The sequence below is a fragment of the Sphaerodactylus townsendi genome, linkage group LG09 (genome assembly GCF_021028975.2).
Source record: "Sphaerodactylus townsendi isolate TG3544 linkage group LG09, MPM_Stown_v2.3, whole genome shotgun sequence".
Taxonomy (NCBI): domain Eukaryota; kingdom Metazoa; phylum Chordata; class Lepidosauria; order Squamata; family Sphaerodactylidae; genus Sphaerodactylus; species Sphaerodactylus townsendi.
Genome location: NC_059433.1, coordinates 82,165,165 through 82,293,034, shown reverse-complemented (window position 1 = coordinate 82,293,034; position 127,870 = coordinate 82,165,165). Strand labels below are relative to the sequence as shown.

The 127,870-nt window shown below is 48.3% G+C and overlaps 3 protein-coding genes across 3 annotated transcripts; 2 read left to right on the top strand and 1 right to left on the bottom strand.

Annotated features, from left to right (window-relative positions):
* Nucleotides 1-40,191: 40,191 nt before the first annotated feature.
* Nucleotides 40,192-92,105, bottom strand: NUDCD1 (NudC domain containing 1). The gene is made up of 10 exons (XM_048507988.1): nucleotides 91,786-92,105; nucleotides 87,035-87,189; nucleotides 75,426-75,611; nucleotides 72,141-72,324; nucleotides 70,052-70,240; nucleotides 67,531-67,741; nucleotides 53,803-53,947; nucleotides 52,040-52,165; nucleotides 44,213-44,369; nucleotides 40,192-41,166 (listed from the first exon to the last, which is right to left on the bottom strand). The coding sequence occupies exons 1-10, from the start codon at nucleotides 91,901-91,903 to the stop codon at nucleotides 40,874-40,876; spliced, it is 1,764 nt and encodes a 587-aa protein (XP_048363945.1). The 5' UTR covers nucleotides 91,904-92,105; the 3' UTR covers nucleotides 40,192-40,873.
* A 113-nt stretch (nucleotides 92,106-92,218) lies between these two features.
* ENY2 (ENY2 transcription and export complex 2 subunit) lies at nucleotides 92,219-101,502 on the top strand. The gene is made up of 6 exons (XM_048507989.1): nucleotides 92,219-92,376; nucleotides 95,619-95,702; nucleotides 96,296-96,374; nucleotides 97,483-97,553; nucleotides 99,206-99,280; nucleotides 101,197-101,502. The coding sequence occupies exons 3-6, from the start codon at nucleotides 96,307-96,309 to the stop codon at nucleotides 101,271-101,273; spliced, it is 291 nt and encodes a 96-aa protein (XP_048363946.1). The 5' UTR covers nucleotides 92,219-92,376; nucleotides 95,619-95,702; nucleotides 96,296-96,306; the 3' UTR covers nucleotides 101,274-101,502.
* A 2,099-nt stretch (nucleotides 101,503-103,601) lies between these two features.
* Nucleotides 103,602-123,799, top strand: EBAG9 (estrogen receptor binding site associated antigen 9). Its single transcript, XM_048508313.1, has 7 exons — nucleotides 103,602-103,840; nucleotides 111,013-111,110; nucleotides 115,088-115,166; nucleotides 115,277-115,435; nucleotides 117,113-117,211; nucleotides 120,173-120,264; nucleotides 123,270-123,799. Exons 2-7 carry the CDS (start codon nucleotides 111,028-111,030, stop codon nucleotides 123,388-123,390), a joined length of 633 nt encoding a protein of 210 aa, XP_048364270.1. The 5' UTR covers nucleotides 103,602-103,840; nucleotides 111,013-111,027; the 3' UTR covers nucleotides 123,391-123,799.
* The last annotated feature ends 4,071 nt before the right edge of the window (nucleotides 123,800-127,870 follow it).

The following is a 127,870-nucleotide window of genomic DNA, read 5'->3' as shown; positions in this document are numbered from 1 at the left end:
GGGGTGGGGGGGGGGGGGGGTGGGGGGGGGGGGGGGTGGGGGGGGGGGGGGGTGGGGGGGGGGGGGGGTGGGGGGGGGGGGGGGTGGGGGGGGGGGGGGGTGGGGGGGGGGGGGGGTGGGGGGGGGGGGGGGTGGGGGGGGGGGGGGGTGGGGGGGGGGGGGGGTGGGGGGGGGGGGGGGTGGGGGGGGGGGGGGGTGGGGGGGGGGGGGGGTGGGGGGGGGGGGGGGTGGGGGGGGGGGGGGGTGGGGGGGGGGGGGGGTGGGGGGGGGGGGGGGTGGGGGGGGGGGGGGGTGGGGGGGGGGGGGGGTGGGGGGGGGGGGGGGTGGGGGGGGGGGGGGGTGGGGGGGGGGGGGGGTGGGGGGGGGGGGGGGTGGGGGGGGGGGGGGGTGGGGGGGGGGGGGGGTGGGGGGGGGGGGGGGTGGGGGGGGGGGGGGGTGGGGGGGGGGGGGGGTGGGGGGGGGGGGGGGTGGGGGGGGGGGGGGGTGGGGGGGGGGGGGGGTGGGGGGGGGGGGGGGTGGGGGGGGGGGGGGGTGGGGGGGGGGGGGGGTGGGGGGGGGGGGGGGTGGGGGGGGGGGGGGGTGGGGGGGGGGGGGGGTGGGGGGGGGGGGGGGTGGGGGGGGGGGGGGGTGGGGGGGGGGGGGGGTGGGGGGGGGGGGGGGTGGGGGGGGGGGGGGGTGGGGGGGGGGGGGGGTGGGGGGGGGGGGGGGTGGGGGGGGGGGGGGGTGGGGGGGGGGGGGGGTGGGGGGGGGGGGGGGTGGGGGGGGGGGGGGGTGGGGGGGGGGGGGGGTGGGGGGGGGGGGGGGTGGGGGGGGGGGGGGGTGGGGGGGGGGGGGGGTGGGGGGGGGGGGGGGTGGGGGGGGGGGGGGGTGGGGGGGGGGGGGGGTGGGGGGGGGGGGGGGTGGGGGGGGGGGGGGGTGGGGGGGGGGGGGGGTGGGGGGGGGGGGGGGTGGGGGGGGGGGGGGGTGGGGGGGGGGGGGGGTGGGGGGGGGGGGGGGTGGGGGGGGGGGGGGGTGGGGGGGGGGGGGGGTGGGGGGGGGGGGGGGTGGGGGGGGGGGGGGGTGGGGGGGGGGGGGGGTGGGGGGGGGGGGGGGTGGGGGGGGGGGGGGGTGGGGGGGGGGGGGGGTGGGGGGGGGGGGGGGTGGGGGGGGGGGGGGGTGGGGGGGGGGGGGGGTGGGGGGGGGGGGGGGTGGGGGGGGGGGGGGGTGGGGGGGGGGGGGGGTGGGGGGGGGGGGGGGTGGGGGGGGGGGGGGGTGGGGGGGGGGGGGGGTGGGGGGGGGGGGGGGTGGGGGGGGGGGGGGGTGGGGGGGGGGGGGGGTGGGGGGGGGGGGGGGTGGGGGGGGGGGGGGGTGGGGGGGGGGGGGGGTGGGGGGGGGGGGGGGTGGGGGGGGGGGGGGGTGGGGGGGGGGGGGGGTGGGGGGGGGGGGGGGTGGGGGGGGGGGGGGGTGGGGGGGGGGGGGGGTGGGGGGGGGGGGGGGTGGGGGGGGGGGGGGGTGGGGGGGGGGGGGGGTGGGGGGGGGGGGGGGTGGGGGGGGGGGGGGGTGGGGGGGGGGGGGGGTGGGGGGGGGGGGGGGTGGGGGGGGGGGGGGGTGGGGGGGGGGGGGGGTGGGGGGGGGGGGGGGTGGGGGGGGGGGGGGGTGGGGGGGGGGGGGGGTGGGGGGGGGGGGGGGTGGGGGGGGGGGGGGGTGGGGGGGGGGGGGGGTGGGGGGGGGGGGGGGTGGGGGGGGGGGGGGGTGGGGGGGGGGGGGGGTGGGGGGGGGGGGGGGTGGGGGGGGGGGGGGGTGGGGGGGGGGGGGGGTGGGGGGGGGGGGGGGTGGGGGGGGGGGGGGGTGGGGGGGGGGGGGGGTGGGGGGGGGGGGGGGTGGGGGGGGGGGGGGGTGGGGGGGGGGGGGGGTGGGGGGGGGGGGGGGTGGGGGGGGGGGGGGGTGGGGGGGGGGGGGGGTGGGGGGGGGGGGGGGTGGGGGGGGGGGGGGGTGGGGGGGGGGGGGGGTGGGGGGGGGGGGGGGTGGGGGGGGGGGGGGGTGGGGGGGGGGGGGGGTGGGGGGGGGGGGGGGTGGGGGGGGGGGGGGGTGGGGGGGGGGGGGGGTGGGGGGGGGGGGGGGTGGGGGGGGGGGGGGGTGGGGGGGGGGGGGGGTGGGGGGGGGGGGGGGTGGGGGGGGGGGGGGGTGGGGGGGGGGGGGGGTGGGGGGGGGGGGGGGTGGGGGGGGGGGGGGGTGGGGGGGGGGGGGGGTGGGGGGGGGGGGGGGTGGGGGGGGGGGGGGGTGGGGGGGGGGGGGGGTGGGGGGGGGGGGGGGTGGGGGGGGGGGGGGGTGGGGGGGGGGGGGGGTGGGGGGGGGGGGGGGTGGGGGGGGGGGGGGGTGGGGGGGGGGGGGGGTGGGGGGGGGGGGGGGTGGGGGGGGGGGGGGGTGGGGGGGGGGGGGGGTGGGGGGGGGGGGGGGTGGGGGGGGGGGGGGGTGGGGGGGGGGGGGGGTGGGGGGGGGGGGGGGTGGGGGGGGGGGGGGGTGGGGGGGGGGGGGGGTGGGGGGGGGGGGGGGTGGGGGGGGGGGGGGGTGGGGGGGGGGGGGGGTGGGGGGGGGGGGGGGTGGGGGGGGGGGGGGGTGGGGGGGGGGGGGGGTGGGGGGGGGGGGGGGTGGGGGGGGGGGGGGGTGGGGGGGGGGGGGGGTGGGGGGGGGGGGGGGTGGGGGGGGGGGGGGGTGGGGGGGGGGGGGGGTGGGGGGGGGGGGGGGTGGGGGGGGGGGGGGGTGGGGGGGGGGGGGGGTGGGGGGGGGGGGGGGTGGGGGGGGGGGGGGGTGGGGGGGGGGGGGGGTGGGGGGGGGGGGGGGTGGGGGGGGGGGGGGGTGGGGGGGGGGGGGGGTGGGGGGGGGGGGGGGTGGGGGGGGGGGGGGGTGGGGGGGGGGGGGGGTGGGGGGGGGGGGGGGTGGGGGGGGGGGGGGGTGGGGGGGGGGGGGGGTGGGGGGGGGGGGGGGTGGGGGGGGGGGGGGGTGGGGGGGGGGGGGGGTGGGGGGGGGGGGGGGTGGGGGGGGGGGGGGGTGGGGGGGGGGGGGGGTGGGGGGGGGGGGGGGTGGGGGGGGGGGGGGGTGGGGGGGGGGGGGGGTGGGGGGGGGGGGGGGTGGGGGGGGGGGGGGGTGGGGGGGGGGGGGGGTGGGGGGGGGGGGGGGTGGGGGGGGGGGGGGGTGGGGGGGGGGGGGGGTGGGGGGGGGGGGGGGTGGGGGGGGGGGGGGGTGGGGGGGGGGGGGGGTGGGGGGGGGGGGGGGTGGGGGGGGGGGGGGGTGGGGGGGGGGGGGGGTGGGGGGGGGGGGGGGTGGGGGGGGGGGGGGGTGGGGGGGGGGGGGGGTGGGGGGGGGGGGGGGTGGGGGGGGGGGGGGGTGGGGGGGGGGGGGGGTGGGGGGGGGGGGGGGTGGGGGGGGGGGGGGGTGGGGGGGGGGGGGGGTGGGGGGGGGGGGGGGTGGGGGGGGGGGGGGGTGGGGGGGGGGGGGGGTGGGGGGGGGGGGGGGTGGGGGGGGGGGGGGGTGGGGGGGGGGGGGGGTGGGGGGGGGGGGGGGTGGGGGGGGGGGGGGGTGGGGGGGGGGGGGGGTGGGGGGGGGGGGGGGTGGGGGGGGGGGGGGGTGGGGGGGGGGGGGGGTGGGGGGGGGGGGGGGTGGGGGGGGGGGGGGGTGGGGGGGGGGGGGGGTGGGGGGGGGGGGGGGTGGGGGGGGGGGGGGGTGGGGGGGGGGGGGGGTGGGGGGGGGGGGGGGTGGGGGGGGGGGGGGGTGGGGGGGGGGGGGGGTGGGGGGGGGGGGGGGTGGGGGGGGGGGGGGGTGGGGGGGGGGGGGGGTGGGGGGGGGGGGGGGTGGGGGGGGGGGGGGGTGGGGGGGGGGGGGGGTGGGGGGGGGGGGGGGTGGGGGGGGGGGGGGGTGGGGGGGGGGGGGGGTGGGGGGGGGGGGGGGTGGGGGGGGGGGGGGGTGGGGGGGGGGGGGGGTGGGGGGGGGGGGGGGTGGGGGGGGGGGGGGGTGGGGGGGGGGGGGGGTGGGGGGGGGGGGGGGTGGGGGGGGGGGGGGGTGGGGGGGGGGGGGGGTGGGGGGGGGGGGGGGTGGGGGGGGGGGGGGGTGGGGGGGGGGGGGGGTGGGGGGGGGGGGGGGTGGGGGGGGGGGGGGGTGGGGGGGGGGGGGGGTGGGGGGGGGGGGGGGTGGGGGGGGGGGGGGGTGGGGGGGGGGGGGGGTGGGGGGGGGGGGGGGTGGGGGGGGGGGGGGGTGGGGGGGGGGGGGGGTGGGGGGGGGGGGGGGTGGGGGGGGGGGGGGGTGGGGGGGGGGGGGGGTGGGGGGGGGGGGGGGTGGGGGGGGGGGGGGGTGGGGGGGGGGGGGGGTGGGGGGGGGGGGGGGTGGGGGGGGGGGGGGGTGGGGGGGGGGGGGGGTGGGGGGGGGGGGGGGTGGGGGGGGGGGGGGGTGGGGGGGGGGGGGGGTGGGGGGGGGGGGGGGTGGGGGGGGGGGGGGGTGGGGGGGGGGGGGGGTGGGGGGGGGGGGGGGTGGGGGGGGGGGGGGGTGGGGGGGGGGGGGGGTGGGGGGGGGGGGGGGTGGGGGGGGGGGGGGGTGGGGGGGGGGGGGGGTGGGGGGGGGGGGGGGTGGGGGGGGGGGGGGGTGGGGGGGGGGGGGGGTGGGGGGGGGGGGGGGTGGGGGGGGGGGGGGGTGGGGGGGGGGGGGGGTGGGGGGGGGGGGGGGTGGGGGGGGGGGGGGGTGGGGGGGGGGGGGGGTGGGGGGGGGGGGGGGTGGGGGGGGGGGGGGGTGGGGGGGGGGGGGGGTGGGGGGGGGGGGGGGTGGGGGGGGGGGGGGGTGGGGGGGGGGGGGGGTGGGGGGGGGGGGGGGTGGGGGGGGGGGGGGGTGGGGGGGGGGGGGGGTGGGGGGGGGGGGGGGTGGGGGGGGGGGGGGGTGGGGGGGGGGGGGGGTGGGGGGGGGGGGGGGTGGGGGGGGGGGGGGGTGGGGGGGGGGGGGGGTGGGGGGGGGGGGGGGTGGGGGGGGGGGGGGGTGGGGGGGGGGGGGGGTGGGGGGGGGGGGGGGTGGGGGGGGGGGGGGGTGGGGGGGGGGGGGGGTGGGGGGGGGGGGGGGTGGGGGGGGGGGGGGGTGGGGGGGGGGGGGGGTGGGGGGGGGGGGGGGTGGGGGGGGGGGGGGGTGGGGGGGGGGGGGGGTGGGGGGGGGGGGGGGTGGGGGGGGGGGGGGGTGGGGGGGGGGGGGGGTGGGGGGGGGGGGGGGTGGGGGGGGGGGGGGGTGGGGGGGGGGGGGGGTGGGGGGGGGGGGGGGTGGGGGGGGGGGGGGGTGGGGGGGGGGGGGGGTGGGGGGGGGGGGGGGTGGGGGGGGGGGGGGGTGGGGGGGGGGGGGGGTGGGGGGGGGGGGGGGTGGGGGGGGGGGGGGGTGGGGGGGGGGGGGGGTGGGGGGGGGGGGGGGTGGGGGGGGGGGGGGGTGGGGGGGGGGGGGGGTGGGGGGGGGGGGGGGTGGGGGGGGGGGGGGGTGGGGGGGGGGGGGGGTGGGGGGGGGGGGGGGTGGGGGGGGGGGGGGGTGGGGGGGGGGGGGGGTGGGGGGGGGGGGGGGTGGGGGGGGGGGGGGGTGGGGGGGGGGGGGGGTGGGGGGGGGGGGGGGTGGGGGGGGGGGGGGGTGGGGGGGGGGGGGGGTGGGGGGGGGGGGGGGTGGGGGGGGGGGGGGGTGGGGGGGGGGGGGGGTGGGGGGGGGGGGGGGTGGGGGGGGGGGGGGGTGGGGGGGGGGGGGGGTGGGGGGGGGGGGGGGTGGGGGGGGGGGGGGGTGGGGGGGGGGGGGGGTGGGGGGGGGGGGGGGTGGGGGGGGGGGGGGGTGGGGGGGGGGGGGGGTGGGGGGGGGGGGGGGTGGGGGGGGGGGGGGGTGGGGGGGGGGGGGGGTGGGGGGGGGGGGGGGTGGGGGGGGGGGGGGGTGGGGGGGGGGGGGGGTGGGGGGGGGGGGGGGTGGGGGGGGGGGGGGGTGGGGGGGGGGGGGGGTGGGGGGGGGGGGGGGTGGGGGGGGGGGGGGGTGGGGGGGGGGGGGGGTGGGGGGGGGGGGGGGTGGGGGGGGGGGGGGGTGGGGGGGGGGGGGGGTGGGGGGGGGGGGGGGTGGGGGGGGGGGGGGGTGGGGGGGGGGGGGGGTGGGGGGGGGGGGGGGTGGGGGGGGGGGGGGGTGGGGGGGGGGGGGGGTGGGGGGGGGGGGGGGTGGGGGGGGGGGGGGGTGGGGGGGGGGGGGGGTGGGGGGGGGGGGGGGTGGGGGGGGGGGGGGGTGGGGGGGGGGGGGGGTGGGGGGGGGGGGGGGTGGGGGGGGGGGGGGGTGGGGGGGGGGGGGGGTGGGGGGGGGGGGGGGTGGGGGGGGGGGGGGGTGGGGGGGGGGGGGGGTGGGGGGGGGGGGGGGTGGGGGGGGGGGGGGGTGGGGGGGGGGGGGGGTGGGGGGGGGGGGGGGTGGGGGGGGGGGGGGGTGGGGGGGGGGGGGGGTGGGGGGGGGGGGGGGTGGGGGGGGGGGGGGGTGGGGGGGGGGGGGGGTGGGGGGGGGGGGGGGTGGGGGGGGGGGGGGGTGGGGGGGGGGGGGGGTGGGGGGGGGGGGGGGTGGGGGGGGGGGGGGGTGGGGGGGGGGGGGGGTGGGGGGGGGGGGGGGTGGGGGGGGGGGGGGGTGGGGGGGGGGGGGGGTGGGGGGGGGGGGGGGTGGGGGGGGGGGGGGGTGGGGGGGGGGGGGGGTGGGGGGGGGGGGGGGTGGGGGGGGGGGGGGGTGGGGGGGGGGGGGGGTGGGGGGGGGGGGGGGTGGGGGGGGGGGGGGGTGGGGGGGGGGGGGGGTGGGGGGGGGGGGGGGTGGGGGGGGGGGGGGGTGGGGGGGGGGGGGGGTGGGGGGGGGGGGGGGTGGGGGGGGGGGGGGGTGGGGGGGGGGGGGGGTGGGGGGGGGGGGGGGTGGGGGGGGGGGGGGGTGGGGGGGGGGGGGGGTGGGGGGGGGGGGGGGTGGGGGGGGGGGGGGGTGGGGGGGGGGGGGGGTGGGGGGGGGGGGGGGTGGGGGGGGGGGGGGGTGGGGGGGGGGGGGGGTGGGGGGGGGGGGGGGTGGGGGGGGGGGGGGGTGGGGGGGGGGGGGGGTGGGGGGGGGGGGGGGTGGGGGGGGGGGGGGGTGGGGGGGGGGGGGGGTGGGGGGGGGGGGGGGTGGGGGGGGGGGGGGGTGGGGGGGGGGGGGGGTGGGGGGGGGGGGGGGTGGGGGGGGGGGGGGGTGGGGGGGGGGGGGGGTGGGGGGGGGGGGGGGTGGGGGGGGGGGGGGGTGGGGGGGGGGGGGGGTGGGGGGGGGGGGGGGTGGGGGGGGGGGGGGGTGGGGGGGGGGGGGGGTGGGGGGGGGGGGGGGTGGGGGGGGGGGGGGGTGGGGGGGGGGGGGGGTGGGGGGGGGGGGGGGTGGGGGGGGGGGGGGGTGGGGGGGGGGGGGGGTGGGGGGGGGGGGGGGTGGGGGGGGGGGGGGGTGGGGGGGGGGGGGGGTGGGGGGGGGGGGGGGTGGGGGGGGGGGGGGGTGGGGGGGGGGGGGGGTGGGGGGGGGGGGGGGTGGGGGGGGGGGGGGGTGGGGGGGGGGGGGGGTGGGGGGGGGGGGGGGTGGGGGGGGGGGGGGGTGGGGGGGGGGGGGGGTGGGGGGGGGGGGGGGTGGGGGGGGGGGGGGGTGGGGGGGGGGGGGGGTGGGGGGGGGGGGGGGTGGGGGGGGGGGGGGGTGGGGGGGGGGGGGGGTGGGGGGGGGGGGGGGTGGGGGGGGGGGGGGGTGGGGGGGGGGGGGGGTGGGGGGGGGGGGGGGTGGGGGGGGGGGGGGGTGGGGGGGGGGGGGGGTGGGGGGGGGGGGGGGTGGGGGGGGGGGGGGGTGGGGGGGGGGGGGGGTGGGGGGGGGGGGGGGTGGGGGGGGGGGGGGGTGGGGGGGGGGGGGGGTGGGGGGGGGGGGGGGTGGGGGGGGGGGGGGGTGGGGGGGGGGGGGGGTGGGGGGGGGGGGGGGTGGGGGGGGGGGGGGGTGGGGGGGGGGGGGGGTGGGGGGGGGGGGGGGTGGGGGGGGGGGGGGGTGGGGGGGGGGGGGGGTGGGGGGGGGGGGGGGTGGGGGGGGGGGGGGGTGGGGGGGGGGGGGGGTGGGGGGGGGGGGGGGTGGGGGGGGGGGGGGGTGGGGGGGGGGGGGGGTGGGGGGGGGGGGGGGTGGGGGGGGGGGGGGGTGGGGGGGGGGGGGGGTGGGGGGGGGGGGGGGTGGGGGGGGGGGGGGGTGGGGGGGGGGGGGGGTGGGGGGGGGGGGGGGTGGGGGGGGGGGGGGGTGGGGGGGGGGGGGGGTGGGGGGGGGGGGGGGTGGGGGGGGGGGGGGGTGGGGGGGGGGGGGGGTGGGGGGGGGGGGGGGTGGGGGGGGGGGGGGGTGGGGGGGGGGGGGGGTGGGGGGGGGGGGGGGTGGGGGGGGGGGGGGGTGGGGGGGGGGGGGGGTGGGGGGGGGGGGGGGTGGGGGGGGGGGGGGGTGGGGGGGGGGGGGGGTGGGGGGGGGGGGGGGTGGGGGGGGGGGGGGGTGGGGGGGGGGGGGGGTGGGGGGGGGGGGGGGTGGGGGGGGGGGGGGGTGGGGGGGGGGGGGGGTGGGGGGGGGGGGGGGTGGGGGGGGGGGGGGGTGGGGGGGGGGGGGGGTGGGGGGGGGGGGGGGTGGGGGGGGGGGGGGGTGGGGGGGGGGGGGGGTGGGGGGGGGGGGGGGTGGGGGGGGGGGGGGGTGGGGGGGGGGGGGGGTGGGGGGGGGGGGGGGTGGGGGGGGGGGGGGGTGGGGGGGGGGGGGGGTGGGGGGGGGGGGGGGTGGGGGGGGGGGGGGGTGGGGGGGGGGGGGGGTGGGGGGGGGGGGGGGTGGGGGGGGGGGGGGGTGGGGGGGGGGGGGGGTGGGGGGGGGGGGGGGTGGGGGGGGGGGGGGGTGGGGGGGGGGGGGGGTGGGGGGGGGGGGGGGTGGGGGGGGGGGGGGGTGGGGGGGGGGGGGGGTGGGGGGGGGGGGGGGTGGGGGGGGGGGGGGGTGGGGGGGGGGGGGGGTGGGGGGGGGGGGGGGTGGGGGGGGGGGGGGGTGGGGGGGGGGGGGGGTGGGGGGGGGGGGGGGTGGGGGGGGGGGGGGGTGGGGGGGGGGGGGGGTGGGGGGGGGGGGGGGTGGGGGGGGGGGGGGGTGGGGGGGGGGGGGGGTGGGGGGGGGGGGGGGTGGGGGGGGGGGGGGGTGGGGGGGGGGGGGGGTGGGGGGGGGGGGGGGTGGGGGGGGGGGGGGGTGGGGGGGGGGGGGGGTGGGGGGGGGGGGGGGTGGGGGGGGGGGGGGGTGGGGGGGGGGGGGGGTGGGGGGGGGGGGGGGTGGGGGGGGGGGGGGGTGGGGGGGGGGGGGGGTGGGGGGGGGGGGGGGTGGGGGGGGGGGGGGGTGGGGGGGGGGGGGGGTGGGGGGGGGGGGGGGTGGGGGGGGGGGGGGGTGGGGGGGGGGGGGGGTGGGGGGGGGGGGGGGTGGGGGGGGGGGGGGGTGGGGGGGGGGGGGGGTGGGGGGGGGGGGGGGTGGGGGGGGGGGGGGGTGGGGGGGGGGGGGGGTGGGGGGGGGGGGGGGTGGGGGGGGGGGGGGGTGGGGGGGGGGGGGGGTGGGGGGGGGGGGGGGTGGGGGGGGGGGGGGGTGGGGGGGGGGGGGGGTGGGGGGGGGGGGGGGTGGGGGGGGGGGGGGGTGGGGGGGGGGGGGGGTGGGGGGGGGGGGGGGTGGGGGGGGGGGGGGGTGGGGGGGGGGGGGGGTGGGGGGGGGGGGGGGTGGGGGGGGGGGGGGGTGGGGGGGGGGGGGGGTGGGGGGGGGGGGGGGTGGGGGGGGGGGGGGGTGGGGGGGGGGGGGGGTGGGGGGGGGGGGGGGTGGGGGGGGGGGGGGGTGGGGGGGGGGGGGGGTGGGGGGGGGGGGGGGTGGGGGGGGGGGGGGGTGGGGGGGGGGGGGGGTGGGGGGGGGGGGGGGTGGGGGGGGGGGGGGGTGGGGGGGGGGGGGGGTGGGGGGGGGGGGGGGTGGGGGGGGGGGGGGGTGGGGGGGGGGGGGGGTGGGGGGGGGGGGGGGTGGGGGGGGGGGGGGGTGGGGGGGGGGGGGGGTGGGGGGGGGGGGGGGTGGGGGGGGGGGGGGGTGGGGGGGGGGGGGGGTGGGGGGGGGGGGGGGTGGGGGGGGGGGGGGGTGGGGGGGGGGGGGGGTGGGGGGGGGGGGGGGTGGGGGGGGGGGGGGGTGGGGGGGGGGGGGGGTGGGGGGGGGGGGGGGTGGGGGGGGGGGGGGGTGGGGGGGGGGGGGGGTGGGGGGGGGGGGGGGTGGGGGGGGGGGGGGGTGGGGGGGGGGGGGGGTGGGGGGGGGGGGGGGTGGGGGGGGGGGGGGGTGGGGGGGGGGGGGGGTGGGGGGGGGGGGGGGTGGGGGGGGGGGGGGGTGGGGGGGGGGGGGGGTGGGGGGGGGGGGGGGTGGGGGGGGGGGGGGGTGGGGGGGGGGGGGGGTGGGGGGGGGGGGGGGTGGGGGGGGGGGGGGGTGGGGGGGGGGGGGGGTGGGGGGGGGGGGGGGTGGGGGGGGGGGGGGGTGGGGGGGGGGGGGGGTGGGGGGGGGGGGGGGTGGGGGGGGGGGGGGGTGGGGGGGGGGGGGGGTGGGGGGGGGGGGGGGTGGGGGGGGGGGGGGGTGGGGGGGGGGGGGGGTGGGGGGGGGGGGGGGTGGGGGGGGGGGGGGGTGGGGGGGGGGGGGGGTGGGGGGGGGGGGGGGTGGGGGGGGGGGGGGGTGGGGGGGGGGGGGGGTGGGGGGGGGGGGGGGTGGGGGGGGGGGGGGGTGGGGGGGGGGGGGGGTGGGGGGGGGGGGGGGTGGGGGGGGGGGGGGGTGGGGGGGGGGGGGGGTGGGGGGGGGGGGGGGTGGGGGGGGGGGGGGGTGGGGGGGGGGGGGGGTGGGGGGGGGGGGGGGTGGGGGGGGGGGGGGGTGGGGGGGGGGGGGGGTGGGGGGGGGGGGGGGTGGGGGGGGGGGGGGGTGGGGGGGGGGGGGGGTGGGGGGGGGGGGGGGTGGGGGGGGGGGGGGGTGGGGGGGGGGGGGGGTGGGGGGGGGGGGGGGTGGGGGGGGGGGGGGGTGGGGGGGGGGGGGGGTGGGGGGGGGGGGGGGTGGGGGGGGGGGGGGGTGGGGGGGGGGGGGGGTGGAGAGGGGAGGTGGTCGGGGTGGGGGGGGGTGGGGGGGGGGGGGCCGCGGGGGGGGGGGGGGGGGCGGGGGGGGAAAAGGATTGCGAAGAGCTCCAAGCGGACCTTGATAAATTAGGTGAGTGGGCTAAGAAATGGCAAATGCAGTTCAATGTAGCAAAATGTAAAGTGATGCACATAGGGGCAAAAAATCCAAACTTCACATACACGCTACACAGGTCAGTGCTATCAGTCACAGACCAGGAAAGGATTTGGGCGTCTTAGTTGATAGTTCCATGGGAATGTCAACTCAATGCATGGCAGCTGTGAAAAAGGCAAACTCTATGCTGGGGATCATTAGGAAAGGAATTGATAATAAAACTGCAAAGATTATCATGCCCTTATATAAAGCAGTGGTGCGACCGCACTTGGAGTACTGTGTTCAGTTCTGGTCGCCACATCTCAAAAAGGATATTGAAGAGATAGAAAAAGTGCAGAGAATGGCAACGAGGATGATTGAGGGACTGGAGCACCTTCCCTATGAGGAGAGGCTGCAGCGTTTGGGACTCTTTAGTTTGGAGAGGAGACGTCTGAGGGGGGATATGATTATGCATGGGGTAGAAAATGTTGACAGAGAGAAATTTTTCTCGCTTTCTCACAATACTAGAACCAGGGGGCATTCATTGAAAATGCTGGTGGGAAGAATTAGGACTAATAAAAGGAAACACTTCTTCATGCAACGTGTGATTGGTGTTTGGACAGGAGGTGGCAATGGCCACTAACCTGGATAGCTTTAAAAGGGGCTTGGATAGATTTATGGAGGAGAAGTCGATTTATGGCTACCAATCTTGATCCTCTTTGATCTCAGATTGCAAATGTCTTAACAGTCCAGGTGCTCGGGAGCAACAGCCGCAGAAGGCCATTGCTTTCACATCCTGCATGTGAGCTCCCAAAGGCACCTGGTGGGCCACTGTGAGTAGCAGAGAGCTGGACTAGATGGACTCTGGTCTGATCCAGCTGGCTTGTTCTTATGTTCTTATGTTCTTATGTTCTTATGAGTGAGGCGTGTTTTAGAAAGAGAAGTAAGAAAAGTCCAGTTTCCCAAGACAAGGTATATTGCATCACTTTGCACAGCAAAGGCAAAACCAGTATCTAGTTGAAAGAGAAAAAAGACAATTAGGGTATACGCAGACAATTCCTAAGAGGCTAACTAAACAGTACATTTACATATATGGGAACTTTGAGTCAGATATCAGTTATGCGTTCCTTGCTGGAAATTCATTTCTGAAGCACGTGGGGTGCCAATTCAGATAATTACCTCTATGTGTCAGGTGAAAAAGCTTCTTCTTTCCTGCTGGCAATTTTGGTGATTTACAGTAGCTTGGGGTGCTATTTGTCCAATTGTGGGTCTGCAGGTACATTGTTAGGCCATACAGACAGCTGTCATCGGGGCAAATAGAACCCCCAAAACAGTTTGGATTTAGGTAACTGGTTTGAGAAGGAAAGAAATGCTCCTTACCTCCCCCCCCCCCCCCCCCGCCAGCCTTGATCTGAATCAGGATACTGCATGCTCAAGAACTGAGGTTCTAGAAGTTCCTAGAAGGGAACTTACAGGTGCTGTCTGACTAAACGTCACCAAGATAGATTCATATAAAGTGTAACATGTCGTTAGGTCTCCGCTTGAAGAGAGTTACCAGAATTCTGTCAGCTATCTGAGCTGGATCAGAATCCCTCTTCACAAGAGTCAGAACTGAGAGACTCCACTCTTCAGACTCTGCTCTCAAGCTGAACACAAGCTGTTCTCAAACTGATCTGTTCAGATCTGATCTGTACTGAGCAGAACTCCAAGCTGTTCACCTCAGCACACACAAGACTGTTCTAATGTCTCCTTCTCTTCAGCCCCACCCACCTCCCAGGGTGTTTGTTGTGAGGGGGAAGGGCAAGGCCCTTTGAGTCTCCTACAGGAGAGAAAGGGGGGATATAAACCCAAACTCTTCTTCTTCTGACAGGATCTGTTCTATCTATCTTGTCAGCATTATATCGCCCCCTAACATTGGCCATAGGCAACTGTGCCTCCCAACAGTTTGCTTCTATGTAAATTGGGGCCTGCTACATTACTTTAAGTGTCACCCAGGCCTCTATAATCAGGACTGTTTCACACCAACCCTTCAAGGTGGGGCAAGTCCATTACATGACACTTCATGTATCTGATAAAACAGGTTCTGGCTCAAAAATGATTTTACCACAATAAATACATCAGTAGCTTATTTGCAGGGCACAAGACTGACACAACTTCTATGTTTTCTGCACCTGTGGATTCTTTTCCCCCTGCTGTGGTGCATTGATATGAAAATTACGTAACAGGAAAATCCTGCTAAGCAGTCAGAGGGGATTTAGACCTGGTAATATGTCCTCAGGTTCTTTGTTTGGGCACTCATGAGTGGCATAGAGGTCACTATACCTAAAGAGGATGTTGAATTAATTGCACCTTTCCATTCCGTGAGAAAGCTTCTCAGCTACTTGGAACATCTTCTTTGGCTTTTGAGTCACGTAGGATTTGCCGCAGGGGAGAAACACAGTTTAGATTAAAAGCATCTCTATATGGGAATTTTGCTTAAAGTAAATCAACTAAATACCAGATTTGCGCAAAGTGGATGATTTTTATTGGACTGCCACACATGAATTGCAACTGTATTGTTCTCACTGAATAGTTCAGAGTCATTGTCTTGTGCTACTGTCTCGTTCTCTCCTTTCTATCTGTATCTTACTTGGGTCGATAACATTGTTTTTCTGGTTAAGAATTTGTTTCCTTTCATCTTTTCTTCCCAGGGAAAGCTACTGTGCCACACTCAGAGTTGAATTCACAAAACCCTGAAACAATCCCTTTTTGATGGAAGTCTTTATGTTCTGGTTCTTCGCATGTATGGGATGTTCCTCACAACAGTCCTCATGAAGCATCTGATTTGGGGAATGGCAACTGGTGGTAAGAGACTGTGTGCTCTTGCATAGGGTTTTGTGAGCCAGGTCAACTGGATTTGAGAAAAGAGGAAGGGTGTTTCCACACAGCCAAAAAAAGCCAGTAAAAGGACAGTAAAAACAGTGTTACCGCATGGCCACCGCTGCAGAAACAATGGTGCAGCGATGCAGCAACACTGCTGTGGGCCCATAATGGTGTATTCGAAAATCGCTAAACTAGCAAGTCTTTTCTACGGCTGGCGTTGTGCAAAGCGCCCACCAGGAATCGAGCCTTCCCCCACAATGGTGGCCCAACCAGGGGAGGCGGGGAGAACGTCATTTGCGAAGCACAGCCGTGTGAAGTGCCGCGGTTCTGCCAATTCGCTACCTGTCCATGGAGCGGCTGGCCACGTGAATGCTCCATTGCTGTAGCATTGCCAATAACACCAACGGCACAACGCTGTAATTGGCTGTGTGGAAACAGCCATCGAGAAGGAAGGGTTTGGATTTATACCCCACCTTTCTCCCCTGTAAGAAGTCTCAAAGTGACTAATAAACTCCTTCCCTTCCTTTCCTCACAACAGGCACCTTGTAAAGTAGGTGGGGCTGAGAGAGTTTTGAGAGAACTATCACTAGCCCAAGGTCACCCTGCAGGAATGTAAGAGTGGGGAAACAAATCTAGTTCACCAGATAAGAGTCCACTGCCCAGGTAGAAGAGTGGGGAATCAAGCCCAGTTCTCCAGATTAGACTCTACCTCTCTTAACCACTACGTCATACTGTCACCTACCTATGCTGCATTCACTTCAATGAGATGAGCATCATGATGCATTTCTGAGTGCGCATTCTCATCAATATTCTGCACCAGCTAAACCAGCTGTACAAAAATTGATCTGGGTTCAGCAGCAAGAACACGTTCCTTTTGCCAGCCAAACTATGAATCTCGTCACATCTTTGGTAAAGGGGGGCAAAAACTGAATGGGGAAAGGCATGTTTAGGGAGACATAAAAATATGTGTAAAGCATGCCCCCCGCCACACCTGGAGTACAGCTCAGCATTAATACAGAGCTTTGCGACAGCCACTTTTTCATGTTCGGGAAACAGAAGTTCTCCTGAGTCAAGAACGACCGCTGGAAACACTTTTGTGTTCCTAGTGATGTTTTTTAAGCTTGGTTTTTGTTTTATTAAAAGGGAAACTGTAGTCGCCTTTGCTGCCTTGGAGACATGGAGACAATTGATTTATATATTGTGTTTGCCATGATAAAAGCCATACAAATTAGGCTCCTAGCTATTCAGAACAGACTGATTCCCCGATGCGAAAACCGATTAGCTTTTGCTTTTCTGTCAAAGCTAAAAAAAAAATACATTTTTATAACAATCATTAGGATGATTACCTTGGCACATAAAGATGGATTGTAACCGAATGAAGATGCAGATGAAACAAATGAAAAGCTCTTGAAGTGTAAATAGAACAATACACGCAGTGAGTTTCAAGTGTAGAAAAACAGTAGCAAACGTACAAAGGTATAAACAATAAAAAAGGGTATCTGAGCTTTGGGGAAAAGGAGACCAGATTTGGATAAGTATTATGACTCTGCTGAGAATGGTTTCTATAATACAAAAACCTATGCTTTTTTTTTGGTGTGAACAAAATATTCAGCGTTTGGGAAAAGTGTTACATTTGAAAAATGAATAAAGGGAAATCATAATTTACAGTTATGCAACATCACACCCGGCTACTTTTTAAATATAATTTTTAAAATTTTCTCAGCATACAAAACCCAGGAACTTATGGTTAACTTAGTCCAGCAAAGAGCCCTACAGCACCATAAAGAATATTTTGGAGAGAGAAAGAGAACCATGTAGCTTGCCAATGCCAAGTAAGCTGGTAAAACTTGACATACATAACAGAAGAAAGTGAAGAAGGGGTATTGGCAAAATTCTGAATGTCGCTTTGTAAATAACCTCTCCTACCCCCACCCTCAACCTCCTTCATTTGGTACTTGCCTGATCTGGGAATTTGCAGATTGTGAGGCACTGGGTAGCTCAGGTAGTGTTGTGAGGCGTTCAGGAGGCCTGGTACCAACTGGAGATGGGCAAGCTGTCGATGGAAACTACTTTTTTGTAAATGAAGAAACAACCTTCTTTTTGCCCAACAGTTTGCCCCGGAGGAACCAAGCCACATGAAGAAACAACTTCAGTTTTGCCTAACAATTTGCCCAAGAACAACCAAGCCACAGAAGGTTTGTGAATGGGAAAGTTCTTAGGAGGATATAATGCTATACAGCGTACCCTCCAAAGTAACCATTTCCCCCAGGGCACATGGTTTATGTGGTCTGGAGATATGTTGTAATATATCTCCAGGACCCACCTGGAGGTTGGCAGGTTGCTGATGTAGGGTTTTTGTGTTTGTATATGAAGAAACAATCCAAGTCACAGCAGGGTTTAAGTAGCCATTTTCTCCAAGGCATCTGGCTACTGTGTTCTGGAGATATGTGGTAATATCAGATCTCCAGGCCCCACCTAGAGGTTGGCAAGCTGCTGATGTAAGGGCTTTTTTTCCTACATGAACAAACAACTCCAGGTTTGCCTAACAATTTGCCCATGGGCACAGCAGGGTTTGTTGAGGGGAAAAACAAGCAAAGTCATAGCAGGGTTTAAGCAGCCATTTTCTCAAACTTCTCAGGAAGGGACGTTGTCATACAGTCCAACCTCCAAAGCAGCCATCAAGTTAGCCTAACAATTGGCCCAGAATAGCCAAGGCAAAAGCCTAACAAATTTGGCCAAGAACACAGGAAAGATTTTTTGAGGAGAATGTTCTTATAGTGAGGTGTTTGGCAGCCACAGGGCGCTTTGAGAGGCATCTGGTGGTGACAAGTAGGTGTTAGATTGTTAGAATGCATCCAGTGGCCATCAGAAGCATTTGCAGGCACTGGGTAGTAGCGACAAGTCAGTTGTGGAGGCATCAGTAAGTGTTCACTGGCCCAGTGAGTGTTGGAGGCATCCAGTGGCCACAGGGAGCATTGGGAGGCCTTTAGCAGCACAGGTAGGTTGTGGAGGCATTAGGGTGTGCAGGAAAAAGGCAACAAAGGAGAAACATGGCATGGGAGAGTTGACCAGTTGTCATGCAGGACTCAGAGGGCTTGGATGCAAATGAGTCCTGTTCAGTGATTTGTTGGGAGGTTCATCATTGTGACATTCCACCACTTAGCCCATTATAGATTAGGATAATTCTACCACTGCATTGCTTTTTAAAGTTATAGCACCCCTTCTCATGCACAAAACATTTTCTTCCATCTGCCTGGCTATTGCAAATGTTTTAAGTGGGGATAAAATATTGTTTCTATTGTACAAATCCTTCCCAGCAACACCCACTAGGAAACTACATTTAAATCTCTCAGTGGAGTCAAATAAACTGAGAATAAAATGGAACAGCAAATTAGAACAACAATTTACCAAGTGGCTTAACTCAGATATTGGCAGACTGATGGAAGACAAGTTCTTAGAACAAGCCTATAAAGGGTCAGGGGTGGGCGGTTATGAGGAATTGGTACAAACCCTAAGAACATAAGAACATAAGAACAAGCCAGCTGGATCAGACCAGAGTCCATCTAGTCCAGCTCTCTGCTACTCGCAGTGGCCCACCAGGTGCCTTTGGGAGTTCACATGTAGGATGTGAAAGCAATGGCCTTCTGCGGCTGTTGCTCCCGAGCACCTGGACTGTTAAGGCATTTGCAATCTCAGATCAAAGAGGATCAAGATTGGTAGCCATAAATTGACTTCTCCTTCATAAATCTGTCCAAGCCCCTTTTAAAGCTATCCCGGTTAGTGGCCATCACCACCTCCTGTGGCAGCATATTCCAAACACCAATCACACGTTGCGTGAAGAAGTGTTTCCTTTTATTAGTCCTAATTCTTCCCCCCAGCATTTTCAATGAATGCCCCCTGGTTCTAGTATTGTGAGAAAGAGAGAAAAATTTCTCTCTGTCAACATTTTCTACCCCATGCATAATTTTATAGACTTCAATCATATCCCCCCTCAGACGTCTCCTCTCCAAACTAAAGAGTCCCAAACGCTGCAGCCTTTCCTCATAAGGAAGGTGCTCCAGTCCCTCAATCATCCTCATTGCCCTTCTCTGCACTTTTTCTATCTCTTCAATATCCTTTTTGAGATGTGGTGACCAGAACTGAACACAGTACTCCAAGTGTGGTCGCACCACGGCTTTATATAAGGGCATGACAATCTTTGCAGTTTTATTATCAATTCCTTTCCTGATTATCCCCAGCATAGAGTTTGCCTTTTTCACAGCTGCCATACATTGAGTTGACATTCCCATGGAACTATCAATTAAGACGCCCAAATCCCTTTCCTGGTCTGTGACTGATAGCACTGACCCCTGTAGCGTGTATGTGAAGTTTGGATTTTTTGCCCCTATGTGCATCACTTTGCATTTTGCTACATTGAACTGCATTTGCCATTTCTTAGCCCACTCACCTAATTTATCAAGGTCCGCTTGGAGCTCCTCGCAATCCTTTGTGGTTCTCACCACACTACATAATTTGGTATCATCTGCAAACTTGGCCACCACGCTACCCACCCCTACTTCCAGGTCATTTATGAATAGGTTAAAGAGCACTGGTCCCAAAACGGATCCTTGGGGGACACCACTCCTTACATCTCTCCATTGTGAGAATTTCCCATTTACACCCACTCTTTGCTTCCTGTTTCTCAACCAGTTTTTAATCCATAGGAGGACTTCCCCTCTTATTCCTTCATTGCTGAGTTTTCTCAATAGTCTCTGGTGAGGAACTTTGTCAAAAGCCTTTTGGAAATCCAAGTAGACAATGTCCACTGGTTCCCCCTTATCCACATGCCTGTTTACCCCCTCAAAGAACTCTAGTAAGTTTGTAAGACAGGATTTGCCTCTACAAAAGCCATGCTGACTCTTTCTCAGCAGGTCTTGCTTTTCTACATGTTTTATAATTTTATCTTTAATGATAGATTCTACTAATTTACCAGGAACAGATGTCAAACTGACTGGCCTGTAATTTCCTGGGTCCCCCCTAGATCCTTTCTTAAAGATTGGTGTGACATTGGCCATCTTCCAGTCTTCCGGGATGGAGCCTGATTTCAGGGATAAGTTGCATATTAAAGTGAGAAGATCAGCAATTTCATGCTTGAGCTCTTTAAGAACTCTTGGGTGAATGCGATCTGGGCCAGGGGATTTGGTAGCATTTAGTTTATCAATGGCTGCCAGAACTTCTTCCTTGTCTACCACTATCATCGCTAGTTCCTCAGAATCGCCTCCTAAGAAGCTTGGTTCAGGTGCAGGAATTTTCCTCACCTCCTCTTGGGTGGAGACAGATGCAAAGAATTCATTCAGCTTCTCTGCAATCTCCCTGCCATCTTTTAGCACACCCTTTGTTCCTTTGTCATCTAACGGGCCTACCGCTTCCCTTGCTGGCTTCCTGCTTTTGATGTACTTGAAGAACTGTTTGTTGCTGGTCTTGATGTTCGCAGCCATGCGTTCCTCATAATCCTTTTTTGCCTCCCTTACAGCTAACTTGCTTCTCTTTTGCCACCATTTGTGTTCCCTCTCATATTCTTCATCAGTCAAACTGGACTTCCATTTTCTAAAAGACATTTTCTTTTTTCTGATAATTTCCTCAACCTCTCTTGTTAACCATGGTGGCTTTCTTTTGGACTGGGTGCTTCCTTTCCTAACCTGCAGAACACATTCCAGCTGAGCTTTTATTACTGTGTTTTTAAATAACCTCCAAGCATCCTGGACAGTTTTGACTCTCTTGATTTTCCCTTTCAGCTTCCTGCGCACTATCCCCCTCATCTTTGAGAAATTTCCCTTTCTGAAGGCGAATGTAACTACATTAGTAGTTGTCACTTGTTCGCATGCAGAGATACTGAAACTGACAGCATTGTGGTCGCTGTTCCCTATTGGCTCAACAACACTGACTTCCTGCACCAGGTGCTGGGTCCCACATAGAATTAGATCTAGGATCACATCTCCCCTGGTTGGTTCCACAACCATCTGCTCTAAGCCACAGTCATTTAGCATATCCAGAAATGCTCTCTCCTTACTATGACCTGAACATGCATTTTTCCAGTTTATATGGGGATAGTTAAAATCACCCATTACCACTACATTTTTGTTTTTGTTGGCCTCTCTAATTTCTTTTTCCATCTCAGAATCCTCTTGTGCACTTTGGTCAGGGGGATGATAATATATTCCTAATATTAAACTGTCCTTCACACCTGGTATTGATATCCACAGTGATTCTGTAGGGGAACCAGCTCCCCTTTCATTGTCTATTTTATGTGACACTATGCTCTCTTTTATGTAAAGGGCAACTCCACCCCCAATGCGCCCTGTCCTATCCTTCCTATAGCGCCTGTAGCCTGGTATAACAGCATCCCACTGGTTCTCCTCATTCCACCATGTCTCTGTAATGCCCACTATATCAAAGTCCTCCTTCAAAATTCTGTACTCCAGCTCCCCCATTTTAGGTCGAAGGCTTCTACTATTAGCATAGAGACACCTGTATACCCTGTCTCTGTCCTTAACCTGGGATTTATGTGCTTTACCCTCAAGTCTTTTGTAGACACTATCCCTTGTCACATGCACATTGCTATGTTCCTTGCTTGTATGTGGTTGATTTAGAAAAACCTCCCTCTCTGTCTGCATCCCCATAGATACTGTATTCCGAACCGAAGTCACCACAGCTCCTGTGGGCTTTCCCCCAGGGCTCAGTTTAAAAGCTGTTCTGCCACCTTTTTAATGTTGAGCGCCAGCAGCCTGGTTCCTCTTTGGTTTAGATGAAGCCCATCCCTTTTGTACAGGCCTGCCTTGTCCCAAAAGGTTCCGCAGTTCCTGACAAATCTGAGACCCTCTGCCTTACACCACCTTCTCATCCACGCATTGAGACCCTGTATCTCCGCTTGCCTAGCTCGCCCTGCGCATGGAATGGGTAGCATTTCTTCTGCATTTCCTTCTGCTCTCCCAGTTCTGGGCTTAAATGTGTTTGCCACCTTTTGACAAATCTGATGAAGTGAGTCTGGCTTGTAAAATTTGATGTCATGCTATATTTGTTAGTCCTTAAGGCGCTGCAAAACTCCATTGTTTTTCCCTCAGCTGCCTAATGCATTCATCACACTCAAAGGATATGTTGCTCTTGTTTTTTAAAATTCCAGTCATGCAGTCCATTTTGAATTATGCTGTTCTTCAGGGAGACATAAAGATCTTCTCAGGGAATCAATTATTTTTATGCTTTTGACTATAAATGCATGTTTAAAGCTAAAAAAAGAAAAAGCTATTTTTTGGTTAATGGAAAAAATGTTTTCCCCTCTGGTTCCAAGTGACAGGTTACTAAATTGATGATGTCCCTAAAACAGAGAATGATATGAGTCTTTTAGAAATGAAATGTGAAAATTTTCTCAGAGAGACAATTTGTATTTAACTATACTACCGGTAGCAGGGTCTGAAGCATTAGGGTAATCGAATACATTACGTTGTCAAAAACCTAGAAGAGATAGAAGGATTTAATAAATTGTTATTATGTAAGTTATTCTTTTCCCCTTTATTTTCAGTCTAGTTAACCATTTTACCTGTTTTGAAATAGCAGGTTCTGCCACATGTGCACTCAGCAGTTTTTAAAATGCCTTTAATACTATCACAGCTGTCCTCACTGTCGTCCAGTAACACAATGAAGCTCACCTAGTATTGTTGAAGCCTTTCACGGCTGGATTCAACTGGTTCTGGAAGGTTTTCTGGGCTGCATGGCCGTGGTCTGGTGGATCTTGTTCCTAACGTTTCACCTGCATCTGTGGCTGGCATCTTCAGAGGTGTATCACAGAGGGAAGTCTGTTACAAGCAGGCAAAACGTTAGGAACAAGTGTATAACAGACTTCCCTCTGGGATACACCTCTGAAGATGTCAGTCAGGCGAAACGTTAGGAACAAGATCCACCAGACCACAACCACACAGCCCGGAAAACCCACCAGAACCAGTTAGGAACAAGATCCACCAGACCACAACCACACAGCCCAAAAATCCTACAAGCTCACCTGGGTTTGGTACCAGAAACTCCACAAACAACATATACCATGAAGTGAAGACATTGTTCCTCAAGAACCAACTGTGCTGTGTAAGGACTCCAGGATGTAGATAGCTAGTCAGGTTTATTTTCTTTGCATCCTGTGAGCATTGTACTGCATGCCTTGTTTTTAAATATTTTTTCTAACTTGCTTTATTGAAGGAGATAAGAAAAGGTATTTAACAACAAGGCGTACAGCACAATGGTAGCAGGATGCACAGAAAATAGTAATGCTGATTAGCTATCTACATACCAGAGTCCTTACGACAGCACAGTTGGTTCTTGAGGCAAAGGGTCTTCTTGGAAGCAAGAAGAGGAAAGGGGGCGAAGAAATGTTCTTCTTATTACCTATACTTGTGGGAAAAGCTGGTCCTGATCTCTTGATCTCTACAGCCAATCATGGGGCTGCATCCATTGAACGTTCCAGAGCTTCCCCGCTCTCATACTATGTTTCTAGCCAAAACACATGAACTAATTTGGATCGAGGGCATAGCAGGGTGTGCCCTCTGCACCTGCAAAAGGAAAAAAAGAAGACTTCAGGATTAAAAAAAATTGATCCAAGATGGATTCTCTCTTGACAAATATGTTCCTTGTTTTTATACCTTAACAGATCTTCAATCCATATGCTATGGGACACTTCATGTCTCTGCAACCCCCTCCCCCTTTCTTCTCAACAATGATGGTTACGGTTGTTGTTCAGATGTCAGCTAAAGTCATCTTATGCCTTTAGGTCAGCTGTGTTACCTGGGCTTCTGGCTGTACAGTGATTATTCTTCCATGCCACTAGATACAATGAACCTTCATCTCCTGCAATTAATCGATGGCAAGAAAAGACCATTGAGTTTGTAAACTGTGTAGTCAAACAGTGATTATTCCAAGCTCCGAAATAATTTTTTCCCCAACCTATTTCAACAAAATAGAAAGCCGTAGGGGAGTTCTGCATTTGTAAAAATGCATCACTGCTAATAAATAGAAATGTAGATCTTTGGAGAGCAGTGTTTAGGCTGGGAAGAGGGTTAATGCTTGCAGAACCGAAAAGATTATCAAAACACTGGCGTCTTGTACTCAACGTGGCCCTTTCAGAATGTGTGTGTGTGTGTGTGTGTGTGTGTGCCAGTTTCTCTGGAGCTTGAGATTCTCTGGTTTCCACCAGGACAATGAATGCACTTTGTGGTTGTTTTTATTCAGCAAATAGCCCGAGGCACCGCCAATGAAGGAGCTTAAGCCTCTCCACCGCTGTGTCTTGCAATATCCCCTTACCACTTGCGGTGATGTCTTTTTTGTTTACCAGAACCTTAGCAAATAGCAAACAGTCTCTGTCTCATTTAGTTCGCAATAAAATGACTTGCTGTCAAACTTCCTCTAAAGCATAGGTGTCAAACTTGCAGCCCTCCAGATGTTATGGACTACAGTTCCCATCATCCCCTGCCAGCATCATGCTGGCAGGGGATGATGGGAGCTGTAGTCCATAACATCTGGAGGGATGTGAGTTTGACACCTGTGCTCTAAAGCCCAGCAATCAATTTCTTATGAGAAATTGTTCCTTTAATATTCTATTGTTGTTTTAAATGTTTTTAACTGGAATTGGTTTTATATGTACTTGCTTCATTTTATGTTGTACACCGCCCTGAGCCCCTTTGGGGGAGGGCATATAAATCTAAAATATAAATAAACACAAAAATAAATAAGAAAGAAAGAATAAACAGCAACCGACGATTCCAGCAGCACCTTAGACCAACAAGATTTTCAAGGTATGAGCTAGACATCAAGAATCTCCATTCCTGATTGTATCTGTCAAAAGGAGCTTTGACTCTTGAAAGCTTATACCTTGGGAATCTTGTTGGTCTTCAAGGTACTACTGTACAAGAATCTTGCTTTTCTACTGGAGACCAACATTGCCACCCATATGAAATTATAAGAATAAAGAGATTCTGGGACTCAAGTCCTGCCACCCAATCCCAGCTGTGGCCCTCCTTGGGGCTCACATCCAACTACGGATTCCCACCATCCTTCAGATAAGGACCTCTTTGTCGACTGGTCTGTGGGATAATGGAGGAATCATCTCTATGAGTGAGATTTTGTTAGCAACTGCTACATGCTACGTCGTGCCTGCCTCTGCTGCTCCAAGTATGTCAGGCCATAGGTTGGATCCAGACTAAATTATCCAATGACAGGACAGAACTTCCTTCCTTCTCCCCTCCCACTTTAGCCCACCCATCTCCCCAGTTGGTGATCCTGGTGAATAGGGGCTCCTGGGGAATGACACGAGGCAGGTCTGGAGTAGCAAAGGAAAACTGGTGAAAGCTGCCAGTTTAGTTTGAGTCCAACCAGTTGTGTGAATTAATGCATGGGAGAAAGGTTCGAGTTGCCAAGGTATTTGAGGAATGGTCATTGAAGGCTATGAAGAGAGCAGGGAGTGCCCAAAATCAACATCCCCAACAAGATTCTTTATATATCACTTTTTCTGTTGTACAGTGACCCCAGCTAGAGTAGAGACAACAATTGTACTGCCTAACCTAGAATGTTGACTCTTGACAACATCAGAAAGCAAGCTTTTAGATTTGTGACATGGCAGCTTTTGTTAAATAAAGAACTTTTAAAAAATATATAAATGCATACCAGTAAAAAAAAATCAACGATAACTCCAGATTCTTCCTGTAGAACCCATTTAGCTCCTTCCATCCAAGATTCTCTCCCCCCTGCCCGCCCCCGGTAGATTTTTATGGACAATAGATTCAGGACAGACAAAGGGAAATACTTCTCAATTAGTAATTAAATCACGGAATTCTCTACCAGTGGACTGGGTGACAGCCATGAGCATGGATGGCTTTAAAAGGTTTTGACGGAGTCATGAAGAATGGGTCCATCAGTGACTAAAGGGAACCTCCACATTTGCAGGCAACGAACCTCTGCATGCCAACTAGGAGGCAACTTTAGGGAAAACCTTAGCCTCTAGGTCCTGTTGTTGGCCCTCCAGAGCAGCTAGTTATCCACTGAATGAAATGGGATGCTGGACTAGATGAACCACTGATCAGGTCAGCAAAGCTCTCATGTTCTGATGTTCGTATCCCCGTCATGTTTAATTGTGCTCAAAAGAAACAAACTTCAGCTATCCAGTAGGTCATATTCAACAGGCCAAGTCACCTAGGAGAAAATCTCTTCTAAACGCTGCAAACTTCACCAACATCCCTTTGGGGAGTTTTTCAACAAACAGGAAGAAAACCCCCACAATAAGGAAACTGGTAAAATGAGTTTCCAGGCAAGCAATGTTCAAAGTAACCTTCAGAATTTATTTTTATATCATATATACTCAAGGATTTTTTTTAGTGTCAGTTCTGAATCAATATGTTTTTAACAAGGTAAGAACCTGCAGGCCAAAAATAATTATTTCTAGGCAGTTCAGATTTTCACTTTTGTGTCATTTCTCTTTAAACAACTATTTTAAAAACCTGCAGACATGTATATCCCTGTGGATTATGCTGTTGCAAGGAATTCTGTCTTACATTCACCTCTTATGAATGCCTGTCTGTCATGCTCATCACAAATCCTCATTTCACATATCCTCATTCACATATCCTCATTCACATATCCTCATATCCTCAACGGTGCCTCCAGGTGTGACTGGCTGCAACTTCTAGCTCTACGCATGAGCCTACCCTTAGGGCTGATTGAGGAAGAGTGAGAGCTAGTCCAGCATGCGGCTGCTCGTTTGCTCACGGGAGGTGCCTCCAGAGACCACATCACGCCTGTGTTGCACCGTCTGCACTGGCTCCCGGTTGAATTCCGAATGGTCTTCAAGGTATTGGTGTTAACCTTTAAGGCCTTACGCAGTCTGGGACCTTCGTACCTCAGGGACCGTTTGGCCCCATATGTCCCACGTCGGTCTCTGCGTTCGGCAGAGGCCAATTTGCTGGAGGTCCCCGCCCCCTCTATGATGCGGCTGGCCTCCACTAGGGCCAGGGCTTTTACGGCCCTGGCCCCTGCCTGGTGGAATGCTCTTCCGTCAGCTGTCCGGGCCCTGCGGGACTTAAACAAATTCCGCAGGGCCTGTAAGACTGAGTTATTCCGCCGGGCTTTTGGGGAGGCCGGCTACTGATAGGTGCCGGGAAGTATCTCCAAATCCAAGTCAGAGAAGAGATGTGATTTCCCTCATCTCGTGGAATATAGCCGGATGGATCAAGAAAAGCGATAATCGTGATTTCCTCACTTATCTACAAAAATTTACGTTTATAGCCTTACAAGAAACTTGGTCCAATTCAGAGCTTGCCTTAAATGGCTACCAACAATACTCTCTTCCTGCTACAAGAGTATCCAAGTTTGGTAGTTATTCTGGAGGACTTTCACTATTTGTAGCCAACAGCATCAAAGCAACTCCTCTCGACTCATGTCCCCCTCTTGCACAGGTTGTTTTGGTAGAGGGGGAAGCTCTTCACATGATTATAGTGAACTTGTATATACCTGCTGGATTGACACGAGACTCCTTAATCAACACATGGAGTAGGATATCATCATTTGTAGAAAATTTAGAAAATAAACAACCATCTACGGAGGTGATCCTGGTAGGTGACTTTTAGCAGCCAGAGTAGATGCGGACCTTTCTACCACTTTGGCCCATTTGAATCAGGAGGATGATCTCATTACAGCTTCTTCTAACCCCAGCTCTTAAGCTCCTCAAAGGACTCTCTAGTGAATGCGGCAGGGTTCAGTTAATCAAATTTGCCATCAAATTTAACAAATTATGGTTAAGCTTGACCTCCAAGTGCTATAGGAATGCAGATAGCTTTACCTTGGTAAACTCGCTCGGTGCCAGCGTGATCGATTACATCTTAATATCCCCCTATCTACACCAGTGTGTCACATCTTTTAGCGTTGGGGACTTATTGCTAAGTGATCATCTTCCACTCAATGTAACTTTTTCATTTGAGGTAAAGACTAATACAGAGGACCCCACCAACTTTAGGCATCAGAAAATAACATGGTCACCTCAGGTGGCAGCTGCTACAGAAACACTACTTAGCTCTTTTACATTTAATAAATTAAAAGAGAATATATTACAGGCTGACACACCAGAACGTGGAATACATCACTTTGAACAACTAGTTTCAAATTTAGCAGGGGAACTTCAAGCCGTCGCCTCGACCAAATCTAAGGCTGTAAACGGTCATAGAGAATGGTTTGATCGCTACTGTATTGAATTTAACAACTTAATACGATCATTATATAGAAGTTACCGCAGCACAGGTGAGGAAAAGCTACTCAGCAATATAACCCAACTGAAAAAGGATTTTCAAATTATGGTACAATGGAAACGAAAAAATCAATTCGAACAGCAGTGGGAACAACTATATCAAGCCACTTTAACAAATAACATTAAGCAATTCTGGCAGATCATAAATAGAAGGGCCCAAACGTGCAGTATCCAGTTGCCCCATATTTCACTAGACCGATGGTTCAGTTATTTTTCTAATCTGTTCAATGCTAGCCTAACTGAATACCCTGATTCCACTTCAATACCAGAGGAGCTACCAGATTGGCCTGAGGTTAATCCTCAAGAAGTGAGTAAACTAATCAGTGGTTTGAAAAGCGGTAAGGCCCCAGGTCCTGATGCAATAATACCAGAAATACTTAAATCCTCACCCGAGTGGTGGGCTACAACTCTGGCTTCCTTATTTACCCATGTAAATAACACGGGCCGCATCCCAAAGATGTGGCTGGCGTCTATAGTTGTCCCAATCTACAAAAAGGGTGATATTACAAATCCTTCAAACTATCGTCCTATAAGCCTATTATCTGTAATTGGCAAACTATATGCAAAACTACTCCTTAGGAGAGTGGAAGATTGGGTCAAGCAAGCAGAAGTAATAGGACCGGAGCAAATTGGATTCACTAAAAATAAATCAACACTGGATCATGTAACAGTTTTAGCACACTTAGCTAACAAAAGTATAACTCATAATAACCATAAACTGTTTGCAGCCTTCCTGGATTTAAAAGGGGCATTTGACTCCATATCTAGAGCCCTACTGTGGAGAAAATTGACGGCGTTACACATGGACCCCAGACTACTGTTTCTTATAAAACAGCTACACACTTGCACTAGCTGCAGAATAAGAGCCGCAACAAAAGGACCGCTCACAGAAAATATCATCACAACCAGAGGGGTCAAACAAGGCTGTACATTGGCCCCCACTTTGTTCAATATATTCCTTAGTGATCTAGTGCCAACCCTCCAGAAGGCCAATGGGCATGTTCCCAAACTAAGCACTAAACACGTGCCCGCGTTACTGTATGCTGACGACACCGTTCTTCTTTCCCACACTAAAGTTGGTCTCACTCGTCTCTTAAATTGCTGTGCTGAATATTGTAAGAGGAACGAACTGGTAATTAACTATGAAAAAACCAAAATAATGGTCTTCGCTAGAAGACCCCCTAGTCATACATGGACCATCAATAACAGACCCATAGAACAAGTTAACCAGTTCAAATATTTGGGCATAACTCTTACTAGCAACCTTAATTGGGCAGTACATAGGAAATTAGCACTCGCTGCAGCTAACAACAGTGCCCTAGCAATTCAGCGTTTCTTTTTCACTGTGGGCCACCAGTATATACCATCCGCATTGAAGGTGTTCAATGCTAAATGCGGCTCTCAGCTCCTCTATGGAGCACCTATTTGGATCGGAGCTATAAACAAAAATATAAACACAGCCCAGTCCCGTTTCTTCCACAAAATTATGGGCTTACCAAATTGTGCTTCATATGCAGCCCTATGTTTAGAACTCGGGCAAATATCATATGCCACGATGGCCTGGCTGAGAACTGTCAGATACTGGCTACGTATCCACTATTTGCAGGATCACTCCAGTTTGTTACACCTCATGCTTTCCGACTATGCAAATTCTAGGTGGCTGAAACTAGTTGAGGGAAAAATCAACACTCTTGGCTTTTCATTAGAGTCGTTAGTCCCTCTTTCCCTATCAGAAGCATATAGCTGCTTGAAAACTAAGCTATTAGAACAAGAGTATCGGGATATGATAACAGCTGCGAGGAAAACGTGTTCCCCCTCACCCTGCTTATTCCAATTGAACAAGGACACATGGCCAATTATTTACAGTGGATCACCAACCCTAAATTAAGAAGAGCTTTAACACTGGCCAGATTCAATCTAATGCCTTCTATGCTGCTCTATGGCAGATATCAACAAATTGATAAACAGAGGAGGCTATGTCCATGCAATATGGGTCAGGTGGAGACACTCGATCATACCCTCTTTCATTGTGTAAGGTTTGCAAAAATCAGAATGTCACAATCTGCACTTATCCCATTTCTGTATAACAATCTAACTGATGCTCTTAAGATACCTATGCTTTTGAACAACATGGATCCCACAGTGTGTGAGAATGTAGCAAAATTTCTGCTAACAATAATAGACGTAAGTCTAGATGAATACCAACCAATGTCTATGTATTATGACCACATATAGCCAGCAGTAATTTTGCTAGCTTCTGTCAGTATCCGATGACGTTTAAGTGAGTTAACTTAGCTGAAGGAATGTCCTATAGTTACAGAAGGACCATGTATATATTTTAGTATTTAGTATTTTAGTACCAGTGTCTATAATTGTGAGCAATAATGGGCAAATTTTGTATGCTGATTTTGTATGTTTATTTTATGCCAATAAAGGCTTGTGAATATTACTGATAGGTGCCCGTTAACAACTGAGATCCGCTGTTCCCCTCTCAGAGTCAGAATTAGAGGAGTCAAAGGTTGAACGCTGTCTGTTTTAAATATTTATGAACTTGGAGCGCTGCATTTTAACCGGTATAAAATTTTAGCATTTTATTCTGTTTAGCCACTTATATGTATTTTATGTTGTAAACCGCCCTGAGCCCTTTGGGGGAGGGCGGTATAAAAGTGGAATAAATAATAATAATAATAATAATAATAATAATAATAAAGACACGAATCGAAAAGTCCTACAATGACCCAAAGTGCCGTCTCTGCAAAGAGTGTGATGAAACCTTGGAGCACATCATCTGCTGCTGTAAGAAAATAGCTCAAACTGACTATCTCGAACGTCACAATAGGCTAGCAGCAATGGTGCACTGGAACCTTTGCAAAAAGTACAGCCTGCCCTGTAGCAAGACCTGGTATGAGCACAAGCCAGAGAAGTCCACAGAAAATGAAGAAGCAAAAATACTCTGGGACTTTAGAATACAGACAGACAGACACCTGGCACACAACCCCCCAGACATAACAGTGATAGAGAAGAAACATGTTTGGATCATCGATGTTGCTGTGCCAGTTGACAGCAGGGTAGAGGACAAAGAGCTGGAAAAGATCACAAAATACAAGGACCTACAAATTGAAGTTGAACGATTGTGGCAAAAAAGAACAACAGTAATCCCACTAGTAGTCGGTGCTCTAGGAGGAATCCCAAGAAATCTTGAAAAAATCTGGAAAGCCTAAACTTGGACAGAACATCAGTCCACATGCTGCAGAAAGCAGCACTTCTAGGAACTGCACATATTCTACGCAAATACCTCTAATATCCTAGGTCCTTGGGAAGGACTCGATATTCAGAGATGAATTCCAGACACTTGTGCTGTGTTGTTATGTGAATAATAATAATAATAATAATAATAATAATAATAATAATAATAATAATAATAATAATAATAATAATAATAATAATAATAATAATAATAATAATAATATTCTAGTAAATGTGTGAGTGTCATATTCTGTTTTTCCCAAGACTGAGAGCTGCTCTGGGTTCTTCTGTATACAAGAAACAACAATATATTTTGTAGGCATTTGTTATGGAGGAATTATAGTTGTGCGAATTAATTCATGGGGAAAAGGTTTGAGTTGCCACATTCTTTGAGGCATGGAGGAGGCAGCATTGCAGACTATGAAGAGTGAAATCCTAGAGTCTTCATTGAGGCCAGTTTGGTGGTGGCAGAGGAAAATGCTGTGAAGCTGCAATTGACTTACAGAGTCCCTAGCGGGTTTTCAAGGCAAGAGACTAACAGAGGTGGTTTGCCATTGCCTGCCTCTGTGTAAAGACTCTGGAGTTCCTTGACAGTCTCCAGTTCAAGTACTAATGAGGTCAATTCTGCTTAGCTTCAGAGGTCTGATGAGATTGGGCTAACTTGGCCCATTTGGATAAGAATGGAGTTAATTTAGGGAATGTTTAAGACTACCAGTTAGCCACTGCATTGCATGATGCGGGTTGAATAGGATCCTTCCTTTTATTTCATTTCCTCAAACAGCTCTCCTAAACCCCTCTTTGTTTTTGTACCTAGAATGCACTCATCTCCCTGAACTATTTAAAAATATGAAGCAGGTATTAGGGTATATAATAGCTCTGTTGATTTGATAACTCTGATGGGAATATAAACAATTATTCCAGCTTGGGTGCTGTGTGGTTTCCGGGCTGTATGGCCATGTTCTAGCAGCATTCTCTCCTGATGTTTCGCCTGCATCTGTGGCTGGCATCTTCAGAGGATTCCTCTGAAGATGCCAGCCACAGATGCAGGCGAAATGATTCCGGCCGTGAAAGCCTTCGACAATACAATTATTCCAGCTGACATTCATTGGAGCAGTTGTCTTTTATAGACCAAGTATGTACTAAAACAGAGTATATACTGAAATACAGAAAATGTATATACTAAAATAGAGTATGTTTGTATCATGTGGCCTTTGGCTAACGTAGCAAACAAGGAAGTTGTTATTTCAATGTATTCCCTGCCATTTACAATAGTCTCAGCTGGCCAGTTTTATTTTCCAAGCAAGTTTTGTAGCTGATATTTTAATTGGTGTTATGGTTTTATTTATTGCTTTTACTTCCATTTTATTTGTAGTTACTTTTTTATTTCAAATGTATTTTTCAAATGTGGGGGTATTCTGGGGGCATTCAGTAGGGCGGGGCCAACCTTAGTCATCCCCCAGAGCCCACTCGCTCCCTGTACAGTGGCAGAATCCCCGATAGAGATACATCATGATTTTCATGGCATATCTCTATTCTGGCCTATGGGGGACTTGAAGGTGAAGCTCTACCTCTTGAGCTGAAAAGGCTTATCTGGTGAACCAGATTAGCTCGTGCACTCCAACACATGCCAGCTTGGCGACCTTGGGCAAGTCACAGTTCTTCTGAGCTCTCTCAGCCCCACCCACCTCACTGAGTGTTTGTTGTGCGGGGGGTGGGGGAAGGGAAAGGACATTGTAAGCCCCTTTGAGTCTCCTTACAGGAGAGATAGGGGGATATAAATCCAAACTCTTCTTCTTGTGCAGGCTCCTGCCAAGGGAAGAGGGTTTTAGAACAAATCAGGTCCCAATATGTGGCAGTACGTTGGTCTCAGTCTACCAAATATAACCAGATAGCCTGCATGACCGTTTATATTACAGTTTATATTATGGTTACATCAGGTCACTGGAGAGGAGGCATAGAAATATACCCCAATACATGAAATGACTGGCGAAAAAGGGTGAGAGAGCAAAATGAAAAAGGGTTCTGCCTCCAAAGTGTATGTCTAAAACTAAAGCACTAAAAATAACAACCAAACAGGGATTATGAAGACAAAGGGGAAAAAATCCATGGCCGTTTCCGCACGGGCGGAATATGGCGGCATGGGGACGGCAAAAACGCCGTCCCCAGGCCGCCATTCGCACAGGGGGCGCAGCTGCATCGCAGCCGCGCCGCCCTCGCGCCGCCCGACCGCCGCGAAGCCGGCGTTTCCCCAGTGCGCTTAGAAGCGTACTTGTTGGGGAAACGCCGCCTTGAAGCCGCTGCCGAGCGAACGGCAGCGGCTTCAAGACGCCTCCCCCCCACTCCCTCCCAGCACTTACCTTGTCCCCGGGCCTCCGGCGCGTCGCCGAGGCCTGGGGACACGCCCCCCTGCCCTGCGCCGCTGGAGCAGGCGCGCAGGGCCGGGGGGGCGTGTCCCCAGGCCTCGGCGACGTGCCGAAGGCCCGGGGACACGCTGGGTTGGCCGGGCGCCAGAGCTCCACGGCGCCGGCATCCTGGCTCTTTTCAGGACTGTCCATGCGGACAGTCCCAGCGTCATCGGGTCGGCGCAAAATGTGCCGACCTAGCCGCTTCCGCCTCCGTGTGGAAACGGCCCATGTTATTTTTACTTACCAGAGTTTTTCCTTAGTAACAGTCCAAGTTGACTAGCAGGCATCATGACCACTTTCTCTGTTGTCTTTTTAATCTACATCACTAAGTGCCCTTTTGCTATTCACTGCACAGGAGCTGTTAAGAAGTGCAGAAACTCAATAGGAAGCTGGCCTGGTATCAAATGAATCAGATATTATCTCTGAGGCTCATTCCGCACATGTAGAATAATGCACTTTCAAACTGCTTTCAGTGCTCTTTGAAGCTGTGCGGAATGGCAAAATCCACTTGCAAACAGTTGTGAAAGTGGTTTGAAAACGCATTATTTTGCGTGTGCGGAAGGGGCCTAACAGTCAAAGTTTCATGGCAACAGCAAAAGGTCTGTGAGCCTCCTCTTCCCCCAGCTTCATGACTCATGACCAACATTGCAATGCATTTCTTCCTGGGTCACTGCAGGTACACATTGCTGACAGTAGTTCATTTTGTAAAGTGCATAACGGCAGGTTTTATAGCATACCCACCGTCTGAGACAATAGTGGAGTGATGAAGTATTTGGACACAACCAATAAAAAGAAAAGAGAACCGAAGAATCAAAATTCAAGGAAACAGGTTCTTTGTATCATATGAATTGTGTCTGGAGTTTGGGTTTATCTATTGCAGAGGGAAGAGTTATTTTAGTCAAAATATGCCAGTCCATTGATGCTCCAGTAGTTTAAAAAATGAGATTCAAACTTGCAGAGAAATGTTCCGTTTCAAGTGGGAGTCGATGTCTTGCCATCAGCAAAGTTAAATGAACACTGTTATGCATAAATCCACTTTGACACCCTTCACAATTAATAAAAAGTCCAACCAACTTCAGAGTAGGATTTTTGTCTTCACCAAGCCTGTAAGCTGCCTGGTGGCATCATTCCTAAATATTTTACCATATGAAGATATGACTAGACTGCACATAGAAGTAGCAGCCAGAATAACTAGAGGCAACATTCTAGCAGTATCCTTCAAAGTCCTGAAGGCTTAGAAGAGTGTAACTCTGCTTAGGATGGCACTGTAAATCATTTGCTGTCTGAGAGAAGTCACTGAATGGCCCTTCCTCCTGCCAAACCCTTGATAACATACAACAACAAGTTTGTTATGGTAAAAAAGATTGGCCTTTTATTAACATATTGATTCAGGTTAAACAGAAGTGTAAGGCATATCATGGGGGTCTGATCTTTTTGCTGGGCAGCCCTATTGCTGTCCCCCAGTAACCTAAATTTTCCTCCAGCTCGCCTGTTGCCTTTGTCCCACCATTATTTTGTGCATTATTGAACATGGTTCTTTGAATGCCAAAAGGTATTTTTACTTTCAAACTGATATGAGTGTGCGTGTGTGTGTGTGGGTGCGTGTAGTGGTGTGGGAAAGCAGGGCTAGGTAGGCACTAGGACCCAGGCAGAGCATTCTACAATGAAGAAGGTCCCGCATGTAATTATATGAAAGAAGCAGTCAGCAACAAAAAATTTGGATTTGCACTTAATCTAAAAGATTTTGGAAGGAGCATGGGGAGAGGGATTAACATTTGGAAATTGTGTTTTATCCCAGCTTCTTTCAAAATTAACTTGCATACTTGTATGATCACTAGTCTTAACTACAGAAGTATAACATTTGAACAGATGGTTCTTCATCCCTGAAGTTTTTGCTCAGTGTTGCTGCGCTGCAGAGTTAACAGCGTACATAGAATACCTTCCATAGAGAATAATTTTTCAGGGTGGCTGCAAACCTAAGAAAAGGCATTTGTCTCAAGTAAATCTTCCAAATCAGCCACTCAGTGCCCAAAAGCTTGATTCTACTTATAGCAGCAAGCCTTTATTGGCATAGAAAAGCTTGATTCAGAGGTACAGAGAGACCATGGTTTATTTTGTGAAATTAGTATTCAGCTCTCTGTAACTCAAATCCTGGTTTCATTTTCTTCTGTTTGTAACCAGGAAGGGGATCGCCAGAGAAGACACCAGGATTATCTGCATTCAGACATCACTTGAAACCATTATTAAAACTAGCTATATTTAACAAACCAGAACTTTATTATAGTTTATGAAGGATCCGGCGTTTATCAGTTATGCTGTGCATGTGGTTGAAGTGCTTTCAAGTTGCAGCTGACTTATGGGCTTTCAAGGCAAGAAATATTTAGAGGTGGCTTGACATTGCCTGCCTCTGCATAGCAACCATGGACTTTCTTGGTGATCTCCCATACAAGTACTAACCAGGGCCAACCTTGGTTAGCTTCCAAGATATGATTTCCTATACAAGTACTAACCAGGCCAACTTTGATTAGCTTTCAAGATATGAACTCCCATACAAGTACTAACCAGGGCCAACCTTGGTTAGCTTCCAAGATATGATCTCCTATACAAGTACTAACCAGGCCAACTTTGATTAGCTTTCAAGATATGAACTCCCATACAAGTACTAACCAGGGCCAACCTTGGTTAGCTTCCAAGATATGAACTCCCATACAAGTACTAACCAGGGCCAACCTTGGTTAGCTTCCAAGATATGAGATAGTGGTTGCCTGGGCCATCCAGACCAGGCCAACAATTGTACTAAACAAATTAAACCCTATTTTTGCATGATCTGTACAGATCCATTTTGTGAAAAAAAATATCCCCCACTGTTACGGATAAAAGGGTCTTCTGAGGCTATGTCCTCAATTAGGAAATGTAACTTGTCACAGGCAATGATTTTAACAATTATAATTAAACGAAAATCTATGACCTAGTGGGACAGAAGGAAAAGGAGATTTGTGAAATTATGCATGGGAAGAGAGGGGTTTTTTTTTGTAACACAAACTCAGACTCAACTAAATCAGGATAGACAAAAGAAGTTTCCCATTACATAGTGTGTATAATTAACTTATTGGAATCCATTACCAGAGGCGAAAAGCACTGTGTTAGGTCAATTTCAAGTTAATTTCTGGATGAGGGGGACTATCAAAACCTATTAGCTGTGATAGCTGAATCGAGTTTTTATTCAGAGACAATATGGCAGCTGGCGGGGGAAGCCGTGGCTGAGGAGGACAGCTGACTTCATGCTCCTTCTTGTGGGTTTCCTGAATAAACATAGATAAGACACTGTGGGAAACAAATTAGATGATCTGATCTTCCTTTTTTGTTGTTTCTGGTTTGCATTACTTGATCCATTCTGGACCGTTTTACAGAAGCATTCCTTGAGCAGATCTCCCAAGAAACAATGTGATGACTCTTATTCTCTGCTTGCAGAGACTGAGAACTATCTGATACAGTTGATAGTGAAGATCAAAGCTGAAAGCGAAAAAATGGGCCTCCATCTCAATGTGAAGAAGACAAACATCATGACGACAGCTAGCATAGATTGGACCCAAATTAGCATTGACAATGAGGTCATTGAGTGCGTCCAAGACTTAATCTTCCTGGGTTCAAAAATTGACTGTCATTGAGAGGTAACCCCTGAGATAAAGTGGAGAATAGCATTAGGACGAAGCGCAATGCTGAGCATGGATAAAATTTGGAAAAGCAGAGACATCAACATCCAGGCCTTAAGAGCTGGAAGGGCCTAGATCCCAAAGGCTTTAAATCATCATCTTCTCCATAGCCATGTATGGGTGTAAAAGCTGGACTACAAAGAAAGCCGACAGAAGAATAGACGCGTTCGAGTTGAGGTGTTGGCAAAAGCTACTGTGCATACCATGGACAACTAGGGTGTAAACACAGAGAATCTTCGAATCGCGCCAAAAGAGCCAGACACATCACTAGAAGGGAAAATAACCAGGCTCAGATGTACATACTTTGGTCATGTGATGCGATCAAATTCGCTAGAAAAATCTATGATCCTTGGACTTGTCAGTGGCGGGAGAAGACCTGGACGCCAAAAGAATACGATGGCTGGATACCCGCAGCTGATTTAGTATGAACATCAACCAGCAGAAAGGAGCGGTACTTAATCGAAAAAATGTGGAAGAGAGTTTACATATCGGATGCGCCAAAGGATTGAGAGCGACTGCCGGTGATGTATGTCGTCATTGTCATTCTCACTTAGTGGCACATTATCACGCTTTGGGTATGAATAGCTTGCAACCGCAAGGGCAGATCTGGAGGAATTGCAGACTTGCGATTAACTGAAAACATTGTTCTGCTCTAAATGGTGCACAAAAATGTCCAAAAGAGCAACACTTGTTTCTGGTTATATTTTCTGTGTCAGTAACCTCTTCTTCAAGTCCAGGCATATTTGTCTAGGCATATTATTTTGTGTTATAATAAGAACTCTGGGTGGGGGAAAATGACAATGGTGTTACTTCCATTATTTAATCTGTCAAGAGAATGAACATTAGTTTTCAGTCGTTCTGTACTTCATTAAATATTAGTCTGTATGGAACAAATGAATCATGCATAATAGATAAAATTGCTTTTATGTTGCAGTTTCTCATCATATGGCAAAACCTCCTTTCCCAGCTAGGCTGGCTGACAAAAGTAGGGGTTATTTTTTTCTGTAGAAGTTCATTTCCTATCCATTATGTCTGCAAACTCATTAAGCTTTTAGAAAACCTAAACTGAGATATAAGTACAAAGCTGGTTATACTATGGTTTAAGTGTTTAGAAGGGAGCTCTCCAGGGTGCTGAACACTTGGACTGTTTCCATCCTTAGAAAGAAATGTTCTCCCTCTCTTCCTCAATACACACTTTTGGCTTAACCCATTTGTCTTCAGTATCTACAACAATGAAGCCTAACTGCATTCATACATATTTTTCCTATCTATTGCTTGGCTCTAGCCTGTCCTCAACAATCTAATTTAGCCTCCATCTTTTCAAGCGGCAGAGCCAGCATGGTGTAGTGGTTAAAAGCAGGTGCGCTCTAATCTGGGGAACCGGGTTTCATTCCCCACTCTGCCACTTGAGCTGTGGAGGCTTATCTGGTGAACCAGATTGGTTTGTGCACTCCAACACATGCCAGCTGGATGACCTTGGGCGAGTCACAGTTCTTCAGTTCTCTCTTAGCCTCATCTACCTCACAGGGTGTCTGTTGTGAGGGGGGGAAATTGTAAGCCCCTTTGAGACTCCTTACAAAAGAGAAAGGGGGGATATAAATCCGAACTCTTCTTCTTCTCCTATCCCTGCCCCCAATTAAAATTTAATTGTAATCTCCTGAGGAAAAGACCCACCTTTTTGCTAATGCCATTCTGTAAAGTGCAATGTGCATTGGAAGAACTATTTACTTCATTTATACCCCACCTTTCTCTCCATGGGGACCCAAAGCAACTTACATAATTCTCCTCACCGTCATTTTATCCTGACAAGAGCTCCATGAGGTGCATTAGGCTGGAAGTGTGTGTCTCACACAAGGCTATCCAGCAAATGTTCATGACAGAGCGAAGATTCAAACCTAGATCTCTCAGATCCTTCTTCGATCCTAACCACTACTCTGTGGAAATTCCACTACTCTGTGGAGATTCCCCACATGAGAAGCAGACTATTCACATTGTCCGGCCCGGAGTCTCTTCCCAGCCACAGAACTCCAAGGCCACAGCTGGAAGTGATAATACTGCACCTGCAAGAGTGAACCCCCCCCCCCCCCCATGGCACCATCATGACAAATATGGACTATGCATTCACCAAATATCTGGAATGCTGAGAAATACTGTCCAAATCAAGTAACATGTGACATTGATAACAGATTTGTTGATATTTGGGAAAAAAACCAATGTGACAAGATTCTAATTTAAATTTCAACTGGTCAATTTCAATAATCCATGGGTTGGGATTGGGGATAAAAAATGTTAAGAGGGTTGCCTGTGCTTTGGGGCAAGAAAAAAAAAACACGCAGTAAGGTTTCTTTCTGGTGCAGACCTGGATGATATATTATGCCTTCTACGGCGAAAGTTCAGATATTCTGCCTCTGCAATACCATTCAATGTCCACTTCCCACACTGTTAGTATAAGCATACCTACACATCAAGTTCAAGCCATCATCTCTTTCTACTTTTGACTGCAATATTTACTGTTGTACAACTTGCAGCTTGAAATCCAACTCTGTTCCTTCTCATATCTGAGATACAGCCTAAACCCAGAGAGACTTGGCTGTCCTCTTCTACCACTGTCTTCGATCAGTAGGCAGAACTGTTTTTGTTTCATCTGGAGTTCCCTGAAAGATCCTTCCTGCACTACAGCATAATGCTTTATGTGTTTTAGATATGAATCTTTGTTTTGGTTTTAATTCTGTTTAAGATGTGTTGTTATTATGTGTAGTTTTTAGTTGCCTTGGAGACCTTGACTGGAAACAAAGCAGGCATTCAAATCTCATCAATAAACACGTGAACATGCCCTATAATGAATCAGACCATTTCCCCACTGAAGTCAGTAACATTTACTCTGCTTGGTAGCAGCTTTTGTGGGCTGAGGTCTCAAACTGCGACCTGCTGTGATATCCATTTAGCTGGAGATGCTGGGAACTGAACCGGGGATCTAATGAATAAGGACTAATAAATAAGGACTAAGAATAAGGACTAATAAAAGGAAACACTTCTTGACGCAATGTGTGATTGGTGTTTGGAACATGCTGCCACAGGAGGTGGTGATGGCCGCTAACCTGGATGGCTTTAAAAAGGGCTTGGACAGATTTATGGAGAAGTCGATCTATGGCTACCAATCTTGATCCTCCTTGATCTGAGATTGCAAATGCCTTAGCAGACCAGGTGCTCGGGAGCAGCAGCAGCAACAGCAGGCCATTGCTTTCACATCCTGCATGTGAGCTCCCAAAGGCACCTGGTGGGCCACTGCGAGTAGCAGAATGCCGGACTAGATGGACTTTCCTCTGATCCAGCAGGCTTGTTCTTATGCTCTTAATGCATGCAAAACAGATGCTATATTGCTGAACCATGGCCCCACATACCATTGGAAAAAAACACACGCTGCCAGATGTGAAAAACAACCATCTTACTTTATTTCTAAAATGTTTGCAGAGCTTCATCTGACCTGAATACAACCCAGTCTGATCATCACATTCACACATAATGAGACGGGCTTCGCTTCAATTAAAAAGATGTCTGGGAAAAGCTGCTCATATCCCCCCCTCATTTGTTCAATGAGCCAAGTGAAACCATTTAAGAAGTAGAACACAAAACAGGGGTGGGCAGTTTCAGAAAGCTTTAGGTTACAATTTAATTATTTGGGCCATTTTCTAGTTAGTTTTCTTTTTCTAAAAAACCGGGACTGGTTTTACTTAGCAGTGTTGATTCTGTGAAAATAAAAGGCTGATTACTTCCATTCTGCTATTACTGAAGAGCAACAGTGGAGATCTATTTAGAAAAACAGCAAATGAACCATTTTTCACATGTAGGTGCTGCCTGCTGAAAAGGGTTGAGAGAGAAGGGGAAAAGAAACACATTTTCTCATAACATTTAAGGCTTCCCACAGATATAGTGTATTGTTGATGATTAACGTAGAAAAAAAATCATCCTTCTTAAATATAGACAAATTCTAACATGCAATTGGTTAAAATAATGGTACATGTGACAATATGCCATTGTATTTCCCTATTCATTCATGCAGTCGTTATTTTGAGCTGACGTTGCATGTAGAGAATAGAGGATGGATTTGGCCTTTAATTCTCAGTGCTGACTTTTATTATAAACAAGATTTTTGCTGTGAGAACAAATAATCTCTCGTTCGTTGCCTGAAACCCCAAAACAGGATCGTGGGTTTCCAGAGTTGCCACCAGCTGCTTAGCAACCTGCCCTATCAGTCTTCCTTCCTTTCTGTTGTAGAGGACGGTGGAAAGAGGAGCCGGTTGCCGATAGATAAACACTCGCCTCTGGCACTCGCAAAGGGCAGAATAGGATTGGTTTGGGGCACAGGCCATGAATTTCTTGTCCCGCTTGGATGCTTGCACATAACCTACAAAGCAGAGAGGCAAGAACAGCAGATATAGTTATTCTAAACAAACCGTAGCCTGGAAACAGGGAGATCAAACATCCTCGATCACCAGCAGGTGCAAAAGCCTGCCTTTTAAGTTCATGTTCTGCAAGTCTCTCGAGCACACGAATGAACAAGACTGCCTCATACTCAATCAGACTGTTGGTGTATAGCAGAGTCAGTACTGTCTACTTAGATTAGTGGTGGCTTTCCTGTGTCTCACCTACTACTTACTGTGTTTCCCCGAAAATAAGACAGCGTCGTATATTCATTTTTGCACCAAAAGATGCATTAGGGCTTATTTTCGGGGTAGGGCTTATTTTCGGGGAAATACGGTGCCTTTACAATTAATTAAGGCGGGCTCTCGGCAGCTCCCCTGTCACGTGTGACGCAAGCTGCACCCTCATTAGCAGGGAGCACGCTGCTGGATCACACCATCCAGATCTGTAACTGCTGGTAGGGCTTATTTTTGGAGTAGGGCTTATATTTTAAGCCTCCTCCAAAAATCCTGAAAAATCATGATAGGGCTTATTTTTGAGGTAGGTCTTATTTTTGGGGAAACACGGTAATACATTTTAAACTGGAGATTCTGGGGACTGAACTTAGGACATTCTGCATGCGAAGAAAATACTCTATTCCGAGCCGCAGCTCTTCCCTCCCCTTCTGCACTTTTGCATTCTCAGCACTAGGCTACTATAATGCAATCCACTTGGGACTGCTCTTTGGGAATGTTCATAAAGCTGCAAAGAAACGGTACAAAGTGCCTTGTTCCTCAGTGGGAAGGTAGTTTGGAGAATATTGCACTAGTGCTCCAAGTTTGCAGATGATACCAAATTATGTAGGGTGGTGAGAACCACAAAGGATTGCGAAGAGCTCCAAGCGGACCTTGATAAATTAGGTGAGTGGGCTAAGAAATGGCAAATGCAGTTCATTGTAGCAAAATGTAAAGTGATGCACATAGGGGCAAAAAAATCCAAACTTCACATACACGCTACAGGGGTCAGTGCTATCAGTCACAGACCAGGAAAGGGATTTGGGCGTCTTAGTTGATAGTTCCATGGGAATGTCAACTCAATGCATGGCAGCTGTGAAAAAGGCAAACTCTATGCTGGGGATAATTAGGAAAGGAATTGAGTAATAAAACTGCAAAGATTGTCTAATCCCCTTATATCTAGAAGCAGTGGGAAGCGACCGCATCCAGGAGTACCAGGTGTTCAGTTCTGAGGTCGCCTAAATCTCACAAAGGATATGGCCGAGATAGGAAAAGTGCAGAGAAGGGCAATGAGGATGGTTGGAGGATTGGAGCACCTTCCCCTATGAGGAGAAGCTGCAGCGTTTGGGACTCTTTAGTTTGGAGAGGAGACGTCTGAGGGGGGATATGATTGAAGTCTAAAAAATTATGCATGGGGTAGAAAATGTTGACAGAGAGACATTTTTGTCTCTTTCTTACAATATTAGAACCAGGGGGCATTCATTGAAAATGCTGGGGGGAAGAATTAGGACTAATACAAGGAAACACTTCTTCACACAACCTGTGATTGGTATTTGGAATATGCTGCCACAGAAGGTGGTGATGGCCACTAACCTGGATAGCTTTAAAAGGGGCTTGGACAGATTTATGGAGGAAAAGTCGATCTATGGCTGCCAATCTTGATCCTCTTTGATCTGAGATTGCAAATGCCTTAGCAGACCAGGTGCTCAGGAGCAGCAGCAGCAGCAGGCCATTGCTTTCACATCCTGCATGTGAGCTCCCAAAGGCACCTGGTGGGTCACTGCGAGTAGCAGAGAGCTGGACTAGATGGACTCTGGTCTGATCCAGCAGGCTCTTCCTTATGTTTTTAAGTTATTTGTCCACTCTCTGTAGCATTCTTGCTCAACATGGCTGTTACTGCAATTGCAATCAAAAGTATTAGAGGTCCAACATGATTATAACCATAGTAAAAAAAAAAGAGGGAAAAAGGCTGCATCTGACTCATGGTGATCCCATGAATCACCATCCTCCAAAAAGTCCTATAGTTAAAAGCCTTGCTCAGGTCTTGCAAACTGAGGGTCGTGAATTATAACAATGGCCTAAAGAAAAGAACAGGACTACAAGATCAAACTGTCTATATCTTTCTGAGTATGTTCAAAAATACTCAGCTGCATCTTTATAAGTCATTAAATAAGAAAAGTCCAAAACACCAAGGGCTTTTACACAATCCTCCATGTTTTTCTAGCAAATTGTAAAATATATTTTCATTGCTGTTTTAAGGTTCTAAAGTTTGGATATTCACCACTTTGGGGACTCTATTTGGCAAAAGGTGGAACAGCAATGATCTAAATTAATAAATGTTTCTGGAGATCAATCAAGAACATCTCTGTGATCTCTTTGTGAAAATCGCTTTCAGACCAAACCTGTCCTGACATCATCTAACAATACATAATTGGCTAAGGGTTAGAATGAAACAACGATGCACCCTTAGCCAATTAGTGTGCAGGGCATACAGGAACTCAAGTCCTGTGCGTCCTGCACTCCCATTGGCTACTGTCAGGCTGCAGAGCAATTGTTCCATGGCCTGGCAAAGCCTTCCCCACCTTCCCTCCCCTGGTATAGAACGTGCCTGGAATTTTAATAATGAACAGGAGAGAATGCTGCTAGAACACGGCCATACAGTCCGGAAACCACACAGCACCCCATTTTAATAATTGTTTTGAAGGATTTTGTTTCAAGCTCATCCTCAACAGTGGTTTAAAATAGTTCGTAGTCATCATTGAGTGGAACTGTTTATTCATGGTTCCCCAAAAGCTTTCCTGCACAAAACTAATTCCTGGTTAATTCAGAAGAAAGCAGGATTGGACGAGAGAATAAAATAGCTATTACAGTGATGTTCTTTGTCATCACAGTAAGTTAGTGATTCAGTAGGATCATTCATCTTCCTTCAAACTGTTGTAGTAGTCAACCAAACTTCAATTGGGAAACTCTGGTACGAATGAATGCCCTGAAATGGGAAAGATTTAAAGGGAAATGTCATAAAGTACACTCCCGTACCTAAGGCGTTGAAAGTGGAAATGTGCTCCCACGTGTCCTGCCGATCTGGGCGTGGCTGCCAGAGAAGAGCATCAACATCATGGCGCAAGCAGAAACAGGGCATTTCCTTGGGATCCACCACTGCTGAGAAGAGATACTGGTTGCTCCCAAGATTCACCTGCACCAGGAACATCAACCACAAAAAAAAATTCAAACATTTTATCATTAAACGTGTACAATTTGATTGCTGCTACAGGCTTAAATGTATAAGGGGCAACTGGAAAGCCTCTAGCCCAGTGGTTCTCAACCTTCCTAATGCCGCAACCCTTTAATACAGTTCCTCATGTTGTGGTGACCCCCAACCCTAACATTTATCCATTTTACAGATGGAGAACACTGATGCAGAGAGTCTTAGGCGACCCCTGTGAAAGGGTCGTTCAACCCCCAAAGGGGCAATGCACTCCACAGGTTGAGAACCGCTGCTCAGAGCCCATTTGAAGTGCCCCAATTTTGGGTCTGATCAGCCCCACATTTTTTTTAAAATATCCCTGACAGCTGGTAACCAGTACTTTGGTTTATGGCAATGGTACATTCAGGACTGTATCGTCATGGGTGTGAGGGTATGTATGAAACTAAGATCACTGCACCTTCCCAGAATCCCTGCCCAGGGCTACAACTCTATACATTGAAACCATCAATAGGCTGTCTCCATTTTCCTCATAACCATGAATGCCATTTGCACCGTACAAAGACTTAATACATATTATTATGATCTGCAATAATCTAAGGAAGTGAAAGTATTACTGGCTTGCAGTCTATCGCTAGGGTTGCCAACTTCTGGGTGGGGCCTAGAGACCTCCTGGAATCACAAACGATCTCCAGCCCGTGGAGCTCAGTTCCCCTGGAGAAAACGGCAGCACCAGAGGGTGGAATTGATGGCATTATGCACCCTCCTGAACCCTACGAACCCCAGGCTCCACTCCCAAACTTCCAGGAGCTTCTCAACCTGGAACTGGCAACTCTATCTACCACCCTATTAAATTCAGAATAGATTGACGGCTTCCTCCAGCCTAATGTGTACTTGATGGACATCAAACGACTTGACTGCCTGCTAAACAAGTTTGTGGCAGTTCCCCCCCCCCCTGCCCGACTGTGCCCGTGCAAAATGCTGCCCACCCAAACAGATTGGCAGTCATTAGTGCTGTTAAGATCAGCTTAGCTGAACTCCTAAGGGTTTAATTTAAAAACAAAACACAGCATTTATTTATGACTGACATATGATTTCTGGCTGATAGAACCGTCTACAGTTGCGTCCACACAGCCAGCCACCGTCTTAGCTGCATTTTCTTCCCCTGCTGAGCCACCGGAGGGCTTCAAAACAAAACAAAACAAAACAAAACAGTAACTCTCTTATACACCGACATCCAAACGACCGATTGCCTCCATTTCTTTAAAAAACGTCTCTAGCACTTTCACGGGTCATAAAAAGGGCTAAAGCCTTAACTGTTTTAAAAAATGAACTGCAATAAATTATTAGAACTTTTGGACGCAACAGCAACTACCAGTTTTGTTTTGTTTTAAATAGCCCTCCAGTGATGCACTACTGAAACAACGGCCATAGCTCCTCAGAAAGCCTCTTGCGCTTAGGAAGGAATACACCAAAACAGACACAAAGTGATTGACAAAACAGAGAAAAAGTACATCAGCTATCATCAGCTCATCAACATGGGCTCATCAACAAAACGGGAAGTGTTCAAACATCCCTCTTAGCATCCAGTGTTATAACGGGCAACAGAAGCTGAGAAATTATCCAAGATCACCTCAATTTGTTCCTGGGCTTCCAAAAGACCGTGCACAGTTCTTCTTGCAGTTTATTTAATTGCTTTATAAAATAGTGCTTCCTTGGAGAAATCAACAACACTAGTACCATTTAAAGAAAAGAGTAACAGCTCTAGAAAGATTTCTGGTTTTATATTTCAGACTTATGTATTCCATTCTTAGCACCTTCCTATTACTCAGCTTTAGCATACTATTTCTGGCATGAATGCAGTTGATTTGGGATTATAAAACTTTCAGTAAAACAGCCAATAAAGATCAATTTCCAGAGAGAGGATTCACTACGGAAACCTCATTGTTCCACCATACCACAGAGCAGCGCTCTGTATTCTACTGATTATATTTCATGTGTTGTGTGCGACAATGATGTTGCAGCCAGCTTCTTAAACCATATTCTGATTTGTAAATCAATAATGTCTGGATCAGTATAGTCCCCTACTTTATAATCTAACAGCTTTATAGGAATCCCAGAAAGAAGCAATGTTTCTGAATGATAACTGACTTCATTCCAAGAAGATTCTATATTCTCTTCTGGTGAAATCTCTTCTTTGGAGGTTTTTAAACAGAGGATCAGATGTCAGGAGTGCTTTGATTGTGTGTTCCTGCATGTTGGACTTGATGACCTTTGTGGTTTCTTCCAAACTCTATGGCCGTTTCCGCACGGAGGCGGAAACGGCTAGGTCGGCGCATTGCGCGCTGACCCGATGACGCTGCGACCGTCCGCACGGACGGTCCTGGAAACAGCCGGGCAGCCGGCGCCACGGAGCGCCGGCACCCGGCCAACTCGGGATATCCGAGACGCCGGCGCTGGTCGGCGAGCCCTGGGACACGCATCTGGCTCCCGCGCGCCTGCTCCAGCAGCGCAGGGTGGCATGGGAGGCGTGTCCCCAGGCGCCTCGGCGACGCGCCAGAGGCCCGGGGACAAGGTGGGTGCCAGGTGGTGGAGGCGTTGTGAAGCCGCTGCCCGCTCGCTCGGGTAGCGTGCTTCTGCAACGGCACAAGCTTCCCCAACAAGAGCGCTTCCAAGCGCTCTGGGGAAACGCCGGCTTCGCGGTGCGAACCCTGTGCGAATGGCGGCCTGGAGACGGCGTTTTTGCCGTCTCCAGGCCGCCATTAATTGCCCGTGCGGAAATGGCCTATGATTCTTCCATTTCCAAAGCCCAGCATTGTTGAAACTGTGCTCTTCATACACAATTCAGTTAAAAACCAAGAAATTGTATTTATTTGTGAGGTTCTTGCACTACCTGAAACTGTCGATGGAATGTGCATATTCTGAGGTCCTCTGGAAAATTGTTCCACAGCAACAAAGTAGCTGCATAAACAACCATTATTTGTACTTTCCCAGGGTTTGGAACTTCTAGAAAGAATTGAAGTGCTGAGCAAGGCTGCCACATAACCTCATGGGGAAGATGGTCCTTCAGATATATATACCATAGAGCAGTGGTGGTGAATCTATGGCACTGCAGATGTTCATGGACTACAATTTCCATCAGTCCCTGCCAGCATACTGGTAGGGGCTGATAGGAATTGTAGTCCATGAACATCTGCAGTGCCATAGGTTCGCCACCACTGCCATAGAGAATGAATGGCTTTAAAGATAAGTGCCAGTATCTTTAATGGGGCTCAGAAACTAATAGGCAGCCAATGCAGTGGTCATACAATGGACATAATGTGATCTTGGAGGCCAACCCTTGATAACAAGTTGGACTAAGTGCAGCTGCTGAACAGTTTGGGGACCTCTCTTGTACTGGAAGAAAGCGCCTCATAATAGGAATATGAGAAATGTTTCCTAATACTTTTCCTCTGGTTTCTGTACAACTGGAGTGACATTTTTATTTTCGCTTATCCTTATTTAAATAATCTCTTTTTTATCTACTTTGTATTTACATTGATCTTATCCTTAAATTTAATACAAAATCTCATTTATTCATTTTTGACACATTTTTATCACTATAACTTTCTTTTAAATTCAACTATTGAAGCACAAACGCTCTGCAACTATGATTTTTTTAAAAAAACCCTTGAAGTGAAACATGAAACAAAAATAAGAATTAGACTGAATTACAAGACCACTTGAATCTTCAAAGGAGTTAGATACTAGGACAATGACTCATATCACTCCAGACTGGGGGTGAACTCGAGGGACCCCTTCCTTCTGATTAGTTTTAAAATATCTCACTATGCTTTGGATGGAGGCAAGAAACCGAGCTTCATCTCCACGAGACAGCCTTAAGAACAAGCACTGTGTTCTTCAAAGTATTTATTTGACTTGAGATTCGTCTCTCTCTCCACATGGCTTTACAGAGCCCTCAAGTCAACTCACAATAGTGTGTCCAAAAAAGGTCTTCATCAGAATAGTACAACACAAACTTCAGAACAAAATCCAACATTCTGACCAAACACTTCTTTGAAAAGGAAGATTCTTTGTGTTCGGGGGAGAGAAGAAAACCGAACACACCGTTAGATATTGATGCTTTCAAGCTTCTTAAAAGATTAGCAAATATTTTTTTCTTGTACTGGCAGTGGTTCATAGTAAGGATTATTTATGCCACATGCTTCTCTCCAATGGGGATCCAAAGCAGTGTACACCTATTTTCCACTGCTCCATTTTATTCTCACAACAACCCTATTAAGTCAGTTAAGCTGAGAGCATGTGATTGGCCCAAAATCATCCAACTAGCTTCCATAGAAGAGGAGAAATCTGGATCTTTCAGATCCTAGCCTGGCACTCTAACCACTTAATATTAAAAGACAACAGAAAAGCATTAAAATTGATTGGATTTAATCAAATGTTCCAAACTCCCCAAAGTATGTTTTAAATATAAATTAGCAACAAGGGAGGAAGCTGAAATAGACAAATAGACAAACAGCCCTTTCTGACAGGATTCTTGCTAAAATGTCAGACCGTAGCCTAGCAATCAGACAAACCTCTTATAAAAGTTTTCTTCTTTTAATGAGAACTTTTATTTATTTTACACATCTAAATAACACATACATAAAAAGATAAAGAAAAGATCTGTATCTGTAATTCAAAAACTTCGCCAAATCCAAAACACACACAAGAACAAAAATTCGCCAAATCATAAAGTACTAATTCCATAAAGGTTTCTTCAGCACTGAATATTAAATCCTAAAAACAAATTTTCAGCACTTAGTCATTAAGCACTGAAATAAAATTAAATCATTAGTGTCATGATTAATAAAAAGTCTAACTTTTCTCTGCTGGTTCTCACTTTAACAGTATTTAACCTTAAAAACCACAGATTGGTCTGATTTAACATTTATAGTTTTATTGTTAAAAATCTCAGTCTAAGAACAGGGGGTTTGAAAGAAAATAAGGGGGAAAGGACACTAAATACTGTCATTATTATACCGTGTTTCTCCAAAAATAAGACAGCATCTGATATTAATTTTTGCTCCCAAAGATGAGCTATGTCTTATTTTTGGGGGATGTCTTATTTTTCTGCTCCACAGCTGCATGCTCTGATGTTCTGTGGGATGGGCATGCTTCCAAACAAAAACTTTGCTATGTCTTACTTTCAGGGAATGTTTCATATTTAGCACTTCAGCAAAACCTTTAAAAGGGGCTTGGACATATTTATGGAGGAGAAGTTGATTTATGGCTACCAATCTTGATCCTCTTGATCTGAGATTGCAAATGCCTTAACAGACCAGGTGATCAGGAGCAACAGCCACAAAAGGCCATTGCGCAGAAGGCCATTGCGTTCACATCCTACATGTGAGCTCCCAAAGACACCTGGTGGGCCACTGCGAGTAGCAGAGAGCTGGATGGACTTTGGTCTGATCCAGCTGGCTTGTTTTTATGTTCTTATGTTCTCTTATGTACCTCTACTACATCTTATTTTCAGGGGATGTCTTTACAATTTTAGAAAAGGCAACTGAAATTGTCAGTCATTTTTAGCATCCTGTTTAAAAGCACCCTATTGATGGTCTTCTACAAATGGTACGAACAGGTATTCAGGAACAAAAACCACTGACACTGAGCTTGTCTAACCGACAATTATCTCAACCCCATGCATAAAAGGGAGGTGACATCTCTCATGAGCTGCCTGTTATCTATCCGATGCCTTTGTGTCGCTGTCACTGGTAATTATCTTTCAAAACAATGTTTCTGAATGATGAATGGCAGCAACCTTTTGATGCAGAAGCAAACAAGATGAGCTGTTATTCTTACAACTCCTTCATTTGAAAAAGGAGATGATTTTTTAATAAGGATGGCGTGGCTTTGCCATACAGCCTTCAAAAAAGGGGGGGAATTATTGGGATGATAATTCAGAAAGCTGCCAGCCTTATATTAGTGGAAGAGATCTCAGTACATTGCTAGAAAGCATCATATGTAAAGGATAAAGGCGCAATGCTCGCCTAGGCAAAAACGAGCCTCTTCCGTGAAGAAAAGAAAGCCTTCCCCAGGTGCAGCTAAAATAAATCCACCAAGCAATACTTTAGAGGGTGGTAATCATGTCTTGGGTCTGGCAGATAAAACTTTAACAGAAAGGGAAAGGCTATGTTGGCCAAAGCACACAGAAGCAAGCTCAGAAAATTCACAGTTCGTAAAATAAAGCTTTCCTTCACTGACTCTAAGACCCATGAGTTAATACATGGTGGTGATAGAGAGCACAGAAGTTCTTGCAAGATATAGTGGACAGGACTTAATGTTTGCCAATGAACTAAAAACATATTCAGTCTTGACTGTCACTTCTAGTGACGATGGGTCGTGTTTTTTAACCAGATACAAAGGTATTTTGGAGCTCCAGTGCACACAGAGCTTACCACTTACAAATAAATTAAATTGTTTAATTGGAACAGCATCGCTTTTGCAGGTGAGCATGTGTTTCTTTAAATGAGAGGTAAATTATAGGAGAGGGGGTAAAAGGGGGAGAGAGTGAAATGACTGGTTGACATGAGAGAGGCAGTGAAAGGTTTTGGGGAGGGAGAAAGAGAGAGATGAGGTCAGAAAAAGAGAGTGAGAAGGTGCTGAAGTAAACAAAATAGTATGATGCTAATAGCCTTTAAAGAAGACTTCTAATCAGGAGTTATAGAAAGTACAGAACTGCCCAAAGAAATAGGTAGAATACACATAGGAGACATTGGGAAACCAGAAGTGGACTCAAATATTAATATGGTCATAGAGATACAAGAGAGTGAGACAGCATATTTATGTGAACTGAAAGTTACCTCAGCCAGAAGTTATTGCCTCAGATTGTTTTACTCGTTGAAGAGATAAGTTACTTGTAACCATTAAGTTCAAGAAAGTATATAAATACATTTTTAATTTGTTCAAATTAACCTGGATCAGTAACTTATGAGGGTTTCTTCCTCAGGACCACACGGTTCTTTGAAACTGCTTTAGAGCTCGGACACAATACTTCAAGAGAAATTTAAAAAGGGGGTTGGAATTAAATTCCTGGTGGCAATAATGCACACCTTGGAGAGGAAGGAAGTGGTCACCAAAGCAGGGGGGTTTTTTTTGCTAACAATTCCTTATTTCAAGCAGGAGGGGCAAGAAAAATTACCTTGGTCTCCAACAACACACCCTTATACTTAAAGATCTTTTCAAGCTCCTTCTAGGCTGCCCTTCTCGGTCTCAATCTCCTTCTGATTTCTTTCTTGGTTGCAGTCTCCTTTTTAGTTAACAGTGGAGCCACGGAATAGAAAATCTTGAATAATTTCAACTTCTTCATCATCAACCTTAAAGTCTTGTAATTCCCCAGTCATCATTATTTTTGTCCTCTTGATGTTCAGCTATAATTCAGTTTTGGCACTTTAACTTTTGTTTAAGGGGAGAGCAAACAGGTGTATGGATCTGGTCTGCAACCACAGTACAATGGAGTTTGCCCATTCCCTCACCTCAATCAGCCTTCTAAAACTGCAGTTTGTACCACTGGCTCAATCAGATTGATTCTCACTTCCTCAGGTTGGAGGTCAAAGGTGAAGAAAATGGCACAGGAGAAAAATAAAGGGATCTGAGGTACTTTATTATGTCAAACTTACCACATGGGTGACTTTTAGGGTGTTGCCATCGAATCTGCACAAACTCGTGCTATCTTCAAGGAAAATGTCACATTCTTCCAGCTCCTGAGCATTACATGGGGGGTTTTCTTTGGTAGGATCTGGATTCTGAAATGACACATTTTTTTTAATCCCTAGCTGTTTCAAGAGCATTAATGAAAATATTAACAATGAATAAAAAATTCACTTGCAAGCAATAAAACCAACATTTATTTATTTTAGTTGTAACCCATGTTTTCCCCCAATGGGAATCCAAAGTGGCTTTAATTGTTATCGCCTCCATTTTAATCCTCATAACAGCCCTGGTTAGGCTGAGAGAGTGTGACTGCCCAAGGTCACCCTGCAAGCCTTCATGTCATGAGTGGGGATCTGAGCATAAATCTCCCAGATGCTAGTGCAACGCTCTTAACCGCTACACCCAGAGCCGTAGAAAGGGGGAACGTTTAAAGCTGGACATTTTTCCAAAATAAAACCCATCCTGGTTGCTCAATCCCTTGGAGAGAATGTAATTCATCATAGTTATTTCTTGACAAATTGATTATTAACAACCTTCTTTCAAGGCTTGAATGAAAGGAATATGATAGAATTGTTGACAGGTAGTTCAGCTGACTGAACATCTGTCATTTGAAAATCATCCAGGAGAAGAGCTCCCAGAAGCTGATGCAACACATCTCTTGATAGTCGTCTTCTGCCAACGGTTGAACACTTCTGTTTTGTTTTATTCAGCACTCTCCCTCACTCTTATTAGCTCGCCTTCCTGTTGAGTGTTTAAATGTGCTTTGATCGTTTTACATATTTAATATACATCTGTATTTTAAATGCTGTTTTTAATATTTCAGTTTGACACGGTTTAATGATTGCTGCCTTGAGGATCCTGAATTGGAAGAAGACGAAGAAGTGTTGGTTGTTATACCCTGCTTTTCTCTACCTTTAAGGAGTCTCAAAGCACCTTCCAATTGCCTTCCCTTCCTCTCTCCACAACAGGGACCTTGTGAGGAAGGCGGGGGTTGAGAGAGTTCTGAGAACTGTGACTGGCCCAAGGTCACCCAGCAGACTTTGTGTGGAGGAGCGGAGAATCACACCTAGTTCTCTAGATTAAAGTTTGCTGTTCATGAAGAGGAAGGGGGAATTAAAATCCAGTTCACCAGATCAGAGACCACAGGTCTTAATCACAGTACCATGCTGGCTATGAAAATAACTGACACAGTATTGGAACTCTTGACAACAGCACTCGGTTTGTACATGTGACCAGCTTTGTCCTGCTTAATTTGCAATTAAAAACATTATCGTCTTTCAATGTGATCCCAAGCAGAGTTACTCCAGTCTCAGTCCATGAAGATCAATGGCTTAGAAGGGAATACCTTTTCTTAGGATTGCACTTTTAGTCTATATTAGGCATTACAAGGTGAAATAGCTTGCCCTGTTCATTTTTTAATCTAATTACACTCAATCATTCATGGGATAAGGATGGAGGAGGAGAAGATATTTTTATCTTACAATATCCAGTAGTTTTACAATATTCAATAGTTTCTCATCTTGTTCACTTGCTTCCAGCATGGGAGAAAAACCAATTCACATAATATTTGCAGCCGGATAGCCCAAATTAGCCTAATCTTGTCAGATCTCAGAAGATAACCAGGGTTGTTGGCCCTGGTTAGTATTTGGATGGGAGACCACAGGGTCACCTCCTACCTTGTGATAAATGTAACTTTCTTTAAAAAGGTCAAAGGTTATTATCACTTTACCATTTCATCAGAGGTGAGATGCATCAGACGCTCAGCTATTGCTTCGCTCTGGGCAGGGTCAACGATTAATTCCCCCCGTGAATCACCAATGATCAGCTCTGGCCACATACATCCTTCTTCTTTCTTAATCAAGGAAATCTCTAAACTGGAAGAGAAAAAACACCAACAGGACACATTTGTAAAGCACACCCACAGATGGAATGGTTTTCATATGCAGACTCTGGAAAACCAATGTGGTACAGCTCAAGCAGACACTTAGGCCCTTTCCGCACATGTGCGGAAACACACCTCCACCGGCATGAAGTATGCCGGTGGAGGCTCAGGGACCGTTTGCACGCTAGCGTGAGCGCAGCCCTGACTTCCCCTGCAGCCGGAGAGGTGGCTCCACGTGGAGCCAGCTTCTTCTTGAGGGTGTCCTCCTCCACTTCATCTTCTAGGGTGTGTCCCTTCTGGAGGACTACAGAGATTCAGCTTCACGCTGCCCCTGGCGCACATCCAGAGGTCGCAGGGCAGCGTGGGTGGGTCTCTGCAGACCTCCAGAGGGACGCTGCACAAGAAGGTGAGTGGAGCCAACGGGGAAAGCAGCGGCTTCCTGGTGGTGCGGCTTGTACCGCGCCGCCGGGAAGATGCTGTTTATCAATAACCTTGCTCATTGAGCAAGGTTTTCAGGGGCGGCTTCATGCTGCCTGGGGAAAGCCAAGATGGCGCTGCTGCGCAGCAGCAACGCGTCCTGTGCACTCTCCCAGGGACGGCGTTTTTACCATCCCTGGGACACTGTATTTGGCCCATGCGGAAAGGGCCTTAGCTATTATATTCTGAGCTGCTATATTCTTTAGCTGTTTATATTCTGAGCACAGCACACAAGGGCCGAATTTATCATCCTGTGGTATTTGGCATTCTGATCATTTCAGCATTCAGGAATCTTTTAAAAGCAATTGGTTTATCCTTATGACCGGAGATAAGCTTGAAAACAAGATCAAAGCTCAGGGAAACATTAAGGTCACTTCAAGATTTAGATCTGGAGGATGGGCTCGAGAAGTCAAACTTCAGTGACCCTGCCATTGGCACCTCAAGCTGGTGGCCAGGGATACTGCAGATGGTACAGTGACAGGGATACTGCAGATGGTACAGCAACAGGTATACTGCAGATGGTACAGCGACAGGGATACTGCAGATGGTACAGGTATGAGCCTCACAGATCGCATGCCCAACATCCAACTTATTCATGCATTCAGGGCCATGGTTCATAGAATTTGTGTCTGCATGTGATTCACACCTGATCATGAAACCCTTGGCAGCCACAAATAACTGCATGACAGCTGCCATAAAAAGCCAGTAGGCATCAAGTCAGAACTTACCATGGTCTGAGCATGAGACTAGAAGAACAACATTATGTGGCAAAATTAACAAGCTGACTCAATAAAAGACCTAATCAGGAATTTCAAGACAAATGGAAAATGTACTTCTCGTGTCATTAATAAATTTAAGAAAAAAAAATAAAATGAAATGTAAATAAGGAAATCCAGTAGTAATTCATAGAATCACTAGTAGGTGCCGGAGCATAAAAGATATATAGAATTCAACCAAATTTATGAATTAGGGAAAAAAATTCTGAATATAATAAAAATTGTGTTTGACTTTTAGATCATCAATATATGTTATTACAGAATGTCTGGTATAATTCTATTGGCTCTCATTACATATTTAGAGCTGTGATTAAGCTATATTTTGTTCTCATTTTCTATTCTTTTGTTGTTTCTATTTTGTAGTTTGTGAAAAATATTTTTTTAAAACAACATTATGCAAAAATTATACTTAGAGATGACCTAAATAGGAATGGGTTGGATCCTGCAGATCCGTTGTTCTTTTGGCAGACCTCTCCACTGGCACCAGGAACCCAGCTGTGTAAGAAATGTGTTTTCCACCAGAAAATAAAGGCTCTGCCTCTAGCTGAACAGTCTAACAGGATCCGTACTGATAGCTCCCTCAATTTGCAGAGCTGAGCTTCACAAGATGTATTATTCAAACAACTTGGAAGGAGAATTTGTATGAGGCAATGGCTTTGCCTTTTTAAGTCAATTTTGATTCCACAATAAGCCAGTGACAGCTTAGTTTTCTGATCATTTATTTGAAAGTGTGAATCACTGAGATGAACAGAGCTTACTCTGAATAAGGGTGAAAGTTATTATTTATCTATTATTGAAACCTACAGTTTAAAGTAGCAATAAATCACCTTCCCACAGAAATCCTCTCTGCCCTGCCTTACCCAAAATCTACTGCTGGGTTTGGAGCATTCTTCTAAGACAAATGCACCATGGAAAACATAAGGGTAAAGGAGGAAAGTGTCATGGACCAGTCAGTATTGAGGACTCCTCCGATGAAGAGTCAACAGGAAGCCTGTCCACAGCAAATGGTAGAAGTGGCATGGGGAGAAGCAACCCCTGTAGGGTCAGACATAAATCCGAAGCCAGGCGCTAGAAGGAGAAGAGTTAGATTTATACCCCCCCCCCCTCTCCTGTAAGGAGACTCAAAGGGGCTTACAATCTCCTTGCCCTCCCCCACCCTCACAACAAACACCCTGTGAGGTGGATGGGGCTGAGAGAGCTCTGAAGAACTGTGACTAGCCCAAGGTCACCCAGCTGGTATGTGTTGGGAGTGCTAATCTAGTTCACCAGACAAACCTCCACGGCTCAAGTGGCAGAGTGGGGAATCAAACCCGGTTCTCCAGATTAGAGTGCACCTGCTCTTAACCATGAAATCACGTTAGTGCAGTGACCCCGCAGCCCTCCAGCTCTGAACGAGTTGTGGAAAGCCAGATGCCATCTCCCTCAGAAGAGGAGGGCCCTATAGGACAGGAGACAAAGTGTGCGCCTGGCAGCCCAGGCCCGGCCCTGCATGGACAGTGAGGGGGAGTATTTGCAGGAGTAGATCTGAGGAAGCCGGCAGGTGAACAAGCCCTTGGAGGAGCTTTGCCTTTAGGAACAGCTGGAAAGGGCATAGCTGCTGGAAGCAACACGTCAAATTGCTGCTGACCAGAGGCATAGCTGAGGAAAATGGAGCCCGGGGTTGACTCCAAGTTTTCTGCCCCCCATGCTTGGCCCCCCCACAACCCACTTGGAGGGCCAGGTGGGGGGGAGGAGAAGAGAACAGATTTGATTTTTTTGGCCAGTCCCCACCCCACCCCCTTATAGCTACGCTTTGGCAGGGCCGGTCCCCACCCCGCCCCTTTATAGCCATGCTTTGGCAGGGCCGGTCCCCACCTTACCCCCTTATAGCTATGCTTTGGCAGGGCCGGTCCCCACCCCTGCCCCCTTTTAGCTATGCTGGGACTGTGGAAACTGGACTCTGTATTGATGTGTGTGAGAGCAGGTACTGGGGAACCATGACAGTAAGATTCTCTTGCGTGAACTCCCTCCACTCCTGTTATTCAAGGATCCAGCCCTTATTTTCTAACGTTCCACAGGATTTTGTTATACAGTTTTTCTCGGTTAATTCATCCTCGTCTTCTTTCCTCCCCATAAACAATCAATAAAAGGCCAAGGATAAAATCTCTCAGAAAAGATACACTGTGAACAGAACTGGAACCTTTTCTTGCTTTCAAGAAACAGTGGAAAGAAAAGTTCTCTATGGGGACAATTCAACAAAGTCTACGAGTAACTAAACATATAATTTTCCACTTAAGAAGTATGCCTCTCTCATTATACTCAGATTCTTAAGGACAATTCTTTCTCAAATGCAACTCACAGCAAAATAACCTGTTTAGCACAAGAGGATAATACATCATTTTGGCATTTTATCACAACCTAATCATTACTGTGGCACTCTGCTTTATAGATAAATTTATCCCTTAGAGAAGCCACTCATTCTTCTTTTCCCTAAACTATCATTAAAATCACCCAGTTTTCAGAGGGGAAGAGGAGAAGAACTACCTTGTCAGTTCTGTACCAAGATTTGCAATGGAAGAAGAAGCATGAAAAAAATGCCACTCCCTCTCTACTATTCAGTAAAAGCGCTAATGAGAAACGTAGAATTAATACCACATGACTATTCCAGAGCAATTCCAAATCATTGCTAACAAGATGAAGATGCCTGAAGCCGCATCAACAGGTATCTAGTAATTCCAAAAAGATCTGACCACATGCCACCAAAAAAGGAAACCTCCCTCCCCATTGTCTCACCCCACCTTGCCCCTTGATGCTTACTGGTATAGTGGTTAAGAGGAGGCAGACTCTGGAGAACCAGGTTTGGTTCCCCACTTTTCCATATGAGCGGTGGGCTCTTATCGGGTGAACCAGATTGGTTCCTCCACTCCTACATTCCTGCTGGGTGACCCTTGGGCAAGTCAGTTTGTTCAGAACATTGTCGACAGCATTTACCTCACAAGGTGTCTGTTGTGGGGAGAGGAAAGGAAAAGCATTTGTAAGCCACCTTGAGGCCCCTTACAGAAGAGTAAGGCAGAGTTTAGATCCAAACTCCTCCTCCTCTGCTGTCAACCAAACATTGCTCTTTGTTCTGGTTCCCCATTATCAAACAGACTGTTTCCATTTCTTCTAACTGCGCTGAGCCCGGCTCTAGATGGAAAGGGTGGGGGGTGAAGTTGAAAAAAGTAAGAATAGAGTTCTAGTCTCTAACCACATCTTCATTTCCTGGCTCAATCCTTTTTGCATTTCTTGCTGTTGATGTCTAGATGACTTACTCAATATAAGAACAGAAGTGCAACCTAGCTGGATCAGATCCAATTCCCAGAATCCATTCCCCAGATATAGAGTACAAAGACATCGGGACTTTCCCTTGGGCATCCCATTAAACCACCTTTTCCTGTACAAACCAACTCCCTTTATACTCTAGTCATCTTCTGAGACTGCTTCAGGTATCTCTGCCAACTGAGGTCAACAAAAAGTGAAAACATGAGAAAGAGCCTTCTTTATTGTGGTACCAAAACTTTGGAACTTCATCTGTCTTCCTCTACTGTTATCTTCCACTAGAGAATGAACACTTCCTTTTGTTTTGGTCGGTTCATCCTCAGTAACTTCTATTGATTTACATGTTTTTATGGAAATTGTATACCTATTTTAAATGGCATTATAATGTTTTAGTATTTGTAAGTTCACCACCTTGGGGAGCCTCTTTGGGTGAAATGGCAGAATAGAAATCTAAATATATAAAAATGGAACCATGCGTTTGTTGCTTCGAGAAGAACCCCGCCGTGACACTTGGGTTGGCCCCAAACACTCTTGAAAATTTCTAGCACAAACCATTACTCTTGCTCTCCGGACTGTGTTCTTACTGCATCTCCTCCCGGCTGTCAAGTTGACAACACACCTGAACCAGGTAAACATGAAGCTGCTCTGTGTGTAACTGTTTCAAATTTTGAAGACTGTTTGTCAGCTCCTTAGTAATGTCAGCTCAGATGGCCAGATATGGAGCAGTGAAAGCAGTACATAGGCAATTAACTCGAAAGGCAAGACGTGAAACACATACACATCGCTGCTGCAGACGCCAGGTGGGGTCCCCCCCCCCCCGCACACGCAGGTATCTTTCACTCTCTGTGCCTCACCCACTACTACCACACAACACACCTACTCTCATACACATTCAGCAGAGGGAGAGGGAAGGGACGGAGGGGGAGGCATGCAAGGGAAGAGAAGTGAGGGAGGGGCAGAGAAGTGATGCATGGTGGCATGCAAGGGAGGGGTGGTGGGAGGGCAAAGGGCACAGCATCTTCGATAAGACTCCACCCAATCAGTACCCAGCAAAGCGGGAGAAAGGGAGGGAGGTAGTAGGGGAGGGATGCCATGTGCAAGTGTAGAAGAGAAAAGTGAGGGCCGGGATGCGTCACACACGATACTAGACATGGCACGCATTGTGTGCATCAACCTGGCGCCAAGCTTCCATGACCAATGCACTGTTGGCCTCTGCAAATTGGATTTTGTTGCTACTGTTCCTTCTTCCCATTTCACCACAATAAGTTACAGCAACGCGTGGGTCGCCCCGCCAATGTTTATATAAAATTAACTTGTAGACTAAAACCTTCACACTCTACATGGGTTGGGCATTCCTGGTAGACTTTTTGCCAATTTCTTCCTTTGCCTTTTAAAAAATCTAGTCTTTTACTTTCCAGTTATTTCACTTTCCAGACAGGTATTTCGAAGACAGCTGTGACTTGAAATCACTTTCCACCAACACCACGGATACAGGTGTCCTTTACAAAATTGTCTAATCCTCCTTTAAAACTCTCTTCATCAGTGGAGCTCACACATCTTGTGGAAGGTCTTCCCACAGGCCAGCCATTTAAGAAATATTTCCAAGTAGAGTACCATTGTTTCACACCCCATTCATGCACTATTAATCCAACGTATCTTACAGTGACACAAACTCTCTCCCAGACATATGGTAAGGCGCACCACTGATTTTAGTGATGTCTAGGAATGGATCCAATTTATTCCATTCTTTTCGCCCCTGGAGAGAAACCACACATACATATTAGACCTACTTGTCTACAGAAGTGAACATCACATTTTATCATAACTCGATATTATAAATATCTATGGCATCCAGCAGCTCATAACACCTATAACTAATTGTACCCACTCCAATCGCTGCCAGAATGTTTAAAAGATGCATCTGTAAAACAGGTCTTGTTAATTTATAAATGATTTCCAGAGGGGACAACACTTCAATCAGTGAAGGTTGAAACTGTCTTACTTGCTGCAGGCAGATGTTTGTAAAATCCAGAATACAAATGAACATGCTGAGACTGATGTTTTATGTCCAACAGAGTCTTCCTGAGGGGGAAAAAGACACACGAAGCTGATTCAAACCAAGGTCTAAATGGAATTTAACGCTCAGTCCTAACGGTATTTATTCTGAATATGAATAGTGTGATTTTCAGACATGCATGCTATACCTTTCAGCAACTGCACGTCACTAAAATACAGAAGTGTAAAAAATGTATAGGTATTCTCCTCAGTCTTAAGGCTATCTGGATAAACACACTGTTCTCAGAGCTACTGGGCTTCTCAATTCCAAGGCACACTGATGTGGACAATATCGGATGCCACTTCTTTTGCAATGAACTGCAACCTTCATTTTATTCATTTACATCACCTATAGCCTAACCCAGGGGTAGGGAACCTGCAGCTCTCCAGATGTTCAGGAACTGCAATTCCCATCAGCCTCTGTCAGCATGGCCAATTGGCCATGCTGGTAGGGGCTGATGGGAATTGTAGTTCCTGAATATCTGGAGAGCCGCAGGTTCCCTACCCCTGGCCTAACCTTTCTACTTCAACGGGGACTCAAAGCAGCTTAGATCTTTCTCCTCTCCTCCATTTTATCCTCAAAATAGCCCCGTAAGGTTGAGAGAGTTAAGATGAGAGAGACAGTTCCAAAGTCACCCAGCAAGCTTCCATAGCAGAGTAGAGATTTGAACCTGAGTCCCCAAATCACAGTCCAATGCTCTAACCACTACACCTCATGAGAGTCTTCTGCTGCAACTCTGACGAGGGCTAGCGTGGGTGCCACTCAATGTTTAAGCCAATGTATATAATTCACACATTTCAAAAGCACAAGTGTGAAAAAGTATTACAGATCATTACATGGTAAAGACGATCTCACGGAAAAAATCATTTGCAACTAAAGGGCTAGAAGCAATCTTTTTAAATTCAGTCTTAACAACCTCTAGCAACAGCTGTCAGAGTCTTTAATTACTGCTTAAACATGGATCCCCTAGGGCAGTCCTGGATCACTTACAGCTTCTCAGCATGTACAATGCAGCTAGTCAGTGTTGAAAACAGAAATCATGGATTAGACTGAGACTACTGTAAAGGGTGGGAAATAAATTGAAATGATAACGATAATAATACATGCAGGGCTCTACTCTGATAAAGCAGGGATCCTTTAATGTTCTTCCTGTTAAAACAGCAGCACAGAAGCTGGAATATAATGAACAGAGGTCAAGACTGTCAAAGTCCTCTGCAATTGCACTAAAGCAGACTCTTCAGATGACAAGGAATTCGTCTCAGGCCCCGAGATCTGAGGCAAAGGACCTTTTAACCGTCCACAGGTAGACCCCACGATCCTACCAGAGTTATCAGTTCTTGATTGTGTCCCCAGAAAGCCAAAAGACCAGGAACCACCTGAGGGGGCCTAAACCTCATCAGCATCTCCTAACAACCTGCTGCTGCCTTTGTTGTATCTGCCCATGAATCTCACCTGCCTACTCTGGTCTTCCGCCTCGGCCATCTGCTCTCACCTTTGACTCCTGGCACTCACAAAGACTGGCTAGAAAAAACAAATATAAGCCTCCTTGCTTGCAGCTCAATGGGTACAACTCTCCTTCCCGGCATATATGGATTCTTATTTCAAACTACACTACATCTAACGCTGCGGAATTTTATTATTATTTTTTTTAGAGAGAGTAGCACTCAGTTCCGCTAAGCAACACATTCAAGGTTGCTAAAAAATAAAAATTTCAGCAGAAAAGAGAGTTGGCTCCAGCTAATCCTTTTTTTTTTTTGGTTTCACCTAATTTTCTCCTATGCCCACCGTCCAATCTAATTTTGCTTTTGGTCCCAAGTTCCCCAGCATAGGAGGGTTTTTGGGGAGGAGGATTGGTGGTCAAAGGACTCCCTCCTACCTTTTTCACCAATGGAGAAGATAGCCAGACTCATCCCCTGGTTCCCCGCTTCAATAATACATTTTCCTCTCATTATTTGAATTAGTTCTGAAGATTTCCTCTGAAGCAGTAGAATAATCATCTAAATTTGCATGAAAATGATGTAAATCCCTTTACTTTTCCATCTGCGGTTTGGTTCCAAGTGTAAACAGTGTTGCCTTTGTTAAAACAGAAACTCAGCCCTGCTGCAACTTAATCAAAAACATTGTTCCGCGCTCATCCCCATGAAAGAGTTGAATATACAACATTAGTGTCCAACGGATACCCTCTTACGCAGGCAACCTCACAGGTTTTTTATGGCAGTGCACAACGCAATAAAACTGCTGTCATACTCAGTAGCCTCTGACACTCATGCTGGAGTTGCAGAAGAGGAGGAAAATGTGTCTGGATGATACCCACAGATATCCCAAGGACAACATCTGAAATAAAAATCATTCAGTTGGATCTAGACTAAATTTGTCTGGGGAACAGAACTTTCCCGCCTCTCCACCTCACTCGCTGTAGCTCTCTGATCTCCCTGACTTCCTCAGGAGCAGCAGCCCTCAATAACTGCACAAAGGGCAAAAATCAATTATTTAGAATATTTTATGCCACCTCTTCCAAGTTCTGCTTGAGGCAACATGCAATTAAAACAACAAGCTGTTAAAAATAAACTGCTAGCCATAAACAGCATTAAAAATGGATGAGGGTGAAGAAGCTTCCAACTTAAATCCTGATCAGACAGATTCTTTGAGTTTGTACAAAGGCAGATCTGGGACATAAGGTCTCTCTCGCCTTGGATGGTGTTACACTCCCCTTGAAAAGCCAGGTTTGCAGCTTGGAAATGCAGCTCGACATAGCAGTCACCTTAGAAACTCAGGTGACTGGTGTGGTTCAGAGTGCTTTTGTGTTTAGCCAGGTCCTGCTCTCCAGAGCTTCAGGGAATCCGTTAATTCCCATCAGCCTCTACCAGCATGGCCAATTGGCCATGCTGACAGAAGCTGATGGGAATTGTAGTTCCTGAACATCTGGAGAGCCGCAGGTTCCCTACCCCTGGCCTAGCTTCAAGCCAGTGAGTCAACTGCAACCATTCCTGGATCTAGCCATAGTGATCCATTCATTAGTTACATCCAGACTGGGCTACTGCAATGCACTCCACTTGGGGCTACCCTTGAAGAGAGTTCAGAAGCTGCAGTAGAAAACAGTTTTATTCAGGACTGCATTTGATTGATTTAGCTATTATTATTGGCTATTATTATTTAGCTATTATTATTGTATTGTCAAAGGCTTTCATGACAGAATCAGCAGGCTGTTGTGGATTTTCTGGCCTGTTTGTGGATTTTCCAGGGTCTGGTACTTTTTTCTCCTAAAGTACAGGAAAGGCACTGCTGACCAATCCAGCAGCAGCTGAACATGCTCTAAACCAAGCTGTGCATAGGATCTTATTTGAAGAAACATAAATTTTTGACAACTCCGATGGCTACCATGCCAGACTACACAGGGAAATGCACAAACACCAGGACAGTTTCAACAAAAAGGAAAAGAGTCAGAAAATCAACAAAACCTGATTACCAGTTCTAAAAAACATCAACACCAAAAACCAAAACCCAGAGATATTTCAATGCAACTGCAAATGCTGCTGCAAATTCAACTGCAATTGAACTGCATCTAGATACATGCAAAATGTGCCCCAAACACCCCCTCCCCCATGAGGTAGACAAACATATCCCCCGCCACACAATCACTTCACACTGTGCCACGAAGAGAAACACATCTTACCATATGAAGATGCCAGCCATAGATGCGGGTGAAACATCAGGAGCAAAAACTACCAGACCACGACCACACAGCCCGGAAAACCCCCAACAGTCAATTATTTTTAAAATAGTGTTTTGTTTATATTGTAAGCCACCTGCAAGGGAGAAAGGCAGCTAATAAATGTTCTAAATAAATAAAATAAATAAAACAAAACAGCCTCCGACCAGATGTCCATTTAAAATAAACTGGTAAAATAAAAAAAACCCATTTAAAAATGAGAGTAAAAAGGAATGTTTCGGCTTGGTGCCTGAAAGACAGTAAAACAGGCACAAGACAAGCATCATAAGGACGAGTGTTGCAAAGGCGAGGTACCACCACTGAAAGGGCCCTGTCTCCACTGTTGATTGGGAATCTACAGTAGGAAGTGAGATTTGGTGGAAATGATATCTCCTGTTTTGCTAGTGGTAAATTTAGTCTGGATCCAACTACACACAAAACAGTTTGAGGGAGATAATTTCAGAGGGTAGCCATGTTGGTCTGCCGTTAGAACAGTTAGTTTCAAATCCAGTAGCACCTCAGAGACCAAGGAGGCTTGTGGGAATAAACTTTCCAATGTCAAAGCTTCCTTCGTTCCTTCCTTTGCATGAAGTGAATGCCCACATTCTACCATTAGCCAGCCTATTTTCCAGAGAGCAATTCAGGGCACAGAACAAATCTCCTCCCACACAGGCAAACGGTATAAAATGGTTGGCGGCAAGACTGTTAAAATCCCAGTATTTCATCCACAACAGTTCCAGTAGTTCATGCACAAAACACACATTGCTAAAAAAACCCTGAAGTTGGTATGGCGTATTTATGTTAAATCTTCTGCTCTCAACCTGGGAGTCGGGACCCCTTTGGGGGTCGAACGACCTTTTCACAGGGGTCGCCTAGGACTCTCAGTGTTCTTCATCTGTAAAATGGATAAATGTTAGGGTTGGGGGTCACCACAACATGAGGAACTGTATTAAAGGGCTGTGGTATTAGGAAGGTTGAGAACCACTGTGCTAAATAATGCAACTGTAAAAAAAAACAAAATTAAAAAGTACAAAATATTGTTTCAATTAAAGGTAACAAAAGTCCTACACGGAGCCTCCTGAATAACTGCAGCAGTGCATCCTGGCCTCTTTAAAATGCTGCCACTAGTGCCTGTACACCAAATTTATCTACTGTCACTAGACAAAGCCATACCTATCAATCTCCATTAATTAATGACTTCCCCACCATTTCCATACTCCTTTACCTCAGTGCATCATCTCTTGAATATACATTATTAGTTCTCCCCTTGGGAAAACAGTATTTTATAGAATGCCAAAACTGTTGGCCCTCTGGTGGGCAGTAGGAACAGTGAGATAAGCAGGCAGGGTGAAAACTTGGGAGAGCTACCTGCCACTATCAGCTAAGATCATTGCCATAAGGCCTGCTAACAGTGCCACACCCACCCCACCCACCCTTTCCCCGCCTCAGACGCATGGCGAGCAGCATCCTAAAGACAGGGCTTTCTCATGGGTAGCTTTCCAATTATGGAATGCCATATTCCTTACAGTTTGCCTGGTACTTATATTATTACAAGGCAAAAACATTTTCCCCCAACAGGTTTTTACATCATCTCTTTACAATTGGTATTTTAATTTCCTCTCCTTGGTCCACCCTCAGTCTATACTTCTGACTATCGATTGCTTTACTGCTGAGAAGTTTATGGGTGGAATTGCTTTGAACCAGTTGTATTGCTTTGTGTTATTTTTGTGGTGCGTTGCCTTGGGCAAGGTTCCCTGCAGAGGCAGGGCAGAAACGCTCCAAATAAATAAATAAATATGCCTTGGAAAGCAGACTCCTTTATCGGAATACTGACGTGGTACCAGTTAATTAAAGCAGAAAGCTCTGAAAAGGATGCTGCTTCTCAACATATTCAGATTTATGCTAGGTTATTCGGCTTCTGCAGGAAAGCAAACCATATTGAGAAATAATGAGTCTTAAGACTACTGCTTGCTTAATAGTACATAGATCTCTCTTTGCTGCTTTCACTCACATTTCTCTTTCTACAATAGTACACAGCAAATGAGAGAAGTTGTGTGCCAGCAGGTAACATAAGGAAATCCAACACCAAAGGTTTACCTCGAAGACAGTCTGCAGGAAGGAGAGGCAAAACTCTGAGTTCCAACCCATCAGAACAGCGGCTGCAACACTGAATAGTTTGGTAACAGACACCCACAGAGGCTACACTGTGAGGCTGCACATCTGGCAGTTCTCCTGAGCAGTTGCACACGTTTGCATAAAGGCACCAGACAGAGACAATACCGAGTGCAGAATAGAACTGGCTTACAAAAAGAAGAGGCCTGATTTGTACTTGATCCCCACTAAGGAACCCACAATGGGAACACTGACAAAATCCCACTTTTTATTTCAGCTTAATGCAAGTGTCTCTCCATCTTCAAGCAAAAGTCAACATTAAGTTTAGGGAAATGTCACTCTATTTCTCCTTTAGCAAAAAAATTAAAATCAAACTATGAAGAACTACCCTATAGTCACGTACAATTTGGACAGCTACACAAAACCTGGATGAGGGAGGGATGCGGTTAAGCCCCGGATCTGCAGACCAATATACAACTCTAAATTTCAAATCAGAAGCCTTTATTGACAGCTCAAGAAGCCAGTTCTAAAGAATTGATTTCGGGTACAACCTTTCATTCCTGGGTGCTCCCCCCTCCCTCCTTCTTGCCCCATATCAAAGGCAGAGTAAAACAAGACAGGGATGCTACAGCAGTCACTTGCTGAAGGCTGGTGCAAAGAGATAAGGTCAGGCACCGCCACCTGGGTGCCCCAATTCACTACATTGCAATTCAAGAGGAGGTGGGAAAACGAAAGTAAAGTGAAGGTTCATTAACATAACAGAACACAGCCCCCTCTTTGATGTCCGGAAACCCCTTCCTGACAGATGCCCTGTCCAACCCTCCTGTTTTTTCAGACCACTTGGATTTGACTTGATGGAAAGGGCCTGCTATTCACACAAACAAAAAGAAGGTGCAGGTAAGGAAGTCAGAAACCTATCCATAGCATATGGCTTGGTTTTATGGCACAGCCATGGCCAACTCTGTCCATGGCCAACTGTAGCATCTCCTGGCAACATCCTATTTAGTACAACAAATCAGCCATCCATTTGCTACAATTTCATAGAAGCCAAGTGACTAGAAAAAGGCCAGAAGTCAAACTTGGGTTACTTGTTTGCTCAGCTACAAAGGCACAAGATTAACCAGACTATGCAGTATTACAATAAATACCTGTTATTTTCTTTAATTATCCACGTCGAACTCTCATGGTCAATCGATGAATAAAGGCTTCCTTCCAACAGAGGAAGGGGCAGATCTTTCAGCGCTACGCTGATAGTATCCGGAGAAAAGCGGACTTGTACGCCCTCCTTTGTGAATTCTTTCGGGAGGCGCAAAGTGACTGTCAAATTGTCTTCACTTTGTTGCCAGTAGTAGAGGGGCTCTACAAACGGAAACACAGAAGTAAATACGTAACTTGGGGAGCACACATTATTTTCCTCGGGGACGACTGAACAGCTAGGACTGCATACCTTTCTCCTGACCTTACCAGGCGTTTTTCCAGGCCAGCTCTACATTAATGGCAAAGGGCAGAAAAATATAAGTTGTGGTGTCAGGACATGGGGAAGTTGCACCAAATGCGACAAATGGGGTGGGGGTGGGGATTAGGCACACCTGATGGTAGCCATATGAGCTCATGGATACCTTTGGAATCCTGAGAGAAGGTGTGGTGGCCATCATCCAAAATGGCTGCCACAGGAAGCAGAGTCAACAAAAAATGGCTGCTATGAGATACACAGCTAAATGAGATACACATCATGTTGCACATGATGATGGCAAAATGGTACCCGACAGGAGCAGAATTTGTTGATGTTCACTAACCAGTCATGTTACGGGTCCTGTGCATTAAATAGTATGTGACTATAAAACAAACATGATCACATTCAAGTCTGTAGATCAAGAAGTTTACAAGAGCACTACAGTAGTCTTCACAATCCAAAACACTAATATGCTCTGTTTTGCATTGGCTTCCTACTCTTGGCTTTAATATATATACCAAGTTGTGCTGTGACTAGAAGATCTGTAAAATGGACACTGCGAATGGCACAAGCAGCAGAGATCTGCAGTGCTCCAAGACCACAATGGGAAATTCCATGGCAAAAAATACATTACCAGCTAACTCTCCCCTACTGCGCTGCTGCCGACTCCCTAACTCAACAGGCTAGAAATAACACACACGGAGGCATCTGAGATTGAAAATACGCTACAGTTCATATTCATGCATGAGAGTTTACCACTGAAGCACTGGTTAAAAAGGTTAATTACCACAGTATTAATAATAAATCCAGGGGGTGAGGGGTGGGTGTATCTTCCCATCAGAGCTGAACGCTGTCTCTAGACTAAGGAGTTTTTCACCAAGTTGTCACTTGTCCTCTGGCAGAAGAGGCACTTAAGTTGGAGGAAGGCTTCTGACTTGACTAAAAGGAGTGTTTGCATACAAGTCAATTATCAGCATTTAAAGAAGTATAAGGTTTCTTCAGAGAGGAAAGGCTTTAAAACACAAACCTCAGATTTACTATGCCGGATTAGCCTTTCGTATCATCTGCCCAGCAACCTGACTGCGTCCTGTGGCTTCAGGAGTCAACACCACTTCATATAATCAATAATGTGAAATGCATGTGGAGAGGCAAACTGATTTTGGTTGTCAGTTTATGTCTTGAGGTGTTACCTGCATTAGGCTACCACAGCCTCAGGTAAAAGCCATCAGGCTATTGAGCCTTTCAAGAAAACCTCACATGGACAATTATCTGAGCTGTTCACTTGACGTCCTGCATGCAGTTCATTAAAAGGAGAAAAAGAGGCAGATGATGGACATCAAACTTTACAGGGTGCACGAGAGATCATGTTAGAACTTCAGGGCCAGGGATTTGACTTTTGCAAGGCTGAATATCAGAACAGCCCCTCTTTGAGGGTATGTTTCTGTACACACAGAAACATTTGGGTCCTTCGGGTTCTCATCTCTGAGACAATTAGCCAGTGGGCTCATTGTTTAAAAAGTAACTAACTCATTTACATTTTGCCCTTCATAAGCAGAAGACTTGCAGCTCTATCCAGACCGGGGTGGGTGGAGCTTCGCAGTGGCAGGGACAGCGTGGCAAAGGCAGTGCCACACTGCCTCCAAAGGAGGGTGGCACAAAGAGGAGGGAAATTTAAAAATTATCTTGCCATCTGAATAGTTTCATAGGCAAAACAGGTTTACACTACAGTTTTTGGTGGCATAGGACAGCAGTCAAGGAGGGGGGCATTCCTGGGTTGGGAGGCTGGTGGAAGCTGCCACTGGGGAGAAAGGTAGGGTATACATGAATTAAATAACTTGATGTATTTGTGCTCCAACATCTACAGTGGCAGTCTACCTGACTGATGACAACTGGTGCAATAGTTGGGCCTAATGTATTTGAGACGGCACACACCCTGACATTCCATTATGATTTCTTCAGACCATCCTCCCTTGTATCACGTTAAGGTTTTAGACCACACAGAATTACACTCAGCCATTGCCCTTCAGCAGCCTAAAATCCTTCCGCCAGAGATACCCCCAAGCCAGAATTGGAACATCTTCTAGAAGCAGTGCAAGAAGCATTTCTGTGGGCTTTTGTGGGTCCCAGTAGGTCACACAAGAACAGCATTTATAGACGTTTTAGACAAAATGGGCTCCAAGTCAAATGCGTATACCTAATCAGGAATTCAGGGTTACCTTTCTTCTTTGCATCCTCCAGCCCCTTCTCGCTTTCCTCATGCTCGTTCTCACCGTTCGGCTTTACAAAAGCAAAGGGTTTGTAAGAGACAACCATTAGACCGTCGCTGCTGGGCTCGATGGCTGCGTAATGAGGAACTGACTTTCCGTGAAGAGCCTGACACTTAGAAACCACATACTCTTGGACACCTAATGAAAAGAACAATGACATTTAATTTGTTCAAGCTTGCCTTTCAAACAAAAAGGGACTATGTGGCTAGGAATAAAAATCACATGCTTAATGCAGGGCTCTCCCAGCTTGTCCTGGCCACAATGACCAAAGTCAAGGCACACCAAGCTCTGAGCAGATGTCCTTAAATTGCTCCAGCTAGATGGATTTTAGTTTCATTTACACCAGGTTGTAAGGGGATCCCACACAATGAAAAAGAAACTAATACTATGCCAGCTGTGATCACACTGTACAATTAGACAAAAATGAATAATAAGACACTTCGTCCCCATTCCTGCTGGCCAAGGCCTACTCACATCAGCATTCACAACTTTAAAAGGTTCTTCAACCACATACAGGCTACCTGGAATTTCCTATTCCAGGTCCCAGCTTAATGAGGTAACTGTCATGAATACACCTCTCTCTGCTTAGCAACCTCCCATACTTTCCTGATCTAGGGATCTTCCCAGGACCTACAAACTCCCTCTGTTTCCCCCTTGGCCAATCAGAGAACATAGCTGTTGGCTGATCTGGATTCCCCCTGTCTTTCTTCAAGCCTGGGAAAAAGGAAGTTTCTATGGAATACAGCGACCCAGGGACGCTAAAAACAGCATCCCTGGTGAGGGGTTCGCACGGCGGCCTTGCAACCCCTGAGTGGCGCGAAGCAGCTGTTTCCGAACCTCGCTCCCTGGGTGAGGTATTTCGGAAACAGCGGCTTCCAACAGCTGCCGTCCGAACGGCAGCGGCTGGAAGGCGCCACCCCCCCTTTCCCGAATGCCTTCCCTTCCTTCCGACCTTCTGCCGCATTGTCCAGGCATGGGGACATGCCCCCCTGCCCTGCAACTCCAGAACTGTCGCACATGGCAGTGGGGCGTGTCCCCTGGCCTGGGCGATGTGCCGGAAGGTCGGAGGGAAGGGAAGGCGTTCGGGCGACGGCGCAACACTGCGCTGTCTTCCCCTCCCCTACCGGGACCGTTCATGCAAACGGTCCGGGGGGGGGGTGGGGTGCATCAGCGTCGTATACGCCAACGCACCCCCCGAGCGTGGCCGTAGGGAAACGGCCTTTCTGTTGAAGTTTCTATCCCCATAACTGACGCCAGAATCTGTATCCATATCGTGTTCGGCTATATACCTTGAATGTGGTCTCTTGAGTGTATATGCGTGATGAAAAGTCATAGCTGATGTATGGCAACCCCATAAGGTTTTCAGGACAAGGGATGTTCAAAGCTGGTTTGTCATTGCCCCCCACCCCTGTGTGGGTTGAGAGAGTTCTGAGAGAACTGTGACTGGCCCAAGGTCACCCAGCAGGTTTCACATGGAGAAGCAGGGAATTGAATCCAGTGCTCCAGATGAGAGTCTACTGGTCATAACTGCTACCATGGTGGCGGTTCCTTAGCATGCCCTGGAAGTTCCTGTGGGCTCCCACAGGCTCCCAGTTCTTTGGGTGGGCATGCACGTGGAAGTACCAGTACGTTCCCTCTGACTCCAAGCCACCCAGATGTGCTGCCATGAACTTCCTGTCCTAACCCAAGTAAGTGCCTCTTTTTCCCTTTTGGATGCATCTTCTGGATTGCCTCCTAAGATGCTTGAGACTCCCATTTAAAGCTTGAATCCATAAGCTCCTGCTTCACTCTGCATTTTCCTTCTCCCTTCCTTGAAAGTTTTAAGACGAGAGAACTTCAACTAAAAAAATAAGTTTTTAAAAACGAAACAGAAGGAGATAGGGCTTTAGCAACGAAATATTACAGCAACTGTTTTTCCATGACGCCATGCCCATGCACACCAACGGCAACTTTAGAACTAGAACTGTGCCAGCAGTTAAGAGAAGCTACCATAGGATCCCTTTCATATAAATAGAAGAAAAATCAGTAGATTACTCACCTTCTTTAGCCACTTTGCTAATTGTGACCCACTCCAATGAAACATGGAAGCCGCTGCCGTGAACGTCCAGTTCATCTTTCTCCACTCGCAAGAGTAGTACACTTATGGAATGCAAATTGGACTTCACGAAGGAGGTGCTATGAACTAGAACAAAGGGACTCCCAAAGTCTTCATTGAATGATATCTGAAGGAGAGACAGATCCAGGTTAGCTACAGCGATGCTTTCTGAATACACAAGTGCACACTCTAGATTAAACAGAACAATCAGGGTGAGGTTTACAAAGATTACAGGAGGAGACACTTCATTAACTCAATCAATAATTACAAATGCTCAAGAGATCTCTCTCCCCTATCCACTTTTTCAGAATTACATCTTTTTTTAAAAGAACTGATCCTAGTGTGTTTGAATTTCATATATTTTCTAGCTCCACCAGGTTCTTCTAACTGTCCAGCAAATGCATGGTCAACATGCAGCTTGCAAAACCACTGGCTCGGTATCTACCAGGTATCTCCTCATTTTCACACCCCAGAAACTAAATGAGGGGCAAGGCTTTGCACAGGGGTACAACATGGTCATCACCTTTCACGTAAAGAACAGGCTTGGGCCCTACCAGCACCTTTACGTCTCCCCAGAAAAAAGCAGACAGCCAAATATTCTTGGAAATGTTTTACTCTGCTTTCATAGCACACGTACTTCCATAATGTAAGCATTGCTACTAAAACTGTAAGTCAGGAAATCTCTAATACAAGTATTGCCTCATCTGTGAACTCACAAATTAGGTTTAAGTAAAGGGCAACTTGAGCCTTTGCAATCTGATCTACGATATGGGGATAATATTGTTGACTTGCCTAACAGAGCCACTTTGAGGAGTACTGAATGTGAAATGCTTCAAAAACTCTGGAAGGTTACACAAATGCTAAGTATTTCTGCTGTTACTATGCCTTTTACTGTGGCATGAGGAGCAAAAAAAGAGTTGCATTTCTATGCTGCATAATTTTGTCATTTGGGATTTCTGAAGATTTTGCTCAGGAATCTTGGGCTACTGGGAAATCAAGCAAGGAAAATGGATTCCACTGCATAAGAATGATGTTGGTGTAATGCTATTATTAGTATCCACCTAAAACTAATTAATGTTGGAGTGCTGGCAAATTTCCTCCCACCATGTATATTAAATATTGAACTCTCCTTATGAATTCAGTCACGAATCTAGCGATTTGTGAGCAAAATCAATTTTTACATTTCGAGAACCCGCTAAATTAAGAGAACTGCATGCAAAGTCACACTTCGAAGAACAGTAACAACTCCAGAAAATGGAAGGCACATTTATCTGAGTATTCTATTGAATCTTTACAACTGAAACAAAAAATGGTTTAACATCTCAATTTTAACTCAAGTATACTTTTTCCAAGAGCCAGAAGGGTTTAGTGGTCAAAATGTCAGACTAGGATTTGGGAAACCCAGGTTCGAATCCCACTCTGCCATGGAAACTTGACCCTGGGCCAGTCACACTCTCAGCCTTGAACCTGGAAAGTATTTGGATGAGAGATCTCCAAGGAACGCCACGGGTGTCACCTGGAGGCACGGCAAATGGCAAAGTTCTGTTGCCTAGAAAACCCTACAGGGTCTCCATAAGTCAGATATGACTTGATGGCAGAACACGAAGAAATAAAAATACTCTTACCACTGGAATTAATAGTAAGTATTAATATCACACAATCGTTTCTATGTCAATCATTCCCAGAAAATACATGTTAAAAGCTGGAGCCTCCACCATTCGTTTTATAACTCAGACTTCCAGGCCATGGTGTGGCCTCACTTCTTGGTGTGTGACTCAAATGGAAAGCAGACCTCAACCTGTTCAAACACAGACTTGGCTCAGATGTATTGGCCAAACAACAGATTAAGTTTCCCAGAAGCACCCCCCCCCCATACACACAGCCCTCTGATCTTCACCAAATGCTGCTCTGGAGGAGGGGCAGAAGAGCCTCAAGAACAGCAGGGTGTGTGTATGTGTGTTCTGAATGGGGAAGGCAATTTAGTCTGGATCCAACCCCATGAACCTGCAGGACAATGAAATGATCAGGTACTTCTGCGGTTAAGTCTCAACTGACTTACAGCACTACGTGAGGGGTTTTCAAGGCAAGTGATTTTCGGAGGTGGTTTGTCATTGCCAGCCTCTGGGCCAAAACCCTGGACTTCCTTCTAAATACTAACCAAGGCCGACCATGCTTAATTTCCAAGATCTGTTGAGAATGGGCTAGCCTGGCCCATTCAGGTTAGGGCAGTTACTTCCTAGGTACATCCAAACTGGGAAGCTCCAGTTTGTGACTACTCCATGAACTAGGTTTACAAACCACAGTTTGAAGGTGCCTTGTGCCCTCAGAAAGGTGGGGTGACAATGAGCATAAACCACAGTTTGTCAATTGAAATTCTTCAGACTAATGAAACACCCTAAAAATTTAGGAGCCGGACTAAATTTTCAGGGTTTTATATTTTAATGACCCTACTTTCTCATGATTGCTCCCATAAAGCCTAACCCTAAAGTCTTCACAGTTCCTTGTCATTTTTTTAAGCTTACACAAAAAGTGTTGCAACATATAAATTAATATGGGGTAGCCATGGGTATCATTACAACAAAAAGTTGACCTCTATTCCCCACCCAAGTAAACTTTATATTTTTGAGAATCACCAAGAGGCACTTACAATAAGTGACACTGAAAATACTAAGTGCTACAATGAAATGTATAGGTGCCATGGTACAGTGCCTCAGAATTCTTGAGCTCTGCAATGAATTATTACTAACTTTAATTACTTCATTTATATCCCACCTTATTCCCCAACTGTGATCCAATGTAGCTTACACTGTTCCCCTTCCCTCCATTTTATCCTCACAACCACCCTAGGAGGTAGGCTAGGCTGACAGTCCTAAGGTCACCCAGGAAACCTTTGCAGAAAAGCCCTGCATCTTCAGATTTTAGTCTGGCACTTCCTCACTGTAAAACTACAGCATTTTTTAAAATCAAGAGCAACTTAAAAAATGATGCATTTTCCTAGACTGTACTCCAGTGGAATCAGAAAAAAGGAAGTTGGGCAATGAAAGTCTCATGTTGTGTTAGTGGTGGTGCTAAGAACACAGAAGGCATATAGAGAGTTGTAAGTGGTGTCATTTGTGATTTTATCCTGGGTACCTTCTGGCCAAGTGAGGGATAGAAACAGGACACCTTCAAACATTCATCTTAAGCTTCCACTGCCAATGGAAAAGAGCGATCTTTTTCAAGACTTACTTCCCATTTTTCACAGGCACCTTCGCCACGCTTGCCAGTCTGGATCAGATACAGCCTCCCTGTTCCATCGGAAAGCGTTACCCAGGTAGAAGACGTAAAATGCATCGACGCACACAGTCGATCGTCACAAGCCGTCAAGTCTGCAGGAAGCCTGAATACTTCTCGGGGCTTTTTCAAAGCAGTGTCCTGTTTCACGAAAAACAGAAAACCTGCTAAAATCGTCATCGATAGCAAATAAATGCACCTTGAGAAAGAACAAAAAATAAACAAGAGTCCAGTGGCACTTAACAGATTCATATCCTAAGGCAAACTTTTGTGCACTTCAGCCTACTTTGTCAGAAGCCACTGATCAACAACTGTTTTTGCTTTTGAAGATGAGGAAAGGTAGGTGATGGCTGATTTATATTAATACAGATCTATATACTAGTACAATAGGTAAACAGTTCAGAGCATGAGTGGAAGAGAGTCATTATCTTTGCATGAGAATGCCAGAGGATGGCTCCTATCCGTACATGCCTTCTTCAGAAGAGCAATACACAGACTGAACTCAAAGGTGTGCAGCCTGAGGTCAGGGAAGCCAGAGGGGTTTCAGAAAGCTGTCTGGTACAAGGTCAGGTTTCCAAGAATCAATTGGCAGGTCCAGCATTGGTTGAACTCTGAATCCTCCCAGCAATTCCTTTCCAGGAGCTTCTGCAGCCACATGCTAGGATGTCACATGTACAGCCTGCCTCTCACGAACAGTCCTGCAAAGACTCATCTTTGCTATCAACAAATCCCTCTTAGGAACCGCTTCAGGTTAAGGAAAGGGAATCTTTGTTATCTTATTGATATTCCTTTTTTCCCCACTGAGTGAAAAATAGTTTCTTTCCTGCTTGAGCGCATGTCTCCAAAGCATCTGGCTGACTACTGTTGGAAAGTTAATGCTACGCTATGGCCCCTTCCGCACATGCAGAATAATGCACTTTCAATCCACTTTCAATGCACTTTGAAGATGGATTTTATTGTTTTGAACAGCAAAATCCACTCTTAAACAATTGTGAAAGTGGACTGAATGTGCATTATTCTGCATTTGAGGAAGAGGCCGATGTGAATCCAGCTATGTTCTTAGTAGTTGTAGTGTTTAATTCCAAGTGGATCTGAACTACAACAGTCAACTTTTAAAATCTATATATGGTTACGGATAAGACTATAGAGGCTGCCATTTGAAACTGCTTCTTTGCTGTCCTATAAAGATTCACTCTGTCCTAAAGTCCGCACTCCTTTTTCAAGGACGAAAGTTTTTCAACTTCAGTTTTCGAGGCAACAGCTCCCTAACAGTTAACACTGTCTATGAACCATTTCTTTCTTTCTCTTCCTCTCATGTACACACTCAAAATGACTTCCTCACCCATTTGTTGAAATCACTTGCAGAGAACTTGGAAGCTGTGGACACTGCCTGGATCTGTAATTTTAAAGTCTGGAGCAGAAATGGGGAAGGTCAAAAGCTTATCACATCCAAACCCAGCAGCAGCACAAGATAAAAGTGAAGAAAAATAAATTCCTTTCAAGGGTATGTTTGTTCATTTTTTTTTGAAAGAAGCACACAAAATGGTTCACAGAAGCAATAAATTCAATACTTCCACTCCATTCATTTTCCTCAGCGAAAAGAAAATGCTCTGTGGGAAGAAATGACTATAGAGGCTGTGGGAAGAAATGACTATAGAGGGCATTTTTTGGCCTCGCTACACACCTCGATTATACACTAATGGAAGTGCAAGTCTTTTCAACAACTACTAATTCCTCCTCCCGAGAGCCACAGAACCATATCATTTGCTTCTCACAATGCTTAAAGGAAAATAAATTCTCCTCCTCCTCACTGGACTTGGTTATTCACCATACCAGACTGACAGTATTTCAGGATCGATAGTTTCTAGTGAGACTCCACACTTGCTGCAAAATAAAAGGCTGGTGGGTTCAAGTCAAATGTGAAATTCACCCAACACCAGCATCTGTTGCCCCTTTAGCCTTCCGATTCCACAGTCTCTAGAACAGTGGTGGCAAACCTTTGGCACTCCAGATGTTATGGACTACAATTCCCATCAGCCCCTGCCAGCATGGCCAACAAGCTTGCCCATCCAATTCCCAACATGGCTGCTAAGAGCCACCACAGGTCCCCTCCACACCACATACCCGCCCCCCCTCCCCTGCAACACAGTCAGCACACAAGATGCCGAATTAGAACACATGTGCTGCTACTGTTTCCCAGCAGCAATTTGTCCAGCTCTTTAAAATCAACAGGGCAACCCCTCTCCCAAATTTATATCCTAGCCTGCCCCCTAACATGTGAATAATGCAAACAATTCTCCTGCTTCTTCTCCACGTTGCTTTTTCTAGTCATCCATCCCTGTTGCTTACTCCGTGCTGGGATGTTCCACCTATCTGCCTTTCTAGTCCTCAAGTTTCCTGTCTGTTTCACTGGCTTCCTGCCAAGATCATATAATCTCTGTTGCCTCTATGGCTGTACAACACTTTCTGAAAAATTAGGAGGGGTTTTTTTTGGGGGGGGGGGAGGCGTTTCCAGGCAACTGAACAGCTCACCTTTAGGGTCAAGGTTATGAACCTAAGAAAAGCCATGAAGCATCAAAGGCCCATCAAGTTCAGCAGTCTGTTCGCTGCAGTCAAACAGCTGCCCCTGGGAAACATATTAGCAGGATGGCTGCTATAGCATTCTCCCATCTACGCTCCCCAGAAACTGATATAAAGAAGCCATTACGATTAGCAGCTCCTCCAAGAAAGAAGCTAACCTGCTACCTTTGTTCACAAAATTTAAAGTATCTGTTATTTTAAAATACCAGTTTCAGAAGATCCAGAATACCTAAGAACTGCATATGTAAATTGCACCTAAGCTCGTGCAAGTACAGCAACAAGGCAAAATAGCATTCTTTTTTTTTTTTAAAAAAAAAGCAAAACTACAGAAAGTGGCAAACAGATGAAAAAGCAGATATCCTTTGTCCTGCTGGGACTAACTGAATAGAGACTAGAGACAGACAACAAGAGTGTTGGAAACGTATCTGAGCAAACTGGTCTAAGCTCCATTTTCAAATCAAGAAAAAACCCTGGCTGTACTAATATTGGGCCACACAGTTAACACAATTGGATGGCCCATTGACTTTGTACGTGCTCTTGCATGAAGTACAATATTTGATTAGCAAAAAGGGACAACCTCTAATAGCCGGGGCAATCAAAATTATGGAATAGTGCAAAGTTTGTTACGCACCGCGATAAATATAATCAAACAAGGCACAATCCAGTTGATGCAATCAGGGGAATTTGACCTATTCAATCAAAAATGCAATATATATTGAGCAGAACTATCAATGATACGGAACTGTGTCATTTACGCTCTTCAATAAACACCACCCATTAGTAAAATTACTTTATTGGTGTGACAATAAAGAAACTGAAATTGTCAGAAGATACTTTTTCTCCTTGGCTTCATCATCAACCAAAATGGAGATTCCAGCTATGAAATCGGGAGACTGAAAAGGGTAGCCATGAAGGAGCTAGAAAAGATCCTTAATTGTAAGAATTGTATGCTGTATGCTGTTGTATTGTTAGGTCTCGGACCTTCAGCCAATAAACAGACTCTGGATTCTTGATCAGTAGCATTTATTGAAAGGCAGCAAAGCACCCAGCGTGAGAAAGCCAGTTCTACTAGACCTGGCTTTGCTAGGCCCCTTTATTCCCCAAAGGTCCCCCCTCCCGCTTTCCCAGAGAATGTATGAAAAGGGTTGTTTTGGAGCTTAGGTGCCCCAAGGTCTGCAATAGGAAAAGATACAGCCACCTGGCTCACCTACCCCCGCAGGGCAACAGACACATCCTGTTTTCTCTTGGGAATAACTCACCAGGGTCAGCCTAGTTATCTACAATCCATGTTAAGATCGAGAGGGAAAAGAAAGGCCCATTATATATAGCAAGCTGGTTACATATATCCTGCAACAATTACATCAAAATGAAAGCACCCCTCTGTCTCCCAGATACCATCTCAGCAATATAAACCGTTCCAAAAGCAATAAGCTAGGAATGCCCCTCCATCATGAGGCGCAGTTCCTGACATGAATGCTGTTGGCGACCAAGATAATTCATGCTCCAGTATTCCCCATTATTATTTATGAGTGTGAAAATCAGACCGTGAAGAAAACTGACAGGAAGAAAGTTGATTTATCTGAACTGTGGTGTTGGGAGGAGAATGCTACAGGTACTAGGGACTGCCAAAAAGGCAAATGTGCATTCTCGATCAAATCAAGCCTGAACAATCCCTAGAAGATAAAATGGCTAAAGAAAGGCTATCTATCTATTGTACTTGGGTCACATGATGAAAAGACACAACACCAGACAGCAGTGATCCTTGGTTTTATCTTGACCCACTCAGTTAAGCGGTCTTAACTAATTACATAACATGTGGAAATTTCTGCAAGACCCAGGCAGAGCTGAGTCAGGGCTTATGCATACATGGTTGGGCAAAGACACCTTTCCAAGGCTAAAGTTTGGGGAAATAATTGAACAGCACAGGAGAAATGATGTCTTTCTCTAACTTTCTTCTGCTACCCATTTTTTTTAAAGGGGGGGGGACAGAAAAAGAATGTCTTAAATAAATGGATAGCTGTCGTATAGTTTCCTCACCGGCTGGAACTCACTGGAGGTTAGTCTGGTTTCCTGGCTGGTATGGTATCGTGTTCCCAGCAGCATTCTGTCCTGACGCTTTGCCTTGCATCTGTGGCTGGTATCTTCAGATATTCCATAGCTGGTGCTGAAAAGTCAGCTGAAGATGCCAGCCACAGATGCAGGTGAAACGTCAGGAGAGAATGCTGCTAGAACCCGGCCATACAGCCCGGAAACCACATAGCACTCCAATGGATAGTTACTACATACTTTCAAGAATGGTGTGAACAAAGAACCACCAAATGCTTTCACTTCGCCACCTCGAATTTTCTGAGTTCATCTATATCAGTTTTCATCTTTGGTTATTCAGACATACATTCCTTTCACACCTCCATTGTAGTCGACCCACGCGGTCAGCGTAAGAACGAGACGAGACGCGGAGATAACATCTGGTGGAGATCGCCAGCAGCGGGAGACCGGAGGTCCGTGTTCCTAGCGAATCTCCCGTCTGCCGGTTCCTGGCACCTTTTATTGTTACTCTATCGGGGGCGTGTAGGAGGGAGGACTGGGGGGAGTTCCGGGAGAGCGGGAGGTCGGGAGATCATCAGGTGATGCATGATCTCATCTGGCTACGTGCGGAGAAGAGCGTACGCGTCTGAGCCTAATCCTCACCTGGGGGCAAGACCATTGTCCCTGTGCCCGGTGATTGAGCCAGACAGTTCACGACCCGTGACTCATGGGGGGATGAGGAGTGGGGGTGCGATGCGACCGGCAAGGCCGCAGGTCCGTTGGCGTCCCAACGTTCTACTACGGCACTGCTGGGTCGGCAGTGCACTACTACATCTCCTCCTTTTTTACATTTTAGAAAACGGGGGGCCGAAACGCTAAGGGGCGATTTAAAGGGACGCTTGTCTCCTCCGCCGTTTGGTCAAGTTGACCAAGCTGCTTGTGCAACATTAGAACTTGGTTGCGGGGTAAGGGAAATGCGAGGGGTTTCTTACACACGTTACAGGCAATATTAGACACGCATTGAACGAAACAAGATCCGATAACAAGGCACACAATTAAACCAATGCAGAGCTGTACAATAGCGCTCAACCATCCTCCCGGCAGCCAGCTCCAGAGGGCTGACCACCAATGGGGCAAAACATCATACTTCAGATTAGATACAACTTCTTGCAGCTCACGCACTTTCATGTGGATCAACTGGGAATTATCAGAAAGATTAAAACAACACATACATTCTCACAACCTTGGTGATGTAACAACAACAAATAATCAATAGCGGCACGATTGTCTAGGGTCGCTTGACGAAGTTCCTGCTGCTCGGAGGCCAGGGCATCCAGAGCGGTGGAGGTAGAGTTGATGGACTTCGCAAGGGCACAGGCCAGCCGGCCAATAGTCTTAGCATTGTAGGAAGCGAGTCCGGGGACCCCCACTAGGGAGGTTGCGAGGGAGACGAACTCCGCTTCGGAGAGGGCGACCGCGTCGCTCCGACAGGAGGGGTCGAAAGGCAGGGCGGAGCGGCGGCGGCGGCGTCCGGGCTCCCGGGGTGGAGCCTGGGGTAGGACAATGGTGAGGCGGCTGAGGCAGCAAAGAGTTCCGGCAGGGAGTCGGGCGGGGATGTAGTTAAACGTCCTCTCCCCGCAGGTCCAGAACCAGCCCCTGGGGAGCAGGATGTTTCCGAACACGGGGGGAATGTCCTCCATGTGTGTGCAGTTCCAACTGGCCGAGCCGACGAATGGGCCCGGGTCGGTTCCCCGTTCGGCTGCGCCGGTGATGCGGGCGCAGGTGTTGGACTCGTGGTTAGCGACCGTCTTGGTGACAAGGGAAAGAGCGCCAGCCGGGAGGGTTTGGACGACGGGTCCCCAGTCGGCGCTCATAGAATATCTGATGGATGAGGCATTCATGAAGGGGCTCAGCCCAGACTCCGCTAGGAAGTCTCCGGGTGCTTTGCAGACGGGGAGCAGGCAGGAGCTCAGCAGGCTCCCGACTCCTAGGTACTGGCCCAGGCAGAAGGATGAGACGTTGGCAGCGGCAGCAAACTGCTCCCAGATGTTGGTCTGGTGAAAGCTTGCCAGGGGGTGGCCGATCGCCATCGGCAGGAGGCAGCAGAGCAGGCAAAGGATGGTGGTCGCTGAGTTGGTGGTGATGATCGCAAAGAGAGCGGCACAGAGGTTCTCGGGCGTCTCGGGGTGGTCTTGCTGGCGCAGCAGCGCTAGGGCCTGGCTGGTGGTCGCCTTGACGTCTCCCCAGGTCATTCGGGTCTTTGGGCGTTGGCGACGGCGTTCCTGCTGGGATCGCTGGGCGGGATCCTCTAGAGAGATGCGTTCCATCTCCGGGATGGGGTTGGTTTCCTCCTGGCGCCATTCCATGGGCTGGCCTGTCATGGCGAATCGGAGTCCACGGGAACCTGTAGGAAGAGGAACTGAAACACACACCCCTTTTCCAGGTTACGGGGGGGGGGCCGGGTCCCGCCAAGCTCAGTTCTAGAGCGGATGGCGGGAGATTGGGATCGAGTTAGTGTTTAGATTTAATATGGGAAGGAAGAAGGCTTGTTTTGCAGCCTGTGAAGGTTGCTTTTAATGCAACCCTCCTGGGGGCCGCCTACACTCCTCTTTCTTTAGTTGTTTGACAGGGAGGGCAGGAGGTAGGCAACCCTGGTGGGAATTGGCTTCAGAGCGTCATCAGGGTGCGTCAAGGCGAGGGTCCGAGCCTCGAGGGGGGAGGGAACAGGCGAGTCCTGAGGGGATTGTGGGTATGTATACTTAATCAGCAACACAAAGGGGGCTTTGGAAGCACCTTTTGGGGGGATGGGTGCATCCGGGGAATGAAGCAATCAGGCAATAGAGGCAAATTCCTTGTACACACAAAGGAGAAAGGAAGGGGGGGTTTCTTTGCAAGGGAGTTGTACTTACCGTGACCTTGGTGGCTAATGCAGGAAGCTGGATGGTGCTAAATTTTGTGATCGAATTATCTTGGGGAATTGCCGCCCGCCGAGACCGCTCCTTAAGGGGCGGTTTCGGCTGAGCGCCTGGCCTTTAATGTGGTACTGATAAAGTTGCCAGGCGCTGGGCAGCCATAACCCAAACGGGTTTGGGTATTAGCGGCATAATGGCGGCAGCCCCTTTTTAAACTGGGGCCTGTCCTGACAGTGCTGCGGTATCAGGACGGGCCCAGATTTTAATCCAGGGAGGGCCAGTCAGCCAATTGGCCCTCCCGCCTTTACTGGTCGAAAAAACAGAAGGAAAAGGGGAGGGGAGAGGGAAACAGATTTCCTGTGGAAATTAGGAGGCAACTTCGGAAGGCACGATTGGAATCAATGATCCGTGACGGCTTTACCCATCCCAGACCAGAGTCGTTTTAACCTGACTCATGAGGTCTCTTCCCCAGAGATTGACATGGATGTCTAGAACGATGGGGCGGACTGTGAGCTGCCGCTCGAGTCCTGGGCTGTTGACCGTGAGCGGGCGGATGCTCCGTCTCGCGGTTTGTCTCCCCCCCACCCCCCAGATGTGCGGGCAAGCCTCGGTCGGCCACTGGTCGGGCCACTCGGCTGCTCTGATGACGGTAACATCAGCGCCGGTGTCCACCAGGCCCTTGAACTTACATCCTTCAATGGCGAGCTCCAGATATGGACGGGAGCTCCCGATAGGCGTCTCCACCGCTGCGACGGTGGTGTAGGTTGCGCCATGTTGGCTGCTGGGGCTCGTAGCCTTTATTGGGTCGGCAGCGGGCAGCGCATGGGGCAAGAGAATCAGCTGAGCGCAGCTGGCTCCGGCGGGCAGCTCCTGTGGGATGTTTGTCCAGACCTGGAGGTGGATGGGTCCTTGGTGCGTGGAGTCGATCACTCCGGGGACGATGAACAGTCCCTGTTCAGCGGCGGAGGCCTTTGGCAGCACCAGCCCAATTGTCCCGGTAGGGATGGGCTCGTCATACTGGGTTGGGGCGACAAGAACCTCGTGGGGGAACTTAAAGGAGATGGGCTGGGTGCATGCGAGCGAGATGCCACGAGAGGGGGGTGGTTTTGGCAGGGGCCTTGGCGTTTGAGTCTGCTCTAGTACTCTCCTCCTTGGTCCTGGGCTGGGGAGACGCCCGGGCGGGAGTTTCCCGACGGGCAGTCGTTTCTCCAGTGGAAGCCCTTCTGGCAACGTGGGCACCGGGTTTTTGGTGGCCTTCTCCTCCTGGGGGAGGACCCTCCTCCATCGGGGTTGTAGGCCCCCCCGCCGGGCTGCCTGCACTCCCTTCGGAAGTGTCCGGGTCTGCCGCAGTTAAAGCAGTCGTCCTGAGACTGTCTCCCGCCGGTGGAGAGTGCTGCGGCGAGGAGGCTAGCTTGGTGGGCGGAGGATCCAATGTCCTGGCAAACCTTAAGCATGTCGGCCAGTTCAGGATTTTTGCCTAGGCCCGTGATTGCCCTGCGGCACTCCATGGAAGCGTTCTCCTTTGCGAGGCGCATGAGGAGCTCGTTTTGGGCCTCCTCGCTATCTACCTGCCTCTTGAGCGCTTCCTGGAGCCTGTTCACAAATTCAGCATAGGGCTCTTGGGGTTTCTGCCGGATGGAGGAGAAACTCTGGGTTGGCTGGCCGGCATTGGGGACTTTGACAAATGCCTTATAGGCGCACTCAGAGGCGACCGTAAGGGTGGCCTCAGGCAGTACAATCTGATCGTTGGGATTGGCAAAAGCGTCGAAGCCGTAAAGCTGAGCGGCGGTGTAGGCGCCGCCAAAGGTGGCTGCTCTGTTGAAGCATTGCTGGCGGAACTCACTTTCCCAGACCACAAATTGTGCAGGGCTCAGGAGCATGCGAAAGGTGGTTTTCCAGTCATCTGGAACTATTAGGTGGTTCCTTGCGATGGCTTCCAGCATGCCTCTCACGTAGGGGCTAGTGACTCCTACGTCCCGCATTGCTTTGCGGAGCTCGGTAAGGATATTATAGCTCAGGGGGCGGTACTCGACAACCCGCCGAACTATGCCATCCTCCTCCGTATCTGTGAAGTGGATGGGGCACAATGCAAGAATATCGGCATCGTCTTCCGTCAGGGTTTCTTTCTTCTGCAGATCGTGGCTAATACGTTCTGCGAGAGTTTTGAAACCCGCGCCATTACGTGGCGCTGACGGAGGTGCAGTGGCTTCGGAAAATGAAGGCGGAGCAAGGGGAGGGGGCGGCTGAGCCGCGGGAGAGTTTGAAATGGGTGAAGGAGCGAGGGGGGCAGAAGGAGGACAGGCGTCCAATTTAGTGGATAGAGAAAATTCCGGGGTTGAAATTGAAGGTGAAAGATCGAAAGGAGGGCGGCCTACAGCAAGGGAGCCGTAGGTCTGCAGGCTGATGGCGACAAAACATTGTCTCCACGTCAGTAGCAGCGACATCGGCGCGCGAGGCTCTGTGCGAAGAGTGCGCCCGATGTTTTCCCAGTCCTTAAGATTCAATGTCCCCCCCTCTGGGTACCATGGACACTGAGCTTCAATCTCCTCAACCAATTTGCGCAGCTCCCTTCTCTTTACGGGGACCCTGCCGCATTTCGCTAACGCTTTCAGTTCGTCAACGTGCTTGTCATAAGCCCTGCTTTTGCAAGCTCCCATACTCACCGGTGTTCCGTCGGACGAGAGAGTGTCCTAGGACGCGTGTCTCTGGATGCGCCGATCCAGAGGACAGGCGATACCGAAACGGTGGTCCCTGGATGCGCCGATCCAGCGGACTTCGGTATCGCGGCCCTTCCCCAGGCGACGGTGAGCAGGGTGGAGGTTCGAGGATTCCCGGGTTTCGGCACCAGCTTGTAGTCGACCCACGTGGTCAGCGTAAGAACGAGACGAGACGCGGAGATAACATCTGGTGGAGATCGCCAGCAGCGGGAGACCGGAGGTCCGTGTTCCTAGCGAATCTCCCGTCTGCCGGTTCCTGGCACCTTTTATTGTTACTCTATCGGGGGCGTGTAGGAGGGAGGACTGGGGGGAGTTCCGGGAGAGCGGGAGGTCGGGAGATCATCAGGTGATGCATGATCTCATCTGGCTACGTGCGGAGAAGAGCGTACGCGTCTGAGCCTAATCCTCACCTGGGGGCAAGACCATTGTCCCTGTGCCCGGTGATTGAGCCAGACAGTTCACGACCCGTGACTCATGGGGGGATGAGGAGTGGGGGTGCGATGCGACCGGCAAGGCCGCAGGTCCGTTGGCGTCCCAACGTTCTACTACGGCACTGCTGGGTCGGCAGTGCACTACTACATCCATAAACATCAAGGCTAAGAGAATGACTCGCTTTGGTGGTCTCCAATGACACATCTACATCATTTCCCACCAATGAATGAATAGCCTTTACAGCTAGGAAGCGAATATCCTTAGAAAGGCAAAGATCGGGCTCCCCAGTCTAGCTGAATGCCTGACAGACATACGATTGGTGATTGGAGACAAATGTCAGTGTGGGACAGTGCTTAGCATATCAGATTAGGGTTTAGGAGACCTAGGTTTGAATCTCTACTCAGTCATGGAAGCTTGCAGGGTGACCTTGGACTAGTAGACACTAACTTAACATACCTCACAGGGTTGTTGTGATGATATAATGGAAGAAGGAACAATGTTGCAAGTCACATTTGGTCTTCACTGGGGAGAAATGCAGGGAATAAATATCTCAGTGTGGCGCAGTGGCTAAGAGGGGTGAATTCAAATCTGGAGAACTGGGTTCAGTTCTCCACTCCTCCACATGAAGCTTGCTGAGGGACCTTGGCCTAGTCAATGTTCTCTCAGAACTCTCCCAGCCCCATCTATTTCACAAGGTGCCTTTGGGGGAGGGGGAAGGGAAGACAATTGTAAGCCACTTTGAAACTCCTTAAGGAAATGAAGAATAAAAACCAACAGTTATTCTTCTTCAGTAAATAAACTGAGACAGAATTTACACTTTTGGGGAAAGAAATGGATGCGAGTCCTGGATGCGTGATGAGCAGGGAATGGGTTTGTTTCTTTTTCACTGCAGTCTTACCAGAGTAACAGACAAATTCATGACTCTTCCAAGTTGATCAACATAGTAGACGTTGTCTTGGTGCCAGGAATCGAGATGGAGGTAATTATACATGCCAAAAGCACGCATGTGCTCGAGGGTGTACTGCTCATCTCGAAGTCTGACTTCTGCTACCGCTGAAAAACAAAATCAGGGCCAGGTATTATTTTAATGTATGCAAAATCACATATAATTTATACAAAGGAATCCTAGTTACGGTATTCTGTAGGCAATGGCCATTTGGAATTTGGGTCTAAAGTAACAGCCTTGCTGTAGAGTGCAACCTTTTAAACCACAGTGGCCTCTGATTTTATCCCTCAATACCCGAAGCTGGCATGGCAAATAAAAACATCACCAGAGCACCATCTGTTGCTTCCAACTTAGCTTTTTATTTATGGAGGAAACTGGAAAACGTTAAGCTCTATTTCCTGTTGCCTAAAGCTTATATTGACATAGTAGCCCACAAATGTGAAGGAAAACTGTCAAAGGAACAAAGAGCCTGGATCTTTAGAGCATTTTTCTTTGAAATTACATCTTTCCAGCTTCCCCAAACTCACAGAATTCCTTTCTAAGTCCTAGATTTGTGCACATATGCCAATGTATGTGTGTGCAGTTACAGGCAGGCAGTCGTTTTGGTCTACAGTCAAACAGCTGGATTCAAGTGCAGAAGCACCTTACAGACAACCAACAATATTTTTTGTATATAAGCTGTTGAGAGTTAAAACTCCCTTCCTCAGATACAAGTAGGAATGGAGATCCCTGATATCCCAGTCAGAAGGTGGGGGTAACATCCCTCCCTCAAAACCTTATAATCCAAAGATCTCGTTGGTCTGTAAGGTGCTACGGGATTCTAACCTGGTATGTACAGTGTCACTGCTATTCAGGAGCCCAAATGGCTACATACTTTCTAAATAATGCTGCCTTTCATTCCAACAGCTGAAATAGAGGAAAACACAACTGAGTACTGCCTGAATGAGGTGGTAAGTTTCCCAGCCTGTTTATTAGAAGTTACCAGTTTAAAAGAAACCACCCCGTACTTTTTATTTTTGAAACAGATCTTTTGTTCCGTAACAAGTAAAAGTTTAATAGATTATACACACACAGGGAAAGATGTAAAAGACATATAAAACATAAGAAGAGCCATTTCTGGAAAAGAATGGTTTTGCTTTAGTCCTCTGCCCTGCAAAAAGCTATTGGTATCCCACCCCCATGCCCTGCCCTTCCCGTGCTGAGGCTCTGCTAGGAAGATTGGTAAGTGGCAGCTGTGAGAGCCAAGGAGCATCAGATCATTAGGAAAACCACTGGACCAATCCCTGCCTGTTGGGAAGAGACAGTGTACAGATGTTTTCCCCACAGCAGTCTTAAGCCTACCCGCATGCTATTACCTAAAACTATTCTCTGCTTTGCACTGCCATCCAGTGGCAAGAGCCTGATATAACTGACATATACGTAATCCTATCCGTTTTGACTGTATCTTATACAGAGTTAACACCTTCCTTCACCCCCACAGGTATTAACAGTGCAACCCTAAGGAGAGTAACTCCAGTCTAAGCCCATTCATTTCAATTAACGGAGTAACTCTCCATTGGATTGCCCTGTAAGTCGCTTAACCAGGTGAAGCTTCTTTCACCACCACTAATAGACGGCAATACACGAATTTCTATTCTTGTTCTGGATTTTGATTGGGCAAACATGGCCATTTGCACATTTCTCCATACTGTACATCACCACTTGCATCCAGTGTGAATGGTCACTGTGCTGGTTTTGCATATTCCTGATGACGCAAAAATCATTCCATTTCATGTATCTGATAAAACGGATGCTAGCCCACAAATGCTTATTAAGCTTCAATAAATCTGTCTTTAAGATACCACACGACTCCCTTGACATGAGAACCAGCGTGGTGCAGCAGTAAGTATCACATTAAAGATATAGGAGACCCGGGTTCAAGTCTCTATTCTGCATTGAAGCTTGCTAAATGATCTTGGTCCCACCCCTCGCAGCCTAACCTTCACAGGACCATTGTGAAGATAAAGTAGAAGAAAAGAGATCATGGTGTGTAAGATGCTTTAAGTCCCCATTGGGGGGAAAAAGCGAGGTATAATTTCTTTAAAAAGTAAAAGTCAATATACAGTTATTGCAATTAGTTTGCCCTATGCTCTCTGGCCTTTTACAACATTGAATGTGGATGTTTTTGAATGAACATAATGTGCTGGTAAAACATGTTTGATGTATTGTCGAAGGCTTTCACGGCCGGAATCACTTGGGTGCTGTGTGGTTTCCGGGCTGTATGGCCGTGTTCTAGCAGCATTCTCTCCTGACGTTTCGCCTGCATCTGTGGCTGGCATCTTCAGAGGAGTCAGTGAAGATGAAGATGCCAGCCACAGATGCAGGCGAAACGTCAGGAGAGAATGCTGCTAGAACACGGCCATACAGCCCGGAAACCACACAGCACCCAAAACATGTTTGACTTAAGCACGTACCAACCGTTAATAAGTCTTAGAAAATGTATCTGAAAAGGCTTATGTTACTTGTGGACAGTTTGCAGTTTCTGTACGTCTCTTGACAGAAAACCTTTGGCAGTCAGAATATTGTCGCTACATATAATTGAGTAAGAGCCTGGCCAGGTGGCGATAACAAATTTCTAACCAACCACCGTGCACCGGTGAGGCACATGGTGTCATTTTCCTCTCTTCCATCTTATCCTCACAACCACCCTGTGAGGTAGGTTAGGTTGAGAGACAGTGACTGGCCTAGCATGGCATGAGTGGGGATTCGAACCCAGAACTCCCAGATATTAGTCTAACATGCTAACCACTACACCAGACTGGTTCTCAATATCTGGGAGTCCCTACTTGCACCATGGAAGCTCGCTGGGTGACCTTGGGTCAGTCACACTCTCAGCCTGACCTATCTCACAGGCTTTGTTGTGAGGATAAAATGGAGGTGAGAAGAATGCTATATAAAGCCTTGGGTCCCCATTGGGGAGAAAGGCGGGGTATAAATGAATGAAACAAATAAATATTGCCACAACTCTGAAAATGCCTTTGGGGACATAACTTTTAATGTACTTGGCCCCTCACCTCAGAGAAACATTTGGTCAGATTCACTGATATGATCGTAGACATTTGATGCCAGCAAGAATCAGGCCTCTCTTCTTCCACCTTTCCAAGGAGCTCCTCCTTCCACCTGTGAGGCAGGTTAAGGCAAGGGGAGCGTGAGGCTAGCTCAAAGTCACCTCTTTTTCGCTTTATACTTATAGCATCCTATTGAAGTAGGTTAGACAAGAAGAGAGCAGCAGGCCCGGAATTACCTTCCCTCCATTTCATTCTCACAGTAGCCCTCCAAGATAGGCCTGCCCAAAAGAGGCAGGAGAATCCCTTCAGCACTGTTTACTTATTTCATTTATACCTCACTTTCTTCTCACCAGTGGGAACCTAAAGTAGCTCTCGTTCTTCATTGTATCCTCACAACAACCCTGTGAGATAGGATAAACCATAGGTGTCAAACTCGTGCCCCTCCAGATGTTATGGACTACAGTTCCCATCATTCCCTGCCAGCATCATGCTGGCAGGGGATGATGGGAACTGTAGTTCATAACATCTGGAGGGCTGCGAGTTTGACACCTGTGGGATAAACAGAGAGTGTGCGACTGGTTCAAGATCACCCAGCAAGCCTCCTTGGAAGTGAAAGGATTTGAATGTGGGTTTTTCCAATCCTAGTCCAGCACCCTAACTAAAACAGCTTCATCCACACAACAGCTCTGTGAGGTAGGTCAGGTAGAGTTCAAGAGAGTGCACCATAGGCCTGGGGTGATTCCTCCTCCATTTTATTCTCACATAAGACCAGCAAGGCAGGTTTATTTAATTTATATTTGTGTTATTTATAGCCCACCTTTCTTCCAAGAATTTAAGGAGGAGTGCACATAGCGAATGAGTGTATATCAAATGGGCCATTTGATAACCAGTGCATTGGGATTTCAGAAGTCTGGAGCCACCAGAAAGAACTGAAGCAGAGCATATGCATTCATATGACACATTAAGCAGTACAGAAACCACATAAGAAGTAGGGTGATGCCATACAGAGTTATATACAGCAGTACAGACTACATTTTCTAGTTATTAATCCAGGCAAGCTCGTACAAAAACAATTCTGTACAGTCAGTGGCGGGATTCAAATAATTTAACAACCGGTTCCAGTGATGGGATTCAGATTATTTAACAACTGATTGTTTACAAGCACCATTTTAGCAACTGGTTCTGCCGAAGTGGTGCGAACCTGCTGAATCCCACCACTTTGTACAGTGCAACCCTGTTATGTGCTCAGGAAAGGCCTCTTGAATGACTCAGTTTTGCATAGTTTGCAGAGAGCCAGGAGTGGGTGCCTTCCTGACCTTCTGGGGCAGGCCACTGGGAGCCACACTGGAGAAAGCATGTGTGTACAGGCACCTGTTGTTTTTACCACCTGGCAGGTTAACACCTGCAGACATGAGAGGAGTTGTCCTGGAAGAACAGATGGGGAGAGGCACACACCCCCACCCCCATAAGAAGGGCCAAGACTATGAAGGGCTTCTGCATGTGACAGACAATGCTTTCAACTGAGCCCGGCAACAGATGGGCAGGTTAGACTGAGTGGTTGAAGTTGAGCCGGGATTCGAACTCGGTTCTCTCAGAGCATAGCTCCACTCCCTTGCTCTAACCACTACACCCCCTCTGCCCGAGGCTGGCACTCACGTGACTCGAGCGGCACTTGGTAACAGGCCAGCGGCTCCAGCGACAGCTTGTAGCCCTCGAACTTGGGGTCCAGTAGTAGCCGCTGCACGCGCAGCGAGCAATGCGCCGCCGCCTCCATGCCCCAGAGTGACGTCAGCGAATCACGTTCTGGCCGACAAGTGAAAGTAACAGAAGCAGACGTCAAATCCGCTCTGAGGGCTGCTGGGTAATGGGAGGAAGCGAGGCATGCCGGGAGTAGTAGTTTCTGAACGAGGCCTCGAGAACCGCGTGGCTCTGACTTCAAGAGAGAGGAAGGCGCCTTTTCTGTGCAGGGAAATAGATTTAAAGAAGGACAGAAAGGCATGTCGGGACACTTTTGCCTTAAGGAATGCCGGAGCAGCGAAGATTGTGGAGCATGCTGGGAGTTGTAGTTTTGATGAGGCCAGTGGGCTTAAAAATTGGCTGTTACAGGACTACATTTCCCGAGTACCGCTGCACGACTTGAGGGCGGACTTATGTTTTTTTAATAGGGTTAGGGCTCGAGGGCTCGGGACCCGGCCGCGGTGTCGCCAGTTCGAGTCTCGGTAGCTGCGGAGTGGAGACCAGTGCAGGGTAAGGCTCCGTCTCAATGCCTGCTTTCCGCTCCCGGGGCTGCGGGCGCCTCCCTCCCTTGTCCAACCAACGAAGAGGGGAGTTGTCAGATGGATGTTTTTGGTCTCTTTTGGAGGTGCAGCTTTTGTCGTTCCCAGTCTAGGAAGAAAGGAGGGTGCAGCTCATGACTAATGAGTTTGCAAGGTTGACATTTCAGCAACGTCCTGGGAATGTGGTTTGGAGCTTGGACTTTGCTGAAGACACTTGCCAAAGCCAAGCGAACAGAAAAGGGAAGGAAAAATCACCCCCTTGGGAGAAAGGAGGTGATGGAGATTTATAAAATTAGGCGTGGTGTAGGGACGATGGACAGTGGGAACGCTGTTTTCCTTCTCCCTAAATATGGAGGTGGAGATTTGAGAGAAGCCAAAGTAAAGATTGGTTCACAAAGAGTTCTTCTGGCATGTGGAACTCCCTGTCACTACTGGCCCCCAGTTGAATGACTGTGTGTGTGTGTATATATATATATGTGTGTGTGTGTGTGTGTACGTGTATATATGTGTATATATGTATGTATGCATGTGTGTGTATACACACACAAATACATACACACACATGCATATATATGGATTAGAAACTTTCATGGGTGATAGATCCTTTGCATAAGGCACTTTCATAAGTTCATGACTGTTTAAAACGGTGATGAAGAAATAAAACCTTAGAGTTCAGATGCGGTATTCCTTGGGATGCCAGTTTCTGAGACAAGAACAAGGGGGAGGGGGGCTTTGTTTGTAGGTACATTTTTTACGCCAAATCTGCATGAGAGAAACCTCTGGTTTCAGGAAGGAGGGGTTTGATGCACTATACTGGTTCTTTCTTTCCTCCAGAATCAGACCTGCTCTTCTCACTTCTTTACCGTTATTAATGCAATTAACTGCCACTGCCTCCTTCTGCCTGTCTCATGTTTACCATAACAAGGAAAGGTTGTTGAAGTCTCCTGACCTTTAGCCAAGATTTTGTTTTCAATGGCTTTGTAAATAGTTATTAAATACAGCTTTCTTGATCTTGGATATGTGCTCCGTACAGACATTTCTCTACGCTGGAGTAATTATTGTATCATTTGAATTTTACAGTTTATAATAATATCCTTCTTCATACATTTTCTAACAATACATTTCCCCCCTTTTCTCCCTCCCACCATTTCATCTTCTTCATAGTTTTATCACACAAACAGCAGTAAGTTCATTCTCTGTAGCCTCTTCTCCCATATTTCTTCATTGACTCGAGCTTCTTTCATCCAGTCCACGTATATTGTCCATATCTTCAAAATTTCATTCCAGTCCACGTATATTGTCCATATCTTCAAAATTTCATTCATTATCTTGCCACGTCTTATTTTTGGTTAATATATCGAAAATATCAAGTGTCACTTGTTCCCAGATATATTCTAGCCATTTCTGAAATGTCCATTTTTTCTTTTCTTTCCAGCCCAAAGCTATTGTTGCATGGGCTGCTTTAATCATTATTTTATACATATAACTATATTTCTCATCCACCCTTCTATCCTCCATTACACCCATGAACATTAAATCATTATTTAAATCAATATTAATCTTCACCAGTTTCTCGATATATAACAATACAATTGTCCAAAAAATTTTCACTTCTGCACATTCTATCCACATATGGCTATAATATGCCTCTTGGTCTCCACAGTGCCAGCATTTGGAACTAAGTCCTTTTATCATATATGCTAGTTGTTCTGCTGTTCATTTCTGCGATGGCAGAATGTCTTGCATCTGATGAGTGCTGGGGATTGATTTTCCTTCTCTAACACTGCTTGTATTGGGGCATCTTGTGGCCATGTTGGGAAACAGGAAGCTGGTCCTGATAGACTGCTGGTGTGATCCAGCAGTGCTCCCCTTACCTTCTTAAGAGAGCTCAGCTTTTTTTTTTTAAGGCAAGTTCATACTCATTATATTGAATGTACAAATGCCGACATTTCACCAAGCAAATCTATGCAGTGTAGGCACATGGTTCTGGAAAGTTTGGTTTGCCACTCAAAGGCTGGCCTCCATTTTAATTTAAGGAAGGGCTGGGTACTTGCAATCAAGAGATGTCTCAAGCAGAGGGAACCGATAGTGGCATTGCCAAAGTTGATGTCAGCAGAAGTGTTTTCCTTGTGAGTAAGCATTGATGAATTCTGGAGCATCTGGTCATCCAACAGGATCCTGTCTGTTTTCGCTACGGTTAGTTTTCAGGCCTCCATTCTGCCCCATAGCTGACTCAGGGCTGCTTGCTCGGGGCAGAAAGTTCCTGTGTATCTCTTTCCCCTCTTCTACCTGCCACCAGCCTCCAACTTACAGCATTCTTCCTAGCCACTCTCTTGTATGCCCCACACCCACCTGGGTGTCCTTCCTCCACTTATTCTGAAGCCCTCCCACTGGACATGCTCACAGCTGCCCACAGTCCCTTTCTCCAATGGTGCTGGGTGGTGCCTGATTGGGAGTGTTGCTGTTGAAGCTGCCAAAAGCACTCCCACTACCTTATATCACTTGCGCAACCTTCTCCAGAAGCCCTATGCACCACATGTGGCTGAGAGCGTGGCTGGCAGAGGGATGGGAGAAAGGTGTACTGACAGGTGGCAAGGCAGGGATGCAGGCAGGGAGTTGGTAGCAGTGGGCCCTGCTAGATGCTCTATCTCAAAGCATGCCTTGAGCTGACTGGCACTGCAATCCTAAATCCTTCTGAACCTGAATGCTGCTAGAACACGGCCATACAGCCCGGAAACCACACAGCACCCTAATCCTTCTAAACCCTTTGGTTTCAGTGGAATTAGGGCTGCACTGTTTTTTTTCTTTGGGCTGAAGTTACCAGCATGGTGTAGTGGTTAAGACCAGGTGGATTCTGATCTGGAGAACCGTGTTTGATTCCGTACTTCTTCACCTGAGTGGCGGAGGCTTATCTGGTCAACTGGATACGTTCCACACTCCCACATTATTGTTGGGTGACCTTGACTCACAGTTCTTGGGAGCTCTCTCAGCCCCACCTCACAAGGTGTCTGTTGTGGAGAGAGGAAGGGAAAGGAGCTTGTAAGCCACCTGGAGTCTCCTTAAATCCAAACTCTTCTTCTTCTTCTACCTTACATTAATGTTATGATAAGATAGGTGGGAGGAGACTAACTGGAGGTCCGTAATGAAAGGGTGGGATTATGGCATATAAATCAATCTAATGCTTTCAAATGACTTTTATTTTCTTCCTTGCAGAAGTAACAGTCAGATTACTGGTCCTCACTAGTGTTAAGTAGTCGTGTTGGAAGCCTTATTCTGTGGGTACCCATCTTTTAAAAAGTAAGTTTTAACATAGTTTCATCTATTCTCTCTCAAACTTTTAAAATACAGAAAAATAGTGTAAAATTAGCAGTGCGGTCCTCAACAGACCATTGACTTCTGAGTGGATTTAGGAGAGGGTAATTCTGTTTAAGTTTGCATTGGTAGTCATTGCATGTGACCTCACTGTTGTCATATAAAAATTGTTTGTGATTCCTAAGTAATCAGTAAATTGTGTTGCGTGCATTTGCAGAAGTGTCAGTGGCAAGCATTTTTTTTAAAAAAATCTGACTCAAAATGTGAACTAGAGAAAATACACACTAGAGAATCTTGCACAACTTGTGACTTGCCAAACTTGAATACAAACACCAATCATATGGAGAAGCTTACCACTGGCTGGACTGCCTGTCCTTGCAGTCCCATGCAGACAACAAAGACAGGGAATTCATCATGCCTCTGGCAAACCACAAAACATGGTTAGAAGGGGGTCTTCAGCTTGCTGACTCACAAGAGCGTGCCCCCCTAGAGCAGGGTAGAAGTTGATGATCAGTGTTCCATGGCAATAATTTTAATCTTGTATTTTTGTTTTTGTTTGATCTGCGTTATGTGTACAGACCTGAAAAAAATGAATAAAGATGCACAGATGAGGGCAACTATTAATCAAAAACTAATTGAAACAGGAGAGCGAGAACGGTATGTGGGCTTTGTTTCTCATCCTAGCTATATGAACATAATGCATCACTGGCATTCTCACTGTCTGATAAAAGTCTCTACGCTTAATCAGACCAGAAGCCCACAGGGTGAAAAACATCTACATGTTTCAGTGGTTGTATGTAATATTGAGAAAGAAAATTTTGATCTGTCTGTGAATTGAGGCATTTTAAGAACATAAGAAAGCGCCTGCTGGATCAGACCAGAGTCCATCTAGTCCAGCACTCTGCTACTCGCAGTGGCCCACCAGATGCCTTTGGGAGCTCACATGCAGGATGTGAAAGCAATGGCCTTCTGCAGCTGCTGTTCCCGAACACCTGGTCTGCTTTTGTTAGCTGATGTCAATTAACATCACGTCTTACCCAGTTTAAGAAAACTTGAAGGTGCTCATAATATCCAAAGCGGATGCAGCAATTGACCTACTGTGTAATTTATTTGTGAATTTCTAAGCTGGCTTTTCACTTGTATTCCGTCCTCCAGATAATCTATATCCTTATAATTTGTTTTTAGTCTGGTGACTCAAAACTGTTTGGACAACAATCTGTATGACATATAGAGGGTTTTTGTTCTAGCTTTGCTTGCATGGCCAGGTTAACAGGACTAGTTTTAACTTCCTAATGGGGATAATGCAAATTCCAGAGCTAGAGTGTCATTTTTCACCACTTGCTTTTTTTAAAAAATAAATTTTAGAGTTCTAGCTATTCTGTTCTCCCTGCCCCCAAATGCCCTATGCAAAATCAAGGTAAGTAAAATCATTATTTGATTGGCTGCTGTTTGTTTTCGGGGCTGTGTGGTTCCTAACATTTGTTCTCCTAACATTTTGCCTGCATCTATGGCTGGCATCTTCAGAGATATGTCACTGTGAGATGCCTCTGATGATGTAAGTCATCGATGCAGATGAAACATTGGGAGCAAAACCTGCCAGACCATGGCCACATAATCCGGAAAAACATCCACAACTGCCAGTTGACTGCAGCTGTGAAAGCCTTTGCCAATACATTGTTGTTTGATGGCCTACATGAACTGATTTTTTAAAATTAAAAAATGCATTGTTTGTTTAATACATCTCTAACTTTTCATTTTCCCCCAGCCTTAAAGAATTATTGAGAGCCAAATTAATTGAATGCGGATGGAAAGACCAGTTAAAGGCACACTGTAAAGGTAATGTTCGCTTGTTTTTCCATAATCTCACAGAAATGAGTCACAAATGAACGTGGAAATAAGAACCTGCCAGCTTCCTGTTACATGCCGAGAGATTGAAATTTAGTTGCTGTTTTACACAGCTCCTCCTAGGATGCTCTGGTACTTCATTTCAAATCATGTGCCTTGTAGGACCAGGCTCTTGACTGCTGTGGTAGAACATAGATAAACGATCCCTCTGATCAATAACCTCTGAACCACCGAGAGAAAATCCTTATAGAAAATTGTTTCTCTTGGCTTAATACCTTTGACTCTGAAGTACTCTGTGCGTAACGTGTTAAGTATTAGAATGTATGGAATTGGGTCCTAAGCCGCTCCAGAAGAAAGCGTCAGCGTATCTCTTCCACCTTCCTCTTCCCTCAGCAGTCTTCCATGACTTTGACTGTAAATAAATAAATTTGAATCTGGCTGCCTACATCAGGGGTCCCCAATATGTTTGAGTCTGTAGATTCGGAATTCTGACACGGCGAAGTGGGCGCAGCAACACAGGAGGCGGAACCAGCCACAAAATGACTGCCACCTTGCTGTTGTGGTAACTGCTGCCAAAGCAACACTTTAAAACGGCACAGCCCTTCAGAAGCTTTGCTGGGAAAAAGCCCTACCTCGTCCGCCCACTTCCTAAAAACATTTGGTGGATGCCAGGAAAGGGGTTGGCGGGCGCCATAGTGCCCGTGAGTACCAGATCGGTGACCTCTGACTTAAAACAATGATGCTTGTTGATGCATATAGACTGAAAAGCCACGCCTAATGAGAGGCTGCACGGGAGAGGAAGAAGCATGGTCTTAGTGGTACAGAACCTGTTTTGCATGCAGAAGGTTTCATACTCAATCATGGGCCTCTCCAGATAAAAGGATCAGGAAATTGGTGAAATGAAAGCCCTGTGCTTGAGACCCTGGAGAGCCACTATCAGTCTGAGTAGACAATATTGACCTTGCAGGACCCAGGGTCTGATTCAGCAGCCTCCCCGTGTCCACAATGTGCCCCTCCTGCATCGACAGAGCTTCTGCTGCCTGCAGATGGCTTCTGGTGCTTGTGTAAAGGCGGGGTAGGATCCAGCCCTTTGGCTATTGAGGTTCCTCATGTAAGATTTAGCACTCCAAAAGCGTACATGGAGATCCAATGCCATATGGCTGTCTTATCTGACAATGTATATGATCGCCAGTCCTATTATCTTTGTCCTCTGCCTGCTCATCTGTCTAAATCTACAAGCATCTCTTTAACGATGCTTAAGACACCCGGAGCACCCTGTAGGCTCACTTGCTTCCATTTCCTCTCCTCTCTCCTGATCAAATTATCTCTCATTTCCTTAATAACCCCAGTGTAGTATTGCATGCCTACCGTGGGGTGTTAAGTTTCACCATGGTTAATAATGAAGAGGGTAGTGGAGGAAGAAAGGGACTAGAAGGACGAGGGAATTCAAAAGGGCGCTGTGGATCTCAGCATCAGTTCCAAAAGTCTTTGACCATGTGGTGTGGTATGGTCTTTGACCATGTGGTATGGAGGAAGGCTGCTGTCAAAGACGTGACTCTGGAATCCTGTGGGGTGCGTGTAATTTGGTGAGGGGTACTTGTTGCTGAGTTCTTAGATGGTTTGTAATCACTACTTTGTTTTAGATGTCATCAAAGAGAAAGGACTAGAACATGTTACTGTTGATGATTTGGTTGCAGAAATCACTCCAAAAGGCAGAGGTAAGAGAACTGTGACATCTATGCTCAGTATGCACTGTTATATAAAACATTTATTTGTATTTTACCCCCAATTATGTATTAGGTCAAGGGGAGAATACAACACAATGTGATTCTTCTAAAGTATGGAGAGCCTCCTCTTTCATTGTGATTCATGTACAGAAATGTTTTCAACCAGTGTTTGATTTTCTTAGGAATTAACTGAAAGTCCTTGGAACACTCCCCCTTCTTTCATTTCTGAGAACATTTCTAACTAAAGGAGCAGGGAATATTATACCAGTTAATTTTTCTTTGCCCTTTGTATCCTGCCTTTTCTCTGAAACGAAGACCACAGCAAATAAAACCACGGGTACAATTTAGCACCAAATTAATTTATAAAAACCAAATACATACAACCAGAATGGATAAAAGAGGAGGAGTAAATGGGATGAATCTGGTGAATCGGCACACGGTGGCACTTTTCTTTGGCACGAGCTGCCCTGAAGTGAGAGAATCTTGGTCAGGAAAAGGCTCCTTGTGCTGGAGAATATCACCCCTAGCAGAAGAAGTCTGCAGGATTCAACCCAAGAATGTCTCTGTCATACCATAAGGTTCTTCTAAAAGTACATGGGCTGTTCTCAGGAGGGAATTCCACCGGCATGGAGCCACTGCAGAACAGGCGCACTGAATGTAGCCTCATAGTGACCTGTCAGATACTTGACTCCCCGCTTGCTCCCAGTTCTATAGTTGTATCAAACTGCAAAAATGGGGGAGGATCCATTACAGAGCAATCCTGAGCATAGTTGCACTCTCACAGTCCACCAAAGCCAGTACAAAGATTCAAAGATCTGGGCTTTAAAGGTAAATGGCTTGCAGCTAGTGTACTTGAAGAACACCTCCCTACTGCCATATTATCCAGCCTGCTGATTAAAAGTTCCCTCTCAAGACCTTCTGTGTTTGCCTCCCAGCTTTCAAAGGTAAGATGGCAACCAGAGGCAGGGCTTTTCCATGGATGGCACCTTGCCCATAGAACACCCTTCCTCCTGAGGCTTGCCTGGTTCCCTGCTTTGCTTCCTTTCAGGCACCTGGCCAAAATATTTCTATACACCCAGGTTTTTAACTAAAGGGTCAAGGTTTTTTTTTAAACCCACTGTTTAAGACTGGAAGCTGTTTTAAATTGTCAGTGGTCTGTTGTGGGTTGTGTTTTTAGACTAGGTTGGAATTTTTCGATGCCGAATTTTAATGAATATATTTTAATGTTTTGTTTTCATTATTTTTATTCCCTAAGATGCCTTGGGCAAGTTTCTGGAGAGACTGAGCTAGTTATTTTAAAGAAATAAATGTACTGTGGGTAGATCCTTAGGAGGAGTGGTGGATTTTGTTCACTTTAAGTTGTGAGTGGTGCTGACCTCATCCGGGGGTAATCTGTCATTACACTTTGGAAATGTCAGACTAGTCCAGTGGTGGAAAACCTATGGTACTCCAGATGTTCTTGGACTACAATTCCCATCAGCCCCTGCCAGCATGGCCAATTGGCCATGCTGGCAGGGCAGATGGGAATTGTAGTCCATGAACATCTGGAGTGCCATTGGTTTGCCACCACGGGACTAGTCTCTCAGATATGGTTGTCTGAAGCAAGAGGTATTCTACAGCACTATTCTTAAACTGGAATCTTTGTCAGCAACATGGCACACATTTAGTCTCGCATATATTCATTGTATTTATTCCCTACATCTGTAGTTCACCTTTCTCACTGCATCTCACAGCTAAATACATTGTGTAAACCAGTGCAGTCAGTAGAAAGAGACCAGGACTATAAAATCCAAACAAACAGCATATTAGACATGATACAGAATACAGCTGTAACACAGACAAATGTTATTACATCAAGAGAAAACAAAGCAGCGATGAGAAGATAATATTTTCTACTTGTATTTCAGCTTTGGTACCTGACAGTGTCAAGAAAGAACTTTTACAAAGAATAAGAACATTCCTTGCTCAGCATGCCAGCCTTTGATTCTTCCCTTGAGCCTTATGAAGTTAATCACGCAAGAAACTGGACAATGTTTTTCCTCCACGCTTTAGGGTTAAAGTTAACTTTTTTTTTTACATTTAGTTTCTGGAAGTGTACTTTGCTACAATGAAAAATTAATCTTGATATTTTAATTAAAAAAAACTGATGACATATTTTGGAAAGAAATTCCGTTTCTTGCCATTAAAAGTATGTCATGTGGCTTACCATGGTTGATGCGAATCAGCTTGTTTTTTCTCGCACCTGGGTTGTTCACCTGGGACGTTAGAAGTGTCTTTCCAAATGCACACCAGAGGTACAAACAGAACCTGTGTGATGTCAGACATTCTGTCTCAGTTTCACAACAGCGAGATGAAAAGCTACTGTTGAGAATGAAATTAGGGAATGTGAAAACGTTCCTCACCCTACAGAGAATCTCTGCTACATTCTTCCAATTCTGTCAGCCTCCCACACTCAGTCTTCACCTTCAGACCTTTAGGCTTACATTCTGGGCATGCCGCTTAAGATTCTTGGGAATCTGATTGAAAGATTTAACATGGCAGTGCAAGGTAATTTCTAAAATGCTGCTTTGGTTGTACAACAAAATGCTAGTTCAGTAGCACTGTAGGTCAACACCTAGGGTTTGGGGAGCTTTTGAGTCAGTGCTCATGTTGTCAGACAGCGTTCACATTGTCACCCTGGACAATCTTGGTCTTTAAGAAGCTACCAGGCTCGCATTTTGCTAAAAGTGCTTTCACACATGTTGAATATTGCACGTTCAATCCATTTTAGTGAAGGTATGTATGGATCTTGTGATTTCTCAACAGTAATATTTGGTTGCAAAATGCATTGAAAGTGCATTGATCAGGATGTCCATAACTTATAGTCACCCGAAACTATCTCTGCTTGTACAGTAAACTGCTAGTCTTGCATACTATGACTGTTCTGCTACTTCATCCTGCAAGCCAGAGACTAGTTCCAACAGTCAGATTTTCTGCTGGAGAAAAATCTTGCTTTGTTGAAATAAGCCTTTTTATGTTGTAAGAAGATTTGGTGGAAGAGAATTATAGAATCCAATCTAAGGCCCTTTCCGCATGGGCCAAAAACAGCGCCCTAGGGACGGCAAAAACGCCATCCCTAGGGAGATGTTTGCATGGGGGAACATTGCTCCCCTCGCTCCCCCCCAGCGACGCGAAGCTGCTGTTTCCCAGCCTCGCTCCATGAGCAAGGTTTTCCGGAAACAGCAGCTTCCAACTGCAGCGGCTGGAAGGCTCAATGTCCCCAGCACCATCCCTGAAAGCTTACCTCGTCTCCTGGCTTCCGGCTTATCGCAGAGGCCAGGGGATATGCCCCCCTGGCCTGCGACTCTAGAGCAGTTGCTCCAGCCTGTGGGGGCATGTCCCCTGGCCTCTGCGACAAGCCGGAGGCCAGGGGACGAGGTAAGCTTTCAGGGACGGCGCAGCCCGTGCGAAGGCTGCGCCGCTGCCTGCTGCCCTCCCGGGACTGTTCATGCGAATGGTCCCGAGGGGGTGCATTGGCTCTTTTACGCTGACGCACCCCCGCACTGTTGCAGTGTGGAAAGGGCCCAAATATTATGGGCTAAAAAAAACCCCAGGGAAAGGACTAGATGCTAATAGAGTATTGAACTGCGCATAAAGCATCCAGCACTGGAGATTTTATGTATTTGCATAAGTCTGAGACTGGTCACTGAGTAAACATGGAGGCAGGGAGAACAAAAATTATATTTTGAAGCTTAGATTGATATATTAGAAATAGTATTAGGTAACATGCTATATACATATAAAACCCAGGATCTCCTGTTGCAGCCCGGTCTGTGGTAACAAGACCATTGAATGAGTGTTATTTCAGCAAATTGCATCTAAATAAATTTAAAAAGCAAATGTAATTTAAAGATGCATGGTGTGTTATATATATAAAAGGAGGGAGTACTGCTGGCCCATCTGTGTGTATATATATGAGTGACTGTTTACATATGTATACTGTCTATGCACACACAGATAAACACAAATATACCCACACAGTACTGCTGGCCCATATATGTGTGTGCGTGTATATAGACAGAGTACATATATGCACATGTACACACAAATATATACAGTACTGTAAAACCTTTTCCCATCCCACCAACCCTCCTTTGAAGCTGCAAACCGCACAGCCCAATAGAAATTCGCCGCATCCACGAGGCGAGAGCCCAGCAGAATCACGTGCCACTTAAGCCCCGCCCCCGAGCCTAGCGCTTTCCTCCCCGCCTCTTCCGCCCAGCTACTGGAGCGCGAGGTCTTCCAATTCCTCGTTTTTTCTCGGCGAGCCCGGAAGTAGGGAGGCGCGGCCGGAAGAGGCGGGCTCGAGGGAGCGGGTCTCCCGGGTGACGACTAGGCCGAGCTGGCGGCGGCCCGTGAAGGATGCGATGGCGCCCGGGACGGGACCTGCCCCGTCATTAGTGGTGTGACGAGCGGCCTGTGCCCTTGAATGAAGGGAGGTCGCGGTCGCCGAGGGAAGCGGCACCCCCTCGGCTCGGGCCGCGCCGCCTCCTCTCCTCCTCCCGGCACAAGGTGAGAGAAGCGGGCGGGGAAGAAACTCGTCACGGTGGGTTGGCAGCTTTTCGGACCATGCTGGGAAAGGTCGCAAACTCTGCATTCCTCTCGGCAGTGGCCTACCTCGCAGGGAGGTTGTGTCTTTAAAAAAACCAGGTTGCTTTGCAGTCTTTTTAAAAAGCGATCTCATAAACCTAGTCTGATTAGATCCCAAGTTTCCTATACGGAAGTACGTGAAAGAGATCTTACTACTCTGATAGTTATTTGGTGTTATATCTTTTGCATCAGGTAAAAGAGGTATAGGAGCTTGTGTGTGTGTGCGCGTGCATACATAGAAACACGTATATACACTTTTTAAAACTGGTGATGGTGAGAATTGGCCCCATGTGACCATTACAAAAATCAGGCTGATTTTCTGTCACTTTTTAGAAAAGAAAAATGCATTTAAAGGAAGAAATCTTGTGTTCTCCCGGCTCAGACAAACAGCGACGTCTATTGTTTTAATTTTCCACTAAATCATTAACATAAGGATTCTCAAGTCCAGCCCAGATTAAAACCTTAATTATGAAGAAATTCTCAGAAAGTTCCCCTTTTCATGCAACCACAGAACCAGATTGTACACTAGGCATGAGTTATTCTGTAACTCATTTACGATTTCTGTTGGGTCACATTGATCCAGTGTTTTTTGTTTTGCAGTGGTGTATGACTTGGTTCTGGAAGCTTATCTGGTGTATGGTGCGTTACTGTTTGATTGTGAGGGTTTAGGATGTGTAGGACCCTGCCAAGATAGAACCAAGGGATTCATTTCAAAATGACAGGATATCGGCTTCTTGAATTGTTTTGGTCGGGAGTTGTGGACGGCGACTACAGACATATGTTGAACTCAGACATATGTTGAACTTAGACATATGTTTGCCCAGCAGCCCAGGCCAGATCTCCTCCCAAGAAACCCAGGTACTGGCATAAGGCAATGGGCATAGTTTATGTCCACCATTGCCTCCAAATCCTACACAGCCATCAGATGAGTTCAAGGTAGATTCCTGAAACCCTGACAGTCTTATCAGAGCTTGACTTTTTCCACGTGTGTTTCCAAATATAACTATATCCCCCCTCCACAAACTTCTCATCATCACTTAAATGTTGGCACGTGGATAATCAAGGACACTGACCACTAAACTCTGGGCAAGCCTATTTTTACATTTAATCAAAACCTTGAGAATGTGTATTTACTTCATAATAAGACAGTATCCCATCATAGTTTTTTGCTCTGTGATTGTACTGGTAAAGACCAGGAGCAGGTAGGTCTGACCTATCACCAGCCGGACAGAGATGCAACAAGACAGTAAATTGCCCATTCCAGGAAGGAAAGATCAGTCTTGCCCCACTGGAGGTGAGCTTTAGGGTATGGCCTCCCTGATCTTCGCTTATGTATAATGCTTACAACAGTATTGTGTACTGAATTTTAATTATTGGAGCTGTTCTGGAAGATGTATTTTTTTCCTGATTTTCTGACAAAAGGTAATTGTGATTTGGGAAGTTGTACTTCCAGTCGAAGCATCTTTACTTGCAAAAAAAATGCAAGAGTCATTTTGCAAATTATTATCTCGGCTAAAAAATAATTTACCAGCGCAGATTATGTGTTGAGGGAAGGAGGGGGCACTATGTGGTATCTATTTTGAAGTAGAACGTTCCTTTATATTTTCATTCGCATTTTGGGATTGACTGCAGCATTCTGATATTTGGTATCGTCTGCTGGTTAGGATATATTTTTCATAATGCTCTCTTGAACATGTTCTTACTCTTGTGATTTTCAGGTGCCTTGAGAACTGCCTTTTTGGTGGTGTTATTCTTTATTTGCCCATGCGTTGTTGGACAAATGGTGAAAATACAGAATTCCCTTACTGCATTCCTTGTTGAGTAAAATGTTAGCAGATTACATCAAGGATTTTTTTCAGGTCTGGGGGGGATACCACCCTATTGTGTTTTTTTCTTAAGAAAATAATTTTGTTGTGAGAGAACCATAATGTGTTGTCCTTGATCAAGAACAACATCTTACAGTTCTAAGCTTGCTTGCATAGATTTATTTATTTTCGGGTGAGGAGGCTTCCACTTCTGTGTCAAAATAGCTTCATAAAACAGAGAGGTAAACTACCCCGATAAAATAAATAGCATAGTACTATGAAAAAGACTCATCCACTCCCCTGAAGGAACAGGTTTTTGAAGCTCTTGATGTCATAGCAGCTTGGTGCAAAGTACAAATTTTCCTAGCTTGTAATGCTTACGTTTATTTCGTAGTACTTATGTTTATTTTGTAGTGCTTACATTTATTTTGAGTCAAACATGCTGCTGAAAAAAGAGCACAGCAATAGAGGAGGGAGAGAGGTCTATTAGAGAACACATAAAAAGCCACTTGTTAATGAGAAGTTTCCCAGAGGTTAGCTAGACAAGCACAAGGATTGCACAGTTGTGTCCCTTTTTCGAAGGCCTGGGCATTTAGGTTGCTCTTTTGCAATCAGATCCTCATTTGGGGTTGTTTACTTAGCGGTATGTGAGCTGTGACTAGGAGAAGTATTAATTGACTTCAGCTACCTCCAGGACAAGAAGAATACCCAACCTGAGATGGATTGATTCTCTAAAGCAGGGGTAGGGAACCTGTGGCTCTCCAGATGTTCAGGAACTACAATTCCCATCAGCCTCTGTCAGCATGGCCAATTGGCCATGCTGGTAGGGGCTGATGGGAATTGTAGTTCCTGAACATCTGGAGAGCCGCAGGTTCCCTACCCCTGCTCTAAAGGAAGTCCCGTTCCCGCCCCTCATGTTGTAAGACTTGAGCAAGGCTGTTAACAATAGGCGGTTTTGGAGGTCATTCATTCATTGGGTTGCCATGAGTCTGAAGTTATTTGATGGCACATAACATGCACATAACATCAGGTTTTATATTGGGGCAACATGTGATACTATTTTTGAGCATTTGCTCATGTCATTTATTTGACAGCTCAAAGATGAATCCAGAGATTTCTCTTTACTAGTTTTGTCTATGTTGCTTGTCTTTTTTATGAAAACCAAAGTAACTTTTTCCCCTCAGACAAATATTTGTGATTGTAGGTGTTTCTTCGTGTCATGAAGATTTTCAGCGGAAGCAAGATGTAAGAGATGTAGTGTTCACAAGGCTTTAATGGCTGGAATCAGCTGACTGTTGTGAGTTTTCCGGGCTGTGTGGCCATGGTCTGGTAGTATTTGCTCCTAACCCCCGCATCTATGGTTGGCATCTTCAGAGATATGTCACTAACAGAAATATATTTCACCTTAATATGCTCTGAAGATGCCATCCATAGATGTGGGTGTTTGGTGGTAGATCTTTCCCCCTGTAACATAAGACTTCTTTACCTGTGTCCAGAGTTGTCATCTAATAATATTACACATTACAAAAGAAAGGAAAAGAAAGCTATGTAAATTGGCTGTAAAGTGAAAGTAAGTCTGAATGCTGTAAACTGTAATGAACTAGTAAAGCCAGAAAGATAAGGATTATGGCTTGGATGTTTGCAGAGTATGTGGGTAAGAGAGTATTCTACCTCCCTCCCTCCCCACAAGGGAGTGTGCAAATGAGATATGCCCAGAGCCAAAATGCTGTTCGTTTGCAGAAAAAGTATGCAGAGACAACAAAATTATTAGCTCTTTCTGCCTGCTTACCAGAGCAATTAGAACGAAATTGTGTATGCCATTAAAGGTACTTGACTAGAACAAAATTGGTAAAATGGGTGCTGCCTACTTCGAAACTGGAAGCATCCTTCTCGTAGTGCTTGTGAAAGAGAGTCTTCAAACCAGGCAAGAGAATAGTAACTCACCAAGTAATCTATGGCAAACAAGGATTCCTTGTAAGCAGGCAGGGTTCTGTCAGCTGGAAGGGGAAAAAAGCTCATGGAAGTTTTGCTAAATTTTAGTTTTGAAGGTCCTCTGGGAATGGCTGCTGCTTCTCATTTTAGCTTATTGTTTATTTTATTAGATTTATACCTCGCCTTTTCCCAGCTGGAGGCAGGCCCAGGGCAGCTTATAACGCTTCAATACGAAGCTCCAAAATCATATACAGGATGAATTCATAGAAGCATAAAATCTACATTTCTGTTTGTCGTTAAAATTCTAGGGAAAAAGCTGCCTAAAACAGATGACACACTTAAGTTTCTCCCCAGATATGGATTAGAAGCCAACATTATACAGTGTTACCATAGGAGGGGTGGGGAATCAACTGATCCTAAGAAGCGTTGATACTGTGTTTGGATACTGTCAAGCAACAGCTGACTTCTGGTGTCCTGGTAGAGTTTTCAAGGCAGAGGTGGTTTGCCATTTGCCTGACTCCAGGTCATGTCCCTGGAATTCCTTGGAGATCTCCCATCCAAATGCTAACCAAGGCAGACCCTGCTTAGCTTCTGAGATCAGATCATGATAGCCTGGAGCTATCCAGGTCAGGGCAAAATGGTACTAATGGGAATAAAAGACCAAAAGGAGGTATGTAGGGTGAGTTTGAGGGAAGGGGGAGGGGAAAGGGAGGCCAGTGGTTTTATAAGCTGTCACTTCTCTCAACCATAAGCGTGGCAGAACATCTGTATCGTACAAGCACTGCGGAATTGAGTCAAATTCCACACGGCTCCAGTCTCACTAGACAGAGTTCCACCAAAAAGGCCCTGGCCGAGAACAGCCAAAATCTCTCTTGGGTAAGCATTCTCCATATGAGTCAATATTATTGCCTGCTAAGCATAAAGCTCCTGGTGGGCGTGTCGGGAGAGAGTAAGTAGCAACATCCTAAAATTGATTGGGAATTCAGTGCTGTCAAAGAACTGGTCCATGGGGTCCCAGTAAGGACCTGCACCAATGCATTCTGGACCAGTTGCAATTTCTGAAGGAACCCTCAGGACAACCCTTTGTAGTGTAAGTAACAGCAACGTGTCACAAATGACTGAGTTTGGTATGGATGGGCAGACTAACTGGCAGTTTTTTTAAAAAATAGGACACAAATTGTAGGTTTTGGTTTGCAGTCTTTTTGACTTTTTGTTACTTTTGCCTAGAAGAAAGGTACACATTGTAATTGTAGCGCTTCAAGTTCTGTTTTAATGGCCAGTTAAACTTGATGTGTTCTGATAATATGGAAAGATTAAGTTCTACAGCAATATTTTTTTAATTGTGTGTGGGAGGGTGGAGATAACAGAAGTGATGGTTTGGCCCTGACATCTGAACCTGGCTACAGAGTCTATTGAACCATCTAGCTTATTCCCATTCACCATGATCAGTAGCAGATTCAGTCTCAGGCAAATGTCTTTTTAATCCTTTCTGTATGGACTTTTGAGTGTAGACACTAGGGACTGAATATGGCATGAACTGAGCAATGGCTCCTGCAAGAGAACCCTTTGAGAAATTCCTCTAATGTGGAAGATCTGAGCAGGTGCCTGGAATAGATACCGTGTTTCTCCAAAAATAAGACCTACCCCGAAAATAAGCCCTATAATGATTTTTCAGGATTTTTGGAGGATGCTTGAAATATAAGCCCTATCGGTAGTTACAGATCAGGATGGTGTGATCCAGCAGGGTGCTCCCTGCCAATGAGGATGTGGCTTGCATCACACCTGATGGGGGCTGCTGAGAGCCTGCCTTAATGAATTGTGAAGGTACCGTATTTCCGCGAAAATAAGACCTACCCCAAAAATAAGCCCTAATGCATCTTTTGGTGCAAAAATTAATATAAGACCCTGTCTTATTTTTGGGGAAACACGGTAATAGGATGAACAGGAGCCAATAAACAGAAACCCAGTCCGGACAAGACTGAGCTGCTGGTCAGTGGCAAAAGTGTTTTGAGGATTGAAGAGTCAGCCTGGCCCAAAAGGGGTTACACTCCCCCTGAAGTAGCAACTTTGTAGCTTGGTGGTGCTGATAAATCCTGGCCTAAATTTATAAGGTTACATCTCTTCCAGGTTATGTAGCACCTTTCGTTAGCTTCAGCTGATAAGCTAGTTATAACTCTTGGAAAGCACGATCTGGTGATGATGAGCCACAATGTGATCTTATCCAGATTGGACCTTGAAAACTATCTGAGAACTTTAGCTAATTTAAAATGCAGCCGCCAGGCTATTTGGAGATATATATAAAGATTGTATCACCCCTGTACTAAAAGATGTGTACTGGCTGCCTGATTTCAGACACGGTCAAGAAAAACTGTACTGTGTTCCCAGCCTCCGCAAGAAAGTAACACGGTTGGATCCCACCTGTTTTTTTTGTGTGAATAGGAGGAGGTTGACTTTACTTGATACTTGTCCTTGTTGAAGTCCCATTTTGCATGGACCGACCCTATAAAGGAAGTTCTTTGTACTAATTAGCACTTTCTTTGTATAAAAGGTTGGGCTTTTCTGTACTTTCCCATTATTCTGTTTTATCTAGAACTTTAAATTGCTTCTTTGTAAATGCTTTATGCTTTTGCTGGGATCCAGCTGAACAGGTGCTCCCCCCCGGCCTGTTTTCTGTTTACAAAAGAAAACGAGGGCAGTTACCCTGAAAACAAGATTGTCAGACTTACCCTTTGTAGCTTGCAGACTTGCTGGAAACTGTTAGGCTCATTCCGCACATGCAGAATAATGCACTTTCAAACTGCTTTCAATGCTCTTTGTGCGGAATCGCAAAATCCACTTGCAAACTGTTGTGAAAGTGGTTTGAAAATGCATTATTTTGCGTGTGCGGAAGGGGCCTTAGTGAAGGAGGGCTGAGACATCTTTCCTTTGCTTTTGATCTTTCTTAAGCTACTAGTTTTGGGCTGTCTCAACATAGGGTTTTCAGGGTGATCAAAAGTGCTGCATTCTTGAGAAGACATGTTGAGAAGACAGGACTCACTGAAAGGACAAGTCGAAGGCAGCAGAAAAAGAGGAGGACCCCAACATGAGAAGGGTTAGAGAACCATGTCTTTCAGTTTGCTGAAAGACCTGAACAAGGCTATTAAGGGTGAGATGTTCTGGAAGTCATTAATTGATAAGTTGGAAGCAGTTTGACAGCCCAGAACACAGAATCTACTTATGCTTGTGGCTTAACTCCTGAGCCCACAACTGTGGACCAAATTGCATTATCCTTATCAGCACTTGACTTTCTGCTCTGTTAGCCGATAAAAGTAATATACTGACATTAAATCACTTTTTTTGTCCTTTTTATCTTTGCAGACGACGACTTTCACCATGGCCATTACACAGTTCCGTCTTTTTAAAATTTGTACGTGCCTGGCAGCAATACTCTCTTTTTTCAAGAGATTAATATGCAGGTAAACAACAGACCTTGCATGTGTCATTGGTTCATTTGGACTTATTTCTGTCCTGTTGTGATCATTCTTTTGAAAGTGCTTGTTTGTGCTTTTTGATTACAGATGGATAAATCTAAGACACTATTTAAAGTTACTCTTTAAGACTGCAGTTAAATATGGCTTGAACCTCGTTGCTCTGATTCCTTTAACAGCTGTTTTTCTCAGATTTGTAGTTCTGTAGAAATGTCCACCGGCATCACCTCTGTCTTGTCTGGATTCAGCTTCAGTTTATTCTGCCTTGGCCCCCTGACCACAGCCTCAAAGCCTGGCTCAGAACCAAGACTGACACATCTGGAGGATTGGATAACGAAATGTAGATCTGGGTATCGTCTGTATACAAACAACCAAGAGATCTGTTGGAGCACAAACAACCCCAGAGCTCTGGACGCTGTAATTCAGTGGCCTCGTGTATATATTAAAGCTCATGGGTGAAAAAATAAAGCTGTGTGGCACTCCGTAAGATAAATTCCACCCAGCTGAATGTGCACCTTCAGTGGAGACTGTTTACATCGGGTCCGACGGAAATGAGTGAACCCACCAAAGGGCCAAACCCTTAATACCAACTTCCTATTCTAGTCATTGTATAAAAATATAATGGGCAACTGTATCAAAGACTGCTGAGAAGTCCCAGAAGTATCAAGAGGGAAGATTGTCCCCTGTTGAACTTTAAAGACAGATCGTTCACCAGTGCAACTAAAGCCATCTCAGTATCAAACCCAGGCCTGAAACTAGACTGAAATGAGTCAAGGGCATATGTATCATCCAGGAAGCCCTGTAACTGCTCTGCCACCACAATCCTAGAAAAGGTAGATTGGAGACTAGCCTGTGATTGGTCACTTTGTCCCTAGTACAGATCTAGTAACTGCCTCCCTTAAAGGTCTAGGAAGAACCTCCTAAGTTAGGGAGTTGATGGTTTATACTAATGTCTCCAATACTCTTTCCTGGCAAGATTATAACAGCTGTGATGGGCAGGGGTCCAGAATGTAAGTGGTGGCCCTCACACTCCCAAAGACTCTGTCGGCATCAGTAGGCAGAATCAATTTGAAACCATCCATAACAAAATGACAAGGAGGTGCTTCTGACAGGCACTGGATCTACCCTCAAGGAATAGATGAGATTTTGTCAGCAAACAGCTTAGCAAAAACATCACAGCAGGGGAGCCAAATTTTCATTGCCTGCAGGGTCGGACTGGCCACTTTAACCAGTTGAATTAGACAAGATTCTGCTGATGCAGTGGTGGCAGGGTCTTCTTTACTGCCAGTGCCTGCAAATGCACTTCACGACATGCTCTGACTCATTCCAAGTCTTTCACTAACGTCAGTTGAGTCATCTTCTAGTCCACTTCACGTTGCCCAGCTTCCTGGTAAATATAGATACACTTTGTGTACAAGGAGAGTTTAAAAAAAAACATTTTTGTAAAGCAGAGCCAGAAGGTCAAGCACTGCAAAAAAAAACAGGTGTAGGTATGTTATGGTACTACGCAGATGCCGGATCAGTGCACAATACTAGGTCCCAGTAAGCATGGCGATTAACTGGTTTAGATTGGTGACTTTTGTTGATGAAAAAGCATTAAGTTCAGTAGGATAAATACTAAAGAGGAATAATCACTTTCAGGAAATGATGCCGTAATAAGTAGGTTATTTTCAAAGGTTCCCTGGGGCATTTTATCTGTTGGAGCGCAAACAACCAAGAGATCCCTTGGCTGTGTGTTCTTGTGCTGCAAGACAGATACTCACCATTGAGTGAGTTTGTATCTTTCAATAGGTTGAATCTCTTATTTTCGCCCATATATTTTTCATTTTGTGTCGGATTGAGATTTAAAAAAAAAAACAAGACCTGTTCTCTCCTCAGAAAGAAGTCCTTAGAAAATAAGTGTGTTAGTCTCAAACTGGAGCATTATCTCCCAGTCCTGATAATCTCTCACTTCTACAATTTCCCCCTTGCTATTTAGAGCTACCACTTCTCTACTGTTTTCCAGCACCTTTATTTATACACGTGTGTGTGAGAAAGATTGTCTTCTAGAAAACAGTAAATGTGTAACTCTGATCGAGGACTTCCTGCTGCTTCAGTAAAGGCTGACGATTTTAGCACAGTTTTATCAAATTTCACACCATCTGTTTATGGAGTAGGGTTTTAGCACCAGTTATTTATTTTCCTGTTTATATCTTGCTCTCCTCTCACCAACGTGGTGGATTTCTAAGCTTTCCACTCAGTGTATTTCACAGGGGAAGCCACTCACTCATAAACTGTCTACTTCTTGTTTATTTTGTAATTAAGCATAAATACCAGAATGAAATAGAAATGTGAATTGTCCCCAATCTATTCGCTTTCCTGTTTGGTGGGTGTATCTTTGTCTATTACATGATTACAGATCTTTGACTTGGACTCAAATACTTTGACAACATAGTTCTGAAATATAGAAATGGAAAGCCAAGCAGCTTCTCAAATGTTCAGTTATTCCTTATTATTGCTCACTTCAGGATACAAGAATAATTTTAATGCCTCGATTTTCACCCTGATAATATTTGGGATGAGGAGAGCTAATCAAGAAATAGTTAAGAGTTTCTCTAATCTATAGTACTGAAATCTGGCACAGTGAATCTCTTATTCAAAGAAAATTGGGCTTTCATGGAAATTTAATCTTCAGTTTTTTCCGTCTCACTGCTTCTAGGAAACAAAATGCACAAAAATGATTTCATGCTCGAGTAGGTGGTAGGCTTTAGAAAAATTGTTCCTTGTAATATGTATTGTATATTGGTAAATGCTAATGTTCCAGCAAAAGAATGGTTGGTAAAATCTGAAGTCTGGTTAGGGGACCTAGGTCTTAGGCGACAGAATGGGTTGAAAATTGAATCTCACACATTCTAACTAGTCCCCCTTTTTGGGAATACAGTAGTAAGTGGCAGTGATTTGTTTATAGACCTGGATTCAAAGAATTGCACAGTTAGTGCTGAATACACTAGGAGAGTGTGGGCTTTGACTTCTTAAACTGCAAAGTTCTCCATGGCACATGGTACTCTGGCTTTCTGGAACAAAGGGAATTTTTTTCAAAAACAGTGGGGGCTTTGCTCTTAAAAAGAAGGGTGGGGGAGTAGAAAATTCTACAGGTCATGTCCAGTGAGTGTAAAATAATTTTTTGGATCTCAGCTGCTACTTAGAGGACTTTTGAGTACTTTTGCTGCTGTCACCATGCTGGTATTTTTCTAGCAACATTGAGAAGTTTTCAATGACACCTGTTCAACATTAAAAATCCTGCTTACTGTTTGTAACTTATATTTCATGCCTGTTTGTTTGAATAATGATCTGGTCTGGTAAATCCAGTAAGAACAATACTAAATATTCTTTGGGGGGCGGGGGTTGAGTCTGATGTGGCAAACAAAACAAGTCTTGTGTCATCTTAAAAACAAGTTTTTCTTCAAGCATGATCTTTTGTGGACAGTAGCCAAACATTTAGTCTTAACAGCCTGTGTCATCCCCCCCCCCCCCCCCCGCCCCGCGGCACGTTTGGATAGATTGGTGAACTTGAATTCTGCTCGCTCAGAATAGACCTTGTAGCAACCAGTTTACAAGGAAAGCAGTTGTTGAAAATAAGCTTGTTCTCGAGAATATCTTTATCGTAGTTTTGTACCAGGTTGGTCTCATTTCAGCTGAGAAATGAACAATTACAATAGTCTTAATTTCATTACACCACTGGGGTGAGTTATAAATTATGACAAAGATCTCTGGTTAGGCCAAGACTTATTCAGGAGTATTTGCAAGGTTTTTCTGGTTTTTCACTAAATCAGGCTTTTTGCTGCGTGGCAAGTTGTGTAAATTGCCTCCATGTGCATAAAATCCAATACAGCTTTGTATGTGTATAGCTTTGTTAGCCTTCACTAATCGTTCTATGCGCTGCTAGGATTTCCAGAAGTAGAATTAACCCTGCATTTCTTTCTCAGGACTGGAAGAGGACGGAAACTAAGTGGTGACCAAATAACTTTGCCAACTACTGTGGATTATTCATCAGTCCCTAAACAGGTAATATTTTTAATGGCCTGGGTGTCAGCATTGTATCAGACTGCATGGTGGAACATAAATGGGTAATGTCAGCTTCCAAATAGAATGCTGAGATCTTATTTTCTCTTCAGCCAGAGGTAGAAGATTGGACTTCGTGGGATGAAGATGCTCCAACTAGTGTGAAGGTTGAAGGCGGTAACGGCACAGTGGCCGGTCAGCCAAATGGTTTGGAGGAGATGGAGCCTGACTACTTCAAGGACATGACTCCAACAATAAGGAAAACTCAGAAAGTACGTTGGCCACGTTTTGAAATATAGTTCTGTTCTGTGTTAATGTGCAGGGCTGCCATTCAGCCTCAGCAACAGTGGATGGTGCCCAGAAAGCAATTTGCTCCAGGAGGTCAACTGGGCTGGCTGTGTAGTTCGCTGATGTGATGAATCAAAGCAGCATCCAGCAGATGGGATAATGTGTGTAAAGTTACCTGGGTTTCCTCATCTGTCTGCAAGCTTAGCAGTATGCACAATTCTTCGGAAGGAAACTAATGTCAAATTCCAGAGGAGGGCTTGCTGTGATGGTTACGTAGCTTGGCTGTTTGGTTTGACTTAGTGATCAGTGACAATCTTCCTGTCAGCTATTATGTTTCAATCTTGTAATACCATACTATCGTGTTTCCCCAAAAATAAGTCCTATCCTGATTTTTCAGGATTTTTGGAGGATGCTTAAAATAAGCCCTCCTCCAAAAATAAGCCCTACTGATAGTTACAGAATTGCAGACAATGCCCTGTGCTCCTTGCCAATGAGGATGCAGCTTGTGTCACACACATGGGGAAGCAACGGGTTGCCGAGAGCCCACCTTAATGAATTGTGAAGGTACCGTATTTCCCCTAAAATAAGCGCTACCCCGAAAATAAGCCCTAATGCATCTTTTGGTGCAAAAATTAATATAAGACCCTGTCTTATTTTTGGGGAAACACGGTATCAAACAGAAGTTATGTCTAAAACTAATATGTAGTTACTGTGCCAGCTGTGTGGACAGATCTAGCATTCATGTATTTAATGACTATACAATGAGAACAACTTGTACTGTGCCATGTGCCACAGCATAAGCGGCACATTTTCTGCTGTGAGAGGAGAAAATACCATTTGTGTTGCAGGACAGTCCTGTGTCATACTACAGGTTTAATGGGGCAGTGAAGGACCACATAGCACTGTGGTGGCGAACCTATGGCATTCCAGATGTTCATGGACTACAATTCCCATCATTCCCTGCCAGCATGGCCAATTGTAGTCCATGAACATCTGGAGTGCCACAGGTTCGCCACCACTGACATAGCATATGTAAGCCAGCGTGGTATAGTGGTTAAGAGCAGGTGCACTCTAATCTGGAGAACCGGGTTTGATTCCCTGCTCTGCCGCTTGAGCTGTGGAGGCAAATCTGGTGAACCAGATCAGCTTGTGCACTCCAACACATGCCAGCTGGGTGACCTTGGACTAGTCACAGTTCTTCGGAGCTCTTTCAGCCCCACCCACCTCACAGGGTGTTTGTTGTGAGGTGAGAAGGGCAAGGAGATTGTAAGCCCCTTCGAGTCTTTTTACAGTAGAGAAAGGGGGGATATAAATCCAAACTCTTCTTGTTCATATGTGTGCAAGAGAGAAAAGTGGGTTCCCAGCACCTTCTCTGGAAAATAAACTTATACCGAGAGGGCATGGTGAAGCTAAGGACCCAGTCGCAGCAGTGTGTTGGGAATGCAGGCATACATCAGACCACTTAATATCTATAGTATGTGACACTTGGACTCAAACAAGACGGACTCAGTGCGCAGTCATGTGAGATGACTCTGTCTAAAGTGGCCAGACCTAGCACTGTCAAGAATCATCAATCATTATAGACCACACTACCCCAGAATTCTCCAAATTTTCTAGTAGCAGTATTCATGGTCTCTTTACTCTTCAATGTTGTTTTTCAGATTATTGTTAAAAAACGTGAGCCCTTAAATTTTGGCAACCAGGATGGTTTTTCTAGTAGATTAGCAGCTACACAAGATGTACCTTTTATTCACCAGTCGGTAAGTAGGTTTTCCACATGGTTTGCTTCTAGTTTCTAGATAACTGGGGTGTTTTTTCTCTCATGAGAGAAAGCATCGCCATGGGCTACATTATGTTGGAGAGCCATGATTAGATTTCCCAAGGTATAACCTAAAAACGGCTGCAAAGGGGGGATTTGTATCAGGACCCTGGTAGGAGCTAATTACTTTGTCCAGAACTATTTCGTCAGTTACGCTCCCTGACCCCAGAGGGAGGCCTGCAGCTTGCCAGTTGCAGTGGGGAAACAAACCAGAGAGAACAGAGTTAACCTCTTCTTCCTTCGGAGCAGCAGTGTGTAGGAGGTTAAGAGCTCGTGTATCTAATCTGGAGGAACCGGGTTTGATTCCCAGCTCAGCCGCCTGGGGAATTCAGATTAGCCTGTACACTCCCACACACGCCAGCTGAGTGATCTTGGGCTAGTCACAGCTTCTCGGAGCTCTCTCAGCCCCACCTACCTCACAGGGTGTTGGTTGTGAGGGGGGAACCGCAAGGAGATTGTAAACCCCTTTGAGTCTCCTGCAGGAGAGAAAGGGGATATAAATCCAAACTCTTCTTCTTAGCAGATACAATTTGTACCCCAAAACTCCTCTGCAATACTAAACTGCACATTAGGACATTAATTGTAGGTCCTCAGTGTAATACGTAGCTTCCTTAGGCCGTATCACTATAAGAACAGAGAGCATTGGACCTGATTTGTCTGACCTTGGAATGTCAAGAATTAATGATAGTAAATGTTGTATTGTTTAAAATGAGAAAGAGACATAAACAGACAATAAAGATGAACATACTTAAAACATAATAGGGTATGAACAAGGATGCCCTTGTTGTACATTAAATTAGCGAGCAAATCTAGTGCTGCAATGTCAAGAATTGACCTGGCAAGCAAAACGATCATAGATTGAAGTGCCTCAAAGAACTGTGTGACAGAGTACCAATTGCATTGTTTTTCCACTCGTGCCTACGTAATGCAAGAGAATGGTTAAGGGTGCCAAAAAAGTAGAGCCGGCTAATTATTTTTTCTAGTCATTTGGAGAACAAGTTGACTGGAAAGAGGCTTTGGGCTCAACTGCACTAATTGCCATCCATGGGAACCACAGTGTCATTTTGCCACGCTCTCTTCCACAGATAGGTCAAGGTCAGTTCTGTTTTCATCAAAAGTGGGAACAAAAGCAATGTGGCCAATAGTTTGCTGGCCTGATCTTACCTAGAAATCAAGCTGGTAACTTGAAACGTGCTTGTGTATTTTGTTCATTTATTTACAAAGTTTATACCCCACCATTCTGCCCTCATCAGGGCCACCAACCCCAGGGTGGGCAGATCTGCCCAGGAAAGCCTTGAGCTGACTAACCAGTCGAAACAGGTTAAAAAGTACTCCTCACCATAGCTGCTACTTGCTTATTCGGCAATAGGCCTGGGGCCAAGAGCAGGCCTACTCTGTCCATGACCTGGCCCAGGCCATCCACCAGGGGGAGTGAAGCTGTTTCAGTCCCATAGCCAGGCTGAAACCAGATGTTCCGGCTTGAGCTGCCAGGCAGAGACATCAGGTTACAGCAGGGAGCTGAGTCCAGTCCGAGAGTCAGGTTTCAATGTCAGAAGTCCGAGGGTCAGAATGCACAGAATCCACAAGTCAGGGGAAGCGTTGCAGCAGTCACAAGCTTTGTTGTATCCAGGCCGAGATATTCTGTAAACTTGCTTGATATAGGCTCTTCCAGCAAGTTAGGCTTCATCCTGTGAAGACTCTGCCTCCCCCTACTGCAGAAGGTGCCTTCTCTGAGCTAGCAGGCCCACGATTCTTCGTCAACTCCCTCTGTCTCTGCCTTTGCTGACACATGGGCTCAGGTGAGCTAGGTGGTTGAGTCTCTGCAGCTGGAGTAGGGCTGGATGCCGGCCTGCTTCTGCAGGCACTTCTGGCTCTGAGTTTTGACCTGGCTGTTGTACACTCTGTAAAGCCTGCAGGGACCCTGGCTGCTCCAAGCAGTGTTTGTTGGTTCCCAACGTGGTCTGGGCTTACTCCAGGCTCTGCTCATCCCCTGAAGACTCATCGCTCTCCAGGGGCCCATGACACCAGACTGGAAAAAGACCCAAACAGTCACTTCATCCAGGAATGCTTGAAGTTTTTCTGCCACCACTTGTTAAGTCACCTTGTTCAGGAGTGGAACATTGGAGGCTGCCCAATAGTTACTGAAATCTCCCACATCCAGGGTATGTTTCTTTAGTAGTGGATGCACTGTTTAAGGCGTGGAGTGGTCCACCCCTATAAAATCCTGAGTCGCTCCAAAAAAGACAGCCTTGCATTGAATGTTCTAGTCCTCCAGCCTGGGGGCGGGGGAGGTTCAGCACCACTCCAAGATCACCTCTGACAGGGATACTCTTAGGTCACGGGGTGGGAGCTACACCAACAGAATTTCAATGTCATCTCTCAGATCTTAATGTTAGGTACAGCCTCAAAACTAGAAATATCCCGGATGGGACATAATACTGGGAGATATCATGGGAGATAGCGTCCTTATAGACTACACTACACCATGCCACCTACCCTTTCAATAAGCCTGCTCAGTATCTGAAATATGTGGTTAACACTACTTGAAACGATGGGCTGTCTCCTCAGGACCACAATCACAGGCATGTTAGAAAACAGTACTTGTGTGGATTCACCTTCCTACTGCAGCTCCTGGTGGGTTGACAGGACCTTGGGAATAGCTTAAGAGTCCTGCATCATTGCAGGGGGCTGCAGTGGGTGGGGGCGATTAGCACCAATGTGGTGCAAGCAAAAGTGCCCCTTTGTCTGACCAAAAAAACTTGGCACCCAACCCAGCAAGACTCTAAGGTTATAAATAAGGTGACATGTCCCTGCTGCACAATAACACCTTTCTGAAGTTGAACCAGTGCTAGTTTCGGAAAACTTAACTTATACGTGTTGAATTCTTTCACTTTTTCCCCAGCCGGAATTGGGAGACTTGGAGACGTGGCAGGAAAACACGAATGCCTGGGAAGAAGGGGAAGATGCAGCCTGGCAGGCAGAAGAAGTTCTGAGGTAACTCAGCCCAGTCCCTGAATTACTGAGTAAGAACGGAAACCGTGGAAGCTTTCACTGTTGATTACTTGCTATAGCTTAAAAGGGGGTCACGCAGTCTAGAACGGATTGGCGAAAGGATTGTTATATATTATTGTATTTTGTGTTTTGTTGTACACTGCCCAGAGCCCTTTGGAGGTGGGCGGTTCCCAAATCTAAATAATAATAATAATAGTAGTGGTGGTAGTAGTAGTAGTAGAAGTAGTTGTTGTTCAAAAAACGACCAATAGGAATGATAAAATTCACAGCCATCATCTTCATTTGTGGCATTTCTAAAGTTTGGCGAATATCAGTAATATGTGGCAATGGGGGTCTAGCGAAAACGCTGGACTGTTCAAGACTCACCAGAAAGTGGGCCGGGATCTTCTCTTCCGGTATTTTTGGTGAAGTCTCTGCTGCTCAGCGCAACAGCTTTTTCCATCCTTCCTTACATAATAATCAGTGTAAGAATTGAAATAGCCTGTGCAAAATGATCGCTGTCCTGTTTGGAGATTGGGAAATGGAAACTCAGAAGGGAAAGACAGGCGTTCTATGAACAACAGGTGGTGGCTGTTGTTATGGTCATTCTTGCCCAGGAAACAATTTTATTAGGTGGAGAAAGGATAAATAAAAAGGCATCAGCTTTCAACCTGATTTATCATTTTTGGGAGCACAGTTTAATATCGAACAAGCAAATGGTTCTACAAGCCATCAATTTCTTCTGATGTTCACGTTGAAACTTGGCAAAGCCACAACTTTGTAGTTAGTCCCCAAAAGTGTTTGTACTTGGTGACAGTATAATGACTGACAAGGATGCTGCCTGTCCTGCTGTCACTGGGGCACCATGCCCTGCTCTCCCCTCCTAGACTGCTCCAGGTTGGTCATCTGTCTCTGCTGCCAGTCATGCCGCCCTTTCTGCACGCTCCTGTACTATTTTTTCCCCCATTTCTACCCAGGGAAATGGGAGCAGTCTTGGAGAAACATTACCTTTCTTCCAGATCAAGGGGTGCAAGGTGTGCCACAGTGGGCAAGGTTCCTCTTCTCAAATTAAGAAGGAGAAGAAGAGGAGTTTGGATTTATACCCCACCTTTCCCTCCTTTAAGGAGACTCAAGATGGCTTACAAGCTCCTTTCCCTTCCTCTCCACACATCAGACACCTTGTGAGGTAGGTGGGGGTGAATGAGTTCTGAGAGAACTGTGACTGGTCCAAGGTCACCCAGCAGGAATGTAGGAGTGCGGAAACACATCTGGATCACCAGATAAGCCTCTGCCACTAAGGTGGAGGAGTGGGGAATCAAACCCGGTTCTCCAGATTAGAATCCACCTGCTCTTAACCACTACACAATGCTAGCTCTCCTACACCATTCTTAAGTGGGAAGTATCTGATTTGTTACAGTCAATGAATTTGTAAGTAATAGCTGTTAGGCAGAGAGAGAGAGGGGGGGAGGGGGAGGGAGGGAGGGAGGGGGGCAGTATTCGGTAGTGAGGACTTAGAGAGTCAGTCTGTGCTGTATTGGGAGTGAGAGACTAGAAAAGGAGTCGAATCCTAATAAGATCCCTTGTATGTAAAGAATGAGAGAGGGGAATGATGTAAAGTGAAAGTCACCTCAGCAGAAGTTATTGCCTCAGATTGTTTTATTTTTTGTCAAAATTTTCCTGAGACATTTAAGCTACATAACATATATAAATGAAATTTTAAACTTGTTAAAAGTAACCTGAAATCCCACGCTAGTAATTTCCTCAGGACCCCGTAGCCCTTCAAAACTGCTTTAAAACTCAGATACAGGGGAAGGTATAGAATTAAATTCCTGGTGGCAGCGAAATATAGAGGGAGAAAGAAAAGAGTAAACATTATTTTGCACCTGTTTGAGACAGAAAGAGAGAGAGAGCGTGCATTGCAAGGACTGAAGGTATGACTTTGTTTAAACAATCTAATCATGGCAACATCTCTACAGTCATTGCTACTTACTCCACTACTTAGGTGTTTTTAAAGTTAAAAATAATTCCAAATATTGTGCCAAAATGATTGGCTTTTCATGGTAATCCCAGTTACATTCTTGGTTCCAAAGGGTCATTAATTGGCCACAGTGAATGCATTCTCTGAATATTTCAGGCAGCCTTCTGTCCCTCCTCTTTTCAGCCACCTGTTACTTCGCAGTTAGAACATAAGAGGTGCTCTGCTGGATCAGAGCAGTGGTCCATCTTAACCAGCATCCTCCGCAGTGGTCGGCTAGTTATTATAAAGGACCAAAGAGGACATAGAGGCCAAGGCCTTTCTCTGTCATTGCCTTGTGTCACTACTATCTAGGGGCTCATTGCATCTGGATGTGGAGGTTCCTGTAGTTGTCATGGCTAGTAGCAATAGAGATACTCCATGAATCTGTCTAGGCATCCTTCAGAGTCATCCTTTCTACCGGCAATTGCTATGTTCAGTGACAGTGAATTCCAAAATTTAATTACCCATTGAGTGAAGAAGTACTTCTTTCTACTGATTGTGTTGGCTTGTGCATACATGCAAAATGTCCACCTCCTGGAGTTACAGGAAAGCCATGCTTGCATGCCTTGCTCTGGTGAATGTTTTCTTGGAGTAGGTGCATGTGGACTAGCTAATGCTAGTGCTGCAGTGCTTACTCCGAAGTACAAAAGTATTAATCCAGAAGGAACTTGAATAGCCATTTTGGAAGGAGTGTGGGATAAAAATCTGTTAGATTGTAATTTTAGTTTGGTTTTTAAACTTCAGAGCCAATATTCCGTCTTTCTGCAATAATCTGAACATTATTTTCTTTGTATTGTCCTGTGGTGTAGCGGACAGGTTTAGTGAAGATATGCACTTTAGTACCAAAGTGTCTGTTAAAACTAATACTTATTTAAGCTGGCCAGGTGTATAAGGAGACTCATGACTTACCTTAAGTGGTCCCCAAAAACGTTCTTGCAAAAACAGGGTAACAAAGCTTGGCTCTCAACATGCGTCTCTTGTGAAATTGCAGGCAGCAGAAAATAGTTGAAAGAGAAAAACGCGCAGCTGAGCAGCAGAGGAAGAAGATGGAGAAAGAAGTGCAGCGGTTAATGAAGAAGGAGCAAAATAAAATTGGAGTGAAGCTGTCCTAACATCATTCATCCTCCTTTCTGTTTTTTTTGTCTCATGGTACCAGTGACGGGAGAATCTGAATACGTACTTTTGTATTGATCTCAGTATTTTTAGAACTCCACTCACTTCACATTTAAAGCCATCTCGGGGCGATGCAGCTCTTCCATAAAGAACCTGCAGCCGGACCGTTCAAACCACAGGAGCGTCATCCCACTAAAAATCCTACCAGAACTGGACATTATTTCCTGCAAAGAGCCCTATCCCAGCACTCTTAATATGAGCAGAGATAACTGCTGCATAAAACTCTCAAAATGCCTGTTTGAAGCTTACGGGAATAAAGGGGTGTAAATAATCGAATGACGGCGGTCTATTCTATTGTCTTATGCTTATTACCTGGAAAGGTGTGTAATTAAATAATTTTAAAGAAAAGCTCTCTCTTGCACAGTCCTTGCCCTTTTGCTGCACTTGTTGAGTGACTCGTTACATATTTTAGGGAGGCCAACTGTGCTGTGCATCATGTGTAGAAGAGAGAATAATTTACTCAACAGCAGCCCGGGTGTAGTTGCTTTTTTTAGCATCATTGTAAGCAGGCGTTCTGAAGCAGGAAAAAATTAAGCGGAGGTTTCATCTGACACCGTTTCCAGCATTTGCATTCCAGAACTGAGGTTCATCGGAATGGCTGTAAGCAGAAGGGGCTCAACTGTTTTAGTTTTTTCCCCCCTTTATTGTCATAACCTGCTTGTCAGCATCTGTAATACCTCAGGTGAGTTACCTGAAAATTTCAATCCTGAGACAGTACAAGCAACTTACATTCCCCATGCATGAGTAACAAACGTCTGCTTACCTGCTTTCTAGGAATGACTTGGGGGTGCCATCTAAGCAGTACTTGTGTGATTTAATGTAAGGAAGGTATTTTGGGAACTTTGGAAGTCAAGTTTAAAATTCCACTTAATATACAGCTGCCTAGCCCCCGTGTGACATCTGAGCAGGTCATCTAATGGCAGCTAGAGGTGATTTGGCTCCTATGTACAAACCATGAGTGTTTGGTCAGCACTGAGGCCTGCAGTTCATCATGACTAGTCTAATGAATGGAAATATTGAGTTGTCAGATCATTTGGAGACAGGTGGTGGGGTGGGGGTGGGGGGTAACTGCAGCCATCTCTTAACTTAGCGTGCTGACTAAAGTATTCAACTGTTTGTCAAAGCAAAAGGCAGCTGGAGAAACTTTTCTGTGGACTCCTGTTTTCCCAGCACCTTTCGCATGACCTGGAGCCCTCTTCTTATTTGATCTGTCAATCCTGGCCCATAAAGAAGGCTGATAGTTGCTACTTGATCTGCTTCTCTTAGTCTTCATATATATATATAGAATGTAACAGAAGCTGGAAACATCATTCAGGAGAAAGAGAAGGCACTAATGCAATTTCAGGTTTAGGACTCACCCTTAACCCTCATGCATGAAACCTGCCGAGCTTCAAGGACATGACAGGAAATCATATGACAGAAATAAATGGCATCAGTCAGAAGAAGGAGGGGTGCTGAAGTTATCATCTCTTTGGTATCAAGACCAGGACTATGAGCAGCTGATCATGGGGCAGAAAGACCAAACTGAGCACCAGGAAGGCTACCACAGTTGAGGACAAGCCAAGGGCTCCAACAGGAGGGATCCTCTCAACTGCTAAATAATCTGATCTGAATGTCCTATCTGAATGTCCTATTTTTCCATGCAGAAGGCTATAAGTCACCCAGCGGCTGTGGCACCACAGCTTGATGTACTTTGTTATGGAGGGAAGGAAAACTATATTATAAATGGACTCTCCTAAGTGGTCCAACCAAGACTATTGTGACATAATCGCATGAAAATATTTTTGGTGCTAAATTTTTAATTAGTTTCAGGGGACTGACTGTTGCTGGATTGAGACAAAGTATGATACTTCTACAGTTTAGTAGCTAAAGTATAGTCAGTAGCACTGACCGTCTTTTGAGATAATTAAATTAAGAACTTGTTTAAAATGTGGGGTACTTCTAGTCTGCCATGACCTGGATAGCTCCAGACTAACCACTTCAGAGCTTGGAAAACAAAGCAGGGTCAGCCCTGGTCAGTACTTGAATGGGAGACCACCCAGGAGGTTCAGAATCGCTACACAGAGGCAGGCAATGACAAACCACCTCTGGATTCTTGCCTTAAAAGCAGAGGTGTAGCAAAGCGGGAAAGCCTCCGGTGCACTGGTGCGTCGTCTGCCCCCATCCCGCCCCAGAATACCCTTGCCACACCCTCCCACCCCGGAATGCCCTCACCACACCCCCACAGGGATGCATCCCCGGTGCGTTGGGCAACCCCCACCCCACCCCAGAGAGCTACATCTCTGCTTAAAAAGTCCCTTGCTGGGGTTGGCTGCGACTGGCCAGCAAAAACAACAAAACCCCTCCAGTTTGAGCCTATTGATTTCAATGGGCTGAAACTGGACTAACTGTGCCTAAGGTTGCATTGCTAATTTCTCCGCTATCTGATAGTCTTAATTACCCCATGCTTTTCAAGTGCAAATGAAAGCTATTTGTATGATCTTTGAAGAAAATGTTTGTTTTTGCTATTAAGTCACAGCTGAGGGGTTTTTCAAGGCAATAGTAGTTCAGAAGGGATTTGCTGTGGCATCATGACCCTATTATTCCTTGGAGATCGCCCATCCAAATCCTAGCCAGGGTCGATCCTGTTCACCCTCTGAGGTCTGATGAGATCAGGCTAGCCAGGGGATATACAGATCAAGGAAAGTGATGGGATACCAGTAATGCCCGCCTTTTTATTGATCAATGCTGTTGCAATGTTTCAACAGTAGGTTGTATTGTGTGCCTACTCCCAACAACCAAGGATCTTTTGACATTAACCTCAGTTACAACTGCATTCAGTTTTTACTGTAGAGCAATCTTACATTAAGTCTTTGTTGAATCTACAGTTCAATGCATTTTCTTATTTTTTAAAAAGAATTCTGCTGTTGAGATAATTCGACACCTGCTTTTGTACATAGGAAAGTGAAGCGTGGCTATACCTCACAGTGACAGGAAATTGGCAGTAGCAGAAATCTATATGGGATCATTTCCAATGGCAGACTTGTAGTCCAGGAAGAACTTTTCTGTGACAGAACAATGTTCCTAAATATAATCTGTTGATGAACATATTTTTTGTCTGAAAGTTCAAATGAACCTAATGGACCTTCCTTCCAAGAAAATATTCTTCGGATTGATCATTGGCTTTGCCCAAGCACTTGATCCTTCTTTGAGTATCTGTAAATAAAATTAGAAATCCTTTGAATCCATATTTATACGAAGTGGTCACTAGAACTGATTTCCTTAAATTGATGAAAAATGTCTATTTTGACACCACTATTTTGAATGGGAAGTGTATTGGAACACCTAACCTAATATCAGCTAGAGCAGTGGTTCTCAACCTCCTAATGCCACGACCCTTTAATACAGTTCCTCATATTGTGGTGACCCCCAACTCTAACATTTATCCATTTTACAGATGGAGAACACTGATGCAGAGAGTCTTAGGAGACCCCTGTGAAAGGGTCACTCGACCCCCAAAGGGGTTGTGACCCCCAGATTGAGAAAAACTGAGCTAGGTGAATGCAGTGGTACCTTGTTCAGTCGTTTGGCACTTTGAAGAAGGCACCACCACCACAAAGTTGCTTTCCTGGGATACTCTAACTTTCTCTGAGGCTCATTCCGCACATGCAGAATAATGCACTTTCAAACTGCTTTCAGTGCTCTTCGAAGCTGTGTGGAATGGCAAAATCCACTTGCAAACAGTTGTGAAAGTGGTTTGAAAATGCATTATTTTGCGTGTGCGGAAGGGGCCTGATACAAATGATTTTATTTAACGTTGGGGGGGAGCATCTTTACTTTTTGTAGCAGCCAAGGAAATACTGAGGTAACATTGGATTAGATCCCAGCAAAAGTTTCTGCTGACAGAAATATTTCTGTCCCTAGAGTGTGTCTCCCTTGCTTCCCCCACTCTTACTGTGGCACCAACTGCCTCACTGAAATGCTGTTCTTAGGTGACAGGAAATCCTCCACCCCATTCAAAGAACAGCATGGAGAGAAAAGTTAGAAAAAACCATCTTCGTTTTCCATCACAGCAAATCCTTTCTGAAATCCAACTCAACATATATATCTGATTTTGCTAATATTTATCCAATTGGTGTTAGGCTTAGTTGCCATCTGAAAAAATCTGTGCAAGAGTGTGGCCGTGTGAACCCCTATCTTAGCTGAAACTGATACTAGGAATTCCATAAGCCAGTAAAATGTGTGTGTGTGTGTTTATAAGAGATGGTATTCTGGGTGAGGCCGGTGCTAGGAGAGTAGAGTAACCTCAGCTGTAACCAACGAAGGCAAATCCTATATTCTCCTCTTTCGCCTCTTTTGGTTCTTCTTCCATTTTCTTTCTAATCTTGGTTACTTCTATTTCTTTCTCACCCCTTTCATTTTTGTTGGTGATAGAACTGT

Bases quoted from the DNA above. Each gene is read 5' to 3' on its own strand.
- NUDCD1 (XM_048507988.1), bottom strand. From the start codon at position 91,903: ATGGAGGCGGCGGCGCATTGCTCGCTGCGCGTGCAGCGGCTACTACTG. The intron at 75,612-87,034 runs GTAAGACTGCAG...TTCGTGAAACAG, and splicing joins TGAATTTGTCTGTTACTCTG to GACACTGCTTTGAAAAAGCC. The intron at 44,370-52,039 runs GTAAGTTTGACA...TTCCTGGTGCAG, and splicing joins CCCTAAAAGTCACCCATGTG to GTGAATCTTGGGAGCAACCA.
- ENY2 (XM_048507989.1), top strand. From the start codon at position 96,307: ATGAATAAAGATGCACAGATGAGGGCAACTATTAATCAAAAACTAATT. The intron at 96,375-97,482 runs GTATGTGGGCTT...ATTTTCCCCCAG, and splicing joins GAAACAGGAGAGCGAGAACG to CCTTAAAGAATTATTGAGAG. The intron at 97,554-99,205 runs GTAATGTTCGCT...ACTTTGTTTTAG, and splicing joins GTTAAAGGCACACTGTAAAG to ATGTCATCAAAGAGAAAGGA.
- EBAG9 (XM_048508313.1), top strand. From the start codon at position 111,028: ATGGCCATTACACAGTTCCGTCTTTTTAAAATTTGTACGTGCCTGGCA. The intron at 111,111-115,087 runs GTAAACAACAGA...TTTCTTTCTCAG, and splicing joins TTCAAGAGATTAATATGCAG to GACTGGAAGAGGACGGAAAC. The intron at 115,167-115,276 runs GTAATATTTTTA...TTTTCTCTTCAG, and splicing joins ATTCATCAGTCCCTAAACAG to CCAGAGGTAGAAGATTGGAC.